This window comes from Haliotis cracherodii, unplaced genomic scaffold (assembly GCF_022045235.1).
Source record: "Haliotis cracherodii isolate W230 unplaced genomic scaffold, xgHalCrac1.p SCAF_19, whole genome shotgun sequence".
NCBI lineage: Eukaryota > Metazoa > Mollusca > Gastropoda > Lepetellida > Haliotidae > Haliotis > Haliotis cracherodii.
In genome coordinates, this window is record NW_027266274.1 from 9,087,096 (window position 1) to 9,197,060 (window position 109,965).

A 109,965-nucleotide genomic window follows, 5' to 3' on the forward strand; every position below is an offset into this window, starting at 1 on the left:
TTTCAGAGCTCCTTCTTCCTCCTTCATCAGGTGAGTAAGTGATTTGGGTTTAACGCCGCTTTTAACAGTATTCCGGTTATATCACGGCGTGTCAGCTTAATGTGGGAGGAAAGCCCGAAGTGATGTAGGTCTCAGACGTTTACCACTTCGGTTAAACCCACGAGCACGGGTATGGTGCTGACAAACTTAGAAACATAATCGGGGCGAACCGGGATTCGAACCCACAATCATAAGTTTCTGACATGCCCACGGGACGCAACTCTGCACAGCGAATCGCGGCGCCTTTGACGACTGGGCCAACCGTGCCCAATCAATCAATCAGTGCAACAGCATCGTTCAGAAGAACACCAGGACCAACAACCATCTTACCGTTCTAGCTCTGCAACGTCGTGACAAAGAGAGTGAGTGAGTGAGTATGGTTTTACGCCGCTTTTAGCAATATTCCAGCAATATCACGGCGGGGGACACCAGAAATGGGCTTCACACATTGTACCCATGTCGGGAATCGAACCCGGGTCTTCGGCGTGGCGAGCGAACGCTTTAACCACTAGGCTACCCGACCGCCCCCGTGACAAAGAGAAGTAGCTCTGAAAGGTCGCGACAAAAAAGAAAAGAAAATGCTATCTATAAAAAGTGTCATGTATTCATGTTCTTCCAAATTCGAAATGCCTATCAAAGACTTTGCTAAGATTCTGGCTAACTATACAATTGGCATGGCAGTCACAACCTCAAAGATTCTTCCTTATATGACGTTGTCATGACAACGCGTACCATTCAACTGAGACATTTTTGTAATTGTCACTGACACAAAATATAAGGGTACTGAACTTACAAGTCTTCAATCTTCAGACCGTAGTCATCGCTGCCGATGCCCCTCTCAACGCTGTTCGTTCTGGGTTGAACTGGAGTATAGAAAAGAGTGAGTGAGAAAGTGCATATTGGTTTATGGCGGTCTGTAAATAACTGAGTTTTGACCACTTTGTCTGGGTTGGATGACACTCAATCAAACACTCGTTAGTCAGGAAACCCTTACAGTCAAGACCCTGTTAGTCAGGAATCCCTTAGAGTCGAGACCCTATTAGTCAGGAAACCCTTACAGTCGAGACCCTGTTAGTCAGGAATCCCTTACAGTCAAAACCCTGTAAAAACAACAACAGGAATCCCTTACAGTCGAGACCCTGTTAGTCAGGAATCCCTTACAGTCGAGACCCTGTTAGTCAGGAATCCCTTACAGTCAAGACCCTGTTAGTCAGGAATCCCTGAGAGTCGAGACCCTGTAAGTCAGGAATCCTTTACAGTCAAGACCCTGTTAGTCAGGAATCCCTGAGAGTCGAGACCCTGTTAGTCAGGAATCCCTTACAGTCGAGACCCTGTTAGTCAGGAATCCCTTACAGTCAAAACCCTGTAAAAACAACAACAGGAATCCCTTACAGTCGATACCCTGTTAGTCAGGAATCCCTTACAGTCGAGACCCTGTTAGTCAGGAATCCCTTACAGTCGAGACCCTGTAAGTCAGAATCCCTTACAGTCAAGACCCTGTTAGTCAGGAATCCCTGAGAGTCGAGACCCTGTTAGTCAGGAATCCCTTACAGTCGAGACCCTGTTAGTCAGGAATCCCTTACAGTCAAAACCCTGTAAAAACAACAACAGGAATCCCTTACAGTCGATACCCTGTTAGTCAGGAATCCCTTACAGTCGAGACCCTGTTAGTCAGGAATCCCTTACAGTCGAGACCCTGTAAGTCAGAATCCCTTACAGTCAAGACCCTGTTAGTCAGGAATCCCTGAGAGTCGAGACCCTGTTAGTCAGGAATCCCTTACAGTCGATACCCTGTTAGTCAGGAATCCCTTACAGTCGATACCCTGTTAGTCAGGAATCCCTTACAGTCGAGACCCTGTTAGTCAGGAATCCCTTACAGTCAAGACCCTGTTAGTCAGGAATCCCTTAGAGTCGAGACTCTGTTAGTCAGGAATCCCTTACAGTCCACACTCCGTTAGTCAGGAAACCCTTACAGTCCATACCCTGTTAATCACCCCGTTTCACTGTGTCGTGATACAATATCAACCTTACCTTTATTTATCGGCGTTGATTGTGGGACTTTTGTTCTGAAACAAACAAAAACAAAATTCATGAATTGTTTATTGAAAAACACACTTAAAATACGAAAACAAATCACCCTATTAACGTTAGCAAACGTAAAGACAGGGCTATCACTCTGGTATTGATAAACAGGGATTCCTGTCAATGCAGGTTCAAGTCTCTAACGGGGCCACGGGGACCAGTCGTTCAGTTCATCTGATGCACCGTAATTCGCTGTTGCAGGGTTGCGTCCCTTATATATTTAATATTTATATATTATTTGATATTGATTTATTTATTGGTTTGCTGTATTTTATTTATTTTTAGTTAATTTTAAATTTGTTTATTTAATTTTTATTTATGTATTTTTGTAAAAAAATATTGTTGTTCATAGTTTGAGCGGATGGGTGGGTTGGTGGGGTTATAGGTATGTTGTATTTTATTTATTTTGAAATTTATTTCATTTAATTTTTATTTATGTGTTTTTGTAAAAACAATATCGTTGGTCATAGTTTGTTTAGGGGTGGATGGGTGGGTTGGTGGGGCTGTGACAACTTTTATTATAATTGAAATGAATTAAGGGACAAAGACATTGTGGTACTGTGAATGTCCAGCGAATGTAGTCGTATGCAACTACCGCCAGCCTAGCCAAACCCTAGTGGCTACTGTAAACATATAGAAATCACAACTTTCTGTTCCAGTCCTACTCTTATTCCGTGGAATCATTCGTCACCACTCGCCCCTTTCCGTGACCTGCAAGAAGACTCGTCCCCCTATCGATGAATGTTATGTGCGAAAATACGAAAAACCAATCAGAATGCGCGCATGATTTCAAGTTCTTCGTCAAAGAATCCCTCAGAAATAATTTTTGATTTTACATATGTCTTGCATCTAAAATTATACCCAAGACACATTTAAATGTGTTCAATCATACCGTATAACTCCGCACGTCCCGATGTGCTTTAAATTGCATCTGAAATATATATGATATGTGGGGAACTATATGTGAACCATTACGCAACGAGTTGACAATTGTTTTAGGTATGCCCGTTTGCGCAAAGACGGATCCCGGTCGCAAAAATGGCTACGAGAGGGGCACGAGTCGCTATTCGGCTTGTCCCGGAATAACACGAGTTGGTCACGAATGGCCGTGGAATATGACAAAACCAAACGCTATCTTAAGTGTGAGACAACGCTGGTTGTGAACGTGACAATCTATACGTACAGAGAGCTTTTCAGGTACACCGCAACCATCGCCATCATCATCATGGACATGACGACGACGAGAGCTCGCATGGCCCACACCTCAGCTGTATCGCCTGCATCTGTGTCGGCAGCAGCTGCAGCAGCAGTTGTATTGTTGCTGCACACACAGGGGGATGCAGTGACGTCGCTTGGACAGGTTACAGGTTTCGTCGTTGTACTTGAAACTGAAAATATATGTTCATTGTTATTGCTGAAGGCAGAGGTGACTATATACGCCTAGAGTTGGACCGAGGCTATCTGCATCTTAATGCAATGTTTCATGCTGTGGTTTGCCTTTGTACCTTTGTGGATGCACGACTCAGAACACTGAGAACATATATATATATATATATATATACTTTCTTGTTTGTTTGTTTGTTGTTTAACGCCGACTCAGTAATATTCAAGCTATATGACGACAGTCTGTAAATAATCGAGTCTGGACCAGACAATCCAGTGATTGACATCAGGAGCATCGCTATACGTTATTGGGATACGATGACATGAGTGTGAGTGAGTGAGTTGGGTTTAACGCCGCTTTTAACAGTATCCCAGTTATATCGCGGCGTGTCAGCTTAATGTGGGAGGAAAGCCCGAAGTGATGCAGGTCTCAGACGTTTACCACTACGGTGAAACCCATGAGCACGGGTATGGTGCTGACAAAACTAGAAACATAATCGGGGCGAACCGGGATTCGAATCCACAATCATAGGTTTCTGGCGTGCCCAAGGGACGCAACTCTGCACAGCGAATCGCGGCGCCTTAGACGACTGGGCCACGCGTGCACCCTACGATGACATGCATCAACCAAGTCAGCGAGCCTGACCACCCGATCCCGTTAGTTGCCTCTTACAACAAGCATAGTCACCTTTTACTACAAGCATGGGTTGCTGAAGACCTATTCTACCCAGGCGCTTCTCGGGTCTCATCAATATCATGAATAAAAATTGATTAACTGACCACCAAGAAGCAAAATGCATTTAAATATTGAAGTAAAATATTAGAAAACAGATCGTTTATCGTGTGAATTTATGCATTTATGGGTCACAACAAATTGTCACTGTCTTTACTTGTTATACCTACTGTACTGTTACACGGGCGCATATGTTCACAGAAGACCTAAATATCTAGTTAAGATTAGCTTTCGTTAATACTGGAGGTAAAGATAGGTTTAACGGATCAAGGTGAGGTGAAATGGGGTTTAACGTCGCGTCTAAGATTATTGCACTTATATAGCGACGTGCATGCACGTGTGTGTGTGGCTGCTTGTACTAGTCCGGACTGATGCCGATTTATAGTGCTAGCTCACTGAGATACCATGCCGCAGTTTAACATGAATACCCCACTCAGACACAGTGTACTGACTCCGAGCCGACCAGTCCTTGTTTTAGCCTCTTAATGCCGAGCGCCAGACAGGACAACAACAAGTACCATCTTTTAACGTCTTTTGGTATGACTTAACGGATCAAGATTAATGCTCTTATATAGCAACGCGCATGCAGTTTTGTGTGTGGCTGCTTGTACAAGTTCGGACAAATGCCGGTTTTATTGCGGTAGCCTGCTGAGTTACCATACCCCGGTTTAAAGTAAGTACCTCATTCGGACATAGTAAACTGACTCCGAGCCGACCAGTCCTTGTTTTATATTAAGTCGAACGCGAGGCAAGGTAGCAACATGTATCTTTCAACGTCTTTTGGAATTAGTAAGGCAACTGGAATAACACAATGATCAAATCCGTGGAACAAAACCAGTGAGCGAGAGAATGAGGTGAATCATGACGTCACATCTTTCTACTTACCAGCTGATGTGGCGTTGTTGCATACACAGGCTGCTGTCTTCGGTGTGGTTGTCGTGGTGGTTGTCGTGGTGGTTGTGACAGAAGTAGTTGGATCTGAAGTATTTTGAGTAGACGTATTAATACATGATTCACGGCTGTCAGCTCAATGTGGGAGGAGATCCCGAGGTGAAACCCGGGGAATTATTAAGGTTAATTAACTGAGAAGGCTTAGGCGACTGGGTGGGCTGTGCCTCTGATCTTTCTGTATCGTGTTTGTATATTTCTTTGTTGTTTAACTCCACAATTGCCAGTGAAGATCCGGGGTAGAATAGGTCTTCAGCAACCCTTGCTTGCTGTAAACAGGATCGGGTGGTCAATCTCGCTAACTTGGTTGATGCATGTCATCGATCCCAATTGCGTGGATCGCAATTGCTCATGATATCAATCACTGGATTGTCTATTCCAGACTTGATTATTTACAGACCGCCGTCATATAGCTGGAATATTGCTGAGTGTGGCGATAGAAACAAACATACAAACATACAAACATAACTCCACAATTAGCAACATTCGACGATATGAAGGTAGCCTGTAAATTATTGAGTCTGGACCAGACAGTCCAGTGATTGATATCATGAACAACGATCTACGACGTCGGTGTACGATGACACGCATCAACCAAATCACAGAGCCTGATGAACCGCATCTTCCGACCAGCGTAGGTTTCGGCTTATTCTAACCCGACATCCCGAGAGGTTTTATATCGTAATACTTATACATGTATTGTAGGCGTGCATTTGGAAATTTATGAGATTACAAAACTACTCCTTCTCATGACTCACCGTTAACCGTCGTATTGCTGTTGCAGTTGCACGTCACATTTGGGCACGGGGTGTTTGTTGTTGTAGTTGTCACAGACGTTGTCGCAGACGTTGTCATTGAAACAGACGTTGTGTTATCTGAAAATGTCAATCACATTGTCGTACGACAGGCTCAAGTTGCTGGAAACCGGGGGTGCTATATAACGAACCTGAATTCAAGCTATAGAACAGCGGCCATATCTAAACGTTTATGGTATCAAATTACATTGGTATTGTTCGGATGACGACGCGATGTTTATATTAATTAGTGAGAGAGCTGGGTCTAACGCCGCTTTGAACAGCAATTATTACCTATTTCAAGGCATGCTAGCCAAAACGTGACCGTGAGCGCTCGGGTTATAATGCACAGTGTTCAGAAACCAAATATCACAATCGTGGCGATTTCGGGATTCGAACCCAAGATCAGCGGATCCTGGTGCGGGAACCTAGTGTTGTTAGAACTGAATACAGGTGGGGTGAGATGAAATGGGGTTTAACGTCGCACTTATATATCGATGTTCATGCACGTGTGTGTGTGTGTGTGTGTGTGTGTGTGTGTGTGTGTGTGCTTGTACTAGTCCGGTCGCTTTTATAGTGTTAGCCTACTGAGATGCCATGCCGCAGTTTAACATGGATAACCCACTCAGGCACATTATACTGACTAAGAGCCGACAAGTCCTTTTTTATCCCCTAAATGCCGAGCGCCAGGCAGGGTAACAACAAGTACCATATCAGGTCGTATTTTGTTTTGACGCGCTGGGGATCGAACCACCGACCTTCTGCTCTGCACTCTAACTCTACAAATACATATAGATATAAATATGAACAAGATCTGCTGCTAGTGACAACATACCGCAATTCTCAAACAGCACCAGCAAGTGACATTTCCCCTCAAGGTCGCCATCGGACACTGTCACAATCACTGACTGAGCCAGATCCGAAACAGCGTCGCCCGCGGGGAAGTCCAACAGAGTTACCGCCCCTGATACTGAATTGACATTTAGGTAAGTATTGGCATCAATGGTATAGTCCACCCTTGGTCCGTCTTCGTCATCTGCCTTCAGCGTCATGAGCTCCCTACCCTCATCGTCGTTGCAGCCCACGTTGGCGGTGTAGGAGACATCTTTAAACGCCGGTGCTATGTCGTTGATGTCGTTGATGTTCACTCGCATTACTGCTGTTGATGTTCTAGGAACTGTTCCCTTGTCTGTGGCGGTGATGGTGATGTCATAGTAACTTGCACCTCCAGTGGATGGATCAAAGTCTAACTCCGTTGTCGTTGTCAGAACGCCAGTGTCACAATCAATGGTGAATTTCTCAGGAGCATCAGTGTTTAAATCTGCAAAACAATAATCCGGGCCGCGGGGATTATTTCAAAAATTATTATTGACATGGTTGAACTTATTAAATCTTGTAAGCTTAATATTATTTTCCTTTGGTTGTGGAGTAAGGGAGTTATTCAAGTCTCAAAACGAGTGAAAAGATAAGACCACCAGATATGACGTCACATCATATACTAGTATATGAATTCAGAGTCTCATAGCTCATGAACTATACTATTTTCCCTTCTGCCCACTCATTTCGGTTATGTTAAAGCACTAAATGAAACAAGTCTAGATTTTCCTCAGGTTCTGAATCTCCTTTCTCACTGGGGCTCCTTTTCGAAGCTTTTTGTTTCCATCAAAAGATTTCTATTCAGAGACTAAGCGTTACTTTAATTAATTTAGTTTATTGACATTTGTATGTTTCAGGGAAGACATGGTATCCTCACTAAACCTTTTCCTATTAACTTAATACTTCCGTGAGTCTATCACACGCTGAGTGTCAAATATTTGTGTCAGAATCCATACAATTATATCTTTCTTGCTCGGAAAATACACACATTCTGGCATCCATACAGTCTTTCATAACGTGTGTCGTCCATTACCATCTGTCACGGGGACTAAAAAACTCCAAACCCGCCTACCCGAGAGAACTGACGTAATGTCATACGTCACTACGCCGTCTTCTCCGAGGTCCGCGTCAGTCGCGTGAACGGTGAGGACTTCAAAACCAGGCTCAGTGTCTTCCAGAAGGCTCTTTTCGGTAACATTCTCCAGTACAGGGTCATATTCATTCTCCGGGATTATCTATTTGGGTATGCAGATAAAGTTAAGCTTTGGTTTTGTCACTGTTTCACAGATTGTTTTACAATAAAACATAGTTTGAATTATTTGAAACCATAAACCTGCATCCGCAATTGCATGACACTTCTAAAAGGGGCGGTGGGGTAGCCCAGTGGTTAAAGCGTTCGTTCGTCACGCCGAAGACCCAGGTTCGATTCCCAAAACAGGTACAACGTGTGAATCCCAATTTATGGACTATTGCTATATCCTACCTCAACTACGACTACGGTGACGCCCGTTCTGGCATCTGTTGCGTGGTCGACGACGGTGACAGTGACGGAATACGTGAAGTCGACTGCCTCTGCTTCCTCGTAGTCCATGGGTTGTGCGTAGAGGACGTTTCCGTCAAGTCGGAACAAGTTGTGCGGGTTGCCGTCGGTGATGTTGAAGCTAAACTCGCCATTTATGCCATCATCAGCGTCCGTAGCCTCGAGCGTCAGCAGATCGGTCTCTGAATCAATCGTATTAAATATATTACTACACTTTCTTATTTGATGATAATTATTTTTGCTCTGTACTCGTGAAGATCCGGGTTTAAACTGATCTTCAACAACCCCTGCTTATCGTAAAAAGACGACTAACGGGATCGAGGGTTCAGGCTCGCTCACTTGGTTGATACAATTACGTGGGCCGATGCTCATGATGTCAATCACTGGATGGCCTGGTCCAGACACGATCATTTACACACCACCGTCATATAGCTGGAATATTGTGAGTGCGGCGTTAAACAACAAACAAACAATATTTTTGCTGTGAGTAGAGTGATCACGAATGAAGATCCGCTGAAAAAGGTTCAAATCCAGGATTCATCATGATTATGATAACTGGTTTAAAAGCATCATATGTGTGACTGTAGGTTTCACCAAAATAGAAAAGGCCTACCCAGAATAAGTGGACACGCTATGATTAACTGAAATACTGTTTAAAGCGGCGCTTAACCCATCTCACTCACTCACTCGCGATACTGAACACGTGACCTGTCATGAACTATGTCTCGTTTCAGACTATTATTTATCCTTTTACATTTAAATCGAAATGTAAAATTATGTTCCCTAATTTGATTATCTTGACTTGTGTCATGAGATGAAATTATATACAACGAACAATATAACTCAAATCGAGAATAAAAACTGAGTATGTCCTTTATTTTATTTTAAATAGATATGTCATAGTCATATATATATGAGACCCAAGAATAGGTCTTCAGTAACCCATGCTTGCCGTAAAAGGCCCTGTCGATGTTATGTGTTATCTTATCCCAACTGCGATCATCGATGCAAAACCATCTATTCTAACAGTACATTTAATATTCTCTGTTTCAAATGTATGATTTGTTTGTTTTTTACTCACTCAGCAATAATCCAGCTATATGACGGCGGTCTTTAAATAATCGAGTCTTGACCAGACAATCCAGTGATTGATATCACGACCATCGATCCACGCAATTTGGATACGACGAAGTACATCAACCAATCCCGTTAGCTGCCTCATACGACAAGCATGGGTTGCTGTATCCTATTGTAGAGTGTATTAATGCATATATTAGATATAAAAGTATATCAAGTGTCTACCTGCTGCCGCTTGCTCTGTTACCTTCACCCTATGTATAGCACTGGAGAAGGTAGGCGTGTTATCGTTGACGTCAGTGACGACTATATCCAGAGTTTGTGTCCCGGTATGGCCGGCTACGTCAGTGACGAGCAACTTAACGTCCAGTGACGCTGATGTTAAAGTCTCGAAGTCAAGTCGTCGCTCGAGGGACAGCTGACCAGTTGTACCATTGATGACCAACAAGTCACTGTCGCCACCTGGTGGAGCATAAACTGGGTGTTCTTAAAAAATGACAAAATGCTCGGTAACCACTCAATTAAGATGGGACACAGGTGGCCCAGTCGTCTAAGGTGCCACAATTAGCTGTGCAGAGTTTCCCCCCTTGGGCATTCCAGGAAGTCATGATCGTTCGATTCTCGGTTTTTCCCGATAACTTTTCTTGGTTTGTCATCACCAAAGAGGTAAACGTCAAAGACCTGCATCACTTCGGGCTTTCCTCCCATATAAAGCAGATACGCCTTGATGTAACTGGAATACTGTTAAAAGCGGCATTAAACCCAACACACTCGATTTAGATCAAAATCAACACGCAGGCAGGGTTGGTGTTCTACCAGTTACTGTTTGGGCAAAATATACCGTATACCCTCACTATTGCGAACATGAGTAAAATGTGCCACTCGGCAACTTCCACTTTCCTGGATGATACAATCGGATTATCAAAAGATTAAAACCTTGTAGACTGAAGGTGAGGGTGTCGTTCTCATCCGCGTCGCTGACAAAGTAGCCTCTCGCGACGTCCGTCCCCACTGGAATCTCTTCGGGAATGTATATCACCTTGGTAACCGTGACAACAGGAGTCTCGTCGTTGGAGTCCAAGACATTGACTACAAGAGTTTGGTCCACCGTGTACTTTCCATCTGTGGCGCTGAGTGGCAATTTGGTGTTAGCAGGCAAATATCAAAATGTTACAAAATAGCTTTTTTACGATTGAAACAAAAAAACACGGCTGAAGCTGTTTGGATAATAGCTGCATATACATCGTTGACTAATCATCCTAAAATGTCAATGTGGAAAAAAGTTTCGGGATTTTATTTTACGCACGCCCATTTCGTTACAGGTAAAAATATGTTAAGATAATACACGACCGGGCAAAAGAAAGTGTACAACCTTGTTTGATGGTGGTTAAAATGAAACAAACAAGAAATGGTTATTCAGTGGTAATGTATTTGTTACGGGTAGCTGTGTCTTAAGACCTAAAGTTAGCAGTTTTTCGGCGACTGTTTACAGCCAAGTAACCAGGAACGTTTTGATAACGTTTGCAATATTTCGGGTCAAATTCAATTTTCAAGTGTATACATTCTTTTGCCCGGCATTGTATTTTACATACTGGTGGAAATTAATAAGGGAATATTTAGTTTAAGACACAGACAATTGAGAAACATGATATAATATCATGGTTCCCTGCCTTGTTTACCAAATACGCATTGGAAACAATGCGCATAAACACATCTCAACATTCATTCTGACATTTCAAATGCACTGAGAGTAAAGCTTATTTCACTATAATTTTCATTTTTCTTTTCGTTTCATCAGTGTATTTACCATTCGGCAGTTTTGATCTTTTGACACAGAAATTGTTTATATTTATTTTTTTAAATACCTGACTGTAAGTGTATGACACCGTTGAAACTCAAAGTCAAGTTGTTGTTCGACCTTCAACATTGACCCGTCAACCTTGAACTTGGTATCAAAAGTGCTGAAGGTCACTGCACCTCCATCGACGTCATCAGCCATCAGATAGACGACGTCCTGTCCGACACTGGCGTTTTCAAAAACGTCAATTTCCTGATCAGTGATGTTCCACACGGGCGGATTGTCATTAGTCCCCGTTACCACCACGCGCAATGCACCATGGGTGGAGCGAGGGGAAGAGCCTGCGTCCGTGGCAGTGATGTTGACGGTGTAGTAGTTGACGCCGCCTGTTGCGGCATCAGCGTCCAGCTGGCTAGAAACTCTCAGCTGCCCAGATGAGGCATCGATGGTAAACAAACCGTCTTGCTGCACGCCAGAATCTAGAAAACAGTTCAGGGTCATTCACCGGCGCATTCATGAAGTCATCGATAGGCATTTTGGAGATGGAAGAACATGAATACATGACACTTTTTTGCGATAGCAACTTCTTTTATTCTTTATCACTCACTTATAGCTTCATCTCCATGTTGATTTTACTATCTATAAAACGTGTCATGTATTCAGTGCATTCATATTAAGTTTCACACAAAGTCTGGGAGGTCAGCAAGGATCAGCAGGGCACATGTTAAGATTCTAGTTACGCCTGCTCACTTTGTAGTGCAATGGCACTGTAGTTCACTGGTAGATTCAGACAAAATACAGCCCTGAAGCTAGGACATTTTGTCTGTTTCATAAGTGATCTTCATATTACATAGTATGGCTGTGTGATGTAGTAGTTCGACGTGAGTGAACAGTATGAGTGAGTGAGTGAGTGCGTGAGTGAGTGAGTGAGGTTTTACACCTTTTTTAGCAATATTCCAGCAATATCACGGCGGGGGACACCAGAAATGGGATTCACACATTTTACCCATGTCGGGAATAGAACCCGGGTCTTCGGCGTGACGAGATAACGCTTTAACCACTAGGCTACCCGACCGCCCCTGAGAGAACAGTATGAAATGTATGGTATAGAGAAACTGTAATATATTTTTTTTAATTCAAGAAAACAAGTTCATAATTAGATACAAATGGGTTGTTAAATCTACTACCAAAGTTTATCTGCATCTTGTACTCTTTGAGATAAGATTTTTAACATTTTTTTAATAAAGTAATTCAGAATTAAACTAAGCATACATCCAGAACAATCACGATCATATATATCCTCACAACCTTCACCTCTTGTCCTTGTGTTTGTAAGAGCAGATTCATAAATGTTCTAGAATCTAGAGTCTAGAGCCAGTGTATAGTTATAATTAACGGAACTGTTGACAACTACGGTGTAATGTTAAAGTAATTTCAGCGGTCACTGGGTGAAAGATTTAACTGTTGTAAAAATATTTGTAGTAATTGTCAGGGACACAAATGAATGAACTACTTCAATGTGTTAAGTATTGCCGTGGCCAGCAAATGCAGTTTTCCAGAAAGGTTTTGTACAAAAGTTATTTGCCCTTGTTACGTACATCAACATGGCAGACTAGATCTTTCTAGAATGGTCTGGATGGGACAGTTTCTAAACGCAGTTTGACAAGATGGCGAGTGGATACGTATTTTGAAACACCGACTCCTACCAGCTTTCGACATTTTCCTGGATTCCAGCACAGAGGCGGAACTATTTCAAGACAATCAAGACCCGTGAAGATCCGGGGTAGAATAGGTCTTCAGCAACCCATGCTTGCCGTAAAAGGCGACTATGCTTGTCGAAAGAGGTGACTAACGGGATCGGGTGGTCAGGCTCGCTGACTTGGTTGGTGCATGTTATCGAACAGACAATCGCGAATATCGATGCTCATGATGTTAATCACTGGATTGTCACTCGATAAATTACAGACCGCCATCTGGAATATTGCTGAGTGCGGCGTTAAACAAAAAACAAACAATCAAACAAAGCACATTGAACTGTTTGTCAATATTTGAACATTTCTAAACAAATCTGTAAGGAAACAAAATCCGTCTGCCGTGTGAAACGTTCTGTGAATGTTTCTTATGTGACGTCACTGCTAGTCGTGAATTCTTCCAAAATGTCTCACCTGAAATCACTGATTGGATGCCATAAGTCACGTGGCCATCACTGCCAAGGTCAACGTCTGTCGCCACGAACGTGTTGACAACAGTTCCTACATCAGCATCTTCAGCAACGGAGACTTCGACAAAGTGGCCGTCGCCAACAATATCCTTAAACACCGGTGTGTGCTCGTTCACAGGAAGGACCTGAAGATCCAAGTAATGTGCTCAACAAGCTCAATCACGTGTCAACCATGTTTGAAACTCGGCAAAGTGATTACTGACGTCACAGTAGATGACAAAGCGAATTGTTTATTTCTTTCGTCGTCTACAGTGGCTTCAACGGTGATAGTCATTTAATGATGATGATGATGATGATGATGATGATGATGATGATAAATTAATAAATAAATAAAAAACAATTTCCTTATCAAACGAGAAGCGAAAGTCAATCACAAGTTGGCACATGAAGGTTTTACTAATTGTCTCATACTGTATTAAATGAGTGAGTGAGAATAGTAACACATAATTCAGCAATATTTCAGCAATATCATGACGAGGGACACGATGGATGGGCTTCACACATCGTACTCATTTCGGGAATCGAACCCGGACCTTCGGCGTGACAAGTGAACGCTTTATCCACGTAGCTACACTGAACGCCCCTTGAGCAATGCAGTAACCGTGTGGTCATATACGTAGGGTGCCTACTATAAGAGACATTCTGCGTTCTCAGGGCCACGGACTTGAATCCTTGATGGTCATTTCAGCTTTATCATTAATCCCCATAATAAACAAACAAGTAATAATTCTCTTGCTATCAAACAAAATTGTTAGACAATTTAGACATTTTAGACACAGATTCAATCGTTACACAATAATTATCAACTATGTTCGGATTTATTCAGTTGAAATTTTAAAATATTCTCTGAAGCGTCTGACAATGGATGCTGATGACGATACCTCGTCTACATATATATATAATTTATATACTGTGGGTATCCAGGTACTAGCATCTGCTCAAATGCCGTTATATTTGTTCCCCGACCAGTGGATCCGCTTGCATTCCCGTTTTATCATTCTCAACTCCCTGGAGAGTATACACGGACTCGTATACATGGTGTGGTCGAATACTGGATCTGAACCAAAGGATCCTGGCAGCAAAGATCAAAATTCTCCAGAGCGACTTGCTGGACAACCTGTTCCTCAAACAATAGTTTAGAGGAACAAAAAATAATAGGTATATTTTTTTTAAATTCTAGTTTACGATATGCCGGGCCACAATACCTTGACCGTGACGATAGACGTCGAGGTGAGACGTGGTTCACCAGCGGGGTTGTCGACGGCCACAATTTTGACGTTGTACACGAAGTTCCAGTCACCAATGCCCTCGTAGTCTATGGGGTCTCCCCCTGTCATAAGTTGGGTTCCAGAGATCTGGAACTGGTTGGTCGCTGTCCCCAGATCTAGTACCACAACCTCATATTCCCCACTGTCCAGGTCGGTGCAGGCAATGTCGGCGATGACGATACCTGCAAGTAGCAATGAATCCACTCCAGTAGGGATGTCTTCGGTTTGATAATCACCTTAATCAATATTTTTTTTAAATAACATTAAAGTGTCATAACGTTTCTACGTATATGATTCGCGAGGATGTGAACGTGAAATTGTAGTAATTTTACTACATATATTTTACGAATAGTATCACAAAAAATACGTCGTAAATAGATATTATCATTATGTTAGACTTAAAGCGACACTAACACATTGTTTACATAACGTTGCGATAAAGTTACAAAACATATACCAAAACATAAACCTATCTCTCGATAAGGATCACAATGTTTGTCTTGTGATACTATAGTCACATAATACTTACTTAAACCCTCACGTGGGTACACAGTGTGAACATCCTTTCCGGTGTCCCCCGTCATGATATTACTGGAATATTGCTAAAAGCGACGTAAAATAATACTCACTAATTCGCTCGATAAAACAAGCCGCAATGGTATCGATGTAGAATTCTTGTCTCTTGTTTCAATGTGGCTAACGACGCATCCGGGACAGTTTTCATAACCATCCTAAACATTCGTAATTCATTTGAGGGGCCATGAGATACCGCGCACTATAACCGAGTTAGCGCTATATTCAAGGGTGCAATAGCGAGAGAACACTGTACCTTCATCCGAATTCTCCGTGATGTTCACCTGCCCTGTGACGTCACACACAGGTGCGTTGTCGTTCATGTCGACGACGGTGAGGTTCCAGCTGACAGAGGTCTGAAGGCCGGCGGAGTCGGTGACGGTTAGAAGTAGGTCATCGATGAAGGACACATCCCCAGGGCTATCACGGTCAATTCGTTTAGCAATGGTCAGTTCTCCGGACGATTCCAAATTAAAATTATCCGCACCGGATCCTGCATGCAATAACATAATGGTCATTATTTTTTTATTTTTTTGTTGATGTTGATGATGATGATGATGATGATGATGATGATGATGATGATAATGTACAATAAACATTTCCATAATCATAAAAAAAATTTCTACTCGAAGAAAATCCGTTGTGCTATTCCAACTTTATCATAACCATGTGTTTATTAGTCACAATGATCAAGTCAAATATTTTCCGAATGAAATAGATCAAGGGGGAATAACACTATGAACGAAGTGGATATATGCCGAACTGTGGTATTCTTTCCGAATCGGACCAATGTGTGCATGCATACGACGTATACCTACGTACCATAAAATATAAGACCCGTTAAGATTCCGGGACAGAATAGGTCTTCAGCAACCCATGCTTGCCGTAAACGGTGACTATGCTTGTCGTAAGAGGCGACTAACGGGATCGGGTGGTCAGGCTTGCTGACTTGGTTGATACATGTCATCCATCCCAATTGCGTGGGTCGATGCTCATAATGTCAACCACTGGATTGTCTTGTACAGACTCGATTACTTTACAGACCGCCGTCATATAGCTGGAATATTGCTGAGTGCGGCGTTAAACAACAAACAAACAAACAAACAAACAACGTACCATATAAATAGGTGTTGTCCAACGGTCCCTAGGGTGACGTGGGTGGCTGATCCTCTATGTTAGTGACATAAACTAACCTTGAAGGTACATCAACCCCTGCCCCCCTCGGGACCGATGGAGAACTTAAGAGTTCAAAACACCCCTAACATACAACACGAGCCTTCAAAATACCCTTTTTAGTTTTGTTACTAAATATAACCATATAAAAGTAAATAAACATCAGTCTGTCATGCAATTCGATACATACCTGACAACGTATATGTGACAGTGTCGTTCACATCCGGGTCACTGACAGAGAAGAACCATCCAACTCCAATTCCTATAGGCTGTTCTTCAATCAGAGTCAGGGGAGGTAATAAAGTTACTTCCGGTGCCTCGTCCACGACGTTCAAGACATGGATGGTGAGAGAGATGTTGCTTACGTGAGTTCCGTCCGAGGCACTTCGGGAGAATATAAAAAGATTATTTTAAATCTTTGTCTCAATCCTTATTATGAAGGCAATTATGAGGTTCATTTTTTGTGTTTGCAGGCAACAGAAACTTAAATGAAAGTGAATCAGTTTCGGACAAAGGCATTTTTTTTATTATCAAGGTTCATGCAAAATTTTATGAATGAAGAAATAATTAAAATACAAGAATAAATACAAGTATTTTTTCCCACGTAGTCTGTTAACCAGTCTGTTATACTAAATCTATATGTTTCAGTTAGCCAAAACGCAGGAACACAACGCTTGTGTTCTTTATTTTACCTGCTCTGAATGGCGGTGCTACCAGTAGAACAGGTCCCGTGAACCCTTTTCGAGAACATATTGTCATCACTAACTTTCAGTGATCATATATTCAGTTCATCTATGTTTCATCACTATTTCGCCTTTTACGCCTGACCCGTGAAGATTCCGGGGTCTTCAGCAACCAATGCTCGTCGTAAAAGGCGACTAACGGGATCGGGTGGTCAGGCTCGCTGACTTGGTTGATGCTTGACATCGATCCCAATTGTGTGGATCGATGCTCATGATATTAATCACTGGATTGTCTAGTCCAGACTCGATTATTTACAGACCGCCGTCATATAGCTGGAATATTGCTGAGTGCAGCGTTAAACAACACACCAACCAACCAACCTTTTACGCCTAATGGAATCTGTTTCGACAGGTAATCCAGGCCATTATCTGGCGTTGCCGTTTTGAATTTAATCAAGCGTTTATGTCTGCTTTGAAGTAGATGAGTGAGGCCTTACATCAAGATGCTGAAACCCCAACAGGAGATGGAGCGGCTGAACACACTGTTTTGTTATTTCCTTACCTTACTGTTAGAGTGTGACACTGTCTGGACTCAAAGTCTACTTGATGTTGGAGGGTGATACTGGTTCCGACAATCTGGAACGCATCACTGCCAGACAGCGCCAAGGTCACTGCATCCCCATCATGGTCGGCAACTTGAAGGTCCAGGATCACAACATCAATGTCCAGATTTTCCTTGACCTCCACCTCGGACGGCGCATCTGTGAAGTGGGGCGGGTTGTCGTTCACGTTGTACAAAAGAATAACTTGAATTCCTTCTGTAGATTTCTGCACGGCTCCATCATCTGTAGCCTGGACTACGAGGGACACGGACTCAAAGCCACCTGTTGATTGGTCGAAGTCAAGTTTCCCGGATGTTCGAAGTATGCCTTGGTTTTTGTCCAGAGTGAAGAGGTTGCTTCTGTCAATGCTGTTTTCTGTCAAGCGGGGGTTTTGTTTATTAAAGTATATCATGACGATTATGTATGTATCATCATTAGTTAAATGCATTAAAATCACATATTTCACCCTTCTCTCCGTCACGATATGACAAAACCCTCCAGGAGGTGACGTGATGGTAAGAGGTGATGCCTCGGGAGACAAAGATCTGATATTGATGAAAATGTGTTTGTTTGTTGTTTAATGCCGCACTCAGCAATATTCCAGCTATATGGCGGTGGTCTGTAAATAATCAGTCTGGACCAGACAATCCAGTGACTGACATCATGAGCATCGATCCACGCAATTGGGAAAGGATGACATGCATCAACCAAGTCAGCAAGCCTGACCACCCGATCCCGTTAGACGCCGCTTACGACGAGCATAGTCGCCTCTTGCGGCAAGAATGGGTTGCTGAAGACCTATTCTATCCCGGGTATTCAGGGGTAACATGAATGGGCGTTGCCACAATAGGTAAACTATTATGTAGTTTCAGTACGGATCTTTTTAAGTTAGACAGTTGTTATTCTCAACTGATCGTTTGACCGACCATTTGGAATTTTGTAGGGGGCCTTGGATTTTGCCTGTAGTTCAGATATTTGTTCAGATACAGCTTCAAAACCAGATACTTTTTTTTATATTTAAAACTATGAGCTATAATTTTTTTAAAGAAAAAACACAGTTTGCAACAATGTAATTGTTGTGATAGGCAATATATTTTCTTCAACAGTTTGAAGTATAATTAAAGGGAATTTTCGGTGACAATTTCTGTCTTATTTTATAAAATCACAAAATCACATATCAAATATCAAATGGTCAGCCCCCAGTGCCTATAACACAGACTGATCCGGAAACAAGAAAAGAATTATGGTCCCCCATGTACATCGACCTACCATCCGTAGCCGAAATGATGTCATATGTGACGTCACCATCAATCCCAGCATCCTGATCTCTCGCGTCGAAGGTGATGACGACATATCCGGTTGCAATGTTCTCGTCGACATGTATTTGTGGGAAACCCCCATCCACGTCCAGCACGGGGTACTCCCACGCAGGCTCAAACTCGTTCTGGGGTTGAACCTGTGTGGATGGAGAAAAGATTTTATAAGTCACTTTGTCACTCTAAAATTGCAATTTTCATCGTTCGTGAAAACGTTCATTTTCCGAGGCAAGGGAGTTAACTGACTATAAAAGTCAAGTTTCCTCCCTTACCGAACTGGGCTGGACAGGCTACCATGACAAACAATCGGCCTTACATTCTAAACACCCACGTCGACTCTCGTGACAGTCATGGGGATTTTAAACCTAAATATATATTTGTAACAACAGCTTTATTTCATTATTTCTAAATACTAGTCTAGACTGAGGCACTGTACAATTTTAAGCAACGTTGAAATCATTCACACACTGAGAGGGTCTATTTCAAATTGTAGCAACGTTTCGATCGCGTCCTCTCTTTTTTCAAATTGGACATTGTTGATTCTCCCCGAGAAGAAAACACCCAACGGGAAAAATAATCGGGCAAAACAGAAATGGATCGCCGATATCGATCAGCGCCACCTACATGAACGATCACAACGGTCGACCCAGTCAGACTACCGCCGTCAGTGGGCTTATCCACAGCCTGTACAGACAAGATGTAGGTGTAGTTGTTCACTGAGGCGGTCTCATAGTCCATCATCGAGCTGTCGCATTTCAGAACGAGGCCATCCAACCAGAACTCGCCGCCATCGTTACCGGAAGTTATAGTGACGTCAAAGGCGGCGTTGTATGCTTCGTCTTGATCAGTAACAACTAACGTCATCAGATCCACTTTGAAGGAAATATGTTAATTATATCAATAATATGTAAAACTGAAATAGTTAACATGTCATTACATAAAATGTGTTTATTTACAAATATTCACATATATGCTTCTTTATGACATGTTGTTTGTGGTGAGGTCACATTGAGTTTAACGTCGCGTTCAAGATTATTGTACTTATATAGCGACGTGTATGCATGTGTGTGTGTGTGTGGGGGGGGGGGGGGGGGTGCGTGCGTGCGTGCGTGCATGTGTGCGTGCGTGTGTGTGTGTGTAGCTGCTTGTCCTAGTCCGGACTACTGCCAATTTTATAGTGCTAGCCCACTGAGATACCACAGCGCAGTTTAACATGACTACCCCACTTAGACACAGTATACTGACTCCGAGCCGACCAGTCCTTGTTTTAGCCCCTTAATGCCGAGCGCCAGACAGGGTAACAACAGGTACCATCTTTTAACATATTTTGGTATGCCGGGAATCGAACCAGCAAACTTTCGCTTTCCGGGCAGACGCTCTACCACTAGACCACGGTGGCGGTCTTACGACAGAGAGTGGTGGATGCAGTAACTGACCAAACTCTATGTATGTCAGGGGCAGTGGGGTAGACAAGTGGATTCGCTTGTCACGCCGAAGATCTGGTTAAGATTCCTGGTTACAATGTGTAAAGCCCATTTCTGGTGTCCGTCATTTCAGGAATCTTGTTGAAGGCCTCATAAAACCATATTCGCTACACTGAGTTATGTCAGCCCTGCACAGTCTTAATAGTACTTCTTGTTTACGCCCCTGGGATAGGGTGCCTGAGCGCCTGTAAAGATCTGGGTTAGCATTGGTCTTTAGCAAACCATGAAGTGGGTTGTTTCCCTTATCCGTGACAGGATCATCTGGTTGTGGAATCAAATCCCATATATAATATTCATACTGTAAATATATAGTTAAATCATCAATACTTTAAAAATGTACACCCTTATTTACATTTTTATCATCCCCTTGTCGACCCGTGAAGATCCGGGGTGGAATAGGTCTGCAGCAACCATGCTTGCCGTAAAAGGCGACTATGTTTGTCGTAAGAGGCGACTAACGGGATCGGGTTAGACTTGGTTGGTGCATGTCATCGTATCCCAATTACGTGGATCGATGCTCATGATGTCATTCACTGGATTGTCTGGTGTAGACTCGATTAATAACAGACCGCCGTCACAGAGCTGGAATATTGCTGAGTGCGGCATTAAACAACCAAAAAACAAACAAACAAACCATCGCCTTGTCCCTCCGTAGTGTACACAACGTGGATGTTAGCATTAAACGACGGCGCCATGTCGTTAACGTCGGCAAGAGTGAAGAACATGTCCGCTTCGGTAAAAAGGCCAGATGAATCCTCTACTTGAAGAGTAAGGTCGATGTTGGCCTTTACCTCTCTATCTAGTCGCATAGAAACGGTCAATTCTCCGGTGTCAGGGTTGATATTGAAATACTCTTTATCAGTTCCTGTAGGTATTCAAACATTCTTCATTTAGAACGACTTTTATAAAAGTCTTTTCATACAAACAACAGTGTATTTAACATTTTGATGATCACTGGATAAACAGGTAACTCAGTGGGTCGGGATTAGTGGAGGAAATAGCATCGGGAAACAATTACGTTTTAATCATCTTTTAGTGAACATTGTACGTCCGTTTCAGTGACTTTGGTGCGCTGTCATTCGTAAACATCACATGCAAAAGGTAAATAAAAAATTAATTGCCCTGAGTGAGTCATATGTTAGTTAGGGCCATACTATTTTTCTACTAAAAAAAGTAGTTCACGATAGCTACTGAATGGTTTTGACTTTTGACAAATGTACAAATATTCAAGATGGCCGACACGTTTCCTAAACATGTATTTGGACTGTGGAATCTTTTGGTTCTAAAACAGTGTGCTAGGACTCATATACATAATTATGACTTGACACACTAACTCACTCTTCACGGGGGCTTACCACTTAGAGAATACAGAAGGTTGTCTGTGACATCCTTGTCTGTGACGTCAAACGTCCAACTGACGTCAGTCCCGATAGGCATCTCCTCCAGCAGGGTGACTGGGTTGCTGACTGTTATGACTGGTTTTTCGTCAATGACGTCTGTCACTTTTACAAGGAGAAGGTTCGTCGTCGTATACAGGCCATCCGATGCTCTGAAATACAACGTTGGTATTCATGCGAAGCTAGAAATTAACGCTTGTTATTGTATTATTGCGCTGAACTGTGTCTGATTTCGTATCCTTCTCTACATTTTTTGTGTTACTGATAAAGTAGGCAGTCTGTGAAGTCATTATTGTTGACTTTTTTTATGAGAATTGACTGCAATACATTTTTTGCGTTTGAAAATGCATAAACGTGAAAACTGATGTGCACACTTCGTTCAAATCCGCTACGAGGATTTACACACTGTGCACAACGGTATTAACGTCGACGTCTATATCTCCTTAACGCAAAACTGTATTGAAATCAATTCTTTTCGGGCCCTTGCGCACTTTTAACGATTGTTTTCTTGCAACAAACTATTTATATTTTAACCAAACCCCGTATACGCCATAACACCAAACGTTCCATTACAACATCTTCCCTGAAAGTGGTTCGATCCCCGGTCCCGTCATTCCAAAACACGTTAAATTAAGGCACTTGTTGTTACCCTGCCTGGCGCTTGGCATTTAGGGATAAACACGGACTGGTCAGTATACTGTGTCCGTGTTAAATAAGGCATCATGCAAGAGATGAAGCTGAATTTTCGGTTCGACATTATTTGCATATCTTATTGAAAACGTTTAGAGATGAATTGATACGATTGAAATATCTGTACTCGCCCGGTAGGACGAGTGTTTTTTTATTTATTTCTCGCCCTGCACATGCTGCCACTCGTCAGGACGAGTGGATTTTTTCAGCCCTGAGCATGGTATGTCAGTGGGCTAGCAGTATGAAACCGACGTTAGTCCGGACTAGCACAAGCAGCCATGCACGCACGTATGCGCTATATATGTGACAGAATCTTGAACGCGACGTTAAACCGGAACGTCACCTGAATCTAAGTATACAACAGACCTCAAGTTACTCACTCGACTAACAACGAGTACCAGCTCACTGTTTCATAATCCAGTGCTATACGAGTCACTAAAGAATTTCCTTGAACATCAAAGACGTCTGTGTCGCCTCCCTTGATAGAGTACGTGACGACATCGCCGTCGACGTCAGCGGCAGTAAACGTGTATATCGCTGTGTCCACAGCCGTTGATTCGGGAACTTCAATCTGATATTCCGACATGGTAAACTCTGGGGCGTTGTCGTTGACGTTGTCGAGGATGATCTTGAGCGTTACTGACGTCTCCTTGTAGGGGTCGCCCCTGTCTCTGGCTGTGAGGGTCAGGTCGTAGTACATCTCTCCCGTAGTGACGTCACGGTCCAGATAGCCGGCAGTGCGGAGCGTTCCGCTGACTGGGTTCAGAGTGAACAGTCCTTCCGCTGATTCTCCAGTATCTGAAACAAACAAACATAAACGCTAAAATACTGAAAGGGACGTTCTCTGACATCACACCCTTTTGTTTATTTTTCTTTGTTTCTTGAACATCACACTCAGCAATATTCCAGCTATAGGACGGCGGTCGGTAAATATTCGAATCTGCCAGAGTTTGACATCATGAGCATTGATCTACGCAATTGGGATACAGTTACATGCATTAAAAAAGTTAGCGACCCCAATCACCCGATCCCTTAGTCGCCTCTTACACGGCATGGGTTAGTGACAACATAATACTCTAAACCGGTGTCTTTTACAAACCTTGACTATTAGCCACTATTCAATGAAAATAATGCGTTGAGGCAGTATATTTCCGTTATACTCCATTGGGGGGCACGGGTGGCCCAGTCGTCTAAGGCGCCTCGATTCGCTGTGCAGAGTTGCCTCCCTTGGGCACGCCAGAAACCTATGATTGTGGGTTCGAATCCCGGTTCGCCCCGATTATGTTTCTAGGTTTGTCAGCACCATACCCGTGCTCGCGGGTTTTATCGAAGTGGTAAACGTCTGAGACCTGCATCACTTCGGGCTTTCCTCCTACATTAGGCTGACACGCCGTGATATAACTGGAATACTGTTAAAAGCGGCGTTAAACCAAACTCACTCACTCACTATACTCCATTGCGTCAACATGATGAAAAACCAAATTATGCAGGTCGTAGAATTTAACATTTGGTTAAACCAAGTCCTGGTCATGCTGGTGTTGACATTCATATCATAGTCAGGACGATTCTGGGGTTCGAACCTAAGATCTTTAGATTTAGCCATCGCCAGCGGGTGCACACTGCAAACTTCTAATAGCGGCGCCTTTGACATTTTGACCACTCGTGACGCATGAGAGAACTAGAAATGTTTTAAATCAGAAAGATGTAAAGCTGAAACAAATCAGTTACTCAGCTGATCCCTTTCTATAAAACGTTACTTGTGATGGCGGACGTGACGATGTAGGTGACGTCACCGTCGGCTCCCTGGTCGGAATCTGTCGCCTCCAGCGTGAGGAGGTCGGACCCTACGGTGGCGTTCTCCAGCATGGTGAGGTCAGGAAGGGCAGAACCAGTCAAAGACAAGGACGTTGCCCAGTCTGGGGCAAACTCATTCACTGGCAATACCTGAAAGAGAGAGCATATCTTCTGGAGTTGGCGTCATGGAACTTGACCATTAACTCCTGATGCATGACTGTCTTTACACGAATATGTCCTGTTTGTACATATAAGTAATCATTTTCTATTCAGGGGGCCGGGGAGTTTAGTTAGAGACACAATATATACTTGCTTCCGGTCACTGCTACAAGCATCTTCCCAGGCAAGGGGGGCAACTGACTATAAAAGTCCAGTTTCCACCCTTGCCGAACTAGGCTGGTATTATGGAGTTATAATTTCGGCTGGATTAACGAGTTATTAACGAGTTATGCATGGTCCAATCAAACTCGCGTAACGAAACCGACATTTCGGTTGTTTGCAGGATTTGCAAAGCATGTGTACTGTCAACATGCCGCCAACAGAAGTTTTCAAAAGCTTTTCATGTTTTTAATCAATTTGATGCACTTTGCGAAGAAAGACCCGTTTTGTTACATTATCGATCTTGATTATCGATCAGGTCGTCTTCACTGGCGCCGCACGCACGCACGCACGCACGCACGCACGCACGCACGCACGCACGCACGCACACACACACACACACACACACTGGGCCTTTCTTTAAATGATTATGTCCTTATTTTTACTCAAAAACCCGTCTTTGCATAACGGTATGTTCTTCAACAACCCCCTATGACTACCAGTTGTCAGACTTTCATTTTTGTGGAAGTCTCGGTGGCTGATTGGGTTAGATCGCTGACTTTGTGCTGGCAATTATGTGCCTCACTCTGACAGTATGGGTTCGAATCCCGGAGATGCTCAACTCAAAAACAAAAGTACGAGAATTTGAACTTTACTCAGAAAGTGTTATAACATTTGTTACATGTGAAAACAAAACCAATTTAGATATATATTTAAGCAAGTCTAGCCAGCAAAATCAGCATCAGGAAGAAAATATATTTAATTTTAGATGGGAAAAATGTGTGGCGTAATAAAAAATTCAATAGACTGTATATTAGTGTGGTAATAACGATACAGCATTATAATGTAAGTCTCATTAAAATCAGCTCTTATTTTCCGCTACTGCTAAACAAAGGTCGGAGGACATTCCATTACGGATCACATGAGAACGATCTCTTATCCGACCAATCAGAGCGTCGCTTACCAGATGGAAAGTGACTGTCAGAATGTGTTTTCTAATCACGCAACCTCGGAAAGGTTAACACGGGGTATTCCGAACGACAGTTACGGCTGTGCGACTGGTTCTGTCAATATCATCGTCCATCTCTCGCTTTAAACGGACGAGACTTCCCATAGACCGTGGGACGTTGTGCCATACAATAATGGCCATCTGTTAGACAGTCCAGAATTTTCAAATTTTCAAATTTTGAATCGATATTATATTTTATCATATAATGGGTAGGTTTCTCGGCAGGATAAAGCCAACGGATAAAAACGATATCCGTTGGGGCCATATGCGGATAGGGATGCAAATATAAAAGGTCAAGTAGGACTACTTTCACTGTTTATAAACAAACATGGCGTCGCCATCGTCATTCGGCGATGGAGTCAGAATTAACCATCGTGAATCTGGATAAACAACAGGGATAATTTCTATCATTATCAAACGAACAGTCTAATATACTGAAAATCAGTGTCTAACTGTGACGTAGCTAAGGCATTTTATAAGTTTTTGCAACTTTCGAGATATAAATTTCGAAACAATTTTGCGAGGGCACGAGGCCTAGCCAAGCGCAATATCTGTAGCCATATCTGTGCTTGTAGACATCTGTGGCTTGAAACCTTCTCCACAAATCAAAATGGTCGGATTCGGCCGAAATATGTTTGAACTGTACCTTGTTTCGATTTGTCGCTGTGTGTACATCTGACTACACTTCTTAACCTTATGAAAGGACAGACCGACTGTCAACAACGTCTGACCGTGGCCGTGACGTCTCATAGACTAGGGTTAGAGTAGCTTCCCTTTGACAAAGGACAGTTACTCTAGCGGACAGACCGATGGATTGCCGCGAAAGGCAATTAAAAACAACTGTTGTTTTGCGTATAAGTTGCTTCGCCACTGTATAAGAAACAGATTTCAGTTGGAACTATATTGGCTACTGTCACAGTCCGACTGACACATCACTTACCCTGTGACGTAATAAATATTAATGCGCGCATTCTAGGAAAACTCGCAATGTTTCTGTAATGTTTGTGAGAGAGGGAAAGCGATTTTAAAGCACAGAATTAAAGAATGACATTATATGATAAAGAGGTTATCACGCTTGTGTGTTTGGGGATGGTAAATATCCTGTATTAGGAATAAACACTATGTATTTTGCTCGCCTAATACAGGATATGTACCATCCCAAACACACTCGCGTGATAACCTCTATAAAACGTACCCTGTAATGAAAGTGGCCAGTTTGAAACTAGTGCCGTAAGCTACTTTATGATTGGCTAATGTTGACTTCTTGTTAGTTAATTTTCAAATTTTGAATCGACATTATTGTAAAACGTTCCCTGTAATGAAAATGGCCAGTTTCAAACTAGTGCCGTAAAGCTACTTTATGATTGGCTAATGTTGACTTCTTGTTAGTCATTTCATGGGTCGGTCAAAGTTCGAGAAAGGTCATTCTCAAGTGACCCGTAAAGGGATGTGGCGAGAACTAAGATCTGATTTTAATTAGATTGGTATAACGTCAAATGTGTAGAAGAAACAAACTGTTGTCACTCCTCACCGTCACGGCCACCATAGTGACTCCTGTTTTGGGCGATTCCTTGTCCGGCAAGTCCGTCGCTTCCACTGTCAGGAGGAACATGTACTGGGTGTCCGCTAGAGACTCATAGTCAAGGTTGTCAAGGGAAGATAACTGTGTACCGCTCAGTTCGAACCTGGGAGTCACCGGGTCATCGCCGGCTGCGATCTGCATGCTGATGTCGCCATTTGTTCCCGAGTCGGCGTCAGTGGCGACTAGATCCACTAACACCTCTGATGTAAATGTGAAAAAAAATCATACTTTGAACGCCGTTGTTTCAATGGATCCTTTCAGAAAACAGAACTTTATGATCGAAAAAATATTCCAATGACACTATTGTCTCGAAACTCGGTTAATTCGACATGTATTTGATTATCCTCATGATATCGAGTTACCGAGGTTCTGCTGCATTGTCTTTCACTTTAGAATTACTGACTTCAGACGTTTATTTGGAAATGGTAATTAAAGGAAGACATCGAGTGATGATCAAAGGCTGGAAGACCTAAAGTAACACGTGATCTAAAAAAGAATGGAATGCCTTTCAGCACATGTCACCAGTGTTACAAGTTATATCAGAATAATCAGTCGCGATTATCTGCCGAAACAGATTCCAATAGCGGTGAGAATTATATGAATGGATCACAAAGTCAGGGATGACACCAGGTGTTCGCGAAAAGGATAAGCATATCCTGCTCTACCTGCAGCACCTGTCAGTCACACAATTTGCAGAAAAAAGTAAGTGGCTTTTTCCAAACGCCTCACAACAGTAGTCCTGCCTCGTAAGCCTCGCTTTGGAATAAAGAAACGCGTTCTGTCTTGTATAGTTGGATTCGTATTGCCATAACGGCGGTAGGACCATATCGATCATGGCCTAGACGAGTCATTCATTGAGAGTGTCACAGGAAACGAGGTACAACGACATACAGAAACATTTGTATTTGCTTTCTACATACATACATCGTACCTTTTGGAGAACCCTCCGAAACGCTCACTTTATAAACAGATTCTGCGAAGACAGGCGTTGCATCATTTATGTCGACTATTACAACACTGAGGTCAGCGGTTGCTTGGAGACCGCCAGTGTCCGTTACAGTCAAGATCAGATGGTCAAGGACGTTTGTGCCTGACATAGATTCAAGGTCCATTCTCTCAGCAATCGATACTTGACCTGAGTCTGCATCGATGTTGAAGAAATGACTGTCATCACCTGTAATACGCAACGAGGGGAATTACTTGCAGAAGTAGCATTTGAACACGTCTTATCATAACAGAGCACACATTGGAGACCACATTGTCAAGTTTTGTTTTTTGGGTCGTGCTTCTTCAACGATTTTAGCTCTACGGGGAGCATGGTTGGTCTTCTAAGGCGTCGCAATTCCCTGTGCAGAGTTGAGTTCCTTTGGCGTGCCAGAAACCTATGATCGTGGGTTCGAATCCCTGATTGTTTCTGGGGTTGTCTGTGCTCGCTGGTTTCATCCAAGAGGCAAACCCTGCATCAGCTTGGGCTTTCCTCCCACATCTTCTAAGGTGCCACATTTCGCAAAGTTGCGTTCCTCTAGCATGCCAGGAACCTATGATCGTGGGTTCGAATCTCGCCCTGATTGTTTCTGGGTTTGTCGGTGCTCGTTGGTTTCACCCACATCAAGCTAACACACCGGGATGTTACTGAAATACTGTTCAAAGCGGCGTTTATTCAAACTCACCCACTCTAAGTCCTACGATTGACATTACAAAAACAGAAAACAAAAAAAGCGGCGTTGACCCAAACCGACTCACTCTTAGCCCCGCGGTTGCTATTAGTCGCCTTCAAGAATCTGAGTGAATGAATTCGTAAAGATACGATCGCTTTATGCAGATAGGCCAATGGCATGACTTCTGTAGCGAGCGTTATACTCATTGACAGGGATAGATTTATCGGCGTAAATACCAAAGCCACGTTTAATACTTGAGTACTATGAAGTACTGTTTTGTAAGTGCCACTATTTGTTGTAATCATCAGTTGTTTGATTAAAAACATTAAACATACTGAGCCCACATACTGGGAGTACTCAGAAATTTGCAATGTTTTAGATTATTATAGTTTGTGATAGCGGGAGACTAAGTCATTTCAAAGGGACGTTAATCCTGATTCCGAAGACAGCTTAGATTGGAGCATGACTCAGCCATACTAAAATGAATGATCTTTTGTGTATTGAAAACAGACGTTCGAATAAATACAAAATGTACATTCACTCTTTCAATCACTTGTCCTAACGTATCCATAAATGAATAGAGTTAATGCAGCAAGGTCAAAGGGTCATTAGAGGTCATTTACCTGTCAAAGTAAAGGTGTGAGAATCACCACGGTCAAGGTCGGTCAAGAGGAACAAACCACCAACTTTTGTACCAACTGGGAGTTCTTCCGTGACGTCAACTGGGGTCAAGGTTACGATTGATGGCGTCTCGTCTATGACGTCAGTTACCTTGATAACCAATGTCCGGTTGATTTTATTGGTACCATCTGATATTCTACAAATGAGAGATAAAAAGGTAAATTATTGAAAGGATATTCTAACCAAATACTAGTACGTGATTATATGAGTTATCATATATATATAACAATCATTTTATAATTAAATTTGTTCACATTTTAAATAGTTTGTCAAATACTAAGGTGGCAATAATAGTACCGTCATCCATATCTCAAATACGTCAAATGGTGCCGTAATATACCTTAGCTGGTGTACGATTTATTTCTTGTGTAGATCAGGTGGGCAAATGAGATGTTTAAGTATTTTAACAAAACAATTCAATCCCAGAATATAATCCAACATACACCCCCACTGACTCCATTTCCAGAATATTAAATGGTCGGACTCTCTCTGAAATGTCTGAAACAATATTCAAAGATTTGCATCATGCGTACCCAACAACTATGGTATGGCACTGTGAAGTTTCAAAATCTAACGGTTGTTCCAGAATGACGTTATTTCCGCTGATGATAAACAGCGTTTTATCTCCGTCCTCGATGCTTGCCACAACATCATCCCCGTCGTTGTCCTCCGTAGTCAACGTCAGAAGAGCATGACCAATATCCGTGGTCTCGACTACATCAGTGGAGGCCGGGAAATTTAGGAATTGTGGTGCGTTGTCGTTTTCGTTCTCTACTGTAATGAGGAAATCTCTGTTCGTGCTCATGGGTGTGGCGCCGGCATCTGTTGCCTTGACAACGATGTTGTAAGAGTCAGTACCACCCGTGGCTGTGTCCGCATCCAGAAAGTCGTTCAATCGAAGCTCACCAGACACGGAATTGATGAGGAACTTATCAAGAGCCGAGTCTCCCATTGCTGTGTAAAAAACATGATTCAGTTGATACATGGTAGTGTATTTCATTCTTGAACAATGATAGTTACTGTATTATATTGTTTCTGTTGTGATTCGGTAGAAGCTCATTGCATTGTATTTGGACAGTGAATAGTTGTCAGGATTCAAGAAGTATTTAAGGTAAGCAGTCGTCAGGAAGTTACTATATTTAGATGCTTAAGTGGTGTGGTAACTTTTGGAAACCGCGAGACTCGTCCAGCATTGTATAGAACCTTACAGCACTGTCTAGAAAGTTCGGGAAGCTAGACAGACGGTATATAAGGGGACAAGAGCACGCCTCTCGCATCCCTCACGCATTTTCCTCGCTTTGGAACCAGCTTTCATTTGAGGATCGCCCATCATCCCAAATTCCCTGCCTAGTCCATCTCGGAAGCTTGACCACTGTTATTATCACAGACTTTTGCGATCACCACAGTATTTTTGTATTTGATATTGAACACTGCCATCATAATATTTATTGAAATTGAATATTGTACTACCACTCTATTCTTTACAGTCATTGTAATTGCTAACCAGTAATTTGTATTGATTTGCAAACTTGAAGAATTTTTGTAATACATTTCGTGACTGTATACTATTTGTTTGTTTCACACTAAGTTCCTTTACGTAGAGATTTCTGGGTTAATGTACAGTTTCAATTTGGGAATCGACTCGTAACACGGTAAGTTCAAAATGTCAACGCCAAAATAATCTCGAATAATCTCGCGTAGTCTCGATGACCTGCAGAAGCAGATTCTATTGGGCGTCAAAGGCAAAATTGACTGAAACTCATTGGTGACACCAAATTTCACAAAAAGCTAGTCCCTGTCTGTTGCGATACTCCTGTCATACGACGACGTCATGTAAACAATCCAGTCTGGACCAGACAATCCAGTGATCAGTATCATGAGCATTAACCAACGTCCACAAGACATGTATTTCAATAACAGTGTGTCTGACTCCCCCTACATTTAAAATAAAAAATAAAAAATAACAGAAATACTGATCAATGCAGTAATTAAACTCACAATTCACTCACACCATTATATATCTGATTTTTTTTTAAATCTTTGAAACTTACATTATATTCCAGCTATATGACAAACCTAGAAACATAATCGGGGCGAACCGGGATTCGAACCCACAATCCTAGGTTTCTGGCGTGCCCATGGGCCGCAACTCGGCACAGCGAATCGCGGCGCCTTAGACGTCTGGGTCACCCGTGCCCACACCCCATGAAAAGGATACAGTCGCGCTGCAAGGAACTCTCATTACTTGCACTGTGGACATAGTCGTCCGCCTGGCTGGGCGGGGTAATTTTTCTACATCATTGGGAAAAGAATGCAAAAGAAATTACCCGTTCAGACAATCAGATTGCAGGAATTGCTACAAACACACAAATAATTTAGATATAGCATTAAGTAAATTAATATAATTTATCAAATCAAAAAAATATTGAAATATGTAATATCATCAATACGTTTTACAGTTATAATCCTTACAGTCTGTAACAGAAAGTATTTCATATGACACATCCCCATCGGCGCCTGCATCTTCATCAACAGCGTTGAACGTGGTCAGGAGATACGGTGGCTTCGTTGTCTCCGCTACGGTCATGGATGTTTCGGCGGGCAAAGTGAACTGTGGGCTGAACTCGTTCTCTGGCAGAACCTGGAAAGTCATTTTAAAAAGTTGGATTCATATCGACTGACATGAAATATACCACTCGAAAAAGGTTAAGGACCATCCGATTCGTTCATATTATTATTTTGTATGTCATGGCTGATGAACTATAGTAATAAGAAAGATACAGTTGATCCTCTTTTTTTTCTTTGAGTAGCACATGAGTGGGTTAGGATGTATGCAGATGTGAACAATATTTCATTTATTGCCTGGGGTATCTTATACATGTGGTATTTTTATCTTTGACGCCATACCGGACATACAATGGCACCCGTGAAGATCCGGGTTAGAATTGGTCTTCAGGGATCTATGTTTGTCAGAGGCGAGTAACGGGATCGGGTGGTCAAGTCCGCTGACTTGGTTGATGAATGTCATCGTATCCCAGTTGCGTGGATCGATGCTCAACATGTCAATCACTGGATTGTCTGGTCCATACTTTAATATTTATAGACCGCCATCATATATCTTGAATAATGTTGAATTGAATGCGGCTTTAAACAACACACAAACTAAGTGACCATTTACCATGCTTGGGGGGAAGGGGGGAGGAAAGGGGGGGGGGGGGGGGGGGACCTATAGCCCGTTTCTATATTGTGTTGCTGAATGATAGTTTATTATTTCAAGTATTCTCGAACTAGTTTGAAATAAAATCGGTGAAACTCTAGTTGTGCTGTCCTTCGTCGACAGGTTTTCAGACAGTTTCAATATATTTATTATTAGTGTATGGCTTGTTTTCGTCAAGATATGGCTGAAATATTGCCGTAACGTTAAACTTTAACTCACTCACTCACACTGGGGATCGGTGAGTTAAGTCAGAGGCACAATACTAGTATATGTTTCCGGTCACTGCTTCAAGATACACAATATGTTTCTCTGAAATAAGGAGCCGAGTTTTATGTTCGGCACTCACACCTTCATACACACACACGCACGCACGCACGCACGCACGCACGCACGCACGCATACAAGCACGCACGCACGCCCATTCAAACACACACACACACACACACACTCGATCTCTCTTTATATGACCTGTTTTTACTCAACATCAACGTCTTTGAATAACGATGTGTTTTCAACATACCTATGACCACTTTCTTCATGACAATGGTGTGTGTTTTCATGATAAATACCATAGGAATGACCTGAAACTGAGTATGACCTGTTCTTACATATACATGACCGGTATTATATTTTACTGTGCACCAACTGGGCGATTCCAACTGGGGTTTAACGTCGCTACTGCTGAACAAAGGTCGGAGTACATCCAACTACGAATCACATGAGAACGACCTTTCATCCGACCAATCAGAGTGTCGCTTACCAGATCGGGAAAGTTACGGTCGGAATGTGTTTTCTAATAATGCAACCTCGAAAAGATTAACACGGGGTATTCCGAACGACAGTTACGGCTGTGCGACTGGTTCTGTCAATATTATCGTCTATCTCTCGCTTTAAACGGACGAGACTTCCTACTGACTGTGAGACGTTGTGCCATACAATAATGGCTATCTGTTAGAGAGTCCTGATTTTTCAAATTTTGAATCGATATTATTTCAAAACGTACCCTGTAATGAAAAGTTGAAACTATTGCCGTAAAGCTACTGATTGGCTAATGTTGACTTCTTGTTAGTCATTTCATTGGTCGATCTAAGTTCCCGAAAGGTCGTTCTGACGTGGCCCGTAAAGGGATGTGGCGGGAACTAATGTCTGATTTTAATTAGATTGCTATAACGTAAAATGTGTAGAAGAAACAAACTGTTGTCATTCCCTCACCGTCACGGCCACCATAGTGACTCCTGTTTTGGGCGATTCCTTGTCCGGCAAGTCCGTCGCTTCCACTGTCAGGAGGAACATGTACTGGGTGTCCGCTAGAGACTCATAGTCAAGGTTGTCAAGGGAAGATAACTGTGTACCGCTCAATTCGAACCTGGGAGTCACCGGGTCATCGCCGGCTGTGATCTGCATGCTGATGTCGCCATTTGTTCCCGAGTCGGCGTCAGTGGCGACAAGATCCAGTAACACCGCTGATTTAAATATGAAACAAAATCATAATTCGTACACCGTTGTCACAATGCATCATTTCAGACAATATAACTTTATAATCCCACACATATCCCACTGGCACTATAGTCTCGAAGTACGGTTGACTCGACATGTATTTGATTATCCTCAGGATATCGAGTTACCGAGGTTCCGCTGCATTGTCTTTCAATTTAGAATTACTGATTTCAGACGTTTATTTGGAAATGGTAATTAAAGGCAGACATCGAGTGATGATCAAAGGCTGGAAGACCTAAAGTAACACGTGATCTAAAAACGAACTACATACAGGAACATTTGTATTTGCTTTCTACATACTTTCTGTATCGTACCTTTTGGAGAACCCTCCGAAATGTTCACTTTATAAACAGATTCTGCGAAGACAGGCGTTGCATCATTTATGTCGACAACTACAACACTGAGGTCAGCGGTTGCTTGGAGACCGCCAGTGTCCGTTACAGTCAAGATCAGCTGGTCAAGGTCGTTTGTGCCTGACATAGATTCAAGGTCCATTCTCTCAGCAATGGATACTTGACCTGTGTCCGCATCGATGTTGAAGAAATGACTGTCATCACCTGTGATACGCAACGAGGGGGAAGACTTTTACAAGCAGCATTTGAACACGTCTCTATCAAAACAGGCAAAAGATTGAAGATCAGACTGTCAAGTTTTGTCTTTTTGGTCGTGCTTCATAAACAATCTTAGCTCTACGGGGAGCATGGTTGGTCTTCTAAGGCGTCGCAATTCCCTGTGCAGAGTTGAGTTCCTTTGGCGTGCCAGAAACCTATGATCGTGGGTTCGAATCCCTGATTGTTTCTGGGGTTGTCTGTGCTCGCTGGTTTCATCCCACATCAAGCTAACACGCCGGGGTGTTACTGAAATACTGACCTGAAAGATCCGGGTGGAGAATAGGTCTACCGTAACCCATGCTTGCCGTAAAAGGGGACTATGCTTGTCGTAAGAGGAGATTAACGGGATCGGGTGGTCAGGCTCGGTGATTTGGTTGATGCATGTCATCGCATCCCAACTGCGCGAATCGATGTTCTTGATATCAATCACTCGATTGTCTGGTCCAGACACGATTATATACAGACCGCCGTCATATAGCTGGAATATTGCTGAGTGAGGCGTTAAACAACAAACAAAACAGAAAACAAAAAAATGCAGCGTTAACCCAAAAAGACTCACTCTTTGTCCTACGATTGCCATTAGTCGCCTTCAAGAATCTGAGTTAGTGAATTCGTGAAGATGAGATCGCTTTTATCAGATAGGCCAATGGCATCACTTCTGTAGCGAGCGCTGTACGCCTTGATACACGGTTAGACTAATCGGCGTAAAGACGGAGCCAAGTTTAAAACTTGAGTACTATGAAGTAATGTTTTGTAAGGGCCACAATTTGTTGTAATCATCAGTTTTGGATGTATCAGAAGGGTCGATCATAATTGAAACCATAACGTACTCAGCTAGTAATTTGAAATGTTTCAGATAATTATAGTTTGTGATAGCAGGAGACTACGTCATTTCAAAGGGACGTAACTCCTAATTCCGAGGGCATCCCAGATTGGAGCATGTAGCAGCGATAGCAAAATAATTAATCTTTTTGACATTTCGTATTGAAACCAACATGCAAATGCAAAATAAAACATTAAATCTTTCTTCCTTTGCCAAAACGTATCCGTAAATGAATGCAGCAAGGTCAAAGGGTCATGAAAGGTCATTTACCTGTCAAAGTAAAGGTGTGAGAATCACCACGGTCAAGGTCGGTCAAGAGGAACAAACCTCCCACAGTTGTACCAACTGGGAGTTCTTCCGTGACGTCAACTGGGGTCAAGGTTACGATTGATGGCGCCTCGTCTATGACGTCAGTTACCTTGATAACCAATGTCCGGTTGATTTTATTGGTACCATCTGATATTCTACAAATTAGAGATAAAATGGTAAATTATTGAGAGGGTATGCAAACCAAGTATGCTATATGAATTGTTATTGAATACGTCTTACCAATCATAGTCTCTGCGAGTCTTACACCAATTTTTGATATCGACCGACAGAATGGGCTTGTGTGAAATCAAAACGCCTTACGTGGTATCTAAATATATATTAACCTACACTGTCAGAATCAGTAAACAGGCCCCGTTTGAAAATATTTAATTTGTGCTTTATAACATTGTGATGCATTGAAAGAACAAGTTTTAAAAAAGCCTCTTAAGTTAAGTCTTGACCTTAACATTGATTTTTTTAATCTTATTAATCACATTTAAAAGTACACTGGACATGTTAATATGTATAAAATAATCATTTTATAATGAAATTTGTTCACATTTTAAGAAGTTTGTCAAATAATAAGGTGGCAATAATTGTACCCTCATCCATATCTCAAATACGTCAAAAGGTGCTGTAATATTCCTGAGCTGGTGTACGATTTATTTCTTGTGTAGATCAGGTGGGCAAATGGGATTTGTCAGTATTTAAACCAAAACAATTCAATGCCAATTCAACGCCTCCAATACCTCCATTTACAGAATATTAAATTGTCGGACACTTTCTGAAATTGCTGAAACAATATTCAAAGATTTGCATCATGCGTACCCAACAACTATGGTATGGCACTGTGAAGTTTCAAAATCTAACGGTTGTTCCAGAATGACGTTATTTCCGCTGATGATAAACAACGTGTTATCTCCGCCCTCGATGCTTGCCACAACGTCATTCCCGTCGTTGTCCTCCGTAGTCAACGTCAGAAGAGCATGACCAATATCCGTGGTCTCGGCTACATCAATGGAGGCCGGGAAATTTAGGAATAGTGGTGCGTTGTCGTTTTCGTTTTCTACTGTAATGTGAAAATCTCTGTTCGTGCTCATGGGTGTGGAGCCGGCGTCTGTTGCCTTGACAACGATGTTGTAAGAGTCAGTACCACCCGTGGCTGTGTCCGCATCCAGAGCGTCGTTCAATCGAAGCTCACCAGACACGGGATTGATGAGGAACTTATCAAGAGCCGAGTCTCCCATAGCTGTGTAAAAAAACATGATTCGGTAAGTTCAAATATCAACGCCAGCGAATAATCTCGAATTACCTCGTATAATCTCGAATAGCCTCGAATAATCTCGAACAGTCTCGATGATCTACCGAAGCAGATTCTATTAGGCGTCAAAGGCAAAATTGTGATGAAAATTACATGACTGGATTACTGAAATCCTCAGTGATGACACCCGGTTTCGCGAAAAGAGGAAGCGTTTCATAAAAAAAAGTTTCTTTGTTGCAATACTCCTGCCATACGACGACAGCATGTAAACAATCGAGTCTGAACCAGACAATCCAGTGATCAGTATCATGAGCAATAACCCACGTCCACGAGACATGTTATTCAATTATACTGTGTCTGTTTTCCCCTACTTTTAGGAAACTCGCTGTGAAATAGTTAGTGAGTGAGTAAGTGAGTTGGGTTTAACGCTGCTTTTAACAGTTTTCCAGTTATATCGCGGCGTGTCAGCTTAATGTTGGAGGAAAGCCCGAAGTGATGCAAGTCTCAGACGTTTACCACTTCGGTGAAACCCACGGGCACGGGTATGGTGCTGATAAACATAGAAGGATTCGAACCCACAATCATAGGTTTCTGGATGGCCAAGGGACGCTACTCTGTACATCTGTGCAGCTAACATGATTTGTTGTTTAACGCCGCACTCAGGAACATTCCAGCTATATGACGACGGTAGGTAAATAACCTACCCGTGAAGATCCGGGTTAGTATAGGTCTTCAGCAACCCATGCTTCCAGTACAAGGCGACTATTGACCTTTTTCACACTTAGCTACTTCCGGTTTGAAGGCGAGGCTTGGAGAGCAGAAGGTGAAGGCTGGATAGCACATGAAACACATGGGGATGTCAACAAGGCACGCAATCGGGACAAACTGTGACAATTTACCCATCCCGGTACATTTATCGTAAGTATTGAACATTATTCTTATTGACAAACTATTCTACTGTTATCTGGTCTCCTTACCGATATAAATTTGAGTCTGGCCGTTCTGTTGTGATTTCAATTTAAAATATTCATGACCACCTGGTAACTCCCAGTGCAGTTTATGGTAGCTGAACAGACTTAATTCAAATGCTACTGAAATCTTGTAAAGAATAATTCATTGTTTACACACCATTAAGCCAAACTATTTATTGTGAGTTTAAATAACTTTGGGGGTTGTATTTGAAGTCAAAATATTCACCTTTTGACTATATCTAGATATATGTCAGAAACTAACTTAATTGATATAGGCCTATGTTGATATAATGTATCAAAAAGTAACCTACTGAGAATTTACAATCGTAACAAATCAGAATTTTGCATCAGTTGCGTATTTGATGTAAATTGTAATGGACTCAAATGCATTCCAATAAAATATTAGACCTCTAGATCTACTTGTGCTGTTGTGATTGTGAACAGTTGTTATTTTGATTGTCAATGTTGTCAGATTAGATAGCATGAGGTGTAATATTTCAACTGAATTATTACATAAGGGGTGTGTAAATATTTGAAGTAAAGTATAGTCTGATCTGCAATTTTTGTAACAATCAATATTTCTACCAAAATTATATTTACTTTACTGTAACAATTTAATCATGTCATGAAATGAACAAAAACCCAACTAATTAATGTCCAGTAAATGTTCAATCTACATGTGATCTTTATATAATTTACAGAAACAGATAACTCTTTAACAGTTTGTATTCAAATATTTCAAATGCATAAATTGATATTGACATTACTAAAAACTTAAAGTATAAACAGAATTATTTTTAATTCCTATGCGTATTGCAATCAAAACTCATTAATTCCCTTTGTTTAATTGTGAAACCCATCTGGTTTTATGTCCACAAACATGTTTTGAAACTTTTAAAACAAAAAGATTTTCTTTTGTGCAAGCAATTGCCATGTATTATTGATTATTTATCATATCAATTTATATGTAAGAATATAGTTTACTGTGTCATTTTGCAATAATTATATTGTTATGATGTAATATTTTACTATTGTTAACAATCTTTAGAACTTTAGTATATTTCAATCAAGTCAAGTGGTGTGATTATTTTGATATTTTTTTATAATTCAATGAAAACGAGAAAAATAAAAAAATATAAATACATAGAAGAAATTTGTTTTCCTTGTCAAATAACGATGATAGCATGAATTTATCTCATGCTCCTTGTATAGCATGCTCCTTGTGAAAATTCATTCCATTTCTTCTTCGAATGTACCTTATATGATGATTTTAGGGAGACATTACTGACAGCTATCGATAATCTTGGGGGACAAAAAACTCTACATAGTATTCTTTTGAGGGATCCAAACTTAGATGTTTTCCTGAATACAAAAATATTCTTGTCTGTACACAAATTTATAGAAACGACTAACAGATTCAGTAGCTAGCATAGTATTGTTTCCAAACTGTTAATCATATATATTGTTAAATCTATATTCAACACTAAAATGTATAATATTAGGATATGTATGAGATGCACACTGTCTTCACTTTCCAGCACATTGTACATATCCTTCATGTGAGCACTGTATATATATTGCGCACTATGTTTCCACAATGTGAAGTTTCAACTGTATATTGTTCATTTTCATTATGCAATATTATGTATAACTGTATATAGGGAGAAGGCGGTAATAAGTGCTGCCCTTGTGCCCAATCCCTTTGTCTTTTTGGACAATAAAATATGTTTAATAATATCTCATCTTGTGATCTGACAAAGTTAATATTTTCAAGTCAAGATATCAACTTTAGTAAACCACATGAAGAGATAAACATTGCATTTGACAAAATAAATTCAAGTCTTATATTTTCTTTGTGATCTTCATGACCTTACTCAGAAAACCATAGTGTCAATGAGGCAGACTGACTGTAGGTGTGACAAAACGTGATATTTCTCCTGATTTTAATAAAAATCTTATGTATTTCACTCTAGCGAAAGTATGTTTTCAGCATGGTCAGACTAAACAAAATATTTCATGATTAAATACATACAGGTAATACAAATATCAAAACGTGTTTCATTAAAACAAGAGTGAATTTCTGTGTGACATTGATATAAAGAGCTGTAGTACACTGTCATTAAATTGATGCATCTGTTGATTTTACTGTTTACAAAGAATATACTGTTTGAGTTTTAGACATATCAGATGAATTGATGCCTTCAAGAATGTTCTAAAGTAGCAAATGTTACACACTGTGATTAATTTTCCTTAAACTTCTCTATTTCAGAAGAATGTTGTTTTCTAAATAAGCAATATTTTGAGAGAAGGTGAATAATCATTGTTTATAAAAAATGTTATTGAAGTAGGAATATTATTACAATATTATTGAATTATTCATTTCAGGCCAGCGAGTCAACACAATGAAGTACTAGTATCCGGGTGACGGATGTCTGGAGGAGCTTTCCGCTGACAGTAACATAATGGTTACAATGTGCATCCTGTCAAAGGACGAGGAAGTGAAAAGCCTTATTCACTCACAAAACAATGGCCAATATTTATCAGACACTTAAAAAGCACATTGTACCATTTGTTTACAAGCAAGAAAATTATTTTCTCCTGGAATTTAATTAGGTGCTTTTGACTGACAAAGACACCCAGTCCATGTTAAGATTTGAAAACTTATATTGTGAGAAATAAAGATATGAAAATTTTAGTTTGTTTTTCTTTGTTAAATATGAGAAATCCAGATTGTTCCATCAACATAATTTGTACCAATACATATATTTTATCTTCGCTTCATTACCAATTGAAGTTGATTCCTTTTTATCTTATGTTATTTTATTTATACTCATATCTGATCAAGACATTTTCAAACTATTCAGGATAAATGTATTAGTAGCTTCCTTTTGATATACAATTACCTATCATCATACAGGATTAGGTGAGGGTGTTCAAGAAGTTGATAGTTGTATCAATTCTTATATTTCTTCAATTTCATGCATTATTTATATTTATCAATTTTTAGTTTCCTCTCACTTATTTTAAACTGTTCACACATTATTACTTTTGTCGTGCACGGTGCAATCTCAATCGGCAGTAATCAGTTAAGTAAGTGATGTTTGAAGAACAAGTAAAGTATCATCTGTTTATTGTACACACTGAATAGAGTTATCGCCCCTTCTGAATATTTATTTTGAGACACGAATTATTTTCATAATTAACATTGTAAGATGTTAAAATGAAAATCATAGCAAAAAAAGTGTCTTTTGTCAACTGGACTCATGGCAAAACGATAGCGCGTTGTGCAGCAAACACTACTATGAAACGTGAACTAAACATGATCTCGATCTTGATCTCGAGTTCGCCAAGCCACGCATTGACTGAGCAATTTTGCAAAAGTACACTGACGTGTTTCATGTTATGCGGTTTATTTACGATACAAAACTTCTGTCATTGAATGTACTGTCACATTGTACCTATATGCCGACGAGGTTATGATAAAACAATCTATTTCTGAAATACGTATCTCGAAATGCACCTTTCGATTCACTTCCGGGATCCTGACAGCAAAATGCAAATTCCAGTGTATTACAGGCATATTTTAGTTGGACCTCAGGATTAATGTGAAATATCTTATGTATTAGATACAGAGGATACCATTTTTTGTTTGTTTGAAATGTCCACCAGTGAAATGCACAACATGCTGTCTGCTCCCTATCAGCTGATGCGACTCACACTGCATGGAGCTATGCTCTCCAAGCCTCGTTTTCGATCCAAGATGGCGAAAGTGTGAAAAAGGTCAACTAACGGGATCGGGTGGTCAGGCTCGCTGACTTGGTTGATGGACCTGCCCATGGGCGACATAGTATAAATATTGAGTTTTGGAACAATATTTTTTTCATTTTTTTCTTCCTTAGTATCTTTCCATGAAAACAGCATGTTTAATTTTGTAAATACCTTTGACCGAGACCGGGCAAAGACCGTAGAGTTTCTGGACAAATGGGTTTCCAGAATAAAAAATGGTACGTGTAATATTCTATTTCATGTGAATGATTTCATCAGGTTGAAAGGTTCGTTAGTTTTACGCGTTAAGAAATACTCCAGACACATAAATGTCATTTTACTATGAATCTGGAAAATAATCAATTCTGACTGGTTAATCAGAGGTATCAAATCACTATAACCAACCCGGAACAGACGATTTGACGGCCGCATCGCCGCGGTAGCTAATATTTGTAGAAAAGTACTTGCAGTCATTGCTGATAAGAATTTTAAATAATAATATGTTCAATGATAAGTTACAAAATGCCATTGAACCATATGGGTCATTGAAACAAGGTCTCCGGTAGATTTTGCACTAACCTGGACCCGCATGCACAAATAGAGCTTAGTGTTAAGACAAGTGTACATCCCACATGTCTGGTCTCTCCACTTGACTCATTGTAGCTCTGAGACAGCTTCGTGCAACCGGGCTCACAGCTTTTTAGATGGACGCCAAAGTGTTCGGATAATCGAGGTTCCTCATTTATGTCACATGATATATTAATTGTCGAAAACGTCATACAGAATATATCTCGTTTCTGTTTTATACATTTGAGGACTTATTGTATTCTTTTTTGGTTCATTGAGGTAAAAATCGATGTGCAAACTTTATGAATTCGCGAAAAAATTCTTCAATATTCTATGAGTAGAATACAGTCCTCATTCCACATTGGAGACAGTCGTCCGATAGGCGGGGTTATTTTCCTACATCGTTGGGAAAAGAATGCAAAAGAAATTATCCGTTCAATCAGATTGCAGGAATTGAAATAAACACACAAACTTTTTAATTATTTCATAAGTAAATTAATATAATATATCAATTCAACAATGAAAGAAATATGTTCTTATCAGTAATAGGGTTTGTAGTTATAATCCTTACAGTCTGTAACAGAAAGTATTTCATAAGACACATCCCCATCGGCGCCCGCATCTTCATCAACAGCATTGAACGTGGTCAGGAGATAAGGTGGCTTCGTCGTCTCCGTTACGGTCATGGATGTTTCGGCGGGCAAAGTGAACTGTGGGCTGAACTCGTTCTCTGGCAGAACCTGGATAATCATTTTTAAAAGTTGGTTTAATGAAGACTGACATGAAATATACCACTCGAAAAAAGTTAAGGACCACCCGATTCGTTCATATGAATATGATTATCATGTTTTTCTCTGAGTAGCATGAGTGGGTTGGGATGACTGCAGTTGTGAACGATATTTCATTTATTGCCTGGCGTATCTGATACATGTTGGATGACCTCCGTGAAGATCCAGGTTAGAATTGGTCTTCAGGAACATATGCTTGTCGTCAGAGGCGAGAAACGGGATCGGATTTTCAGGCTCGCTGACTTGGTTGATGCATTTTGTCGTATCCCAATTGCGTAGATCGATGCTCATGATATCAATCACTGGATTGACTGCGCCGTCGCATAGATTGAATAATTCTGACTGCGGCGTTAAACAACAAACATACAAACATGATGAATGAAAGCCCAACGGGACCCGTTCTGTGGACGGGTGAGGTGCTGACATTCCAAGGATGAGCTGGGATTCAAACCAGCGACGCGAAGATCCTGTTGCTAAGGAACACAACTCTAAACATTAAGTTGCGGCGTACTACAATAAGCTGATTCCGAATAAATGGCTGTCATAGTCATTGATGACGGCATCATCGGTTTCAACTAGGAGCATAATTAGTTGATATGGTTATTGGGGGATATTCTGTCCAAGAGTCATCATGGATAACACACAATTGGGGTTCACAGTGGGTGCAAACACTTTCCGTTCCCGTTATTAATTCATACCTTGACAACGACCACGGCAACGTTTGACTTCGATGCTTCATCTGATGGAGTATCTTCAGCCTTCACAATGAGGATGTACATGAAATCAGTAGCCACGAGAGACTCGTAGTTCAAAGGGGTATCTTCCGTTACCAGGGCAGCGCCGTTCATCTTGAATTTGATAGCACTGTCGTCACCGCTGACGATGCTGTAAACAATGTTGGCGTTGTCGCCTTCGTCGTTGTCAACACACGTCAGCTCCTTAATCACCTGGTCTGAAGAATGGAAGGATATATTCGTATGCAAAACGTGGTTTTAATTATTCATGTAACGTTAGAAAGAAACGTCAGGACGTTAGGAGGACTGCATGCTGGCCGGCCTGCACGAATGGGTGCCAATGCTTTTAATGTCTACGCGAGAACCATTTACAGACTACAGCAACGATACCAGGTAACCAGCAGCATGCAATCTTCCTAAGACCGGGTTTCTGTGATTCTTCGTAAGTCTTGGCATGGCGCTAGTATCGATACAAGAATGTTGGAATCACGTATTGGGGTGCCGTTTATCAGAAAAGGCACAAGGAAACGCAAATGCATTTTGATTTTCACGGAAAGCATTCGGGACTTTGTACCATTTTGTTTGTTAATCTGCGTTTTTGCGACCCATTAAATCCATATTTGTGTCACTCTTTGGCCGTTAACATTAAATTTGGATACAGACTAATGTGAAAAACGAGATACCTCCAAAAAACGAATTATCATTTGATATCTCAATGGGAAACTTTCATAAATTATTTTCATGAAGTGACGTTTCTTTTGCGGTGCAGTATATAAAGCAAAATTATCTCAGTCTCTAACCGTATGCTGTATTCTCAGACACATTCACGTAAACGACGTCGCTGCTGAACTGAGGACTGTTGTCGTTGATGTCCACGATGTCAAAGGTGAGAGTCTCTGACGCGACGTTGCCGCCTGCGTCCGTCACCTTCAAGGTCACGTCTGTGATGAAGGTCAAACCGGCCTCTCTGTCCATTCTCTGCGCCAAGGTCATCAAACCGGTTGAAGGGTCAATGCTAAAGTAGGAACTTCCGGTGCCTGAAATACAACATGGCGCCTTGTCAAGAAAGACGAGCTAATGACCATGAATCGTACTTATTTAGGAAAATGAGAGGCTAATCATTTGATGTCTCGATTAGACCAGTCCTGAAACTAAATTTTCATCCAAACAAATGATGTGGTTTGTCAGATCTCATTAAAATAGGAATTTCCTGTAGCTTATTTTCCAAATAACATCTTGTTGAATAATGACTGCTGATTTTACTCTCAATCTGGGACAAATCACAGCTGAAAGCAATTGGTTCAAACTATCCAGAAGTCATCAATTCATCCATCCTGACCACTCGACCCTCTAACGACCAGCAAAATTTGCTGGGGAAAAATACCAACTCGGAATCCCAACGGGTAGTTCAGATGTCTGCTGAATTGGAATAGTTCTTGGAGCGGACATCATTAGTGAATATTAATATTGTTTATTGTCATTTTTAGTTCATTAACAAGAAATTTGAATTAGCTGAATTTGAATAGTTCTTGGAGCGGACATCATCATTGAATATAAGTATTGTTTATTGTCATTTTTTGTTCTTTAACAAGGACCGCATATTTTTGGTATTTAAGACTGGTACGAATAAAATATTGGCATTTATTTCTGAGAAGTGTTTTGTTTTACATATTTTTTCACGGTTGCTTCTAATGACTCAGAACTGTCTATTGCCGAGGTATTTAGCCTCAAGGATCACCTTTAAGTTTTTGCTGTTCAATTAATTGCCATTCTCCAATCACTTAGCGAGTTAATGACAACACGGAAGCCATATTATCTTCTGACTCGGTGGCAGCTGAACATGCTATTGAGTCTGGCGCTACTGGATCGAGAAGTGACAATTTCTCAATTTCTATGACATCTTAGGACACTTTTCTCAAATCGACGTATATATATATCATGTGAAGTTGTATGAGTCATGGATGTTTGGATAGAGGGTAACGAACTGACAGATAGGCTTCCAAGTCAAGTTCAACAAAGAAACTATGTAAGCCATGTCCAAGAATTTTCATTGTGAAATCATTTTTTTTGTCATGTCTTGGCAAGAAATTTGACCCAGGAACAACCTGGCTCGACCTATGCACTGAATCGGCCCAAGTTTAAACCTCAGGCGGAAAAGACGTGACGAAGTTATTTTCACGCGGCTTCGACGAGGTCTCGTGGGAAGTGGTGTTTATCAAAGTATTTTAGATAAAAATGTCACTCCTCTTTGCAGTCATTATAATGATCAGGTACCCGAGACTGTGAAACACTATATTTTAGAATACTCTATTCAAAGCTTTGTTTGTTGTTTAACGCCGCACTCAGCAATATTCCAGCTATATGACGGCGGTCTGAACATAATTGAGTCTGGACCAGACAATCCAGTGATTGACATCATGAGCATCTCCGCATTTGGGACACAATGACCTGCATCAACCAAGCCACCGAGCCTCACCACCCGATCCCGTTAATCGCCTCTCACAACAAGCAGGGTTGCTGAAGACCAATTCTAACCCGGATCTCCACGGGGTTATATAGATTATAAGAGATAAGATTAACGATGAACACACGTAGATAAGATTGGAGATGAACACACGTAGTATGTACCTTCGAGGCTGTACGTGAAAGTGTCGTCCTCGTCCCTGTCTGTGACGACATACACGCCCCCTAGCGGTGTGTCAACAGGTTGTTCCTCGAAAAGGATGATGGGTGTGTTCACGGTGAGGACGGGCGTCTCGTCGATGACGTTGCTCACATTGATGCTAACAGGTACATCTACCTCGTGCAAACCATCATTCACTCTAGGATAAAAAACAACAGAACGTAATAAGTTTCTAAATGGTGAGTCAGCATGGTTTTCCACTTTGGTGACATCTATCATCAAGGCGTTGACAGACCAAGCGCATTATCTCCGCTGAATTTGCAATTCGAACCCATTACCAGCGGATCCTGGTATTGCTTAGGGAGGCAACTCGGCATTTCGAATTGTTAGGTCTTGGACCAATGGCTACCCGTGTCACTGAATGTACTTCGAAAATTTCAAAATGAAAGGGTGGGAAACCCAAAACTTGTGTATTTTATCTATTCTCAGGCTTTAACATTTTGCTTATAAAAAAACCTCGAAGGACTGCAATAAAACGATATATTTTTTGAAAAATTATTTGAAAATTACCTCAGTAGAAACGTATAACATCGGTGGGACTCGTAATCTAGGGTAGAGCTCGTGATAAGATTGTTCAGGTCGTCGTAAGCAAACATGTCCGTCCCGTCTCCCACCAGCGTGTACGTCAACACATCGTCGTCAGCGTCGTTGGCGACGGCGGAGAACAGCGAGGTGTGAATGTCGGCCTGCTCTGTGACAACGGCCTGGTACAGAGACTCGGCGAACTTCGGTGCATTGTCGTTTTCGGCGCCCACGGAAATACGGAACGTTGTCTCCACAAACTTGGTCGTCACTCCTCCATCAACGGCTTTCATGGTGACGTCATAGTATGCAGCGCCCCCTGTGGGTTTGTCGTAATCGAGGGGAGAGGCGAGGAGGAGTTTCCCATCTCCGGAGTCCAGGTGGAATTTCTCAGAACCGTCTCCACCAGAATCTGACGGACACAGTTTATGAAAGAAATGTCATTTCAGTAACCATTCACAGTAAAAATGTTTTTGGTATGTAAACACAACACACACAACGCATGTTCAGGAATGTGTTTAAATCCTAAAGGGAATACACACTAGGAATGTTCTATCTAAACAAGTTAAGGGTATCATACGTGTGTGTGTGTGTGTGTGTGTGTGTGTGTGTGTGTGTGTGTGTGTGTGTGTGTGTGTGTGTGTGTGTGCGTGCGTGCGCGTGCGTGTGTGTGTGTGTGCGTGTGTGTCCGTGTCCGTGTGTGTGTCCGTGTGTGTGTGTATGTCCGTGTGTGGGTGTGTCTGTACTAGTCTGAACTAATGCCGATGTCTATAGTGCTAGCCCACTGAGATACCATGCCGCAGTTTAACATGAATACCCCACTCAGACACAGTATACTGACTCCAAGCCGACCAGTCCTTGTTTTAGCCCCTTAATGCCGAGCGCCAGGCAGGGTAACAAGTACCATCTTTTGATGTATTTTGGTTTGACGCAGCCAGGCTTCAGACACCCGACCTTCCGCTCTCCGGGCGGACGCTCTACAACTAGAACACAGAGACAGTCTCTGACTAATATTATTTCTCTCGGGTAACGAAAGCTCGCAATGACAGTATATCTGATAACAACGATAGACCTCCAACTTTTTTTAATTTATCCCCATTGAACGCTCAAAAGTGTATAGAAAGCGACCCTTTCTTAAATAACCCAAAATCAATTTCAACAGATATTTCCCACATTTACACTCTAAACACGTTATGCTGTTGAACACAATCCTAAAAATGTTTAGACCCTGAACGTGTCAAAATTATGGGACAAGCAGCGCGCTTACTTGTGTGTATAGGATCTAAACACATTGATACAGTGTGTAGACATTTGGTTAAAGACTCTTGGCTTGTTAAAGCTCCCATTAATTAGATACATGACGCATGTTACGCTATGTCTTCATATTAATAACAACTAATACCTAACATGGGTGCATACCCTGAGATTGAGGGGGTGAGTGAGTGAGTGAGTTTAGTTTGACGTCGCTTGAACAGTATTTCATATCACGGCGTGTAAGATTTGTGTGGTTGAAAAATTCGAAATAATGCAGGTCTTAGATCTGGACTACTTTGGTGAAATCCAAACAAATCAAGAAATTAAACCCAGGATCATAATATCCTTGCACACTGATGGACGAAAGTCTGCATTGTTTTATTGAAGCGGCTTAGACGACTGGGCCACCCGTGCACCAGATCGAGGTCGAAGATATACCGCTTTGGTGAAACCCATGAAAACGGTTATGGTGGTGATAACTTGGCACGTGGAATTTTCGCATCATTTTCGCATCTATATATATTCGTGGAAATTTCGCATATATTTCAGATAGTTTAATATTGTATAAACATCATCTACCAGAGATAAGAACGTTAAACTGATTATAAAAGTGTGGTTTTCACCCTTGCCGAACTGGGCTGGAATTTCGTGGATCGGTCGTAGCGCTACCGGTGGCTATTACGAGTTATGTCCCTTCTATGTCCCTACTATATTATTGACCAATCAGATTCCACTTCCCTCATCATTTGCATTTGCTGCAAACAAAATGGCGCCGCCCAATCAAGACGATCTGATCAAGCTTATCGAAGAAAATTTCACATTCCCTGTCTCAGACACCCAGTACTCGTTGGTTGTGTATAGATTTGGAAAATATCTCTCGACGCCGAGTTGACGGAACACATGATATGCAAATCATGCAGTCGGCCGAAATTTGCTCGGCAGTCGCCATGTTGTTTACGAGCCGGATGTCGATTTCGTTACGCGATGTTGATGGACTGTGCATGGACTCGTCAACAAATATCTCCGAAATTCCAGCCTAGTTTGGCAAGGATGAAACTTGTCTTTTATAGTCAATTAACTTCCTTGCCTGAATTAATTCTCTTCAAACAGCTTACCATCTGTGACGGAAACAAGTTGGTATGTGACGTCACCATCCGCGCCTACATCGTCATCAGTTGCTGTGTAGTGACCCAGCTGTGACCCGGCGTCCCTGCTTTCACTGACAGTCATATCACTCGGTGCAGTATCCCACGATGGAGTGTGCTCATTTTCTGACACAACCTGGATGTGAAAATACTGATGTGGTAGCTTGAGATTTGAATTCATTTTGTTAAATCAATATTTTTTGAGCGAAGTACATGAACTTTATATACATATAATCATGAACAAAATAAGGGATCGCATGAATTGAATGAAAAATTAATGGCCTTGTATGTATAACAGCCATGTGAGTAAGTGACTGGGATGGGTCTAAAACCGCTTTGAACAGTATTCCAGTTAGATCACTGCGTGTCAGCTGGATGTGGGATGGACGCCCTATCAAAGTGATGCAGGTCTCAGACGTTTCCCGCTTTGGTGAAAACCACGAGCATAGGTATGGTGCTGACAAACTTAGAAACATAATCGGGTCGAACCGGGATTCGAACCAACAATCATAGGTTTCGAGCGCGCCAAAGGGAACAGCTATGTTTTGTTTGTTTGTTTGTTGTTTAACGCCGCACTCAGCAATATTCCGGCTATATGACGGCGGTCTGTAAATAATCGTGTCTGGACTAGACAATCGAGTGATTGGCATAATGAGCATCGATCCACGATATTGCTGGAATATTGCTTAAAGCGGCGTAAAACTATACTCGCTCATTCCTAATTTGAAAATGCCACCCTCGCTGTATTAGGGCAAGCGTTACCCAGTTGGAATTCAAACTGATAAGCAATCCTACGCACAAAGCGTAACGGGGATGGTTTCATCACGTGATCAAACCTCTGCGTATCGACCAGACGGATGTTGATGGTAGCTCACACCATCAAAGATCCACCACAATGTCGGCCATGCTATGCTATGGTTCACGATGGTCTCTAGTCCAGTCATCGATTTGTCACTGCGTGGCGATAATAACAACTACAAGAAGCTATGATGTTGTATTCTTTCTATTGTTAAACTTGTGATTTTTGTTAATTCGTGCCAATCACACGGTGACCTGCAGCTATCAAACTGTTTGCGCATAGATTAATCACTTATTTTTGTTGGTAAATCGCCTTTTCCATGCTAGATATCATGACTAAAGCCCACTAGTATTAACCCGGTAAATGGATCAGTCTGCACTCGATTTTCATTGCCAGCTCTCTGTGAGGTGCTTGAAGGTTAACGGTCACATTACCATCTCATCCCACACTTCACTACATGGTGAAGAGAGGTATATTTGAACTAAGGGAGACAGCCAATGTGTTGCATGCGTTTCAGTGTGGAGAAAGACCAAAGCCCTGGAAACTAGCAACAGTCTGGCTGTCGAACACGGTCACCCATCCACCTACGCTCCGCGACCAACGTTGATTTGTTTGTTACAGAGCCCATCGATAGCAATGAAATAACTATCATGTGACCATGTTATCTGATTTGTTTGTTTGTTTTTTGTTTAACGCCGCACTCAGGAATATTCCAGCTATATGAAGGCGGTCTTTAAATAATCGAGTCTAGACCAGACAATATAGTGATTGATATCATGAGCATCGATCCACGCAATTGGAACCTGTGCACAGGACCATGTGTCGCCATCAATCAAACAAATTGAATTGTATCGCTCAAGATCAACTTCCGCTTATGATGTCTGTTGCCTGACTTATTGTCATACACTGAACGGGATTATTTCACGGCAGGTGTCAGTAAATGTGACCCCTAGAACGCTAGCTTATCACTCTTCATGTAAGCCCTTATTTTCTGTAAAGATTTAATTTTGATTAATATTAATCTTATTCATACAGAATAATCAATACATCATTGAACATATCGTCACATAAAATCATAAACTTTGATGAGCGTTAGCAATCACACGATCTTACTGTGACGACAACTACAGCAACAGCCGTCTTCGCCGCCTCCGTCGTGGGCTGATCCACGGCTTGCACGGTTAGGGTGTACAGGAAGTTGGCAGAACTCAGAGCCTCGTAGTCAATAAAGGTCCCGGATGTTCGCACTTCAGTCCCGATCAACTGAAACTTCTCATCCGGGGAGTCATCATCGCCGCTAATGATGGAGACGACGACTTTGGCATTGTCCCCAGCGTCCCCGTCAGTCACCTCCAGAGTACTGAGGAGCATATCTGAAAATAATATTAAACTCGAACTGTTACTGAAAGAAACTTCTTACGTCTGTAGTAAACATTTTTAGCCAACCTCGCTCATCCATGTTCGGCTTTCTGCCTGTACTCTATGGGGAAATACAGAATAACTCCCCGTATCAAGTCACGCACATGAACTAGAGATGGAGGCCTTTACTTTATGGAGAACTCAGAATAACTCCCCGTATCAAGTCACGTACATGAACTAGAGATGGAGGCCTTTACTTTATGGAGAACTCAGAATAACTCCCCGTATTAAGTCACACACATGAACTAGAGATGGAGGCCTTTACTTTATGGAGAACTCAGAATAACTCCCCGTATCAAGTCACACACATGAACTAGAGATGGAGGCCTTTACTCTATGGAGAACTCAGAATAACTCCCCGTATCAAGTCACGTACATGAACTAGCGATGGAGGCCTTTACTTTATGGAGAACTCAGAATAACTCCCCGTATCAAGTCACGCACATGAACTAGAGATGGAGGCCTTTACTTTATGGAGAACTCAGAATAACTCCCCGTATCAAGTCTCGTACATGAACTAGAGATGGAGGCCTTTACTTTATGGAGAACTCAGAATATCTCGCGTATCAAGTCACGCACATGAACTAGAGATGGAGGCCTTTACTTTATGGAGAACTCAGAATATCTCCCCGTATCAAGTCACGTACATGAACTAGAGATGGTGGCCTTTACTTTATGGAGAACTCAGAATATCTCCCCGTATCAAGTCACGTACATGAACTAGAGATGGTGGCCTTTACTTTATGGAGAACTCAGAATAACTCCCCGTATCAAGTCACGTACATGAACTAGAGATGGAGGCCTTTACTTTATGGAGAACTCAGAATAACTCCCCGTATCAAGTCACGTACATGAACTAGAGATGGAGGCCTTTACTATATGGAGAACTCAGAATAACTCCCCGTATCAAGTCACGTACATGAACTAGAGATGGAGGCCTGTCCTCTTTTGTTAGAGTATCTTTTTTATCACAAAATCAAAACAGAGTTATCGGCATAAAGGAGTTGATTGACAAGTTTTCCCCACCGTGTGGGGTGTTCTCGGTGACCTCCATGTGGATCACGTCGCTGCTGAACTGTGGACTGTTGTCGTTGATGTCCACGATGACGAAGGTGAGAGTTGCACTAGCCACGTTGCCCCCGGAGTCTGTCACCTTTAAGGTCACATCTGAGAGGGAGGTCAAACCGCCCTCTCTGTCTATTCTCTGTTCCAGGATGATGACGCCCGTTGTAGAGTCGATGTAGAAGTATGAGCTTTCAAACCCTGGTGAAATAGGGACAACATGAACATCTTAAAAAAATTGTAAAACGGCACTGTAGCTCACCTGGATATGTTGCAATCAGTCAGTTTCTGCCAGTATTGGTATTGCAATACTTTCTGCATAAGAGAACGACCATTTGATAATCGAAAAGAATACACTGTCCCAGAAAATTATTGTTTTTTTCTTTTGTTTGTTGTTTAACGCTTCACTCAGCAATATTCCAGCTAAATGACGGCGGTACTTAAGCTTCTGGCAGTTAAAAAAATGTTTGCAACAAAAATTGTTGTAAGAAATATTTGTTTTACATTTAGGATCATACTTTTAATTAAAACAATATTCTGGTTTTGTAACTGTTGCTGAAGCAATATCCAGTCCCCATACGAAATATTGCGTCGAGAGTTTAAAAAACAATATGGCCGCCAAACAGGAAACGAATACTTTTTAGGAAAACAGAAGTGTTCTAAATGAACACAGGCATGTTCAGCGGACAAGCTGCATCATAAAGGCAGAAAGACATGATACAAACAGGCTCCAGGTACAATTGTTTTTTATATGCAAAAAATACGCACTTGGAATAATATGATGACTTCACATTAATTTTTTATGCTTAATTAAATGTGATGTATTTAGACTTTATGACGGTGATTTCTAGCCTTGCCTAGATTCAATCTCATTCAAATCACATCTTAGTGTTCGCTACCGCTACACAAAGATCTTAGGACATACCAATATAGGTCACGTCAGAGTCACCTTTGGCGAACTTTGACTGACCAATGGAATGAGTAGCAAGAAGTTGAAATTTCTGTGAATGTCTGACAGTTGGCTGGGATTGTATGGCAGTACTTCCCACGGGCTGTGGAAAATATCTCCGTTTTAAATGTTTATCGCATTGAAGGGAGAGAGATACGGTGATTTTCCTACTTCGTTCCATCTTTTCGAGTTTTCATGATTAAAAATATACTTTCCGACTTTCACTTTCCTGATCTTGTAATCAAACGCTCTGATTTGTCGGATGAAGGGTCCTTCTGACGTGACCCGTAATGGGATGTCCTCAAATCTTTGTTCAGCGGATGCAAAAAAATCTGATTGCAATGAGATTACTTTTAGATTTTGGTTTGAAAAGGTCAGAATACAGCCTGGTTCCCTGGGTATGCTGGGCTGGCGCTACACTGACCCAGGCAATGACTGCACAATGGCCGCCTCCACTAGACGAACAAACATGGCGGAAACGCCATGAATTTACTATAGAAAAACTCTAGAACGGGTGGTTAATTTTTTTTCTTAGCATTTTCATGAATGCTCTTGCAATGTATTTGTCACGTGAATAACGCCCATTGTTAGTGAAGGAAAACATTATTTAAGCTGTTTTGAGACTCGAAAATGGTCGTCACATCGGTGAAATGTAAACAATGACGCACAGACAATTTTTAACAGTGATATGTGCGTTAATATTCCGGGTCAGCTCACTGTTTTCACGAAATCGTATACATAGTACTTGGAATAAAACGACCACGTCAATGAAATACTGTTGGCATCTATATGTCAGCAAATTTGATGAAGCAAAAGTCGCCGATTATGCCCCGTTTTCTCCCATTGTGAAATGGTGGTTTAGCGGAATTATTATTGAACGCCCAGTGATTTTCCATTTCAACTAGAAAACCTGGCAATGGTGTAATTTATAATAAAGTTTTCTGTAACCTTATGCTTAAGTGTCTTTAGTTGATTAATTGCCACAACATGACTACTGTAACATTTATATTTTTTTTCATCCTGTAAAAAAGAGAATACACATGGATGTGTATGCCACTGTACCAAATTAATTCAAAATAATGAACATATTCTTTATTATTATGCCATTCACACGCAAACACATAGTAAAAAAACACTAGATTGGAATTAATCAATTATTTTTCTAAAATCATTAGATCTGTTTATGATTAATTTCATTGTGTAATAAGAAAACAAATGCCAGATAAATGGCTTTTCATGTGAGTAAAATCCAGAGACCAAATGTCAGAACCAATGACAGACCCTATCATTAAATACCATTTTTACGGATCAAAAGTGTCTGTTTTTTCTAGTTATTATACTGGGCGTTAACTCCGCTAATCCCACGACTTTACATTGGGAGAAAACGGGGCATAATCGGCGACATTTGCGTAATCAGATTTTCTAAAATAAAGATGCTAATTGTATTTCATTGACGTGGTCGTTTAATTCCACGAAATATTAACGCACATATCACTGTTGAAAATGGGGTGTGCGTCATTGTTTACATTTCACCGATTTAACGACCACTTTCGAGTCTCGAAACAGCTTCAATAATGTTTTCCTTCACTAAAAGTAACAATGGACGTTATTCACGTGACAAATACATTGTAAGAGCATTCATGAAAATGCTAAGAAAAAAATTAACCACCCGTTTTTCTCAAGTAAATTCATGGCGTGTCCGCCCTGTTTGTTCGTCTAGTGGAGGCGGCCATTTTGCAGTCATTGCCTGGGTCAGTGTAGCGCCAGCGCAGCATACCCAGGGAACCAGGCTGGTCAGAATATCTCTAGATGGAAAACGTCTCGTGTCAAGTAATCTTGGCCTGTTTGGCGGCCATTTTGTATTTAAATTTCCGATTCTTCATTAAACATTGAGTTGCCGGGAGCATCGGCAGAGTTTTTAGTAGTTCTGGCGAAGAATCTGGCAATATGAAACATGGATCCCGGTCTTCATAATCAAATTTAGTTGAGTTTTTTTCACATTTATGTCTACATTCTACTTAAAGTACCCATTTTCAAAGTACGAAAGATTATCAAACAGAAATAGAAAAATAACGAAAACCCTTGTTCTGTAGCCTCTGTTTAAGCAAATATTAACTAAATTTGCTGTATTTCATATCTTTTGTGTCCCCTGTAAAACAACTCTAACTCGACTCACATTGGGGGGAAACTTTCGAGAAACATAAAACACTTTGGGACTAAACGAGTACCTTCGAGGCTGAAAGTGAGAGTATCGTTCTCATCCCTGTCTGTGACGTCATACACGCCCCCTAACGGCGTCCCTACAGGTTGTTCCTCGGTGAGGGAGATAGGCGTGTTCACGGTGAGGACGGGAACTTCGTCGATGACGTTCCTGATGTTAATGTTGACGGGGACGTCTGTCTCGTGCACGCCATCACTCGCTCTAAATTAGGAAAACTTACTCATCCCATTTTACAGCAACTGAATTATATTATCATTATAAAAGATACAGATATTTGATCAACACTTTTTAAAACCCCTTCAAAAGAACTTGTTAGTGGCATATACTTTACACTGGTATTTACTTGATAATAAAAACAAAATATATTTACCTTAACGTTAGAAAGAAACAGCGTTTCGTTTCATAATCTAGAGGCCCATAAACAATAAAACCGGGTGAAGTGTATTGGAAGAGTTCATTCCCATTTCCTAGCAACGTGTACGTCAAAATGTCCCCATCAGCGTCAGTTGCTTGAAGGTCAAGGACAACGCTGTCTATTACGGCGTCCTCTGATAATTCAGCTTGGTAAGAAACCTCTGAAAATGAGGGGGCATTGTCGTTCTCCCCAAAGATGTAGATCTTAAAGGAAGCCTGAACGTTCTTGGAACAGCAATCCGCCGCCAGGATCGTTATGTCGTAAAATGCAGCGCCACCTGTCTGTGTGTCTGCATCAACAGGGGAGGCCACTCTCAGCTCCCCGGTTCCCGAGTCCAAGAAGAAGGTGCCCATTGCGTCAACTCCCTGATCTGCAAGAGTTTATGAATTTTCAACATTAAACCATGTCATTGTTTTACGTCCTTAAAATATATTGTAAACGCGTATATGAATATAAAAAACAAATGGGAGGAATATAACTTTTAACCCTTGATTATTATCTTACAATTTTTATATCAAGTAACGGTAGCTTTGTTATAAACCGTTACCGTTAAGTAGGATTGAGGTTCCTTTCGTTATGGAAATTAACGTCTTCTAAATATACATAACTACGCACATTTGGACGAATTTTGATCTTAACTTGACCTGTTTGTGAATTGAGAAAGTTGACACATAAAGAGAAAAAGTCCTACCAGTGACAAGGGAGACAACTTGGTAGGTGACGTCACCATGTGTGCTGAGATCTCCATCAGTTGCTATGTAGCTCCCTATGACAGTGCCCGGGGGTGATGATTCATCAATGGTCAGGTCCACGGGCGTGGCTGACCACACAGGAGTAAACTCGTTGTCAGGAAGGACCTTTAAACACCGTAAACTGCATAAACATTGTGACGGACTCCATATTCCTGTTTGTTTGTTTGTTTTGTTGTTTAACGCCGCACTCAGCTGCATTTCAGCTACATGGCGATGAACTGTAAATAATCGAGTCTGGACCAAACAATCCAGTGATTGAAATCTGTGGAATCTGATTGGTCAATAGGAGGGACATAGAAGGGACGTAACTCGTCATAGCCATTGAGGGCGCTACGATCGAGCCCTGAAATTCCAGCCTAGTACCTCAAGGGTGGAAACTGGAAACTTTTACAGTCAGTTAACGCCCTTGCCTCGGTAAGATGCCGGTCCTGGGTTCATATTCATTGCCTTGTTCTCTCATATAAACTCACTCACCCGCTACACCTTCAAGATGAACCTTTTACAATGCAACGGTACTTCCGGTTTGGGCTCATATTCCATCTCACTGCATCGCTCACTCACCTTCAAATTCTTTGATTAATGAAAAAATACTTCCGGTAATGCGCTCTTATTTCGTAGCCGTGTAGGTAGCCACTCACTCACACCATCACTCACACACCTTCAAGTCCTCAAGACGTACCTTAATTAATGCAACAGTACTTCCGGTCCTGGGCTCGTATTCCGTGGCCTTGTCGGTGGCCACAAAGGTGAGAGTGGAGGTGAAGGCCGAGGCCTCAAGGCTCTCGTAGTCCAGCTTGTTGGCGTCAACCGACAGCTGGAGTGTACTGGGGTCAAGGGTAAACGCTGGGTCACTCGGGTCATCGCCGTCCATCGTGACGTCATACTCGGCGTTCACTCCGCTGTCAGCGTCAGTGATCGTCAGTTGCAGGAGGGATACTATATTACCAAATAATCAACAGTACTTTAATGATTACAATGTTTTATGAATTATGATATGGTTTGTGTGTTTAAAGCTGCTTCGAAAACTAGTTCAGTTTTATCAGGGTGTGTCGGCAGTGCTAGTCGTGATGCAGCCTTGAGGTGGTCGTATCTACTACTGCTGCTACTTCTGCTACTACTTCTACTACTACTACTACTACTACTACTACTACTACTACTACTACTACAACCACTACTACTACTGCTGCTGCTACTACTACTACTGCTACTGCTACTACTACTACAACTACTACTACTACTACTGCTAGTGCTGCTTCTATAATACTGCTACTACAACAACAACTAATACAACTACTATTGCTACTACTACTTCTTCTACTTGTCTATTTAATTTGCATATTGTACATGTGAATGTTGGATTCCTCAGTACGTTACACTTGTTCGCAGTAACGTTTTAAGCACTGAAGATTACATGTGCGCATCTCTAAACTTGTTCCCATTTATAAAAGATTTCAGAATTATTACCCGAACAGAATCATACCATCTGCCTATCGCAACAGTTTTCGGTGCATGTATATTTGATGATGGCAAAATCAAGTAGATGAAAGCAATTTTTATGAGCGTCATTATTTAATCGCATCATTATTTAATGACTTTAATATGTCTATACATGATAATGTACATATTCAGTAAATGCTTTTTCAGAGAGTTTAGAAACATTTGGTTCATGTATGAAAGTTGAACGTTTTAAAGCTATTCCAAAATTAAGACACCTGGAATTGTTTTATTCTGAATGTTTGAAGCTGAAGTGTAACAAATACAATCATTCAGATAAATTTTGGATAAATGACTCTAGAGAACATCTTCTAATATTAAATTAATGTATAAACAAGAAAGAAAAAAGTTTTAAAATCTGTGTGTTGCTAAACAAAAGATGTTTAAGGGTCGGTTGATATTTTAGCAGCTACTGATATAGATTGTAAAGATTTTTGGAACATTATAAAAAAGTATTAAAAATGCAATAACTCTGCTGATAACATTAAATCTCCACCCTACTGGAGACCATATTTTGAAGAACTTTTAAATCCCAAAACACATCAGGAACATCCATTTAAAAAAATATGTCAGATTACCCTTCTACTCATGATTATAAGGAATATGTGTTTACGGTCACAATTGTGATGAGTTATCTGAAGAAATTACCGCAGCCATAGATACATTAAAGCTGAATAAATCTCCTGGTGATGAAGGCTTACCCGCAGAATTTTAAAACTTTTACAAATGCATTGATGTAGGTAACCCACATAATTATCGGGGGATAGTTAGCCCTTTTAAATGCAATGGGTAAATTTTCTTAAACAGCTGATTGAATTTGTATACTGAAACGTGTCTTTAAGAAGGATCCAAATGATAGCATTTTTATATTACAATCAATAGTAAAAGGAAAGGCGTACTTGTCTCTAGTGATTTCAAAAAGGAGTTTGATTTTGTAAAAAAAAATAATAATAATTATTGTACGCATTATTTACAAAATGGTATCCATGGTAACATTTTCAAAACTATTGAAAATATGTATGCAGTAGTTAGGTCAGTATTAGGTAATCAGGGGAGGAATCTTTCAGAATATTTTAGTGTTTTAGTGGTGTACAACAAGAGTGCATCATGAGCCCGCTATTTTTTCTGTATTTAGTAAGGAATTGGCTGTATATATGAAAAATATTTTTGAAGATGGAATTTATGTTTAAGAGGAAATACTAAATATTATTGCTCTGTTTTTGCAGGTGATCATATAAGGGTTTCAGATGAATTATTAGTCTATAGAACAGTTTAAATGCTTTACAAGAGTATTTTGATATATGGGGTATGGAAGTTAATACTGACAAAACCAAAGTTATTGTTTTTTTAAAATGGCGAGCCCCTTTCTAGGTATGCAGATACCATTGAATGGAAGGCAAGTAGAAGTAGTAAGTAGCTATAAATGCTTGGGTTTAATGGTTAGTCCGAAATTAATTTGGACAAAAGGGTTTAAGATTCTCTCGGAAAAAGCTACTAAAGCCCTTTTCACTGTAAGATCTATTATACCGAAGTTTGACCTGCCCATTAATAATTCAAAGTAGAGAAAATTTATGAATAACACTTCTTTGTTTACTGTAAAGGCGACGTTTCGGTATTGTCAAGTAGGGACATAAGTATCTATGCCGAAACGTTCCTTTAAGGTAAAAAAAGAAGTTGTTATCCATTAATTGTGTCTACTTTGTCATCCGTCAACTTCTAAATATTGCCTATCAAACAATTCATTAATAATTCATTTGAAATAAACCCCATTTTAATGCATGGAAGCGAAAATAGGGATGTGATTATAGAGAAAGTGTTGAATGTATATACAATAAACTACGTTTATAACGAACACGCTTATAACGAACTGACCGATATAGCGAACTTATTTTTAAGTCCCGACTATTTGTTGTATAAATGCTGCTTATATGCTTATAACGAACTACGGTTATTACGAACTAAAATTAGTGGTCCTTTCGAGTTCGTTATATCCGTAGTTTACTGAATAGGAAATTCTGTAAATTCCAAATAGGGTAGTGGTATAGATTTTCAAATGCGGCAACCTATGGGGAATGTGGGAGACTTTCTTTAAGTTATACTTATTATGTCCTGTATTAATAGTGGTTAAGGTTATTAAATAAAAAGAAATGATGGATACCCTTTTCAATGCTATGTAAAGATGAGAATTACGTGTGATAGAAGATACCCATGTGAAGAATCTCCTCTTCAAATATGGCTTTGGCAATGCTTGGATGACACAAACTGTTGGTAACTCAGATTTGTTCATCCAGTTATTTAAACAACGAGTAAGAGATTGTAATGGTTAAGACTGGTACTCCTCAATGTTCTCAAAAAACCCTAAGTTTAGACACTAAGCAAAACTTAAAACTAAGAATTTTTTATAATATACTTGGTGTCGAGATATACATGAGAAATCATTCTTCTGATAATGAAGATGATTTTCTATGTCCAACATGTAGTGTGCTTGACATGGAACGCTGGTTATCTTCAGTTGTACTCTGCACTCTCAAATAAGAAGTAAATACTTGTCAAAGTATGAACGTTCTAAGATATTTTATACCATTACATTGTAAGTATTTTTAGTATGCATAATGATGATATGAAGTTGAACACTGCCAAATATAACAACTGTTATATTTGGGATAACACTTTCTTAGTAAAGTACGGATTCTCTTACTTTTTTTAGGTTGTGTGCCCTCCGGGATTCGAACCCACACTGCCAGAGTGAGTCACCTAATCGCCAGCACACAAAGTCAGCGATCTAACCCACTCAGCCACCGAGACGTCCACAAAATTGAACTCAACCCAAAAGAGTGAGAGAATCTGTACTCACATGACCTTAAACGCGGAATAGTACCTTGGATCTGATGGCCTTGAATCTTCGTCATTAAATACACTCCATCATTAACATACTAATTACAAAAGCCAAATCTAGAACGTTAACAACTAATGATCAAAGGCCAACCTGTTCCAGAACCCTCGGTGACCTCTGCGCTATATACTGCCTGGGAAAACGTCGGCTTCATGTCATTGACATCCGTCACAGTGAAGGTCAAGGTCGTTGAGTTCGAATTGGAGTTCAGGTCAGTGACGATCAATGTTAACTGGTCGAGCTGTTTCATACTGTTTGGTGGGTCGAAGTCAATCCGCGCCGCGACCTTGAACCTTCCGTCTGCTGTGACCTCGAAGTAACTCGCGTGGCTTCCTGGAGGTCAGAGAGATTTTGCGGAAAACGCCGACATTACAGAAAGCTGAGTTTCATCAAATCATACATGGAGATACAAAATCAAAACTGGCTTTTTGTATTCCGAAAAGTCTGCTATCTTGGCTGAAACATATTCAAAGACACGATAACATAACATAAATGATATATCAATATATACTGTGCCAAAACAGTAGAGGATAGTGGGTATCATCAGGACACATCTTCTGATCTATGTGGTATTGGTGAATGGTATGATATGATCATATCTGCTGGGTGAGTGAGTGAGTGAGTTTGGTTTTACGCCGTTTTTAACAGTATTCCAGTTATATCACGGTGTGTCAGCTTAATGTGAGAGGAAAGCCCGAAGTGATGCAGGTCTCAGACGTTTACCACTTCGGTGAAACCCACGAACACGGGTATGGTCCTGACAAACCTAGAAACATAATCGGGGCGAACCGGGATTCGAACCCACAATCATAGGTTTCTGGCATGCCCAAGGGACGCAACTCTGCACAGCGAATCGCGGCGCCTTAGGCGACTGGGCCACCCGTGCCCCCTATCTGCTGGGAGTAGGCGTTCAGATCTAATGTTTTTAAGGGTTGGTGTGATGAGATGGTGACGCATTAGGTCGTCAAAGAGTTCGGGGTTCAAATTCGAAATTTGCATTTTGCAGCCAACGTCACTAATATCGAGTAAAACCACCTCTGTTGGTCAGACATGAGGGAATTCTTCGAGGCAAGCTTCTGATGAGTCGACCAATGTCAGCCTGACTCATGTTGTTCCACTCGTCAGTGACAGCAGACAGCAACATCGAATCCATTGAGAGTGGTCGGTTGATTGTGACATTGACGTGCGCGTCTGCAAATGACGTCCCAGACGTGTTCATTGGGGAAAGGTCAACAAAGAGGACTGGCCATGGTAACATGGATGTTCTGCTGTTGGAGGAATTGGATCACAATCCTTGCACGTTGAGCACGTGCATTATTATCCTGAAAGATGAAACGTTACAAATGGCACCACGAGTGTAGCAATGGTGTTGTCCCGACAGTATTGACCTGTGACGCTGCAATAGACAATATGGAATGCAGTTCGGCCAATCATTGCGAAACCACTTCATACCATTACCCTACCCAAATACGACCGAGGGCACGGGTGGCCCAGTCGTCTATGGCGCCGCGATTCGTTGTGCGGAGTTGCGTCCCTTGGGCACGCCAGAAACCTATGATGTGGGTTCGATTCCCGGTTCGCCCCAATTACGTTTCTAGGTTTGTCAGGACCATACCCGTGCTCGTGGATTTCACCGAAGTGGTAAATGTCTGAGACCTGCATCACTTCGGGCTTTCCTCCCACATTAAGCTGACACACCGTGATATAACTGGAATACTGTTAAAGCGGCGTTAAACCCAACTCACTCACTCACTGATGCTTATGCGTATCCAACAAAACAGAGAAAACGTCAGTAAAACTGACCCAACAGGGAATACATGAGTAATACTTATCATACAGAAAATACTTGCGCTATACTGACCAGACAGAGAGTACGTCAGCTGGTCACCCACGTCGGCGTCGCTAACTGTGAGTCCGCTGTCGATGAAGCTGCCGATAGAAAGTTCCTCAGGTAGGGAGACAGACACGGCGTCCACGTTTGGGGGCTCGTCGAAGACGTTTAGAACCTTGATGGTCAGCATTGTGGTGACGATGTTGGCGTTGTCGTATATGCTGTAAGTAGTTTCCAAAACCCTCCATATATGAATCCGTGGCAGAGAGACGTGAAGTAATGGCATCACCAATACTTAGACTTGCCCCCTTCTCCTATCAACGTTTCCTTTTCATGCATCGGCGAATAAAGCAAATGAATTCACTTATATTTATCTGAATATTTTGTCAAACCCTACAGCTCAACTTTAAAGTCCCCGCGATGAAGAACGGGACATTCAAATTTCGCGCAATGGTCGCGCCATGGTCGCGCCACTGTCGCGATCCTACGTTGTTTGATTGTGTACGACCATTGCAATCTTGGCCAAACGATCGCGACCTTGGTGCGGAGTATTCGCGCCAAGATCGCGATTGCAGTTTCCAAAGGTTGCGATTGAGAAAACATTTGTATTGAAGGTAAATGCAGCAAATATACATTAAGAGATGGTACAGTTTATCTGTATGCTAAATCTTCTAGCACACGTCACTAGACTGAACAAATGTTAAGTAGGTGAGGGAAAGGAGACAGGGCAGAATTAGGGATTTGTCATAATTCCTGGTCTTGAACTTTTTAAGATACGTTTTTGAACAGGAATTAATTAGCATCTTATCGACTGTAAATGAGGGTTGTTGTTTTAACATTTCGCTTATTTCTGGTAGGCGAAATAAAAAACACACGGTTTTCATTTTATTATATTTTTTCACTTTTCACTTTTACTAAAACATTATTATTATAAAAAAAAATTAAATTATTATTTTTTTTAGGGGGGGGGGGGGGGGGGGGGGGAGGTCCTAATCCAAGTTTTACGAAGAACTCCGTCGTAAGGGTCGTAAGGGTCGTCTTTGACTTTGGTCGTTGGTTGACTTTGATCGCCCCCGACGTCGCGAATCGTTGCTCATGCTGTCTACAACTGGTTTGCCTGGCCCAGAAATAACATATCTGGAAAGTTGCCGACTGCGGCGTAAAATATTACTCAGAGAGCGGAGAGCGGAACGTCAGGGGTTCGATCCCCAGCCGCGTCACACCAAAAGACGTTAAAAGGTGGTACTTGTCTGGCGCTCGGCGCTAAGGGGCTACAACAAGGACTGGTCGGCTCGGAGTCAGTTTGTTGTGTCTGAGTGAGGTATTCATGTAAACTGTGGCGTGGTATCTCAGTGGGTTAACACTATAAATTGACATCAGTCCGGACTAGTACAAGCAACACACTTGCATGCACGTCGCTATGGAAGTGCAATAATCTTGGACGCGACGTTAAACCCCATTTCACCTCCCCTCATTTGTTTCTTGTTTTACGCCGCACTCAGCAATATCCCAGGCGGTCCGAAATAATCGAGTCTGGACCAGACAATCCAGTGATTGATATCATAAGTATCGATCCACGCAATTGGGATACGATGACATGCATCAACCAAGTCAGCGAGCCTGACCACTCGATCCCGTTAGACGCCTCTTACGACAAGCATAGTTGCCATTTAGGCAAGCATGGGTTGCTGAAGACCTATTCTACCCCGGATCTTGACGGGTCGAAATTGATAAAGACTTACGTTACTTTCACAGCATATTCACAATGCTTTTCGTAGTCCAGAGGGGCTATGTTTGTCAACGTCGAGTCGCTGAAGGTGAAGACGTCGCTGTATTCATCAAGGACGTAGAAGGCCACGGGATCAGCTTCCGGGTCAGACGCCTCGGCGGTGTAGAGGGCGTTATGTATCACGTTCGTCTCGTATACTTCAAAGACTGTAGTTCCGTCAGGGAGTGGATTAAGGGGGACAGGTGGATCATCTGCAGTATTGAATGGAACAAGGCCCTAATTTATTTCTGAGACCTTATTTATATTTTGAAATCCCAAACAATTACCAATGTATAATAAGTTAAAGAACACCCGATTTATTCATATGACAAAACTTAATATGTCATGGCATGACAGATTAACTATAGTGTCCTATGAAAAATCGTGCATGACAGATTAACTATAGTCAAATGAAAAAATCATGTATGACAGATTAACTATAGTCATATGTAAAAATCATGCATGACAGATTAACTATAGTCATATGAAAAAATCGTGTATGACAGATTAACTATAGTCATATGAAAAAATCGTGTATGACAGATTAACCTTAGTCGAATGAAAAATACGTGTTTGACAGATTAACTATTGCCGTATGAAAAGATCAGGCATGACAGATTAACTAGTCATATAAAAAAATCGGTCATGACAGATTAACTATAGCGTCCTATGAAAACATCTGGCATGACAGATTTACCTTACTCATATGAAAAAATCAGGCATGGCATATTAACTAAAGTGTCACACATATGGATCAATCAGTCACACACATCACTCAATCAGTCACACACAAAATTGAATCAGTCATACAGATGACTAAATCAGTCACACACATCACACACACAGCCACACAGTCACACACAAGACTCAATAAGTCACACACAAGACTCAATCTGTCACACACATGACTCAGTCAGTCACACACAAGACTCAATCAGTCAATCACATGGCTCAATCTACCAAAACATCACTCACACAGTCACACACATCATTCACACAGTCACGCACATCATTCACAGTCACGCACATCACTCACACAGTCATGCACATCACTCACAGTCACGCACATCACTCACAGCCACGCACATCACTCACATAGTCACACACATCACTCACACAGTCACACACATCACTCACACAGTCACACACATCACTCACACAGTCACACACATCACTCAAAGTCACACACATCACTCACAGTCACACACATCACTCACAGTCACACACATCACTCACACAGTCACGCATATCACTCACAGTCACACACATCACTCACAGTCATACACATCACTCACACAGTCACGCACATCACTCACAGTCACACACATCACTCACAGTCACACACATCACTCACACAGTCACACACATCACTCACAGTCATACACATCACTCACAGTCATACACATCACTCACAGTCACACACATCACTCACAGTAACGAACATCACTCACACAGTCACACACATCAGTCACAGTCATACACATCACTCACAGTCATACACATCACTCACACAGTCATACACATCACTCACAGTCATACACATCACTCACACAGTCACACACATCACTCACAGTCATACACATCACTCACACAGTCATACACATCACTCACAGTAACGCACATCACTCACAGTCATACACATCACTCACACAGTCACACACATCACCCACAGTCATACACATCACTCACACAGTCACACACATCACTCACAGTCATACACATCACTCACACAGTCATACACATCACTCACAGTCATACACATCACTCACACAGTCATACACATCACTCACACAGTCATACACATCACTCACAGTCATACACATCACTCACACAGTCACACACATCACTCACAGTCATACACATCACTCACAGTCATACACATCACTCACAGTCACACACATCACTCACAGTCACACACATCACTCACACAGTCACACACATCACTCACAGTCATACACATCACTCACACAGTCATACACATCACTCACAGTCATACACATCACTCACACAGTCACACACATCACTCACAGTCATACACATCACTCACAGTCATACACATCACTCACAGTCATACACATCACTCACAGTCATACACATCACTCACAGTCACACACATCACTCACAGCCACACACATCAATTACAGCCACACACATCACTCACACATCACTCACAGTCAAACACATCACTCACAGTCACACACATCACTCACAGTCACACACATCACTCACAGTCACACATATCACTCACAGTCATACACATCACTCACAGTCACACACATCACTCATAGTCACACACATCACACATAGTCACACATATCACGCACAGTCACACACATCACTCACAGTCACACAACTCGATCAGTCTGTCACACATTTCATAACTCACCGATAAACACGTATATTTGCCCGCCACTCGGGTCATCAAAGAGGACGTCAGCGTAGTAAGGCTCAACCGTCAACCCGTTGGTAATTTCGATCAGTGTGCCCACCCCAAACTCATAGCCAGACCCTAGTGTAAACTTTCCAGTCAGGTCCCAGCTGATCCAGAAAAACGCAAAGTTGCTGCAGTCGAGGTACATCCCTTCGCTGAAGAAGCGGATGTCGCAGTTGCCGCTATCGTCGCAATCGGAACTCGGAATGATGAGCGCGTAGTTGTTTTGGTAGTATCCCAAGTAGAAGAGAACATACTGGTTTGATTGGTCACTTGTTTCATACAAGGTGAAGGTCACGTCAGCGCAAGACATGATGCCAAACACGAGTTTATTCCGTCCTTTAGGAATCCATTTCATATCCGCCATATTGACCGTATCGTACGGATCTACGGTTTTGCTTAGCCACATTCCTGTTGAAGAGGATAGGGAATGGATTATATTAATATTGCATGTATTGCTGTCTGACATAATATCTGTCATTTCATCCAAGTGTTTAACGTGTTGAATGACTTTAGATATTAGAGGACTACTACGCCTTGGGTTTAGGTCTGGTGGAGACAAACCACGGAGGTTGATTTCAGATTTTGTCTACGACTGGAACTGAATCCGGATTAAAGACAAGAGCCACCAGGGTCTTCAGTAGACATGGGTCACCAGGAGGTTCAATAGACAAAAGTCACCAACGTTCAGTAGAGAAGGGTCACCAGTTTGTTCAATGGAAAGGGTCACCAGGGTACGTGTCACTACGCAATGGTCACTAGGGTGTTTAATAGACAAGGGTGATCGAGGTGTTCAATAGACAAGGGTGATCGAGGTGTTCAATAGACAAGGGTGATCGAGGTGGTCAATAGACAAGGGTGATCGAGGTGGTCAATAGACAAGGGTCACCAGGGAGTTCAATAGACAAGGGTGATCGAGGTGGTCAATAGACAAGGGTGATCGAGGTGGTCAATAGACAAGGGTCACCAGGGAGTTCAATAGACAAGGGTGATCGAGGTGGTCAATAGACAAGGGTGATCGAGGTGGTCAATAGACAAGGGTGATCGAGGTGGTCAATAGACAAGGGTGATCGAGGTGGTCAATAGATAAGGGTAATCGAGGTGGTCAATAGATAAGGGTGATCGAGGTCACCAGGGAGTTCAATAGACAAGGAGTCATCAGGGTGTTCAACAGACTAGGGTCTCCAAGGGCGGGGTCAATAGATAAGGGTCACCAGGGGGTTCAATAGACTAGGGTCACAAGGGGGTTCAATAGACAAGGGTCACCGGGGGGTTCAATAGATGAGGGTCACCAGGGAGTTCAATAGATAAGGGTCGCCAGGGTGTTCAATAGGCAAGTGTCACCAGGGAGTTCAATAGACAAGGGTCACCAGGGGGTTCAATAGACTAGAGTCACCAGGGTGTTCAATAGACAAGGGTCACCAGAGGGTTCAATAGACTAGGGTCACCAGGGTGTTCAATAGACAAGGGTCACCGGGGAGTTCAATAGACAAGGGTCACCTGGGGGTTCTATAGACAAGGGTCATCAGGGGGTTCAATAGACAAGGGTCACCAGGCTGTTCAATGGTTTAGTGCATCATATCTGATATGAAATATTGACATGGTTATCCTAATTAAAACTGACGGTAGTTCTTACCTGGCAACGTAGAGCCTTCCTTTACCACCACAATCACTATGGTAACAAGGAGGTGCAGGGCCACGCCCTTTGACATGATTGCTGCAAGGGCTTGACCTTTATATTATATGGTGGCTAGAAAATATACAAAAATACAAGCAAATCATTTTATATTCTTATCATTATATTTGACGGCCATGTTGAAATCAGAAGTGTGTGTGTGCCGTCGTGTGTGCGTGCGTGCGCGTGTGCGTGTATGTTTGTGCCTGCGTATGTTCGTCAGTGGGTGTGTTTGTTGTTAAACATCGCACTCAGCAGTATATATGACGGCGGCTTTCTAAAATTACTACATTGTTGTAAGGGGGTTTATTTCTTTTTTAAATTAATTCAGGCTCATAGTTTTTTTAAAGAAAAAATATCTGGTTTTGTAGCTGAAGCTGAAAAAATATTCAATCTTGATACAAAATCCCTACTCACTCACTCACTCACTCAATCGCGGATCCCATGGCCGAATGCTATGAACACTCACTGACACACACTGCAGGGAAAATAAACCATGGTGTTCCAGTGATCTAGCACTGTTAGACAAGCATTACTCCGGTATTATATTTAAGAAATAAATGATGACAGGATGCTGTTTAAGGTACAATAAGTGTCAGTGGGGTAGCCTAGTGGTTAAAGCGTTCGCTCGTCACGCCGAAGACCCGGGTTCGATTCCCGACTTGGGTACATTGTGTGAAGCCCATTTCTGGTGTCCCCAGTCTTGATATTGTTGGAATAGTGATTAAAGCGGCGGGAAACCATACTCACTCACTGGTAGAATAAAACACTGCATGGATAATAAACCATCAGGGGCGCAGTCCCAAGTGGTTTATTCTCCCTGCAGGGTTTTATTGTGCGACAGACAACAACCACGAGTCGTTTATTTCTTATGTGGGATATCAATATTATGTGCAGCCTCTTTAATGATGTTAATAAAATGTACAAGCTTTAAAAATGCTTACCCGTATTTAAATAATGAGGATTCCCCGAATAGAATCTGACTTCAGCAATGTCAGGCAAGTCCATTTTATGAAAAGGGGGTTTAAACTTGGTCTTTCCCGTATATTCTCACGTCGATTATCTGTATCTTTTCAATACCGAATGTCTTATCTAAAATATCATTATATGTAATACAGGACAAATGCTAGTTTAACAGTGCTAGCCCACTGAAATACCATGCTGGATGTTAACATGGATACCCCACTCAGACACAGCATACTGACTCCGAGTCGACCAGTCCTTGTTTTATCCCCTTAATGTAGAGCGTCAGGAAGGGAAACAACAAGTAACATAATTTAACATTTATTGGTATGACGTGGCCGGGGACTGAACCATGGACCTTCCAGCCACACGTTCTATCCCTTACACCAAGGGGATTTTGTAGGCGAAGGGGGCACGGGTGGCCCAGTCGTCTAAGGCGCTGCGATTCGCTGTGCAGAGAAACCCATGATTGTGGGTTCGAATCCCGATTATGTTTCTAGGTTTGTCAGCACCATACCCGTGCTCGTGGGTTTCACCGAAGTGGTAAACGTCTGAGACCTGCATCACTTGGGTTTTCCTCCAACATTAAGCTGACACGCCGTGATATAACTGGAATACTGTTAAAAGCGGCGTTAAACCCAACTCACTCACTCACTCACTCACTCACTCACTCACTTCTAGGCGAAGCTTCAGGACATGTTAACAAGTGTGTGTTGTTCGTTAGGCATGTAATAGGCCGGTAGGTCCTAAAACCATTTTCTTTTTTAAAAGTATCTAATTTGTCCTGAACAAATATCCCAGCCCCTTGATCGTCAGTAATTTTATTATCCAATAAACTGCAAATTGATAAATGATTATTCAAGTATTATTCAAGTACTCTTTCTCTGAAAGGAAATACCTTATACTTTTGAGACTCGAAACATATTTTGTACGTCACCAACTGGTTGTTGTTTTTGAGAAGAAATGTTTTGGTTTGAGGATTTTCTGGAACAAATTATCCTTTTGAAATTAACAGGTATTTCCTAAATTTAAATGTTGAACAGCCGCCATCTTGCATAAAACTGATGGTCGGTCATCAGTGTAGGAAAGAATGACCAGTCGTCTAAGGCGCCGCGATTCGCTGTGCAGAGTTGTGTCCCTTAGGCACGCCAGAAACCTATGATTGTGGATGCGAATCCCGGTTCGACCCGATTATGTTTCTAGGTTTGTCAGCACCATAGCCGTGCTCGTGGATTTCACCGAAGTGGTAAATGTCTGAGACCTGCATCACTTGGGGCTTTCCTCCCACATTAAGCTGACACGCCGGATTGTGATGCCCCGGAAATTTCATTTGGAACCGACGTCGTTAACTTAAGGATTCCCGGGTATCAAATACTTATTAACACCCGCAATATATACGGAACGATACAATTTTAAGTTTATAGAAATATATATATTTAATTCAATATTCAATTTTCTAATGAAATGCAGTTACTTGTTCATATTATCATGTATCACCTGTAGGTTTGACTGGATTAATTGAACATGAAAAAATGCTGGGATACCAAGATATTTCAACACAGGTGTTAGATAAGATCATTGGGGCGGTGGGGTAGCCTAGTGGTTAAAGCGTTTGCTTGTCACGTCGAGTGGGTTTGATTGTCCACATGGGTACAATATGTAAAGCCCATTTCTGGTGTACCCCGCTGTGATATTGCTCGAATAGTTAAAAAAGATACGTAAAAACATACTCACTCACTCACTCACTCACTCACTAAGATTAAGAAAAAACCTTCCAAATTCGAGCTGGAACAAAACATTTTATTCACAAATAAACAAGAAGTATAGTATTCTATATCAAGATTAGAAAGAACTTGTTGAGGAGAACCTGATTCAAAGGAGATATTTTCAACACAACTAATTACATAAAGTCTTAATAACCAAGTACTTGAATGTATTGTACAACGAATAATGGAACAGTTTTTACAAGAAAGCAAAGTTCATAAGTACCAAACTACAAGGTGTTTAGCGCAACTACTTACCTGTTGAGAACAATATCTAGCGTGCGACCTTTACCCTCCAGAACTCGAGAGGACAATTGCAAAATGAGAAGAAAGTGATGGGGATTACCTCCCCTTATATCGTGCCATCTTTGAAATCATATACTCAGGATTCCGACAAGCGATCACGACTCGCTGACTGTGCCCAGTTATCTGTCTATCTGTCGGTTAACACCGTTGCCCATAGCTTGTTTATAAACAATGAGATAGAAAAGTGGAGAAATGTTTCGTTGTGCGAAGAAAGTAGTCATGAAGGTGTTATTATATCATGGGATACCGTAACTTCTGACAATAACATTCGTGTGTCTGTGTTACATGTGAGATTGATTGTCTGTCTGTCTGTCTGTCTGTCTGTCTGTCTGGATGTCTGGATGTCTGCCTGCCTGACTGTCTGTCTGGTTGTCTGTCTGGATGTCTGGATGCCTGTCTGGATGTCTGGATGCCTGTCTGGATGTCTGCATGTCTGTCTGGATGTCTGTCTGTCTGTCTGGATGTCTGTCTGGATGGATGGATTGGGGACACCATGTCCCGATCTAGTACATTAAAACTACGGTTATAACGAACACGCTTATAACGAACTGACGGATATAACGAACTTACTTTTTGGTTCGGACTAATTGTTGTAGTTATGCTGTATATATGCTTATAACGAACTACGGTTATAACGAACTAAAATTAGTAGTCCCTTTGAGTTCGTTATAACCGTAGTTTACTGTAGTAGTAGTAGTAGTAGTAGTAGTAGTAGTAGTGAGGTGAGGTGAAATGGGGTTTGACGTCGCGTCCAAGATTATAGCACTTACATAGCGATGTGCATGTTTGTGTGCGTGTTTGTGTGGCTGCTTGTACTAGTCCAGACTAATGCCGATTTATAGTGCTAGCCCACTGAGATACCATGACGCAGTTTAACATGAATTCCCCACTCAGACACAGTATACTGACTCCGAGCCGACCAGTCCTTGTTTTAGCCCCTTAATGCCGAACGCCAGACTGGGTAACAACAAGTACCACCTTTTAACATCTTTTGGTATGACGCGGCCGGGGATCGAACCCCAGACCTTCCGCTCTCCGGGCGGACGCTTTATCACAAGACCAAGGAGGCGGTCAGTAGTGGTAGTAGTAGTAGTAGTAGTAGTAGTAGTAGTAGTAGTAGTAGTAGTAGTAGTAATGTAATGTCTTTCCATCAAGTGTGAATAAAATGTACATCCTAAGTAAAAGTACCTGACGCCCTAAGATGAGGCTCATTGTAAAACATGAAGGGGGAAGTCACGGTTGGAAATTCGAATGTCTATGCATTGATCCAGATTGGACTCTGACTATGGCTTCTCGGTTGTTACTGTGATTTCCGACCCGTGAAGACCCGGGGTAGAATAGGTCTTCAGCAACCCAGGCTTGCCGTAAAAGGTGACTATGTTTGACGTGACGGGATCGGGTGGTCAGGCTCGCTGACTTGGTTGATGCATGTCATCGTATCTCATTTACGTGGATCGTTGCTCATGTCAATCACTGGATTGTTTGGTCCAGACTCGATTTTCTACAGACCGCTGTCATATAGCTGGAGTATTGCTGAGGGCGGCGTTAAACAAAAAACAAACAAACAAAACTGTGATTTCAAACTCTTGTCATGGTCTTGTGTGAGACACGGGTGCTAGGACATGCTTACAACTTTCGCGAACACCTGGTGTTATCATAGGCATATACTGTTGCCATAATTTTGCCCTTCACACCCGACGGCACCTGTTTCGTGAGATAATCGAGACTGGTTATTGTCTGGCGTTGACGTTTTATGTTCATGTGATACATTGAGATAAGTGTAGGTATTCTGGAGATGAGTACTACCAGCCCCCGCCACCTCTTTCCAAAACCATCTTGATTTGCACTTGGGCACATGTAGAACACTAACACAGCTGTGGCGATGTGGTGATACAGAAATCACCACGGAGTGGTTTCAATCCTTACAATATAAACACTACAATTTTTGGAAACTTTTGTTATAACTGCGTCATGTGTCGAAAATGTTATAACTGTCATGTGTCGTAAATATGTAATAACCGTGTATTGTGCCGAAAATGATCATTGTGGTAAACGTTATAACCCTGCATTGTGTCGAAAATGTTATAACTGTCATGTGTCGTAAATGTGTAATAACCGTGTATTGTGCCGAAAATGATCAAACTGCCATTGTCGTAAATGTTTTAACCCTGCATTGTGTTGAAAATGTTATAACTGTCATGTGTCATAAATGTTATAACTGTTTCATGTGTCATGATTGTTATAACCGAGTATTGTGCCGAAAATGTTATAACTGTCATGTGTCGTAAATGTTATAACTGTTTCATGTGTCGTAATTATGTTATAACCGAGTATTGTGCCGAAAATGTTATAACTGCCATTGTAAATATTTTAACCATGTATTGTGTCGAAAATGTTAAAACTGACATGTGTCGTAAATATGTTACAGTGTTTTGTGTCGTAAATGTTATAAGTATGCAGTGTGTTGTAATGTGGTCTTACGCTGCCGTGTGCCGTTAATGCTATAACTACGCCAAGTGTCGTAAATGTTATAACTATGACAAGAGTCGTAAATGTTAGAACTATGACAAGTGTCGTAAATGCGCAGTGTCGTACGTTATAACGTCACACGTCATAATGTTGTACTCATGTCATGTTACGTAAAAGTAACTGCACTATGTCGTAAACTCTTTTTCAACCATGCCATTAGTCGTCAATGTTATAACAGCCGTGTGTTGTAATATGTTATTACCGTGCCAAGTTTGTTGCAAATATGATATATGTTCCAAGTATCGTAAATATGTAAATGTGTTTTGCTGACATTTGATGACCATCAGTTTCACTGAATATATTTATGAAACCAGGCATGAATCCAATTAGAAAAGAGCAAGTCTCTGTCCGCTAAGTACAAGAACAACCATGGCCGTGGTAAAGATAGTCAGTCAAGTATAGCTCGCGTTATAATGGGGATACCAAGTAGAAGGTTGACATACCAGGCGACCTACCACCCGGGCAAGGTAGGGTATCCTTGATTACGATCACACATTACGTGTCACGCAAAATAGACAGTGGCACACGAACTCTCGAATAACGCAATTACAGTATCGGTGTGCGTTTTAAACTATCTTCGCTAATCTCTGTGTAACCCTCCACATTGGGGTAAGTAGGCTTAGTTTAGTTGGGGGTCCTTTTCCTTCTGATGTTATTTGTTTTTGGCATTATTATTATTATTTATTTTTATTTATTTTTATTTATTCTTTTTATATTTTATTTATTTTTATTTTTTTGAATATTTTTTTTATTAAATTTATTTATTTATTTCTAGTCAAGACCTAAGGCTTATTAATTTGTTGGTTTGTTAATTATCTTCTGGGAGGACAGTAACGTATTGGGGACACATATCTGATGTTTTATGCACTCGGTTTACTTCAGAATAGTCCATTGACATCATGCCGTGTGGCGGTACAGATCGTCATCAGTTGATGTTTACCGCGCACGTTGCCAACACGGTCAAGGATCATCTTTCAAGAAGTGCACGTGAACTGTCTGAAAATATTCAAAGTTTTCGGCGTGATAATATTGGAGACAGATAATCGAACATGCGTGTTGAAAATTTGCTGAAACTTCTAACTTGATCGAGAATTGTTTCCAAAGTGACAATAGTTATGTTTGTATCGGAGGTTACAATATATAGGTTTACTTCACCAAATCCGTCCAAACGTGTATTTGGGTATGAAACAGAAGTCCTGTGAAATAGAGGAGTGGCTCTTGTTAGGATGAATACCTGGGAGCTTTGATCAAATGTTCAGTCGCGAGTAATCTGTCTGCGGTCATCTCAGTCCCGCGCTAGTGAAAGGATGCCCGCCAGTAACATGACGTCTGGATCATGAGGCTCGAACTGATCGAACCTGGACCAGCGAAGCCAGTGGTTGGTGGCATCAGAAACGACCGTGACTATCAGACAGTGTCTCCATCATTACCGTGACTATCAGACAGTGTCTCCATCAAGACCGTGACCAGCAGAAAGGGTCTCCATCATGGCCGTTACTATCAGACAGTGTCTCCATCATGACCGTGACTATCAGACAGTGTCTCCATCATGACTGACTATCAGACAGTGTCTCCATCATGACCGTGACTATCAGACAGTGTCTCCATCATGACCGTGACTATCAGACAGTGTCTCCATCATGACCGTGACTATCAGAGTGTCCCCATCATGACCGTGACTATCAGACAGTGTCTCCTTCAAGACCGTGACCAGCAGACAGTGTCTCCATCATGGCTGTTACTATCAGACAGTGTCTCCATCATGACCGTGACTATCAGACAGTGTCTCCATCATGACCGTGACTATCAGACAGTGTCTTCATCATGACCGTGACTATCAGACAGTGTCTCCATCATGACCGTGACTATCAGACAGTGTCTCCATCAAGACCGTGACCAGCAGACAGTGTCTCCACCATGGCTGTTACTATCAGACAGTGTCTCCATCATGACCGTGACTATTAGACAGTGTCTCCATCATGACCGTGGTTATCAGTGTCTCCATCATGACTGACTATCAGACAGTGTCTCCATCATGACCGTGACTATCAGACAGTGTCTCCATCATGACCATGACTATCAGACAGTGTCTCCATCAAGACCGTGACTATCAGACAGTGTCTCCATCAAGACCGTGACCAGCAGACAGTGTCTCCATCATGACCGTGACTATCAGACAGTGTCTCCATTATGGCCGTTACTATCAGACAGTGTCTCCATCATGACCGTGACTATCAGACAGTGTCTCCATCATGACTGACTATCAGACAGTGTCTCCATCATGACCGTGACTATCAGACAGTGTCTCCATCATGACCATGACTATCAGACAGTGTCTCCATCAAGACCGTGACTATCAGACAGTGTCTCCATCAAGACCGTGACCAGCAGACAGTGTCTCCATCATGACCGTGACTATCAGAGTGTCTCCATCATGGCCGTTACTATCAGACAGTGTCTCCATCATGACCGTGACTATCAGACAGTGTCTCCATCATGACTGACTATCAGACAGTGTCTCCATCATGACCGTGACTATCAGACAGTGTCTCCATCATGACCGTGACTATCAGACAGTGTCTCCATCATGACCGTGACTATCAGAGAGTGTCCCCATCATGACCGTGACTATCAGACAGTGTCTCCATCAAGACCGTGACCAGCAGACAGTGTCTCCATCATGGCTGTTACTATCAGACAGTGTCTCCATCATGACCGTGACTATCAGACAGTGTCTCCATGACCGTGACTATCAGACAGTGTCTCCAAGACCATATGAAAATGTCTCCATGACTATCAGACAGTGTCTCCTTGACTATCATACACTATCTCCATTACCGTGACTATCAGACAGTGTCTCTATCATGACTATATGACAATGTCTCCATGACTATAAGTCAGTGTCTCCATCATGACTATCAGACAGTGTCTCCAAGACCATATGAAAATGTCTCCATGACTATCAGACAGTGTCTCCTTGACTATCATACACTGTCTCCATTACCGTGACTATCAGACAGTGTCTCTATCATGACTATATGACAATGTCTCCATGACCATGACTATAAGTCAGTATCTCCATCATGACTATCAGACAGTGTCTCCAAGACCATATGAAAATGTCTCCATGACTATCAGACAGTGTCTCCTTGACTATCATACACTGTCTCCATTACCGTGACTATCAGACAGTGTCTCTATCATGACTATATGACAATGTCTCCATGACCATGACTATCAGACAATGTCTCCATCATGACTATCAGACAGTGTCTCCATGACTATCAGACAGTGTCTCCATGACTATCAGACAGTGTCTCCATTACCATGACTATAAGTCAGTGTCTCCATCATGACCATGACTATCAGACAATGTCTCCATCATGACTATCAGACAGTGTCTCCATCATGACCATGACTATCAGACAGTGTCTCCATCATGACCGTGACTATCAGACAGTGTCTCCATCATGACCGTGACTATCAGACAGTGTCTCCATCATGACCGTGACTATCAGAGAGTGTCCCCATCATGACCGTGACTATCAGACAGTGTCTCCATCAAGACCGTGACCAGCAGACAGTGTCTCCATCATGGCTGTTACTATCAGACAGTGTCTCCATCATGACCGTGACTATCAGACAGTGTCTCCATGACCGTGACTATCAGACAGTGTCTCCAAGACCATATGAAAATGTCTCCATGACTATCAGACAGTGTCTCCTTGACTATCATACACTATCTCCATTACCGTGACTATCAGACAGTGTCTCTATCATGACTATCATACACTATCTCCATTACCGTGACTATCAGACAGTGTCTCCATGACCGTGACTATCAGACAGTGTCTCCAAGACCATATGAAAATGTCTCCATGACTATCAGACAGTGTCTCCTTGACTATCATACACTATCTCCATTACCATGACTATCAGACAGTGTCTCCTTGACTATCATACACTATCTCCATTACCGTGACTATCAGACAGTGTCTCTATCATGACTATATGACAATGTCTCCATGACTATAAGTCAGTGTCTCCATCATGACTATCAGACAGTGTCTCCAAGACCATATGAAAATGTCTCCATGACTATCAGACAGTGTCTCCTTGACTATCATACACTGTCTCCATTACCGTGACTATCAGACAGTGTCTCTATCATGACTATATGACAATGTCTCCATGACCATGACTATAAGTCAGTATCTCCATCACGACTATCAGACAGTGTCTCCAAGACCATATGAAAATGTCTCCATGACTATCAGACAGTGTCTCCTTGACTATCATACACTGTCTCCATTACCGTGACTATCAGACAGTGTCTCTATCATGACTATATGACAATGTCTCCATGACCATGACTATCAGACAATGTCTCCATCATGACTATCAGACAGTGTCTCCATGACTATCAGACAGTGTCTCCATGACTATCAGACAGTGTCTCCATTACCATGACTATAAGTCAGTGTCTCCATCATGACCATGACTATCAGACAATGTCTCCATCATGACTATCAGACAGTGTCTCCATCATGACCATGACTATCAGACAGTGTCTCCATCATGACTATCAGACAGTGTCTCCATCATGACCATGACTATCAGACAGTGTCTCCATGACTATCAGACAGTGTCTCCATCATGACCATGACTATCAGACAGTGTCTCCATCATGACCGTGACTATCAGACAGTGTCTCCATCATCACAGAGTCAGAAAGTGACTCACACAGCTACTCTATACAGGATGTCTGGGTAGAGCAGCTTACTGTCACACTTGTCTTTCTAAGATGACCCCAAAGATGCAGTATAACAAACCAGTGGCATCCTGTACACATACTGTATTTATTTTAACATGTTTTGAAAGGTTACATGCAGGATACACACATGGAAATATACGAAAATACTTGGCAATCCTTCAATGCCCATTCAATAACATGGAGATCATCCAGTTAGCAGCTGTCCAAGTGTTTTCTGTGATGTACTGATATCCAACAGTCTGGTCCATATAAGGTGAGGTGAAATGAGGTTTAACGTCACGTCCAAGATTATTGCACTTATATAGCGACGTGGTCCATATAAGAGACAACCTCATTTAAATCAGATCTTAGTTTTCGCTACCGCTTAACAAAGATCTGGGGACATCCCAAACGGGTCACGTCAGAATGACCTTTCGCAAACTTTGCCCGACCAATGAAATGACTGACAAAAAATCGACATTAGCCATTCAGAAGGCAAATTTCTCAACCTTTACGACACAAGTTTCAAACTGGCGACTGCGCTTCGAAATATTTTTTGACGTATTCTCAATTATAAAAATTAAAACGGATAAAAAGAACATTCTGGAATGGCTTATAGATGGCCTAGATTGTATGGATATAATAAAAAAAAACATAACTGTCGTTCGGAATACTCTCTGTTAAATATTTCTAGGTTGCATGATCAGAAAAACACATTTCGTCCGTCACTTCCATGATCTGGTAAGCGATGCTCTGATTGGTTAGATGAAAGGTCGTTCTGACTAGACCCGTAATGGGATGTCCTCAGATCTTTTTTTTTTAGCGATAGCGAGAATAAAGATCTGATTATAATGAGATTGTATAAGAGAGAGCGAGTAGGTTGAATGTTTGTTGTTAAACAGCAAAGACAGCAATATTCACACAAACAGGCTTCAATATTTTAACAGAATTCTGCAGACATGACATACAAACTGCAGTATTTCCACTGAATTCTGTAGACCAGACATACAATCAGACATCAATATCCTCACAGAATTCTGCAAACCTTACATACAATCAGACATCAGTATTTTCACGGAATTCTGCAGACCTTACATACATTCAGGCCTCAGCATTTCCATGGAATTCTGCAGACCTGACATCCAAACAGGCTTTAGAATTTCATTGGAATTCTGCAGACCTGACATCCAGACAGGCCTCAGTATTTACGAAATTCTTCCTGATTATCCAAACTCTTGGGGCTAACCTTTTAGAGCCCATATCTCATCCTGACCATGCATTGTTACAGGCTTACAGCCCAAGGATTATCGACTGCCCGTGCTCATCACATGAAGACATGCACACGACCGCTTGAGTTACCGCCGGCGACAATGTTCCTGGAGGGATGGATGGCGTTCAGGGAACATACGGAACCAAGACAGCCGGGGTTGGTGAGAACCTGCACCTCTACACCATCATCGTTGTACAGCTCAATCTGCCAAAACATTCACAAATTATTTCCTGAATTAATTTGATACAGAAAGAAAAACATTTTTGTATTGACAAACAAACATAAACATGTCATCATCAAGCTACAACTGTAGCATTACAGCTACTTTTTGGGAGGCTATGAAATGGATAAGTGTGCAAACCAGTGGTTGATAGAATGAGAATATTTTCCAGTCCAGAGATTCACACTGATGCATTATGGGTGATGACCAAACGTCTTACAACCAGCATTGGTTGCCCGGGACCTTGCCTGCAATCACTGAATACCACCTAGCCCACATTCACTACAGGGTAAATCAAGTTTAGAGCGCCACCTAGCCTGGAATCACTAAAGGGTAAATCAAGTGTAGAGTGCCACCTAGCCTGGAATCACTACAGGGTAAATCAAGTGTAGACTGCCCAAATCAAGTGTAGAGAGCCACCTAGCCTGGAAACACTAAAGGGTAAATCAAGTATAGAGATCCACCTAGCCTGCATTCACTACAGGGTAAATCAAGTGTAGAGTGCCACCTAGCCTGCAATCACTACTGGGTAAATCAAGTGTAGAGTGCCACCTAGCCTGCAATCACTACAGGGTAAATCAAGTGTCTAGTACCACCTAGCCTGGAATCACTACAGGGTAAATCAAGTGTAGAGTGCAACCTAGCCTGCAATCACTACAGGGTAAATCAAGTGTAGAGTACCACCTAGCCTGGAATCACTACTGGGTAAATCAAGTGTAGAGTGCCACCTAGCCTGCAATCACTACAGGGTAAAGTTCCACCTAGCCTGAAATCACTACAGGGTAAATCAAGTATAGAGTTCCACCTAGCCTGCAATCACTACAGGGTAAATCAAGTATAGAGTTCCATCTAGCCTGCAATCACTACAGGGTAAATCAAGTGTCTAGTACCCTCTAGCCTGCAATCACCACAAGGTAAATCAAGTATAGAGTTCCACCTAGCCTGCAATCACTACAGGGTAAATCAAGTGTAGAGTACCACCTAGCCTGCAATCACTACAGGGTAAATCAAGTATAGAGTACCACCTAGCCTGCAATCACTACAGGGTAAATCAAGTATAGAGTTCCACCTAGCCTGCAATCACTACAGAGTAAAGTTCCACCTAGCCTGAAATCACTACAGGGTAAATCAAGTATAGAGTTCCACCTAGCCTGCAATCACTACAGGGTAAATCAAGTATAGAGTTCCACCTAGCCTGCAATCACTACAGGGTAAATCAAGTATAGAGCTCCACCTAGCCTGCAATCACTACAGGGTAAATCAAGTATAGAGTGCCACCTAGCCTGCAATCACCACAAGGTAAATCAAGTATAGAGTTCCACCTAGCCTGCAATCACTACAAGGTAAATCAAGTATAGAGTACCACCTAGCCTGCAATCACTACAGGGTAAATCAAGTATAGAGTGCCACCTAGCCTGCAATCACCACAAGGTAAATCAAGTGTAGAGTACCACCTAGCCTGGAGTCACTACAGGGTAAATCAAGTGTAGAGTGCCACCTAGCCTGCAATCACCACAAGGTAAATCAAGTATAGAGTACCACCTAGCCTGCAATCACCACAGGGTAAATCAAGTGTAGAGTGCCACCTAGCCTGCAATCACTACAGGGTAAATCAAGTATAGAGTTCCACCTAGCCTGCAATCACTACAAGGTAAATCAAGTATAGAGTACCACCTAGCCTGCGATCACTACAGGGTAAATCAAGTATAGAGTGCCACCTAGCCTGCAATCACTACAGGGTAAATCAAGTATAGAGTACCACCTAGCCTGCAATCACCACAAGGTAAATCAAGTATAGAGTACCACCTAGCCTGCAATCACTACAGGGTAAATCAAGTATAGAGTACCACATAGCCTGCAATCACCACAAGGTAAATCAAGTGTAGAGTACCACCTAGCCTGGAATCACCACAAGGTAAATCAAGTATAGAGTACCACCTAGCCTGCGATCACCACAAGGTAAATCAAGTATAGAGTACCACCTAGCCTGCAATCACCACAAGGTAAATCAAGTATAGAGTACCACCTAGCCTGGAGTCACTACAGGGTAAATCAAGTATAGAGTACCACCTAGCCTGCAATCACTACAGGGTAAATCAAGTATAGAGTACCACCTAGCCTGCAATCACCACAAGGTAAATCAAGTATAGAGTACCACCTACCCTGCAATCACCACAAGGTAAATCAAGTATAGAGTACCCTCTAGCCTGCAATCACTACAGGGTAAATCAAGTGTAGAGTGCCACCTAGCCTGCAATCACCACAGGGTAAATCAAGTATAGAGTACCACCTAGCCTGCAATCACTACATGGTAAATCAAGTGTAGAGTGCCACCTAGCCCGCAATCACTACATGGTAAATCAAGTATAGGGTACCACCTAGCCTGCAATCACTACTGGGTAAATCAAGTATAGAGTACCACCTAGCCTGCAATCACTACAGGGTAAATCAAGTATAGAGTACCACCTAGCCTGCAATCACTACAGGGTAAATCAAGTGTAGAGTACCACCTAGCCTGCAATCACTACAGGGTAAATCAAGTGTGGAGTACCACCTAGCCTGCAATCACTACAGGGTAAATCAAGTATAGAGTACCACCTAGCCTGCAATCACTACAGGGTAAATCAAGTGTAGAGTACCACCTAGCCTGCAATCACTACAGGGTAAATTAAGTGTAGAGTACCACCTAGCCTGCAATCACTACATGGTAAATCAAGTATAGAGTGCCACCTAGCCTGCAATCACTACAGGGTAAATCAAGTGTAGAGTACCACCTAGCCTGGAATCACTACTGGGTAAATCAAGTGTAGAGTGCCACCTAGCCTGCAATCACTACAGGGTAAAGTTCCACCTAGCCTGAAATCACTACAGGGTAAATCAAGTATAGAGTTCCACCTAGCCTGCAATCACTACAGGGTAAATCAAGTATAGAGTTCCACCTAGCCTGCAATCACTACAGGGTAAATCAAGTGTCTAGTACCCTCTAGCCTGCAATCACCACAAGGTAAATCAAGTATAGAGTTCCACCTAGCCTGCAATCACTACAGGGTAAATCAAGTGTAGAGTACCACCTAGCCTGCAATCACTACAGGGTAAATCAAGTATAGAGTACCACCTAGCCTGCAATCACTACAGGGTAAATCAAGTATAGAGTTCCACCTAGCCTGCAATCACTACAGAGTAAAGTTCCACCTAGCCTGAAATCACTACAGGGTAAATCAAGTATAGAGTTCCACCTAGCCTGCAATCACTACAGGGTAAATCAAGTATAGAGTTCCACCTAGCCTGCAATCACTACAGGGTAAATCAAGTATAGAGCTCCACCTAGCCTGCAATCACTACAGGGTAAATCAAGTATAGAGTGCCACCTAGCCTGCAATCACCACAAGGTAAATCAAGTATAGAGTTCCACCTAGCCTGCAATCACTACAAGGTAAATCAAGTATAGAGTACCACCTAGCCTGCAATCACTACAGGGTAAATCAAGTATAGAGTGCCACCTAGCCTGCAATCACCACAAGGTAAATCAAGTGTAGAGTACCACCTAGCCTGGAGTCACTACAGGGTAAATCAAGTGTAGAGTGCCACCTAGCCTGCAATCACCACAAGGTAAATCAAGTATAGAGTACCACCTAGCCTGCAATCACCACAGGGTAAATCAAGTGTAGAGTGCCACCTAGCCTGCAATCACTACAGGGTAAATCAAGTATAGAGTTCCACCTAGCCTGCAATCACTACAAGGTAAATCAAGTATAGAGTACCACCTAGCCTGCGATCACTACAGGGTAAATCAAGTATAGAGTGCCACCTAGCCTGCAATCACTACAGGGTAAATCAAGTATAGAGTACCACCTAGCCTGCAATCACCACAAGGTAAATCAAGTATAGAGTACCACCTAGCCTGCAATCACTACAGGGTAAATCAAGTATAGAGTACCACATAGCCTGCAATCACCACAAGGTAAATCAAGTGTAGAGTACCACCTAGCCTGGAATCACCACAAGGTAAATCAAGTATAGAGTACCACCTAGCCTGCGATCACCACAAGGTAAATCAAGTATAGAGTACCACCTAGCCTGCAATCACCACAAGGTAAATCAAGTATAGAGTACCACCTAGCCTGGAGTCACTACAGGGTAAATCAAGTATAGAGTACCACCTAGCCTGCAATCACTACAGGGTAAATCAAGTATAGAGTACCACCTAGCCTGCAATCACCACAAGGTAAATCAAGTATAGAGTACCACCTACCCTGCAATCACCACAAGGTAAATCAAGTATAGAGTACCACCTAGCCTGCAATCACTACAGGGTAAATCAAGTGTAGAGTGCCACCTAGCCTGCAATCACCACAGGGTAAATCAAGTATAGAGTACCACCTAGCCTGCAATCACTACATGGTAAATCAAGTGTAGAGTGCCACCTAGCCCGCAATCACTACATGGTAAATCAAGTATAGGGTACCACCTAGCCTGCAATCACTACTGGGTAAATCAAGTATAGAGTACCACCTAGCCTGCAATCACTACAGGGTAAATCAAGTATAGAGTACCACCTAGCCTGCAATCACTACAGGGTAAATCAAGTGTAGAGTACCACCTAGCCTGCAATCACTACAGGGTAAATCAAGTGTGGAGTACCACCTAGCCTGCAATCACTACAGGGTAAATCAAGTATAGAGTACCACCTAGCCTGCAATCACTACAGGGTAAATCAAGTGTAGAGTACCACCTAGCCTGCAATCACTACAGGGTAAATTAAGTGTAGAGTACCACCTAGCCTGCAATCACTACATGGTAAATCAAGTATAGAGTGCCACCTAGCCTGCAATCACTACAGGGTAAATCAAGTGTAGAGTGCCACCTAGCCTGCAATCACCACAGGGTAAATCAAGTATAGAGTACCACCTAGCCTGCAATCACCACAAGGTAAATCAAGTATAGAGTACCACCTAGCCTGCAATCACTCAGGGTAAATCAAGTGTAGAGTGCCACCTAGCCAGGAATCACTACAGGGTAAATCAAGTATAGAGTACCAACTAGCCTGCAATCACCACAGGGTAAATCAAGTATAGAGTACCACCTAGCCTGCAATCACCACAAGGTAAATCAAATGTAGAGTACCACCTAGCCTGGAGTCACTACAGGGTAAATCAAGTATAGAGTACCACCTAGCCTGCAATCACTACATGGTAAATCAAGTATAGAGTACCACCTAGCCTGCAATCACTACTGGGTAAATCAAGTATAGAGTTCCACCTAGCCTGCAATCACTACTGGGTAAATCAAGTATAGAGTGCCACCTAGCCTGCAATCACTACAGGGTAAATCTAGTATAGAGTTCCACCTAGCCTGCAATCACTACAAGGTAAATCAAGTATAGAGTACCACCTAGCCTGCAATCACTACAGGGTAAATCAAGTATAGAGTGCCACCTAGCCTGCAATCACTACTGGGTAAATCAAGTATAGAGTGCCACCTAGACTGCAATCACTACTGGGTAAATCAAGTATAGAGTTCCACCTAGCTTGCAATCACTACAGGGTAAATCAAGTATAGAGCTCCACCTAGCCTGCAATCACTACAGGGTAAATCAAGTGTCTAGTACCACCTAGCCTGCAATCACTACAGGGTAAATCAAGTATAGAGTGCCACCTAGCCTGCAATCACTACAGGGTCAATCAAGTATAGAGCTCCACCTAGCCTGCAATCACTACAGGGTAAATCAAGTATAGAGTGCCACCTAGCCTGCAATCACCACAAGGTAAATCAAGTATAGAGTTCCACCTAGCCTGCAATCACCACAGGGTAAATCAAGTATAGAGTACCACCTAGCCTGCAATCACCACAAGGTAAATCAAGTATAGAGTGCCACCTAGCCTGCAATCACTACAGGGTCAATCAAGTATAGAGCTCCACCTAGCCTGCAATCACTACTGGGTAAATCAAGTATAAAGTGCCACCTAGCCTGCAATCACTACAGGGTAAATCTAGTATAGAGTTCCACCTAGCCTGCAATCACTACAAGGTAAATCAAGTATAGAGTACCACCTAGCCTGGAGTCACTACAGGGTAAATCAAGTATAGAGTACCACCTAGCCTGCAATCACTACATGGTAAATCAAGTATAGAGTACCACCTAGCCTGCAATCACTACTGGGTAAATCAAGTATAGAGTTCCACCTAGCCTGCAATCACTACTGGGTAAATCAAGTATAGAGTGCCACCTAGCCTGCAATCACTACAGGGTAAATCTAGTATAGAGTTCTACCTAGCCTGCAATCACTACAGGGTAAATCAAGTATAGAGTACCACCTAGCCTGCAATCACTACAGGGTAAATCAAGTATAGAGTGCCACCTAGCCTGCAATCACTACTGGGTAAATCAAGTATAGAGTACCACCTAGCCTGCAATCACTACTGGGTAAATCAAGTATAGAGTTCCACCTAGCTTGCAATCACTACAGGGTAAATCAAGTATAGAGCTCCACCTAGCCTGCAATCACTACAGGGTAAATCAAGTGTAGAGTACCACCTAGCCTGCAATCACTACAGGGTAAATCAAGTATAGAGTGCCACCTAGCCTGCAATCACTACAGGGTAAATCAAGTATAGAGCTCCACCTAGCCTGCAATCACTACAGGGTAAATCAAGTATAGAGTGCCACCTAGCCTGCAATCACCACAAGGTAAATCAAGTATAGAGTTCCACCTAGCCTGCATTCACTACAGGGTAAATCAAGTATAGATTTCCCCTATTCGTACCTGTCTGGGTCTCTTCATGCTCCCCACAACAAACAGATCTTCCCGAGCTGGATGCCAGGAGGCGCGGAACTTGGTCAGCCATCTTCCCACGTGGTTATCATGTCTGTCAACAACATTAGCAGCCTCAGAAATTTACTTGTCCACATTTTATAAATTTAGGTCATGAAGTGTGCGTGTGTTTGTTTGTTATGGCCACACTCGGCAATAATCCATAAACAAGTCTTGACCGACAACCAACTGATGGATAGTACACCACGACAGCAGAGTTGGAGATTTTAATATTCTTAGGATAAGGACAAATAAGGCTGTAATGACCAGTTGACTCAGAAATCATTGGCTGAATATTACGTGAGTGATTGAGTGAGTTGGGTTTAACACCCTTTTAACAGTATTCCAGTTATATCACGGCATGTCAGCTTAATGTGGGAGGAAAGCCCGAAGAGATGCAGGTCTCAGACGTTTACCACTTTGGTGAAACCCACGAGCACGGGTATGGTGCTGACAAACCTAGAAACATAATTTGGGCGAACCGGGTCTGAACCCACAATCATAGGTTTCTGGCGTGCCCGAGGGCGCAACTGTGCTCAGCGAATCGCAGCGCATTAGACGACTGGGCCATCTGTGCCCCCCTGAATATTATGACTGTTGAATGGAGAAATGTATGGTCAACTAGTTAATATTCTTTGTTGCTTTGCATGTTATTTGATTATTTGATGTTGGTTAATATTGACATGACTGTGCACCCTTGTAATGTAACAAGTTCTATTCATCAGCTTTTTCACGCATGCACAATCTACCACAAGGCATTTCTGGTAGCAGACGAAACGTCTGTTAAGAGAGTTACAGGAGATGGTTTCAAAGTTCTTGTGGTTTTGCTTTCGTATTATATGATGCCAAAGAAGTCACCTGTATGGGGGAAATATAATTTAATTATTGATTCTTCAGTACGTTTTAAGATTGAAAAAACACAATTCAAACAAATCTCAAAATTGTGTGTTTGAAGTGAAGTCGCATGCCATGTACGGACTGATCAATGAAAACCAACATCAAGGCGTTGGTTGGTTGGTTTGGTTGTTGTTTAACGCCGCACTCAGCAATATTCCAGCTATATGACGGTGGTCTGTAAATAATCGAGTCTGGACCAGACAATCCAGTGACTGATCTCATGAGCATCTATCCACGCAATTGGGATCAATTTGTTCAGAATACCTTGTGTTAACCCTTTCAAGATTGCATTATAAGAAAAGACATTCTGACTGTCACTTTCATGAACTGGTAAACGACGCTCTGATTGGTCAAATCAAAGGTTGTTCTGACCTGTAATAGAATGTCCTCAGATCTTTGTTTAGCGGTGGACAGAAATAAATGTCATGCAATGAATATTACTTACCGAATACTTCTCTTTAATGTCAGGTCATTTGTCAAGTCAGAGCTGTCAAATATGCTGAAAATAGAGACAACCCCTTCAGAACGTCTACATAATGCAAAATAAGTTTTAATGTTGTCAGGTGAACATCATGTTCGTTTTATAAAACCAACATAAAACAAACCTGGATATATAAAAAATATCTGTCTGTCTGTCTGTGTGTGTGTGTGTGTGTGTGTGTGTGTGTGTGTGTGTGTGTGTGTGTGTGTGTGTGTGTGTGTGTGTGTGTGTGTGTGTGTGTGTGTGTGTGTGTGTGTGTGTATGTATGTTTGTTGTGTACATGTATATCTCATAAGATTGGTTTGGTTGGTTGGTTTGTTGTTTAACGCCGCACTCAGCAATATTCCAGCTATATGACAGCGGTCTGTAAATAATCATGATTAATATCATGAGCATCGATCCACGCAATTGGGATTGATGACATGCATGAACCAAGTCAGCGAGCCTGACCACCCGATCCCGTTAGTTGCCTTTCACGACAAGCATAGTCACCTTTTACGGCAAGAATGGGTTGCTGAAGACCTATTCTACCCCGGAAATATCTCATAACACCAACCAAACCTATGGTAAGTCCTGAAGATCAAAAACAAGGGTCATTCTGATGAACCCTGGCAAAATCAAATGTTCATGATAAGACTACACCAATTGATTCCTTCTATTCTTTTTAAAATGCTTTCAATAAATTCCAATCACGGGTGGCCCAGTGGTCTAAGGCGCTGCAATTCTCTGTGCAGAGTTGTGTCCTTTCACACACCAGAAACCTAAGACTGTGGGTTCGAATTTTGAACCCACCAGCATGGATATGGTGCTGAATAACAAAGAAACATAATCAGGGCGAACAGGGGTTTAAACAAACAACCATGCCTGGTACCTCAAAGGGCCCCAACGAACAGTGGCGCTTCAGACAAATGGACCACTCATGCTCCCCATTTCCAGGAATAACTAAGAACTGTAATGAATGTAAATAGTGACATGTCTTAAATATTCAAAGTGTTCCTGAGAAACAAGGATCTGCAACTGTACGACTCAAACTTTGCTGAGGATCAAGTTTGGATGAAATAAAAAAGATCTTCCAACAAATACAGATTGAAATATCCTGGTATACAATGATTGGGTAACCCCTACAGGACCTCAATTTCATGATGCAGTCATGGGCACGATGTGCACAAGGTGCTTGAAAACCTGTGTTTGGATGTGTTGTGACAGACATGTTGCACATCATTACCGGAGAGCACAACAACATTTGCTTCTGAGGATTGCAAATACTGAGTGCACTTGTGCCTCCTCAACGTCAAAGACGTCATTTGAAAACTAGAGAATTAGGCAGATGCATAGGCATGCATGATACTGGACCAACACAACATCATGTTGCAATCTTTTATGTGTAGTTTTTCCCAAGTGTGATCAGCAGGGCATGGACTAGATGTTTGGATCAGTTACCCAGTGACATGTAGATGGTCAACAGCATTCCAACACAGAATGAGAGGACATGTTTCTCCTGATTGCAACAAGACGTCATTACTTTTGTGACTGCCACCAAAATCAGAAATGACCTGCAGGACAAAAGTGGCATAAAGTGTGTTACTGTCTCCATTAGGCTGGTCTCCTGTCACGACATCACAGGTAGGCAGGCAAGTTGATTTTTTTTACAATAAATTTGTTTTGGTGATGTTTTGACGTTTCAGTGTTGGTCAGATACTCTCATTTTGACAGGTGATTTGATATTGGTCTCATGTTGTTTGTGGGCATTGTGTGGCACATGGACAACAGACTTTCGTTCATTAAACATTTCTTCAAGCAATATTGTCTTTGGCTTTTTCAACATGTGCACAGAAGTTAACATATTACAATTTGAAGTGGCAATCCTCAGCAAACTTTGAGTAGTATGGTAGGAATACATGGGGGTCTGGAGGTATTATGAAACCACACAAGCTCCACCTACTTGAGAGTGTTATCCGCGGAAGCTGACAGAATGTACTTCCCTGTGACAGGAGAGAAGTAAGCACTGTCAACAGACTTCCCATGTCTTCTCTCAGCAATGGCAGTGTTACTCTTCTTCGACATCTTCCGCAAGTCCCACAGACGTACTGTCCTGAAGTGACACAGAGTGACATGTTAAAAGCGTGGTTACTAACAATGCAGTGTCATCACAGAACTACACATCAGGTTACAGAACAAACTTTGGTTTAAGCATCATTCTCGGACAAGCTGCACTGATACTTGTGATGGTATTAGCCTGACTTTTGGATTCCAGGGCGGGAATGCATGCACATCGAAAGCCGAATTTTATGGAAATCTTTACACAGAAATGTTGAAAAGAGGAACAAGATCTGCAAGACTTACGTGTCAACTGATGCTGTAACAAAGTAGTTCTTCTGCACAGGATGAATGCTCACAGTCCGCAGGTACTTCACGTGACATTGGTACAGGTGCTCTGCGCTCCTCCTGCACACAGACAGATATTTCCATTATTAATTAATAAGATGTAGTTTATTTTATTTTTTGGTTTATTGTTTAACATCACACTCGGCAAATTTTCAGCTACATGACAGCGGCCTGTAAATAATCTGGAGCAGGCAATACAGTGATTGATATCACAATGACACACAATCTATGCAGTCACTTAGTCTGACCACCCTATCCACAGAGTTGCTTCTTAGACCAGCCAAGGTTGCTGGTGGCCTATTCCTGAACACTCCTACGGCCTGACTACCTACTGAGGTGTCCGGACATCCACCACGGCAACGCAGCCGTCGGTCTGGGACACCAGCATCACATGCTCTGAGGTGAAGTCAAAATTCCGCAGCAGTGTGTCTTCATCATCTGGACAAGAGTACACCTGCAACAGTATCAGTTCACTCTATGTCATCACATTTTGCACACACTGTTGCATCAAAATAAGAGTCATACATCTTTTTAATTATGGTTAGTATTATGAGGAAGTTTTACTTATCAGCTGAAATGCTTCAGATCAAAAGTATTCCACCAGTATAAGACATAAGAGCAACCTTAACACTGAAGTCGCCTCACGATCGGTTCGTGTATGGCTTTTGTTTGACAAAGACACTAGATATTCCCAGACAAACTCACCCAGGACGCACCTACCCATGACGCACCTACCCATGACGCACCTACCCAGGACGCACCTACCCAGGTCACATCCACCAAGGATGCACCCACCCATGACGCACCTACCCAGGACGCACTCACCCATGACGCACCTACCCAGGATGCACCCACCCAGGACACCACCCACCCAGGATGCACCCACCCTGGATGCACCCACCCAGGACACCACCCACCCAGGATGCACCCACCCTGGATGGACTCACCCAGGACGCACCTACCCAGGATGCACCCACCCAGGACACCACCCACCCAGGATGCACCCACCCATGACGCACCTACCCAGGATGCACTCACCCATGACGCACCTACCCAGGATGCACCCACCCAGGACACCACCCACCAAGGATGCACCCACCCATGACGCACCCAGCCAGGTCACACCCACCAAGGATGCACCCACCCATGACGCACCTACCCAGGACGCACTCACCCATGACGCACCTACCCAGGATGCACCCACCCTGGATGGACTCACCCAGGACGCACCTACCCAGGATGCACCCACCCAGGACACCACCCACCCAGGACGCACTCACCCATGACGCACTCACCCATGATGCACCTACCCAGGATGCACCCACCCAGGACACCACCCACCAAGGATGCACCCACCCATGACACACCTACCCAGGACGCACTCACCCATGACGCACCCACCAAGGATGCACCCACCCATGATGCACCTACCCAGGACGCACGCACCCAGGACACCACCCACCCAGGATGCACCCACCCATGACGCACCTACCCAGGATGCACTAACCCATGACGCACCCACCAAGGATGCACCCACCCATGATGCACCTACCCAGGATGCACTCACCCATGACGCACCTACCCAGGATGCACCCACCCAGGACACCACCCACCCAGGATGCACCCACCCAGGACACCACCCACCCAGGATGCACCCACCCTGGATGCACCCACCCAGGACACCACCCACCCAGGATGCACCCACCCTGGATGCACTCACCCAGGACACACCTACCCAGGATGCACCCACCCAGGACACCACCCACCAAGGATGCACCCACCCATGATGCACCTACTCAAGACGCACTCACCCATGACGCACCTACCCAGGATGCACCCACCCATGACGCACCTACCCAGGATGCACCCACCCATGACGCACCTACCCAGGACGCACTCACCCATGATGCACCTACCCAGGATGCACCCACCCAGGACACCACCCACCAAGGATGCACCCACCCATGACGCACCTACCCAGGACGCACCCACCCAGGATGCACCCACCCATGACGCACCTACCCAGGATGCACCCACCCAGGACACCACCCACCAAGGATGCACCCACCATGACGCACCTACCCAGGACGCACCCACCAAGGATGCACCCACCCATGATGCACCTACCCAGGACGCACTCACCCAGGACGCACCCCTACCCAGGACACACCCCTATCCAGGACAGACCCACCCAGGACACACTCACCCAGGACATACCATGCATACAGGCTTTTTCCAAAGTAAAGTCTGAATACATACCTCATCAAAGACCCCCTTCTCAAAGTCCCCACACCTGAGACTGCCGTCGTAGCTGCAGGAGTAGGTCTTGAGGGGGGCCCAGGGGGGGAGGTGGAGGCAGTTGACAGGGCGGGCGTGGGGGCAATATGCCACGACACCATCATGCTTATCTGAACTCATCTGGAAAAAAACAGAGTCATGGAGTCATCTGGAAGGAAACAGTCATGGAGTCATCTGGAAGGAAACAGTCATGGAGTCATCTGGAAGAAAACAGTCATGGAGTCATCTGGAAGGAAACAGGGTCATGGAGTCATCTGGAAGAAAACAATCATGACTCATGGAGTCATCTTGAAGGAACCAGAGTCATGGAGTCATCTGGAAGGAACCAGTCATGGAGTCATCTGGAAGGAAACAGTCATGGAGTCATCTGGAAGGAAACAGGGTCATGGAGTCATCTGGAAGGAACCAGAGTCATGGAGTCATCTGGAAGGAAATAGGGTCATGGAGTCATCTGGAAGAAAACAGTCATGGAGTCATCTGGAAGGAAACAGCTCTCGAAGGAACAGCTGTCATCGCTTAGGCTCCTGGTGGTCGGGCAATGTGCCATCATGATGGCCTTCGCTGCTCTGGCAGCGAAACATTGAGGTCAACAAACAAGGCCCTCACCAGCCACCAGGGCCCAACCGAAGTCAGATAGAGGCTCTGAGTTTATCTGATCTTCTGAATGACCCTGGGAAGGTGTACAGGTGGTGGAAAACTGTACAGTTTTAGTCCTTCCCAGGAGACGCTGAAGGCATCCACTGCCCAGGCAAGCGGATCCGGTACCGGCAATATGAATGTCGGTGTCTGATGGTTCTGGCTTGTGGCGAACAGGTCTCGACAAACAAGAGCGAAGGCATCTGTGTGGTGCTTCCACTCTGGGGGGGCGACCTTGTCTAGCGGGGATAGTGCATCCGCCTGGATGTTTCTACAGCCGGAATGTGTTGGACCTGGAAATGGATCCCCAGATGATCCACCAGGTGAAAGAATCGGAACGTCTGTTGAAGGAGCAGGGTGAGTCATTCCTTGGTTCCAAGAACACCAGACGACAGTTATGTTGTCCGTTGAGATAAAGAGCCGGGCGTTTCTGAAGGCCTGCCTCCAATGAGCAAGAGCCAGGATGAGCGCCTCCAGTTCTGGGTCGTTGATGTGCCACAGGCGCTGATCGACGGACCACACCCCGAGGCGACCTGTCCCTCTAGGTGTGCGCCCCATCCCTGCAAGGAAGCGTCTATATGAATAGGTGTAACAAGGCCGTAAGCCCTGTCAAGGAGTCACCGCCTAGGACACTGGATTCCATCATCCACCACAGGAGATGCGGTTTGAAGCAATCGGGGAGGATGATGGACACCAAGGGATCCTGATGCCTGAAGCTGTCCCAGAGATGGAGGTACAAGGCTATCGGCCTGGTAAGCCGTGTGAATAGCCACGGGGCCGAGGAAATTCCAAATGGGAGGACTGCCCATGGGTCATGGTCTCCTATGAAGATGAAGCGGAGGATTTTCAGGTCGTCGGGATGTATAGGGACATGTAGGTAGGCGTCCTCGATATCCAGACTGATAAGCATCTCGTGTGCCAGGATCCAGGATCGCAGCAGCCTGAGCGTGGTCATCGTGTATATCATCCTGTGTCTGTCCGAGCCCTTCTTGGGGACAAGGAAGATGGGTGAGTAGAAGCCCGGTGTTAAGGCTGGGGTGTGTACAACCTACATGGCCTTTTTGGTCAGCAGTGACAAGATGGACAAGACGTACGACGAGGCGCTACAGGCAGAGGCGCTGGAGGCAGCGTCAGGGTGCTCTGGGTAGGGACTGAGACCAAGGGGGCCCGCATCATGGCAACAGTGGAGGCCAGGAGTTTCTGTCCGAGGTAGCCAACAAAGCAGCCCTCTTAGTAGACAGTGTCTGCTGCGATCTCTGCTTTTGGGACACACGGATGTATAGGCTGAAAGCTTTGGAGGAAAGTGGGAGACAGTCTTTACATCGAGGAACCTGGTGGCCAATATCAAGGCACAAAGGGTGGGGATCCCACGCCGACTTGTTACGCCAGCACTTGGAACAGGATACTTGCGGTATCAGGCAAGCAGAATATAGCATGGAGCCAGTTCATAATTGTGTGGCTACGTAAAATATTCAAGATGGCTACTTGAAACAACAGGACACCAGGGATTACCATTGTTTTCTTTTTTAAGAAAATGCCAACAGGTGTAAAAGAATGCACTGCTAAAACCATAGAATGTACAAAGAAACAATTTGTATGCACAACACAAGCAAAGAGAACATTAACTCAAGAAACAAAACATGTGAGGGTTTGAACAAGTCTATGCAACAGATCAAAAACAGGTCTTCACTCAGCAAGTGACAAGAGTAATGTGAGGATCTGTGACTTCACCGCCCATGGTCATGTGGGAGCTGTGTGATAGGGTTGGCCTCTCAGCTAGTTGGAACAACTTCTTCAAGCAAAGATCTTCACACAGCTCTTTTCTCTGTCAAGAACAAGCAGCAATATGCATTAAGGTGTAATGCAGGATAAGTAAAAAATAATTCAAATGCAAAAATTGTTGCCATACTCACCACGTCCCAGAATCCCACTCTTCCCCACTTGTCGCCAACGGCAACCAGCACCTTGTCCTTGGATGGGTGTATCGCAATCGAGAAGATTCGGTCTTTCACAACCTTTGCAACTCTGTCCTCAGTCAGACGAATCTTGGAGAAATCTTTCAGGAAACTATAAAGATAAAAATGAGTGTGTTACTTAGTATTCAATTTCATTAAAATCAGATCTAAGTTCTCGCTGTCTCTTAACAAAGATCTGAGGACATCCCATTACGGGGGTCACGTCAGAACGACCTTTCGCGAACTTGACGGACCACTGAAATGACTAACAATGAAATGACTCATGATGTCAATCACTGGATTGTCTGGTCAAGACTCGATTACTTACATGCAGACCGCCGCATATTGCTGGAATATAGCTGAGGGCGGCATTAAACAAAAAACAAACAAAACAAACTTGAGGACCTGTTCTGCCCTGAAATCCCCACATAGGCTTCTTGGGAAGATTTTTTACCTAGCAATGTCCCAACTTGAGAGTGGGAATGCTTTGAAATGTTTTGCAGTAAAATCAGGCAGGTTGCTGACCCACGAACACACTAAATGCATGGTGTGAAATGAAGACATGCTAGATACTTTAATCAGGGATCAAGGTAATCTTTCAAACACGAGGGTTATGTCACAGTGAGGTGAAGGGAGGGTTAACGACACAGTCATTTTTTGTGTTGTTTTTTTTTACCCCACAATCAGCAATATTCCAGCTATATGATGACAGTCTGTTAATAATTGAGTCAGGATCAGACAATCCAGTGATTAACATCATGAGCATCGATCCACGCAATTGGGAGTGAGTGAGTGAGTTGGGTTTAACGCCGCTTTTAACAGTATTCCAGTCATATCACGGCGTGTCAGCTTAATGTGGGAGGAAAGCCTGATGTGATGCAGGTCTTAGACGTTTACCACTTCGGTGAAACCCACGAGCACGGGTATGGTGATGACAAACCTAGAAATATAAGCGGGCCGAACCGGGATTCGAACCCACAATCATAGGTTTCTGGCATGCCCAAGGGACGCAACTCTGCACAGCGAATTGCGGCGCCTTAGATGACTGGGCCACCCGTGCCCCCCACGCAATTGGGATACGATGACATGCGAGCCTGACCACCTGATACTGACAGTCGGATATTTTACCCCGCATCTTCACGTGTCACATTCTGGACCCGACAACAGGCATTAAACCACCAACAATTACATGATAGTTTGTAAAGAATTTTTTTCTACACTCACGACAGTGTCTGAAATTATGCTGACGAGTTGGTGTGAACTAATAAATAACTTTCATGCCATTTAAGAAGAATTGTTGCTTTCAAATTTATATCTATTTTGTATTTCATCGGTATGATTTTGCAAAACAGACTGTTGTTGACTTTCATTTTTAAATTTGATCACTGATAAATGAATTAATACATATTCTGTATCCAACATACCCTTTCAGATCTCTAGAGATAGGGTTAATGGCCATGGTCTTGCTGCAAGATTTCATTACAGATGCAGAGAAGTCCTTGTGAGCATCCTCCTCAAGTTGTTCATACAGGCTCTCCACCATCCCTAGGGGCCCAGGAGGGGGGCGGGGCTGGACACGGGGAAGAATGTCAAGTAAACAGGAGTCATAAACAAAACAACAAAAGTTAGAGAGAGAGAGAGAGAGAGGTTTTACTGTATACAGTGATGTCTTGTATGTGTGTATTGTCACTGTGTCAGGACCACACAAAAAGATACTTTAAATACTCTTAAGAACCCCCAAAAGCATCAAACATGAATTTGTTTTATTTTCAACATATCCAAACCTCTATATTCTTCAGATGAATTGTGACTGAAAGGGCATCAATTCATCTCCTTGCAAAACAGAATAATTAAGGTAGGTCCTAATGTTGTGAAGGATTTGGCCAGTGACAGGAACTGTTGCTCAGAAGTCTCTGAATCAACCGCTTTAATTTTCTAAATTCTCAAGGCTGTTAACTGAATGAGGCAAGTTATACGCCTCTTTTACAATCTTTACCAAAATTTGAATAACCTTTCAGTTTATCTATTTGGGGACAAGAACCTAGATTTTCAGAGTGATGGGTCAACGCTTGTACTGCTAGGCTACTCCACCCTGAACAGTGTAAAGCTTACATGTTCCTCTACCCGATCCATGAGTTCCGTCGGCACATAGATGGGTTTCGGCGGTCCCACATTCTGTATACGCAGACTCCGTCGCTGTGGTAGGACTTCACGGGGCTTGACCACCCTGCAACAAACAGTCAACTGTACCATGTTGCCTTGTCACAGAGTGAGTGAGTGAAATATGTCAGCAAACTTCAGTGAGTGACTGAGTGAGTTAAAATTTAATGCAACATCGGCAGTATTTCAGCCATATCGTATAACATTCCGTCAAAAACAATGACAAAGAAACCGACCCTATTTCTCATTAAACTTAGATACTTAAATGTATGTTAAGAAGTACTGTTTGCCAATTTGTGGTTTGGTCACAGACAACAGTGGACTATAATTGCCCAGATTTTTGTAGGTTGTGGCGTAATAAAAGAAGATGGACGCTTGACCACATTTTCAGTCTTGCCTATGCTGTATTGCCATTGCCAGTTAAGTAAAATTACCTTAGCCACACAGAATGTAAGAATTTCGGGCTGGGATGGGTAACTCGGGTATTTGGGTAGGGTGGGTACTGAGTAGGACCCGGGTACCCACAGGAATACCCGGAAACGTTGTTAGTCACGAGATATATTGTTTAATGACAAAAAATTATCAAAAACTCTATGGTTACACTATAAGTCACTACTAATGTTCCAGTTTTCTTTCTGGCAATGCACCCAGTCCTTCTGACTTTTATATGATTGAAAAAAGATAAAACTTCATGCAGTAAACTTCAGTGTATGCATGACCAAATTGTTTTACATTTTGCCAGGGCTACAGTCAAACGTTTCCCAATTGGACAGTTTGTACCTATCTCTTGAGACCAACAGCAGGTACCCGGGTAAGGTCGGGTAATATGGCGTTGGGTACCCGGGTAGTAAATGAAACCCTCAGTTTGGTGGTCTGGCTTTGAATGTTGAGGCTAATTTTTTCAACAAGAATTTTGAATGTTTCCCTGTCCACTCTTGGGTAGTTGACATGCTGGAATCCTCTGTATTGAACCCATGGAGAAGAGTATTGTAGGCCATAAGTTGCTGCCTCCTCTGGAACCAATCCAGCAACGATATATTCCTTTGCCTACCCCCACGCCGTCTTCTCAACATGACAATCCCCAAAATATACATAACAGCAGCATAACATTCTTCCCCCACAGAATCCTTGATTCATCTTGGCAAGACAATTCCCAGCAAAACTTTGATGGCATGTCAAAAACTTTGATGAGTGTAAACAGCCCAGTTTTGACCAAGAAGTTTTCTTTGACCAAGTATTCTATCCAACTTATCGATAGTGTAACTAGAGCGAAAGGCTCAGAGTGAGTGAGTGAGTGAGTGAGTTGGGTTTAACGCCGCTTTTAACAGTATTCCAGTTGTATCGCGGCGTGTCAGCTTAATGTGACAGGAAAGCCCCAAGTGATGCAGGTCTCAGACATTTACCACTTCGGTGAAACCAACGAGCATGGGTATGGTGCTGACAAACCTAGAAACATAATCGGGGCGATCCGGGATTTGAACCCACAATCATGGGTTTCTGGCATGCCCAAAGGGAGGCAACTCTGCACAGCAAATTGCGGCACCTCAGACGACTGAGTCACCCGTGCCCCCTGGAAAGGCTCAGAGACCCCTGCACTTAGAAAGTGTTACCTCAATATTTCACAGGCTTGTACACACCACATTCCCCCATCCCCCTTGAATATAGCAGCGTTGCTTTTACCTAACGAATCAGTGTGTGCCAGGCAAGCCAGTTGTTGGTTCACATTGGGCATGGTGACCAACAATCAGCTAGTAACCACATGATCTCACCTTTTCACCGATAATCCTTTCTTTGGTTTCCGTACCAGTTCATGCAACTGGTGTTTGGCCTGGCAAAGACAAAACAATCAGGACAAGCCTCAAACAGTTTTCGTGGTGGCCATGGCGGGTTATTCATTGGAATTATAATCACCATATTTCTTTGAAACAATGAAGCATTTACCAAATATAACAACTATCAAATTAATATTCCCTGACCACAGACCTTTCGATATGGTTTGACCACTGCCTGTATTCAACGTAACCCACCTCCTGTATTCAACATAACCCACCACCTGTATTCAACATAACCCCCCTCCTGTATTCAACATGACCCATCTCCTGTATTCAACATAGCCCACCTCCTGTATTCAACATTACCCACCTCCTGTATTCAACATAACCCACCTCCTGTATTCAACATAGCCCACCTCCTGTATTCAACATAACCCACCACCTGTATTCAACATAGCCCACCTCCTGTATTCAACATAACCCACCTCCTGTATTCAACATAGCCAACCACTGTATTCAACATAACCCACCTCCAGTATTCAACATAACCCACCACCTGTATTCAACATAACCCTTCTCCTGTTTTCAACATAACCCACCTCCTGTATTCAATATAACCCACCTCCTGTATTCAACATAACCCACCTCCTGTATTCAGCATAATCCATCTCCTGTATTCAACATAACCCACCACCTGTATTCAACATAACCCACTACTGTATTAAACATAACCCATCTCCTGTTTTCAACATAACCCACCTCCTGTTTTCAACATAACCCACCTCCTGTATTCAACATAACCCACCTCCTGTATTCAACATAACCCACCTCCTGTATTCTACACAACCCACCTCCTGTATTCCCAGCTGTGTCAAGAAAGCTGCATTGGCTCTGATGTTTTCCTGACGCATCTTCTCATACGCCACGGCATCTTCAATCTGAAACAATGTCCAGGTGATATACTATACCCGGGTCATGGGTTTTCAAGACGCCAAAACCTGCATCCTATATGCATTAAAATTTGAATAAGGCACAAAAAAGTATGGTGCACACCCAAGCATAATGCACACACTCTCATGGAACTCACGGTCAAAGTATCTTCACTCAGCCAGAGAAAGGAACTCACAGCCAGTGTATCCTCACATATCTAAGGGAGGGAACTCAAGGCCAGTGTATCGTCACACATCTAAGGGAGGGAACTCAAGGCCAGTGTATCGTCACACATCTAAGGGAGGGAACTCAAGGCCAGTGTATCCTCACGCATCTAAGGGAGAGAACTCAAGGCCAGTGTATCCTCAGACAGCTGAGGTTGGGAACTCACAGCTAATTTATCCTCACACAGCTAAGGGAGAAAACTCAAAGCCAGTATATCCTCACACATCTAAGGGAGGGAACTCAAGGCCAGTGTATCCTCACACATCTAAGGGAGGGAACTCTACTCTACACTGAAAGTACACACTTTATAGAACTGTTTTCCTGATCGTGTGGATGTTCCTCACAGAGTGAATATTAGTTTTACAGCAGTCTGTGATCAACCCAACAAACACATGGGTGATATTATGAGGTACATCCCATGATGTCAGGTAACAGTCAACCAAGTCACCGAGCCTGACCAACACCGGTTATCAGGGATTCATTCAGCTAAGGGACGCTGGTGACTTACTTCAGCATCCGTGTCAGACTCCGTAGATTCATACTTGATCGGCCTCTGTTTGATTGTTTTCAAGGGTGACGGCATCTTCTGTGGCGACGGCTGCCTGGTAGGCGACGTGTCGGTAGTCACGGTTCGCTTCCTTCCACGGACGGCCGTTGTCTTCTCATCTGCTACATCTTTCCTCAAGTCAGGCTCCAGCTAAACATTCCAAAAGTTAACAAGAGCATTCGAAAACAGCTCACTGTGGGAGGAAAGCCTGAAGTGATGCAGGTCTCGGACAATTATCACTTTGGTGAAATTTAACAGTCCTGGACTTGTGTAAATTTCAAAAGCAGTTACCATACACTTTATTTCTAATTGTTGCTGATACAGTGATCTTTATATTCATGTTTGGGGCCAGGGATGGCATCACTGAGTCCTGAGTACTCACAAACAGAAAGGGTGTCGGGTAGCCTGGTGGTTAAAGCGTTCGCTTGTTGCATCGAAGACCTGGGTTTGGGTCCCCAAATGGGTACAATGTGTGAAGCACATTTCTGGTGTTCCCCGCTGTGATATTGCTGAAATATTGCTAAAAGACTCACTCACAGTGAACCTAACTAACACCCTGATATGGTGTGTGGGCTCTGTTGCTTTGTGCCACATCCCAAGTGGTCCATGGCAATACCTGTGTATTGAGGACATGATTGCTTACCTCTTTGAGCAGCCTGTTGGACCTGGATCTTCGTCCTGCAGCTGGATCCACTTTGAGAACATCCTTGTTCTCCTTTGTATCCACTTTCTAAAGGAGCAAAACATAATATTCCTAATATATTCGAAACACAATCAAATTAGCATTTCGGTTTATCGTAAACCCTGTGATTTGTTTGTTTGTTGCACACCACCACCTACAGCAACACTCCAACAACAGGATAACAGTCTGTAAATAATCTATTCTGGACCAGACGAACCAGTGATTGACATCATGAGCATCGATCTATGCAGTTGGGATAGGGTGACATGCAATAAACCAATTCGCCAAGCCTGACTACCTGATCCATTAAGTTGCCTCTTACGATGAGCGTATGTTCCTGTTGACTTACATTAATAACCTTAGTACAGTCAAGTCCCGTTAATCTGACATTGTTGGTTGCATATGATTATGTCGGATTAACGAGTATGTCGGATAAAAGAAATCAGGTAGTATCAATTTTCGTGATCGAAAATTGGACAACTACATGATAGATAATGATAAGAACACATATTTAAAAAAAAGGAAAAAAGAAATATTCATATTGTAGTGTTACATTGTTAGTGGAATATGTTTTCTAATCATGCAACCTCCAAAGTTTAACACAAAACTACTGTTACAGATTGTATGACGGATTCAAAATACTTTTTAAATCAAAGTCTGGAATGGAAGTCGCTAATTTGAAACTAGTGCCGCAATGCTTAAGAAAGTTGCTTTTTTAGTGGCTAATGTTGACTTCCTGTCAGTAATGTCATTGGTCGGTCAAAGTTCACGAAAGGTTGTCCTCAGCGGTAGCGAGCAAGAACTTGTATCCGATTTTAATGAGATTGAGGTAATCTAGGCATGTGATTAATCCTGTTTTGTTTATTTAAAGCAGTAATTGTTTATTGTTAAGCAAGTTTATCTCTGCAGCCGTTGAAATATAGAGCTACTCGCCGACTCGTCTTGCATCAAAACACTGGTCTGTGTACTCGCGGGCAGATGACCACGGAGTACGCTGATCACTGTGTCAGATTAACGAGACTGATTAATGAGTGATTTCAGCAATTCGTTGCAAATTAGGTGTGTGTCGGAGTGCAAGACTGTCGGATTAACAGGTCTAAATAGTACTGATTAAATCGGTTCCCATCATTTGTGTCGGATAAACGAGACTTGACTGTATCACAAAATCCCTAAGAAAAATTGTTTTGATAAGAGTGTGTATATCTTATTCTAAAAATATTGGTTTTCGTCTGTTGGCAGATGACTAATTGAATGAATGAATAAAATTATCAGGTTCAGATGTAAAACACCAGGTTTCAAGGCGTACACAAATTTCAGCGCCACACTCAGACTCCTGGGTGTTTAGAGGTTTATTTGACATTCGGGAAAAGAATGGTAACTCTTCCTCAAAGGGACATAATTCTTTATTGGCACCTTTTCCGTGAGATTTCAGTGATGTCTTCATATTACAAGGTATGTTATTATCACACTAAAATCACTTATCACAAGGCAAGGGAGGTAATCCATGGTGTATTTTCAAAATGGCAGCAATATGACTAGTGCTAGAAAACTTTCAGACACATTTTCTCTGTTAACTGCAACAAACTTCAATGGAATGTGTTTTAGATTCATCTCTTATGATATTTCTTGCGTTAAAACTTCTCCCAAAGTTTGAATATGGCAGCCGGCGTGTCCTGATTCACTGGCGATGTAATGATTTAATTGGTTTATCTGGATCCTCTGATGAGTGAGTCTGAATTGAAAAAAAACTTTCGGTATTTTGCAGATATAATCATCATGCAGATATACATGATGATTATGTTGCAAGCCTATGGCAAATCGATATGACAAACACCCTGTAATTTGAGAATGGCACTGAAATTTATGTACACATTGAACACTGTTAAAATCTGGTGTTTCGTCCAGACCTGATGATACCAGAAATATTAACAGTATTAAAATGTGCAAGTTGTAATATTGAAGTGGTTCGAATAATCCAGTAGCACTTGCAGTGTAACCATGGTAACTGGTACAGTTAGTCAACGCTAAAGTCCTATTTCTGTAACATAATGGGAGAGACTATAACATGTATAATGCGTATCCCCCCTCCAAAAGTTATATATGTATGCACTGCCGCTCAATCCTTTTAATCATATATATTTTTTAGGGGGATACGGGTGGAAGTCTTACCACATGAAGCACAGGTTCACAAAATTCAGTGTTCTTGGTAGTACAGAAAACTTTTATTTCCGAATATTTTTCAAATAACACGAAAAAAAAAAGAAGGCAAAAACAGATGATAAAGTTTGACTGTAGATCTACTAAAATAGTCACTGTAACAGTGTAATTAACCATGGTAACATTGTAACAACCCATTTATCAAGTCTTTGAAATGACACATTTTGCAGGCTTCAAAGTTTAAATTTTCACCAAGTAGCCCTATTGCTACAAGTATTTTTTTCCGGGTAGCCAGTGGTAAAATCAAGAAGTCAAGCCAATATTGTAGATAGCCAAAAGCATTTGAAATTATCTTTTATCAAATAACTATTATAATAGAACTAGTGTTGGAATTGTATATTAGTGGAAACTGTACTTGATTTTTGTTACTTGAGACTCAAACAATGATGCAATTTATGTTACTTGATTATTTAGGTATACTTTGCTTATCCAATAAGCACTAACAACTGAAATAAAATACTAATTACATTAATATATATGCTTTTCTGTTCATTGTCGACTATAGGAGGTATTATACGCAAGTACAATTATTAGTAGACCTGTTTTCCACAATCAGCTGTATTTATTTTGTGTATTCAAGTGTGAAGCAATAGAATTTAGTTGCCACAAGATATTTTTCAAGGTAGTCATTTGGCTAGCTCTGACTTTTAGAAGTAGGCTAATCGAAATTTAGGTCGAATTGGGGGCCATTTTAGTCGCAACTTTGAGGCCTGTTTTGTTACCTTTAATACATTATCTCTTAACATGATTAATCAATATTTTTCAACAGTGAAAATCTACATCAGCGTAGGTGAGGTGAAATGGGGTTTAACGTCGCGTCCAAGATTATTGCACTTATAAAGCGACGTGCATGTACGTGTGTGTGTTTGTGTAGCTGCTTGTACTAGTCCGGACTGATGCCAATTTATAGTGCTAACTCACTGAGATACCATGACGCAGTTTAACATGAATACCACACTCACACAGTATACTGACTCTGAGCCGACCAGTCCTTGTTTCTGCCCAAAAATGCCGAGCGCCAGACAGGGTAAAAACAAGTACCATCTTTTAACGTCTTTTGGTATGACGCGGCCGGGGATCGAACCCCGGACCTTCCGCTCTCCGGGCAGACGCTCTACAACTAGACCACGGAGGCGGTCATCAGCGTAGGAAATTGGCACTAGTCCTATAGTCCTTGCCAGACTGCCCAATGGTAAAGGTATAATAAGGACTAGTAGAAATGTGCCCTTTTAAAGGGTTTTGCTATATGTTATCATTATGAGGACTAGTGGACGAAAACTGTTAGTTTCTAACCCTGTACATTACACTGAAATGACAAATAGCTGATTCAAACATGATCCTGTGATATTGGTAATGTGCTTTGAAGAGTTTGACACTGACTGTCTGGACTTTTTGCATATTGCTCATCGAAACAGAATGAATCTATGTTTTGGGGGACGACTTGGCCACCTGTCGACATATTTCCAACTCTCGAACTGCTTCGACATTATCTATTATATTGCTTTATTCTATATACTTACTGTGCGAGTTGAACGTCTTCTGGACGAGACTGGCATTTTGCTAATATGTAAGCAAATCAGACTCAGTTGAAAATATACCCTTCACTTCGGCAGATAACTCCCGCGAAAACTTTATGTAATGTTGTCATGTGCGCCCCAACTCTGGATTGGAAATAATTTGAGTACCCCGTCTGTAAACAGAACAACAGCGCAAAGGTTCTGAGTAACCTACTTGAAAAACCAGTGACTATTCGGGTCGACGCGACTAATATTTTGGTAGATATCGCTGTCAGATGGTTTAGAATTCATTTGGAACATTGTTTAATTATGAGACGATATGTAAACAGGAATAAAATAATATATCAAAATTAATTTTAATCATACGAATTTTCTTTCAGGGGACATAATCACGTGTGGCCGTGTTCGAGAAAACAGAAAATGAAGCGCCGTACAATCCCCATACATCTGTAAAATCCTATATTCGGTTCCTGTATCGGTTTGAAGCCGATTTAAATCTGATCTTTAATTATATACTTCACAGATACTTCACTTCAGTGAACATAACACATTGACAGAACTATTCTCATACAAGAGCTGTGTCACTTTAGACGACACCCCCGACCCTCTCCCTGAATCTGACATCACCAATAATTAATTACCTCTCCCTAAAGATCGTCGTGTTTTGTAAATCCCTTAGTTCCCAAAACATTAAAAAATGAAAGGAACGATTTTTTTCTTGCCGCTGTAATCTAAATATGGTAACAAACTCATTTATGAGTCTTAATATCACCGTGAAGATCCGGGGTAGAATAGGTCTTCAGCAACCCATGCTTGCCGTAAAAGGCGACAATGCTTGTCGTAAGAGGCGACTAACGGGATCGGGTGGTCAGGCTCGCTGACTTGGTTGGTGCATGTCATGGATCCCAATTGCATTGATCGGTGCTCATTTGATATCAATCACTGTATTGTCTGGTCCGGACTCGATTATTCACAGACCGCCGTCATATAGCTGGAAAATTGCGGAGTGCGGCGTTAAACAACAAACCAACCAACAACCAATTATATGTACAGTAATGTAGGAAGCAGTTAGTCACACCCATGAATTTGTCCAAGCTCCTCACAGCGATAGTCCGATTGCGGAGCGATGTTACCGAGAGTGTAACGAAGGTGTCACGCGCTGGGAAGGAGTTTGAATTTTGCCAACACAGGGGAAATAACTCTCATTTACTAGTTATGACGTCTGCTTCAGAGATATGGGGGCAAAAGGAAAACATCTGTCTCTTTACCAGAAACAACTTATCATAAATTTGAAATCTGAAGGTAAAATTGGTTGTGAAATTAGTAAATTTCCTGGGATAAACAGTTTCCCGTTTGTAAATTTATTAAGAGATGATCAAAAGGAGAAGATACTGAAAAAAACACCCTAGAAGTGGGAAAAGAAAATCAACACATAGAGACACACGGTCATTGTTGAAACTTTGCAGGATATTTCCTCACTATTTGAACAGTCGCCACAAGTGACACTATCAAAGACGACAATACAAAGGCGTTTACGTGAAAATGGTTACTGTAGACGTTCAAAAGAAAATAACCATCTCCCTCAAAATCGGAGGGCCTTTCCCTGGTCCAATCTACACTGGACTGTCAAACAAAGTTGGCCCAAAGTTGTATTTTCGGATGACACTCAGGTTGTTGTAGGTAAAGATCAGAAAGTTTATGTTTGGAGAACTGATGAAGAAAAGTAGAAGGCGAGATGTCTTGGAGTGTATACAGACAAACACACTGCCCGTCAAGTTATGGGGCTGCATTTGTTTTGGAGGTGTTGGTACCTTTGTAGCTTTGGATAAACTCACATAAACTCTACAAAGTATATAGATATATTAGAAGCCAACTTATGGCCAGTCATTGCCAAAAATCCAGCTGACAGGATACATTTTTCAAGAGGATAATTGCCCTGTACAAGTTCCTTGACAGACAACCAAGTGGAAATATGACAATGATATTCAGACTATGCTTCTCCAGACTGTAATATCAGAGAAAATGTGTTGCTGCAGAGTCAGTTACGTGAAACCAAAACCAAACAAGACTTCACTTGCCAGGTTATGGACATCCGGACTTCATTGACTCAACAATACATACGAGTAAAATCACTATATGCCAGTTTACCAAAGAGAATGGAACATGTACTTTTGGCAAATGGCAGCATTACAAAATACTGAAAATTTCGAAGTAGTAAACTTCATTTTCGTGTAATTTAGGTTTGTTCCCCTGAGCTCGCTATCAATTCAGTTTGTACGACAGCCATTTTGTGAACATTTTGCATCTGGGTGCACATGAGTGCACATGAGCACTATATATCTCAAGCACAGGACCATGTAACTAATAATAGTAACAAAAAAAACTCACTGATGAGGCCAAAGGCCGACCCTTGTCTATGATTCTCTTTGCGAGTTTTTTTATTGTTATTTTAGTTACATGGTCCTGTGCCTCAAGTTAGGATTGTGAAGGGGTGCCAAAGACACATTGATTCCCCTCATGGGTACAATGTGTGAAGCCCATTTCTGGTGTCCCCGGCCATGATATTGCTAAAAGCGGCATAAAAGTTCATATTCTCTCACTCACTAATGCTTTTAATGACTAATCACCATTGTACTACAAATGTGGTGCCCGAGGACCTATTCTGCCCTGCAAGCCATTATCACTTACAATGTCCTTGGTAGATATCTAGTCGTTAAATGGTATTTAGAAGTGAAACACGCAAGGAAGAGAGTTTATGGATGTAAACGTTATTAGGAGGAACACAACATTTCAGAGTATTTCCTAACTCCTTCATCAGGTGAATAATATCTAGTTGTCATCTCATTTCACACACATCTTGACCTCTGTGGTCTGGTGGACAGGGCATCTGAGGGGGCGGTCTGTAGTTTGATCCCAAGTGGCATCCTATCAAAAAATGTTAATGATCAGTGGTAGAAACTGACAGTTTTAGTCCACTAGTCCTTATAATGATAACATATAGCAAAACCCTTAAAAAGGGCAAATGTCTGCTAGTCCTTAGGATGGCAAGGACTATAGGACTAGTGCCAATTT

At 42.2% G+C, this 109,965-nt stretch overlaps 3 protein-coding genes across 3 annotated transcripts; all 3 read right to left on the reverse strand.

Moving 5' to 3' along the window:
• Positions 1–828: 828 nt before the first annotated feature.
• Positions 829–44,376, reverse strand: LOC139466924 (protocadherin Fat 4-like). Its single transcript, XM_071248648.1, has 28 exons — positions 44,227–44,376; positions 43,312–43,480; positions 30,253–30,673; positions 29,662–29,855; positions 28,312–28,554; positions 27,330–27,580; positions 24,435–24,621; positions 23,058–23,475; positions 21,946–22,139; positions 21,225–21,455; positions 19,731–19,978; positions 19,060–19,246; positions 17,751–18,165; positions 16,696–16,889; positions 15,589–15,825; positions 14,697–14,941; positions 13,436–13,616; positions 11,338–11,749; positions 10,409–10,602; positions 9,698–9,934; positions 8,339–8,577; positions 7,928–8,090; positions 6,815–7,300; positions 5,944–6,060; positions 5,123–5,215; positions 3,305–3,509; positions 2,071–2,105; positions 829–902 (listed from the first exon to the last, which is right to left on the reverse strand). Exons 1-28 carry the CDS (start codon positions 44,374–44,376, stop codon positions 829–831), a joined length of 6,420 nt encoding a protein of 2,139 aa, XP_071104749.1.
• A 3,075-nt stretch (positions 44,377–47,451) lies between these two features.
• On the reverse strand, positions 47,452–68,267 carry LOC139466926 (cadherin-23-like). Its single transcript, XM_071248649.1, has 12 exons — positions 67,856–68,267; positions 65,444–65,681; positions 63,732–63,922; positions 61,964–62,203; positions 58,183–58,419; positions 57,423–57,551; positions 56,798–57,101; positions 56,324–56,517; positions 53,111–53,347; positions 51,779–52,038; positions 49,837–50,002; positions 47,452–47,879 (listed from the first exon to the last, which is right to left on the reverse strand). The coding sequence occupies exons 1-12, from the start codon at positions 68,265–68,267 to the stop codon at positions 47,452–47,454; spliced, it is 3,036 nt and encodes a 1,011-aa protein (XP_071104750.1).
• Positions 68,268–79,985: 11,718 nt separating this feature from the next.
• On the reverse strand, positions 79,986–107,019 carry LOC139467089 (WD repeat-containing protein 76-like). The gene is made up of 15 exons (XM_071248807.1): positions 106,897–107,019; positions 103,121–103,207; positions 102,439–102,627; positions 101,627–101,713; positions 100,773–100,831; positions 98,956–99,070; positions 98,268–98,413; positions 96,802–96,955; positions 94,214–94,372; positions 92,287–92,408; positions 91,913–92,014; positions 91,512–91,661; positions 89,534–89,587; positions 88,144–88,246; positions 79,986–81,363 (listed from the first exon to the last, which is right to left on the reverse strand). The coding sequence occupies exons 1-15, from the start codon at positions 106,930–106,932 to the stop codon at positions 81,214–81,216; spliced, it is 1,713 nt and encodes a 570-aa protein (XP_071104908.1). The 5' UTR covers positions 106,933–107,019; the 3' UTR covers positions 79,986–81,213.
• Positions 107,020–109,965: the final 2,946 nt, after the last annotated feature.

Excerpts from the sequence above, each read along its gene's own strand:
- LOC139466924 (XM_071248648.1), bottom strand. The coding sequence starts at position 44,376 with ATGAACGGCGCTGCCCTGGTAACGGAAGATACCCCTTTGAACTACGAG. Across the intron at positions 30,674-43,311 it reads AATACTTTCTGTTACAGACT|CAATGGGAGACTCGGCTCTT; the intron begins GTAAGGATTATA and ends TTTTTTACACAG. Across the intron at positions 28,555-29,661 it reads TCACACCTTTACTTTGACAG|GTGATGACAGTCATTTCTTC; the intron begins GTAAATGACCTC and ends TGCGTATTACAG.
- LOC139466926 (XM_071248649.1), bottom strand. The coding sequence starts at position 68,267 with ATGGCGGATATGAAATGGATTCCTAAAGGACGGAATAAACTCGTGTTT. Across the intron at positions 57,552-58,182 it reads ATACGAGCCCAGGACCGGAA|CCACGCCCGTGGACCTGACC; the intron begins GTACTGTTGCAT and ends CTGTGTGGTCAG. Across the intron at positions 52,039-53,110 it reads CACCGAGAACACCCCACACG|ATATGCTCCTCAGTACTCTG; the intron begins GTGGGGAAAACT and ends TATTATTTTCAG.
- LOC139467089 (XM_071248807.1), bottom strand. The coding sequence starts at position 106,932 with ATGCCAGTCTCGTCCAGAAGACGTTCAACTCGCACA. Across the intron at positions 99,071-100,772 it reads AAAGGATTATCGGTGAAAAG|GGTGGTCAAGCCCCGTGAAG; the intron begins GTGAGATCATGT and ends TGTTTGTTGCAG. Across the intron at positions 92,409-94,213 it reads AGAAGGGGGTCTTTGATGAG|GTGTACTCTTGTCCAGATGA; the intron begins GTATGTATTCAG and ends ATACTGTTGCAG.